The sequence below is a fragment of the Haliotis rufescens genome, unplaced genomic scaffold (assembly GCF_023055435.1).
Source record: "Haliotis rufescens isolate VD_foot unplaced genomic scaffold, xgHalRufe1.0.p SCAF_14, whole genome shotgun sequence".
NCBI classification, from domain to species: domain Eukaryota; kingdom Metazoa; phylum Mollusca; class Gastropoda; order Lepetellida; family Haliotidae; genus Haliotis; species Haliotis rufescens.
In genome coordinates this window covers 22,792,730-22,918,394 of record NW_025963824.1, presented here as the reverse complement: position 1 = coordinate 22,918,394, position 125,665 = coordinate 22,792,730, and the positions used below count along the sequence as shown (strand labels likewise).

The 125,665-nt window shown below is 39.5% G+C and overlaps 3 protein-coding genes across 7 annotated transcripts; 1 reads left to right on the top strand and 2 right to left on the bottom strand.

Annotated features, from left to right (window-relative positions):
* Window positions 1–4,281: 4,281 nt before the first annotated feature.
* On the bottom strand, window positions 4,282–45,998 carry LOC124131202 (receptor-type tyrosine-protein phosphatase T-like). Its single transcript, XM_048395167.1, has 30 exons — window positions 45,950–45,998; window positions 39,968–40,055; window positions 39,611–39,715; window positions 38,162–38,383; window positions 37,861–38,073; window positions 36,536–36,646; window positions 35,584–35,808; window positions 34,674–34,871; window positions 32,529–32,666; window positions 27,457–27,591; window positions 26,497–26,634; window positions 26,016–26,150; window positions 25,019–25,127; window positions 24,462–24,541; window positions 23,963–24,159; window positions 22,514–22,601; window positions 21,787–21,860; window positions 20,632–20,668; window positions 20,177–20,274; window positions 19,616–19,747; window positions 18,113–18,267; window positions 17,737–17,872; window positions 17,094–17,240; window positions 16,012–16,111; window positions 14,679–14,752; window positions 14,134–14,265; window positions 13,388–13,510; window positions 12,928–13,064; window positions 12,425–12,560; window positions 4,282–11,043 (listed from the first exon to the last, which is right to left on the bottom strand). Exons 2-30 carry the CDS (start codon window positions 40,026–40,028, stop codon window positions 10,972–10,974), a joined length of 3,708 nt encoding a protein of 1,235 aa, XP_048251124.1. The 5' UTR covers window positions 40,029–40,055; window positions 45,950–45,998; the 3' UTR covers window positions 4,282–10,971.
* Window positions 45,999–50,074: 4,076 nt separating this feature from the next.
* On the bottom strand, window positions 50,075–71,322 carry LOC124131201 (cell death abnormality protein 1-like). 3 transcript variants are annotated; one of them, XM_048395163.1, is made up of 14 exons: window positions 71,242–71,322; window positions 68,004–68,087; window positions 67,781–67,891; window positions 65,567–65,788; window positions 64,806–65,018; window positions 61,328–61,438; window positions 60,442–60,666; window positions 59,669–59,863; window positions 57,147–57,284; window positions 55,423–55,560; window positions 55,108–55,245; window positions 54,662–54,694; window positions 52,233–52,311; window positions 50,075–50,524 (listed from the first exon to the last, which is right to left on the bottom strand). In XM_048395163.1, exons 1-14 carry the CDS (start codon window positions 71,315–71,317, stop codon window positions 50,335–50,337), a joined length of 1,953 nt encoding a protein of 650 aa, XP_048251120.1. In that variant the 5' UTR covers window positions 71,318–71,322; the 3' UTR covers window positions 50,075–50,334. The 3 variants fall into 3 exon arrangements, with proteins under 3 accessions (XP_048251120.1, XP_048251122.1, XP_048251121.1); XM_048395165.1 differs by lacking the exon at window positions 55,423–55,560; XM_048395164.1 differs by lacking the exon at window positions 67,781–67,891.
* An 8,789-nt stretch (window positions 71,323–80,111) lies between these two features.
* On the top strand, window positions 80,112–97,692 carry LOC124131199. Of its 3 annotated transcripts, none has more exons than XM_046494302.2 (7): window positions 80,112–80,163; window positions 81,607–82,026; window positions 83,007–83,324; window positions 85,375–85,845; window positions 87,702–87,781; window positions 94,481–94,575; window positions 95,400–97,692. In XM_046494302.2, the coding sequence occupies exons 2-7, from the start codon at window positions 81,645–81,647 to the stop codon at window positions 95,503–95,505; spliced, it is 1,452 nt and encodes a 483-aa protein (XP_046350258.2). In that variant the 5' UTR covers window positions 80,112–80,163; window positions 81,607–81,644; the 3' UTR covers window positions 95,506–97,692. The 3 variants fall into 3 exon arrangements, with proteins under 3 accessions (XP_046350258.2, XP_046350257.2, XP_046350259.2); XM_046494301.2 differs by lacking the exon at window positions 80,112–80,163 and adding an exon at window positions 80,177–80,314; XM_046494303.2 differs by lacking the exon at window positions 80,112–80,163 and adding an exon at window positions 80,329–80,440.
* Window positions 97,693–125,665: the final 27,973 nt, after the last annotated feature.

Here is a 125,665-nt window from a genome sequence, read left to right as displayed (position 1 = left end):
AGTATTAATATTAGCATTAGTTATTTGTGTCAGCATTAGTATATAGTGTAAATAATGCATACTGTAGTTAGTATTTAGTATTTAGTATTAGTATTTATCATTAATATTAGTATTTAGTATTAGTATTTAATATTAGTATTTAGTATTAGTATTTATTATTAGTATTTAGTATTAGTTTGCAGTATGGGTTTTAGTGAATTTAATGAAGATTTGATACAACACCTTTTAACTTAGTTATGCTTGGGTCAGTCACTACCCTATCAGCTCCTTTGTGTCAGCCAGGGCAAATGTTCTGGTTGAGTGGTTGACCCTATTGTTTTCCTTAGGGTCAGCTTTGCATGCTTTTTAACCCTCACTTGCACCTCAGTCACTACACAGACAAGTCACTGACAGGCGACAGCAAGTGGGCACATTTTACAGATTTTGTAAAGTCAAGGTATGTTTCCAATTTAATACGTAAACATATATAAATCTATCTTTTCATAAATAAGATTATATAAATAGGTGTACGTTAAATAAGGTATTTGTTATGATGTGTGTGAGATTTAGTCAATGTCTGATTCTCCTGGACAGAGTGTTGTTTGACTATGTTTATGAGGCTATTATCATATATGTGTTAAATGTATTGTAAGTGTGTGGACATTTATGATAGTTTTAGGATGTTTAGTAATTTATTGTGTTTTATGGTAGTGCTGTGTTCAGATCTGTAAATATGTATAAACAATAGCACTGATTTGATAATAATGTCCACACGTGCAAGAGCATTGTGTAAGGAAGCTAGTTTTATTGTACATTTAGAATAACTTCCATATTTATAGGTACTTTGATGTCACTGTAGCCCTGGCCATGTAGTCGTGAAAGACTAAAGTGTCACCTACACCTAGAGGCCATACTTCTGGTATGTTTACTTATCACCACATGTAAATAGATATTATTATTATTATGTTTATCTATTGATCACGTTTTACACCACCTAAGAAGTATTTTGATTTGATGTATGCATATACTATATGTATGTATAATGTAATTCTAATGATGTAACATGTTAGGACGTATACATACCCTCCATATATGTATAAGGTAATCCTAATGAAGTATCATGTTCTCATTTTAATTGTCATAATTTACAAGATTCTTATTGAGTGTTATTGTGCATTTCAGGGTGTGAAAGAAAGGTTTACCACTCGTCATCTAATAAAACGAATCACACCCGTAGCTGTGTTTTTGACATCATTTATCGATGCACACACATATTCTGCTACAACAATGTGTGACTTGGCTGATTGTGTGTCATCGCTCTAAAGCAGCGTGATTCGTTGCTGCCAAACACTGTATGGCTACATAACGATTATCTAGAGATGTAAAGCTGATTATCGTTGTATACTAACTGAATCCAATAGTTCGTGTCTTTTTCAGAATACGTTATTTAAAAACAAAGAACAACTAAACACAAAAGCAACTGTGTTACTTGAACTTGCTACAATCATTGTTAGCACATTACAGAGAATACATATGTTACCAGTTTTAAAAAAGATGACAAGAACAATCAAAAGAACAAGAATATCACTTTTACGATGTAACGTGACGTCATACGTAAATGTGACAAGACCATGTCATGCTTCGACTGACTGCTTTCATAAACTACATTTGAGTTCATTCAAGCTTTTGTAAATTGCATACATGTAACGTTATGATCCTAGTAGAACTCATATTGATATTGAATGACTGGGGTACCTGCATGTTTTAAACTATATCTATATAAATCGCCTTTGAGAATCTGAAAAGAAACGCACCACTCGACTATATTTGTATATCATCCCAGACAATCCAACGTTCCTGGGCGTTACCTGTTTACGTTATCTCATGGGCGTGACATTATACGTGGCGACCTCGGATATCATAAGCATTCTAACATGAGGGTTTGGGGGATAGTCATTTTTTATGTCAAACGAGTGAACAGGCAACCTTAGATGCCTTTCTAAGATTAACCTCCAACGTAACTATTCTGTGTTTAAGTGATCTAGCTCTATCGTTTTCGGTGATTGAATAATATATACTTTTCTTAAATCTGTTGCAGAACCAATCATAGAGGGCTGGTAAAAAAGTCTGAGCCTGACTAACTTTCAACTATGGGCCATAACAAAGTGAGCTACTAGTAGTAGTACATTGCAAGTGTACTTGGTCTGTTGAGACCGTTTGGATATGAGTGACAGCCAGTTGAACGTGATAGGGGTCTAAATAGACACAGAAATGGAAAAGGAGAACCATGCAGTCATCAAGTTTTTGACTTAAGAGAAAAGTACTCCCCTGAGGACTCATTCATGACTGGGGATAAGTGCCCTAGCTATTCCACTCTTAAACTTTGGACAGCTATAGTTAAGGCTGGGAGAAAAAGCCTTGATGATGATCCTAGGTCTGAACGTCCCTCAACTTCCACCATTTAAGATTCAATGAAGGATATAGAAAACCCTAAACTGTCAGACAGACGTATTACCATTGATGAACTTTAGGAAGACACAGGTCTCAGCCATGGATCCATTGAAACTATTATTCATGAACATTTACAGATGAATAAGATATTTGCTCGTTTGGTGCCAAAGTTTCTAAATTCTGATCTTAAGGAAAAAAGAAGTAACATTGCAAAAGAAGATTTAGAGCTAATTGAGGAGGATTTTATCAAATTAAAAAAAAGATAAGTAACGGATGATGAAATTAACCAAAGAAATTCAAGTCTTCAAGATCAATGAAGAAAGTTATGTCAACTGCATTCTGGGATGCAAAGGATGTGAACATTGTTGATTACTTAGAAAGTCAAAAGACAATACAGGTGCCTACTATGCTGACTTGCTCCATCGCCTGAAAGATTCTATCAAAGAAAAGCGGCAATGAATGCTGACTGTTGGGGTTCATGACAATGCCTCTTCCTACTCCTCTTGACTTGCAAAGGATGCAATGCGACAATGTGGGCTCGATTCCTCACCCTCCATACTCGCCAGACCTTGCACCAAGGGATTTCCTGAACTGAAGGAAACCCTTTGTGGAAAGCGCTAGAACAACGATGACCTAAAAGCTGCCGTGAATGGGTTTTTCAGGGTGGCTTTAGAAAACCTCTCCCTGACTTGAATTGAAAAGCTCCATTATCGAAATGAGAAGTGTATTGAAAAGAGATTATGTTGAAAAATAAAAGTAGAAACACTTTCACAATTGTTGCTTTTATCTGTTAGGCTGAGAACTTTTGACCGGCCGTCGTATACACAATAACTTGAGCATTTACATTTGGAATTTGACGAAACTATACATGGTTTGTGTAGAGGGATCTAGGTCACCAGGAACATTGAATACTTTCCATGATAATACAAAATATTTTATGGTGACACGTATCAAGGACAATGGCAAGGTCATAGGGCATCTGGAAAGGGTTTAGTTGCTTTCGTGTTCCATAACAGAAATAATGTCATCACAAAGGACCTGCATCCGGGCTCTTAATCACTAGGTAAGGTTCTTTAATTTAGCATGATGTTGTAGTATGTAATGATAACCCACTGGACATGCCTTGTTTTGTTTATCATTAAGCATGCGTACATCCCTCTTACATAAACATTCTTTTTCACAATTGCTCTGAATAAACAAAACGGAAATGATATAACTACCCTAAAAGCTACTTAGGTATTACTTTAACACCTGCTTTTAGAAAACTATTGGCGAAAATGATCAAGAAAAGTACCAATTGAAACATGACATTTCCAACCTTCAGTTTGGCTTCCAGAAGAACACTGGCAGACTCAATGTACTCTACATGAGTGTGTCATGTACTTCAAACTGTTTGTAACAGTCCTGTGTAGTACTTGTTTGTTAATAATGCAAGACATGGCAACATGAACTGTTATCCAAACTTTTTAGTCTTGCTGATAATAAAGAATAGAGAGCTAGATTTTTGTAAGAGCTGTCATAATTCAAAACATGTCATACACATTTCATTATTTTGAATTCATATCATTGTCTCAATTGATTTTTTTGGATAGTCTTATGTTTGTAATTAAAGTTTGCACACAAGCAAGACATGCACAACCATCCAGTAGATTACATTAAATACCAACTCTGTTGCATTGATCACTGCGTTGTGTATTTCATTACTACCAGGTGTGACTACCCTTGAAGCTTTACTGATTCTATATGTGTATTGAAAATCTGATATACACCAACATTTCTCAAATCTGAGACTTGTGTAGATTCACTGATGAACATGACGCAGAATAGAATTGATAAAGATTTATTTCCGCAAAAAAGTATACATTTGTAAATGAATAAGGCTGTCGGTGCTGTCATTACTTCTTCCTTTATTACTTTCTCTTCGTGCCCTATCAAGCAAAAACATGTTTCTTTTGTGTAAGCAGCGTGAAAACCCAAATCCATCTCTGGTTTCTAAACAAGTGAAAATAAATCATTTACAAATATGTCTATAAGTTATCAAAATGTACTTTTCTGTTTTATATACAAATGTAAAAATCTGTTTAAACCTTTCTTAATTATAAATAACATAGACGACGCATTAGAGATTTTTAGCTTAACATTTCCCTTTTGTGATTACAATATAGGATAAAACAAACAAATGCATGATTGTAAAATGTCAGAGAAAATACTAAAACAGCATACCAACAGCAAGTAAGTAACACAATGTGCACTAAATAAACTGTTCCCAAAGTAAAGCAAACATTAAATCTCTGAAATACATGTACAACATTATCACTATGTGAAACTATAAGTATTGAACATAGTGTAGTCAAGCATTCCCATGTAGTTTACATACATGTTGAAGACAAGTGAGAGCATGCACGTCGCATGTCGCGTTTTACATACTTCTTGGACACACTTACAGAAATAACAGGTTTCTGTTCCTCCCGAGACATGGCAAGCGATTTACACACATCTTGCAGTATGTTTGTAAACATGGGGGTACCGTTACTTGTCAGGGCATTATCATATGCAGAAGACAATGTCCTGAAAAAATAACGTTACCATTGTTATAGCTAACGTGGATAGAATTTGTAGCTAATCCGAAAATGAACAAAACAGCAAACAGCTGCATAAGTTTAGTGGCTGCATAAACCTTAAGACGGAGTTCATTGATTTACAAATATCAACGTCATGGAACATAATTATAGGATGGCGTCACAAACAAACACGCCCTTATTATGATGTCACATAAGAATTGAATAATTAGCACCCTGTCGTTGGGGAAATGCGGGCTGATATCAAGTTACAGTGACCCGCAGAACATGTTGGCGTTTTTGTGATAATTCTATCCATTTTAACTACAATTTAGTGTGAAACACCTACAAATATGTGAAAATAACCAACATATTTGAAGATTATTTAAGAAATTCAGAGGCAATTTTTCTGAGAATATTCGGGACTATCTGCAGATGCCTCATAAACCCAGTTTAACTACGTTTACCAGAAACACAAATTGAGATAAGTAACTGGCATAATTCAAGGAGATTCACACATTCAGTGTCGATGAACACCACATATATATAATAACACTGTTTTGACATTATGCTTGGACATAATTCATTCAGATTCATAATGTCAATGTCGGTGTAAACCACCCTGACATTGTCACACAGCAAGGGCACAATTCATTCAGATTCACATAGTCAGTGTCGGTGTCAACCACCTAGATACAGTCACACCTCTGTGTAATAATTCGTGGAGATTCATACAGTCAGAGGCCGTGTAAACAACCCAGACATTGACACACTGCTGTGGTATTAAGGGATCAGAACGATCGGTGTCATTAGCTCTTATTCCATCTGTTTGTGACAGTTTCTGAAAGATACCAATATTGTTCATATCATTTTAAACAGGCCTGTGTTGATATAACATTTTGGGAAAATGATCGTATTGTAAATTTAAATTTTACCGGCGTGTTGACCAAACTTTTCTTGTTCTTCTATGAATTTCTTCCATATCACCCTTGGAAATAAGAGAGATAGTTGCAATTCACAGCATTTTGAGGTTACCCTTTCTCAAAAGTGTCATTGCATTTATCATTTAACTTGGTACAGACCTTGTCCAGCATGGGGGTCTGCTTTGAAAAAAGTATGGGTCATGATTAGTCACGTGACGCGTAGGTCATTGTAGAACATAGCCATGTCATTGTCTGTTTCTCAGGAATAATAAATTCCCTCTGTAAGTACACTGATAGAGATATGACAGTCATCCTAAGATAAACACATTTTTAAAACCAATTTATACTAAAATTGTTTAAAAACTTCCGTCATTGGCTTTCAATGTTTACTCACAAAGGCAATACAATCTTTGTTATTATTATTTTTCTGGTCCAAGCTCGAATATTTTCAGGCCACCTACATAAATCTGGTATATGACTGAGGGCGATCCTTAACAAAAATACACACATCAATATCAAAAATAGAATAGTCTTACAGTTATTGACTTAGCATCCCATTCGACCACATTCTCATACCATTATTCTATTTACGAGAGGTGGGTGGAACGTTCTGAGTCTAACTACGATGGACTGCGTTGATTGAGCTGGCTGCTACTTTTCAATATAATCCCCTCCGAGGTTCACACAATATCTCCAAAGATGCTGGAGTGCTTGAATCCGACGTGTGTAGAAGGCCCTGGCAGTGTAAAACTTTCTCCGCATCAGAACCGACGTCATCTTCGTGTGCATGAAATGCTTGTCAGACATTTCCTTCGTCAAGTTTTGGAACAGCTGGAAATCTTATGGTGCCAAACCTGGTGAATAGGGAGGATTTTCAGTGAATTCAAATCCAGAGTCATACATTACAGCCATGGCGATAATAGACTTGTGCACAGGTTTATGTCCCGGAGAAACAACACCCCTTCCACAACGTTTAGCCTTGAGCAGTTTAGTGGTCATATTGTCTATTAATGGTCTGACTTTTCGGGAGGTTGTCAACCAGTAAGATTCCTTTAAAATCCCGGAAAACCGAAGCCATCGCCTTTCCAGCTAGTTGAACAGACTTTGCTTCTTCGGATGAGACGTTAAATGCTTCAACCGCTTTGATTGTTGTTTAGTCTCTGTCTGACAGTGGTGAATCCTAGATTCAGCCATGGCTGCTAAGTACTCAAAAAAATCAGCTACGTACATTTTCAAGAGAAATGATGAACATGGACCGTTTCTGAGCAGGAGTCAGGAGTCCTGAAACCTAGCATGCTGAAACTGTTGTTATTTCCAAATCATTTTTCAGAATGTTCTAAACTCTCTCATAAAAGATAAAACGATAAAAAGTGTTGGCTGTGTGACCTGTAGTGTGACGTCGCCCATCCACAATCATATCATGTATTTTACCCCATCTTTTCTCAGTGGTGGCAGTTGAAGGTCTTCTTGATCTTTGATCACATTCGAAGCTCTCTCTCTTCCCCTCTTGAACTCCGCTGCCCACTTCAGTGAGAACTGGAGTATTATCATCTATTGACAACATGTTTGCGTGGATGGCTGTTGGAGTTAGCCCTTTCAGTTGAAGATACATGGTGAAAGCACGGTAGCTTATTTTCGTCCATTTCATTAACAGTCACTTAGTCCCTTTCATACTTGCAGAACTATGCTGCCTCGTTGTGTATTAGGTTATGCAGCCTGTACGCATGGAATGTATTGTACTTAAGACATGCAAACTATGCATCCGTGCTTAGACAGTTTTCAGCCACCGTCGTAGATATTCGGCTGTATAATCTATGTTATTTGCTAAATTTCGACCAGATCAATTTTTTTTTTCATGAAATACCCGTAGGCAGGAGTTAAAAATAAAAATGAACATAGTCGTCAAAATTTTGGTTATTTCATGTTACATATTTCAAGGGAGTATTGGCAACAAAAAGCGACAGGCCAGCGGGATCTGTGAATCATTTCATCACATTAGGCGGGGATATATACAATGTATTTCAAGCATATTATTTTAGAAAATTGTTTCCTATGGAATACTTTGCGAGTGTGCATGCTTATGCGTGTGTACGTTATGTATTATATCAGTGATGGGTGACATCACAAATCAGTTTCCGATTCCATGTCACCATCACGTAAACAGTATAACCTCTGAAATGAACAGTTATTATTCAGTAGATCTTAATGATATTTATGGGTGTTGCCTAATTTGTCATAGAATCTCGCCTGGACAGAACGTGTATGCGTTTTTACTCAGAACATGTATGACTATTAAACTTTATTAAGGAGATTTGATCGACAAAATGATTCATATGTGTATATGGTATTAAAATGCCCGCACTAAATAAATGAAACTTCCCAGAACAGGAACAGGAGCTTTCTCTTTTTGCGGTAGGGGAGACTAGTGGTTAGAGCTTAACTCAATGTGATGTTATCGTGGAATAATCTGACATAGAAAAGTACTTACTTATATATTGAGATAAACAGATGAGTACAAGGTACAAGATACAGTCAGTTAGAGCTCAACTCAATGTGATGTTATCGTGGAATAATCTGACATAGAAAATTACTTACTTATATATTGAGATAAACCATGGAGTACAAGGTACAAGATACAGTCAGTTAGAGCTCAACTCAATGTGATGTTATCGTGGAATAATCTGACATAGAAAATTTCTTACTTATATATTGAGATAAACAGTGGAGTACGAGGTACAAGATTCAGTCAGTCAGAGCTCAACTCAATGTGATGTTATCGTGGAATAATCTGACATAGAAAATTACTTACTTATATATTGAGATAAACAGATGAGTACAAGGTACAAGATACAGTCAGTCAGAGCTCAACTCAATGTGATGTTATCGTGGAATAATCTGACATAGAAAATTACTTACTTATATATTGAGATAAACAGTGGAGTACAAGGTACAAGATTCAGTCAGTCAGAGCTCAACTCAATGTGATGTTATCGTGGAATAATCTGACATAGAAAATTACTTACTTATATATTGAGATAAACAGTGGAGTACAAGGTACAAGATACAGTCAGTTAGAGCTCAACTCAATGTGATGTTATCGTGGAATAATCTGACATAGAAAATTACTTACTTATATATTGAGATAAACAGATGAGTACAAGGTACAAGATACAGTCAGTTAGAGCTCAACTCAATGTGATGTTATCGTGGAATAATCTGACATAGAAAATTACTTACTTATATATTGAGATAAACAGATGAGTACAAGGTACAAGATACAGTCAGTCAGAGCTCAACTCAATGTGATGTTATCGTGGAATAATCTGACATAGAAAATTACTTACTTATATATTGAGATAAACAGTGGAGTACAAGGTACAAGATTCAGTCAGTCAGAGCTCAACTCAATGTGATGTTATCGTGGAATAATCTGACATAGAAAATTACTTACTTATATATTGAGATAAACAGATGAGTACAAGGTACAAGATACAGTCAGTTAGAGCTCAACTCAATGTGATGTTATCGTGGAATAATCTGACATAGAAAATTACTTACTTATATATTGAGATAAACAGATGAGTACAAGGTACAAGATACAGTCAGTCAGAGCTCAACTCAATGTGATGTTATCGTGGAATAATCTGACATAGAAAATTACTTACTTATATATTGAGATAAACAGTGGAGTACAAGGTACAAGATTCAGTCAGTCAGAGCTCAACTCAATGTGATGTTATCGTGGAATAATCTGACATAGAAAATTACTTACTTATATATTGAGATAAACAGATGAGTACAAGGTACAAGATACAGTCAGTCAGAGCTCAACTCAATGTGATGTTATCGTGGAATAATCTGACATAGAAAATTACTTACTTATATATTGAGATAAACAGTGGAGTACAAGGTACAAGATTCAGTCAGTCAGAGCTCAACTCAATGTGATGTTATCGTGGAATAATCTGACATAGAAAATTACTTACTTATATATTGAGATAAACAGTGGAGTACAAGGTACAAGATTCAGTCAGTCAGAGCTCAACTCAATGTGATGTTATCGTGGAATAATCTGACATAGAAAATTACTTACTTATATATTGAGATAAACAGTGGAGTACAAGGTACAAGATTCAGTCAGTCAGAGCTCAACTCAATGTGATGTTATCGTGGAATAATCTGACATAGAAAATTACTTACTTATATATTGAGATAAACAGTGGAGTACAAGGTACAAGATTCAGTCAGTCAGAGCTCAACTCAATGTGATGTTATCGTGGAATAATCTGACATAGAAAATCACTTACTTATATATTGAGATAAACAGTGGAGGACAAGGTACAAGATACAGTCAGTTAGAGCTCAACTCAATGTGATGTTATCGTGGAATAATCTGACATAGAAAATTACTTACTTATATATTGAGATAAACAGTGGAGGACAAGGTACAAGATACAGTCAGTTAGAGCTCAACTCAATGTGATGTTATCGTGGAATAATCTGACATAGAAAATTACTTACTTATATATTGAGATAAACAGTGGAGGACAAGGTACAAGATACAGTCAGTTAGAGCTCAACTCAATGTGATGTTATCGTGGAATAATCTGACATAGAAAATCACTTACTTATATATTGAGATAAACAGTGGAGGACAAGGTACAAGATACAGTCAGTTAGAGCTCAACTCAATGTGATGTTATCGTGGAATAATCTGACATAGAAAATTACTTACTTATATATTGAGATAAACAGATGAGTACAAGGTACAAGATACAGTCAGTTAGAGCTCAACTCAATGTGATGTTATCGTGGAATAATCTGACATAGAAAATCACTTACTTATATATTGAGATAAACAGTGGAGGACAAGATACAGTGAGTAGAAGGAAGGGAAGAGTTTACATTATTTGGACCATAGGCCTTCTAGGTAAAAGCATCTCAAGGCTTCCGGAAGGTTTTCGGAAACCTATCTTTCCATGCTGTGACACTGTTAACACGTGTTGGCGTAGATACTGGAATCCCCAGTCATATGTTGGCGTAGACACTGGTACCCCGCGTTACATGTTGGCGTACGTACTGGTATCGCGTAGGTACGCCTTCACTAAGTCGTAACATAACTTGTACTGGTTCTGGAAATAGAAGAACAGTAAAGTAACTCAGTTTGTTGTACTGTTGTTTCGTCAGACAATAAAGGATATTGTACAGTGCAATACAGCAATAATATTTGATAAACAAGTTTGATTGAACAAGGACAATAATTACACTCAATCTCGGGCTCGACACCTGAGACTCAGCAGTCTGAATATTTAAGGAACACAACATTGAATGACAGTTGTGTCTCTTCATGCAACTATGAATACAAGGCTTAGTATTGATACCGGGAGACACAACATATTTCCAAAATCTGAAAGATTGTGTACATATTGCAACTTAAACAATATCGAGGACCTGTATAATTTCACCTTTATATGGCAATCCTTAAAAGACGTTCGAAAGCAATACCAATTAAACATGTTATTCGAACATCAGTCCAACAAATTATTCGCCTTATGGCAACCTCAAATTATCAAGATTTAAAATCTGTTACGTCATGTTTCAAATATGCCTTCAAAACCAGAAATGTACTGAAATGAAACGTGTGAATCCATTTGTAAAATGATCCTGTACTGTATTGTATGCACGTAATGTATTTGGGCCTAGGGCCTTTCATAAATAAACATTTGAATTTAAATAGTGATAAATAATATAACATATTAATCACATTATATACAAGGAATAACCATTTCATATGTACTCATTCCCTCATGTGAGAAACGCATATAATGTATTATATATATATAAATGCTTTATGTCTAGAGTAATCGGAGTGTATATCAACCTTGATAGTTACATCATTTGAATGAAAATAAAGTTCTAACAGTCGCGTTTTGAAGGTGACATCACATATTAATGAAAGAGACTAAGTTTTAAGGACTACGTTGACATTTCTCACATTTATACACCTATATGACACAAAGTTTATTCTTAAAAAAACTATATTTATAGCACCGGCCATTCACATAATTTGTATGTATTGATGCTTTATATCTAGGGGGTAGTTTTAAAGTCTCGGCTCAAACATTTCTTTTGAAGTTGACTCAGCATAGATAAATGCTAGTGAGCTCAATGTGATAAAACTCGGGAACTTTAGTGCACCAACATGAACATCGACCCAGTTCTAGTTAATACAAATTGTCGATGCAAGAAAATAGCCATTTAAAGTCAGTGATGATGCCAGGTGTTCGCGAAGTTCAACTCTTGTGACATGGTTGTCTTTGTTCACTGTTTAGACTTATATTGCATTTTATCATTGTTGAAAGGTGAAAAATATGCTGTGTTTTGAAATCGCTAAATCCAACATCAGTATATGTGTGCATCAATATTCAGATGTAAGGATAACATAGCTCTACTTTGAGAACAACAATAATCCCATAATAGTCAACGAAATGATGCACAGACATGTTTTCTTACATAGGACTCGATGAACTGAGGTCTGATACACTGAAGTTCCCGGATGGTCAGGTAGATGTCTGCTTCCTTGTCAAGTCGGAGTCTGGTGATGATGTTGAGGGCGCTGCAGAACACTCCACACAGTCGGGCACCGTCACTGTTTAGGGTCAAGAAACATAATTGCAGTTACATTCTTCAAAGAAAAAAATATGTACGCGTTTTTGTATCAAACCAAATATCAACTTGGTGAGCCATAAACAACAACTGGAGTGCATACAAGTTCGATCTGTTTCATCTTCAATGCATGTGATATGCGGATAATTCTGCACACAAGCTATCGTTGTTCCAACATTCTACTAGGATACTACGAAATACGCCGATTGGGGCCATCACCTAGTACTTTCAAACTATGAAGCGGGAGACATTTTAATGTGAAACGGGAGTCGTATCAATGGTCAACATAATTTGGGGGCTGGGCTAAAGAAAGCACAGTTGTAAAGGGTCGAGATCAGCCTGAAACATACGGGCAATGTACAAGTGTCTTGTGTTCTTCAGAACAGCCTTGTGTTCCAACTTCATTCACAAAGTCTAGGATTGGTTCAGGAGGTCCAGGAATCTGTGATCTCAGATTAAACACGCGGATCTGTTGATGTGTGTTATCCTAAAAAGAAGACAGGCTATTAGAGAAGACCAGAGATACTTGACCAAGATAGTGTTTATTGACATGAGCTTTTAGAGAGGAAAGTGTTTAAAGACCCCAGTTGCAAATTAACTGGTTTCACGACGTGTCATCTTTATCCCACACCGGCTCGATCACAAAAATGTTGTTCGATATCAGATTTTGTCTGATCCTATTAACTATTAAAACAGGATTTTATTAAAATTGTACGGGGTGTACAGTGAAATCATGCACCAATATCACTATTCCATTACTCCCAGGGGCATTATGTAGGTCAACGAATTGGCCGGATGATGTAGCACTACCTGTTCCCGGAGAGCCAAGTTAAGCTGCATCTCAGTAAAACTGTCTCGGGATGCGTCCACCTGCAGTGTGGTGATGCGGAACGGTCCTATGTTCAACGTCTCATTCTGTCTTGGATATAAGGCCTTCAAGGTTAAAAAAAGACATAATTCAGTAATATATATATATAAAAACATAGTCCAGATATTAGTGCTTGTCAAAACTTCTTTATCCACACAAGATCTTTCCCGTTCAACGGCTCTATAGGTGTAATGAAAACTTTAACTTACATTGTAGTCCTAGGCGACGCATGATAGTACTATTTGTGGCGTCATAATGCCTATGATATATAAAATTCTATGTTTTGTATCCTATGATATATATATATATATATATATATATATATATATATATATATATATATATATATATATGATATGCTTGCATTGACTACTACTACTACTACTACTACTACGATGACGACTATTACCACTACTACTACTACTACTACTACTACTATCTGTGTCATCAACAATCTGATATGCATCATGGTAGTCTTTCTTACGTTTTATTTCAAGCATACAAAAGTCACTTCGATAACAACACGATCATCAAATTCAATTGATTCTATATGTGATATTTAAATGCAAACAGCAGTCAATGACTTTTGAACGTCTTCGGTAAAGATCCCATTATACATGTGTACAAAAGGAGCCTAATAGATACTGGTCAGGGAAATCTGTCGTTGTTATCCATGTTATTCATGTACCTGATTGTCCTCCATATCCTGAAGACACACGATGGTGAAACAGTCATGGTCATATACCAACCTCCAGAAGTCTACAACAGTCTGTGCCAGCGGTGTCTGAGTTGCTATCAGACCCAGGGGCTGTGTTGAAGACTGTAACCGAGATAATCAACTACAGGCGTTCAAATTTACAATGAGTCAGTCAATCAATCTCTATTCCTGACATCGGCAGGGTCATGTTCCTACAGTGTACTGATTACTCACATTAAGTAGATGGGGGGTAATTGAGAGCCCTATATTATAGCTCGGTACCAAGATTTCATATGTTTATGATATTAGGGTTAGGTACATATCGGTTGAAACATTTTGAAACTTTCCAAAATACAAGGCACGCACATATGAACATATCTCAATTATCATTACTGAATTTGTTGTTTACATTTCATTTCATGCAGTAAAACATAATGATTGACAACTTAAAGCGATTCCTCAAGTTTATGACATGAAAGTTATACTTGATCTGTTTTTATCATTAATAGATAAGTAAAAACATTCGACATACTTACTGGTAGTATGACAGCGTTGATGTAATTATTGTGATCTGCGACAGGAGTTGACAAAAAAGGCCGGCCCCTGTTCACTAGAATCAAATGATAGATGCAAATACCAACTTTGAACATAACCCATAAATTATCTTTAGAATAACTGCCTCATATTTGGGTGGATGAAGCAAATGGTACTAAATATTTTTAACATGTGGATTCTCAAAAACACAAAGGATTTGCTTGACTTTTTGCAATCTCAGGAAAGGCCTTTGTTACGTAACTGTATGTGTGGTCACCATGTTTTGTATCTATATTTATAGTTTCAGGACAATTTTTCAAAATTGCCATCTGAAGTTTACTGAGATAACAGTATGTGAAATGCTGGACTTCCTCATTGATAATATCAATGTAAAATTTGGGGGTAAAACATTGAGGCAAGAAGTGGGCATCCCCATGGGCACCAATTGTGTTCACTCCTTGCGGACCTGTGATGCATATGGACCAGTCTTCCTACTCGAAAATGTCAAAACAATGTAATTTGGCCAAGACGTTTAACTTAAGCTTCGTGTATATCGCTGATCTGATATCTTTCAGTACCCATCAAATAGCCAATTCCCTTCCACTTACTTACCCTCCTGAACTAGAAATAAAAGAGACCAGTGAGACCGTCTCATCTGTTTCATAGTTAGATCTATGCATAAATATTCAAAATGACAAAACACTCCCCACAAGACTGTATGACAAGAGGGATGACTCCAACGCTCCAGTAGTCAACTTTCCTTTCCCTTCATGTCCAGCAATATTCCAGCAGCTCCGGTCTTTGGTGTTTACATTTCACAATTTGTTTAGATACAATCGAGCATGCGCTTTCTACCACGATTTCGTCGTACGACGCTTGCTCAGAAGTTGTTATATCAATGTTACAACATTCAAGGCCTCGGTAAAGTTTCCAAAAGCTTTTATGGCAGCCATGTGGAAGACATTTCCAAATTTGACGCATCCGTGACAAATATGATGTCCTATTTTGACTTGAACCACATGTTCCCGTGTTTTTTCAGGTAAACACTTGACTTTCCTTTGCATGTGTTGGTGATGGGTGCCACTGGTGGGGCAGGATACGCTCACCTTTTCGCGAACCCCTGGTATCATCACTATTTAACAGTGATTCATAAGCACTTGCCCATGATAAAGTCGGAATCGTAAATCGATTTCTTTTGAATATGGAAAGGGTTTTGTCGCTTTTATTTACCACGACTGCTATTTTCTTTAGCATCTCTGTGGATTAAGTTTGCTGTAGGCACGTATACAATGGAGGTTTTTAAGACGTTATCAGCAAAAGAGACGAAATGCAAACCTGGTACAATATCCTTGTTTCTGTTTTTGCTGATATTATCTGGCAGATAAGCATCAGATGCCAACTTCTCTGGGATCTCCATCTTCATGGATTCAAGAGACTGATCAAACAAAATATAGACACGTCATAACATCATGCGTAGGAATGCATCTTTACAAAAGAGTGCTTTTGTCATGGAGTAATGATTGAGATAGAGGAAAAGCAATCGACTTCAAGAAATTGATAAATGCAACCTAGGAAATGGGGTTTTACTATTTGTATTACAAAAGATTGATGAGGCCTTGTGTTTTCAGCTTTCATACATATCAGGTAGTGATTCTGGCATCCCTGATATTTTGAATGAATAAATGCTCAAATATGGATATTGGCCATTTGTGTAGAAACACAATACATGTTTTAGCACAAGAGAAAAGGAAAACAATACCGATGTCAATGCATAAGTGGTAATTTAACCATATTTCTGGAAAGGTACAGAGATCAATCTACACATATAGTTTCACATTCAAAATAACCACTGTTAGATCCATGGTGTAGATCATTATACTTTACTAAACAAATTGCTACGGTTGGTTTCGGTCAGTGGGTACATAATGACAACAATTAAAACGAGTTGTAGTGCTTTTGATGGACCTTTTCTATACTAAGTTGACTTACAAACGCACCAATGTTACATGTATTGTTCACTCTGAGGGATTTCGGATGTAAACACAAGCTTGTACATAATACTTGTCATGAGGGCAAAATAAAATGGGGATCGGTTGGTCATGCTCTGTGACTCGGCCGATTGTTTGATGAATAAACGAGTCGGTTGTTGAAAATTGTGTCAAAAACTAAGTCCCCTGCCAATTTGAAGTTTTACAGTCCGACGTAAACAACGGTGATCAACAAACCAACATATTCAGCTCAAACACATAAATGCATACCAAATGAGTCGCTTGACTGTAAACTCTGACTGTAAACGTTCACATGTGGCGCAACATTTACGATATCGTGCGCAACATGTTCAACATATTCTTCTTTCAAAGCAAACTATACACAAACATAACAAGGAACAGTTTTCTGTCTGTAGTGATAATTCCCACCTGAAATTGTTTGTTCATCTCCATTTCCTGTCGTCTGGTATATTTCAGCTCGGTACCAAACATCTTCTCAAAGTCGGACAAAGTGTAGAGCGTGCCCCTACTCTCTATGGCTTCCATGACAGACTCGTGGACAAAACGGTACTGCTCCTATAAACACGGCATATTTGGCTTTCATTCAGTCTTCATACAACAGGCAACGCGATACACTGTGCAGAGTTGCGTCCCTTGGGCACGCCAGAAACCTATGATTGTGGGTTCGAATCCCGGTTCCCCCCCAGAATGTTTCTAGGTTTGTCAGCACCATACCCGTGCTCGTGGGTTTCACCGAACTGCTCAACGTCTGAGACCTGCATCACTTCGGGCTTTCCTCCCACATTATGCTCACACGCTGTGATATAACTGGAATAGTGTTAAAAGCGGCGTTAAACTAACTCACTCACTCATACAACAGTTGCAATATTCCTAAAGGTTCCAAAGCTCAATAATGACCATGACCATGCATGATATCCCTATTGATATTCCTCAAATACTTTGCATGTATGGTTCATCGTTCTTCTTCACACAATCCTTCAAAATCTCTCAACCATGTTAAACATTATATTAAACAGGACGAAGAGTCATTTTGTGAAGAATGTGTCCTTACCACAGTCTGCACCATGTTCATCCTCGCCTCTCTCATCTTGGACACACACGAGAACACGTTCACTTTGTTCAGAGATTCTGCTTCATCAAAAAGGTTGTCCAGAGCAATGAATGTTCCCGTCCTACCGACTCCAGCGCTACAAATGCAGTGAAAATACAACTAGTCTGCGATATGATCATTTATTTTCTGTACAGAATCGGAATATTTACTGGATGATTCTGATTTGTGACATTGTTATGTAACATAAGAATACACGTTACAATAATTAATTACGAAATCGAGTAGCATTGAATCTATTTCCTGCCATTTGTTTTTGGAAATTGATACGTTACGAGACTATTTGACATGTGATTACACACGCATGTATGTTTTGTACCTGCAGTGAACTACAACAGGTCCGGTGATGTCCTCCTCTGATGACGTCAGACTCCTGCACTGCTTCCAGAAGCCGACCAGAGCCGGCGCTGAAGGAACATCGTGGTCAGGCCAGGACGTGAAGTGAAGCTGGGTCACTGTCCTCTTGACAGAGGGCTTCAAATGAAGATATGAACATGAACATATATTTAATTTTACCCATAACGATACAGGACATAATTTTATTAGGTGGTCGACGCATATTGTCATTGTTACAGTCGCCAACAAACAACTGATGCAAAATGCAGATCACAAAAGGGCACATTCGTCAAAACGAATCAATGTGCAAAACGGGATCATTGCAAGTGCGCGATCTACATAAGTGACTCATGAGAACAAGTCCTAAACAGAAGCGTTGGGTTTGTGTTTACCTGTCCTCTTTTTCAATGAAATTGCACAATAACATACTGCAATGCCGCGACTGACTGAGGTAGAAAGAAAAAACACCATCAGTTGCTTGAATCAAGGTCGGCCATAGCAAGTGCGTGTCATATATCCCAAAGCACCAGCACGGGACTCTGGAATCGTAAACAACACGGAGGGACAACATGTACCCGTGACATTACCCTATCAGATCGATCAGGTGTGACCGCCATAGCCCCGTGCCGCTTCCACCGTGTTAGTCATCTACGGCAAACGTCCACCACCACATCCTCTGAAACATCCGCCTACGTGAGGTAAAGCTATATAGGTGTCTTTTGGAAGGCCCAACATTATTGACTATGACGTGGATAAATGTGGTCCAACGAGTTTTTTCTTCGTCGTTCAGATGGAAGATATCGAGTGTATGTAGACAACGACGTGAACGAGAGATTCGGCAGTAATAGTATAATGGTGTGGGCAACATTCTCGAATAATTGCAGGACCAACCTGGACCAGCAATGTAACGACACAACGGTACCGATATTAAATACACACAGCCACACGTCACTCCCAGTATGGAGAACTCAAATGCCGTATTCCAGTACGATAATGCCAGACCACACACAACAAGACGTCGTATGCTTGTTTGTTATCATTCAGCAATTTAGTTTTTATTTGTTATAATCAATAGATATACTTTGTAACCTGTATGTATTTAAGATTGCATATGAACTATATTCTGTAAACATATTGTTGGTGTACTCCAAAAAGAAATAAAATAGTAAAAAAAATATATATATATTTCAGTTACAGCAGCACATGCTAACTTACAAAGCTCTATGTACAACTACATTCTTGAACAGTGTGTGCCTTCCTAGTTATGAGTCAGTCTACGACTGCGTGTAAAGTTGTTCATGCTATCAGTCAATGATTTACAGTCAACAAAAGTCCCTCACAGATTATCCCCCAGTGATTAAGTATGCCCTGGTGTAATGCTTCAGTACTTCAGTCATGTCACTGCAAGCTTAATGGTGAATGTAGGAACACAAAGACTCATCTGACAGAAACAATACTCCTATCTGATGAAATCATTTAGAACTACCTTATTGGAATGCTGAACCAGGAACTTCCTGGTGGTAAAATCCGCCCTGACTGTTGACAGGAGTGGCTTGATTAGGATGTTTCCACATTTCTTGTCCTTCATGCCATCTGGCCAGTACAGTTCACACTTTTTCTATATAAAGACATAGGGTATGATATAAACAGTAACATGCTAACAATTTACACACTGAAACGCTTCGAAAACGCATTATGTCGATCACAAATATGTCAAGCAATAATGGCGATTTTATTCTGATTCACCAATATTACATTTGTAACGTTCTGCGACTGACTTCAATCAGCAAAATGTGTTGTGCTGATGTTGAAACCCGACACTATATCCAAAGATACAATAACAATAGCTGTGTTGATATAAAACACTGTGCATTATTAGTGTTCGAACTGAAACAAGTTGTCTATGGATGACAAATATATCGTGAAACATGAACATTGTGTTATCAAGGCTTGTCGGATAACATGCTTGTTGTAAGTAATAATACTATGAATGAAAGGTTTCTGTTTTATTATTCAAAGTGAAACGGATAATCTTAAAGGGACCTACCCTGTTGAGTTCCATTACCCTGGTCAGCATGACAATCTGTGACACATTCTCTTGCCATATCATTCTCCAGAAGTCATCCACAGTTACGTTATTTGGTCCTGCAATATGGAGAGTTTTTATTCACCTTTTCGCGTGTAACATAACGCTCCGGCAAATCAAATCTTTAACAATGTCTTTTTTAAAAAGGGAACGAGTTTTACGCCGTTGTTAGCAATATTCAAGCAATATCACAGCGGTCGAAACTAGAAATCGGTTTAACACATTGTAACCATGCGGGGATTCGTACCCTGGTCTTCGGCGTGACGAGCGAACGTTTTTAACCACAAAGCTCACTTACAAATTAGGTCTAAAGTAACGGTCTTTTATTCTTTTATAAAATTCAATTACAGTATCGGTTTATCATTTGGAATATACCAGTATTTTAAGGCAGGCAGAATTCATTACGTAGGACATACCTTGAGCAGCTATGAACTTGCTGCTTTCATGAAAGCCCTGAAACAAATTAACTGTTATCGAAACGATTTAAAAACTAAATAAGCTTTGAAATGGGTGTGTCATGGTGCTACCATGTAATATTAAAAATATCACACCAACGACAAACGTTCGTTTCCGATGTAAATTCACTAATCCAGGTGCGCTTTCAAAAGTGAAGTGTGTCATCGATGAGATATATATGATAATAGATATACATTTTCCAATATGCTTTTCATCCTAAGAGTAAGCATCTTCCCGAGTTAACTGACTTTAAAAGTCCCGTTTCAACCCTTGCCGAACTAGGCTGGTATTGTGGAGCTACATTTTGGCTGGACTAACGAGTCTATGCATAGTCCAATCAAAATCGCGCACCGAAATCGAAATCCGGTTCGTAAAGTGTCATGCAGATTTCGCTCGACTGCAAGATTTGCAAGGCATGTGCACCGCTAACTCGTTGTTAACAGATACTTTCTAAATCTTTTCATGCTTTTAATCAAGGTGCTCGCGTGATTTGATGCATTTCGCGATGTAAGACCCGTTTTATCACAATATAGATCTTGATTATCGATCAGATTGTCCTGACCAGGCGCAACCATTTTGTGTGAAGCAAACGCAAGTGATACGAGAGGTGGAATTTGATTGGTCGATAGGAGAGGTTTAGAAGGAACATAACTGCTTATAGCCACTGGTTTCGCTACGATCGAGCCCAGTAATTCCCAGTAATTCTTTTTAAGTCAGTTAACTCCCTCGCCTCGGGAAGATTAAGAGTAAGTAAAGAGTGAGTGTCGTTTTACACCGCATTTAGCAACATTCCAGCAATATCATGGCGGGGGACACCAGACATGGGATTAACACATTGTACCCATGTCGGGAATCGAACCCGGGGCTTCGGCGTGACGAGCGAACGCGTTCGCCACTAGGCTACCCGGCCGCCCACCATGAGTAAGTAAGGTCCCAATAGAAAGGTTTACATTTATGAAAATTTTTATATTTAGAAAAAAGTCACAGCCACTATGTGTTTTGCAAACGAATTAATGACTCATGAATAATGTTAATATGTTTCTTCGGAAACAAACCCAAGCTTTTATCTATAGTGGCCCAGTAATCACTAGAGATTCTCAACAGTGATAACTGACCTGTAGATAGCTGGCGTGGATGTAGTCACACGTAGCGTCACCATCAGGGGACAGGACAACTCGACTGGCATCATCTGTTATAGGAATTCCAAACACTTAATGTGGGTGGAAGTTTAAGAAGCATGTCACATGAATTGCTGTAAGTATTTTGCTGACAAACGAAACATCAGAATCAGAGCAAATATTCAGGGCCATCTTCAGTTGGACCAAACTACTTGCGAATCCTGACAGTTAAGGTGCGCCACTCTGTATTCATACACAGAAACTGATAACATTACAGAAACGTGCAGACTGAATCATGTTTGAACTAGAATATCTTTACTTTATGCACATTGTTTTTATTTATTGTCTGTATTGTCCACTAAAGGGACCTGTCCTTATTCTAGTAATCTCGTACCTTTATGCTTTTGTGTCATTGATAATTTAATTAATTAACCTACACATGGTGTCATTTTGAAGGTGTTGAAGTCGTTAGTTTGCATAGGAAGATATGTCTGTGCAGGATTGAAAAAACAAAAATTCAACCTATGAAATGTTGTTTGTGTACACATGAATACATCATGTACTTACATGTCACACTTTCCCCTTTTTAGAGATTTGGAAATCTGTCTTATAATGACATTCAAATAAAAACATTTACTTTTATTTCCATCTAACTATATCTTCAAATATAAGCATGGTTCTTAATAAAGTAGTATGAATAATATCGGTATAGCAGACAACTCACAGGGAAACAGAGCCAGAAATCTGTTTCTCTTCTTATTTTCAGGTTTCTTCCCCTCCGTGTGCTCTGCATTCAGTCCATGGTGTAGTAGCTTGTCGAAAAAATGAAGTACACGTACAACCGAGAGGAATATGTAGATAATATTCCATGCAAAATATACCCTTCCAAAACAGAAATGCAAAGCCAGATTTGTGTGAGGTAGGAAAATACATTTATACGAGGAACCGTACAAGGTATTGAGCCTAAATGTTGTGGAGAGAACACTTGGTGATTGTAGTCATTTCAGATATCGGTACATGGGAAAATTCCAAGAGGACGGTCAGCTACAACCAATAACGCGTATGTACCCCGTTGGAATCGAGGCCCTGGGGAGAACATCAACGTTGCTGTTGTGTAGACAGGTTCCTGTGATCCGTGTTGTATGCGGTCGAGCGTTGTCCTGCTGGAATACACCGTTGCCGTTGGCTGAAAATGGGAGCCATCTTATCGTTGAGCCGTAAGACTGCCCTGGATATGGATCAAACCTGTCCTGCCATGATGAGAGATAGACGTCCACATCATAACGCTACCCCCACCAAACCCCACCAGTTTCCGGCGTAACGTTCTCCAAGGCTGTAGACTGTGCTCTTCCATACTCTCGACGGAGGAGAAATCTTGATTCGTCGCTGAACCAGACATCTCTCCATCGGAGTTGAGGCCATACCCTGTGTTGACGACACCAAAGGAGTCGTTGTTGACAGTGTTGTCGACTCACTGTGACGCGTCGAACAGGACGTCTTGCTCGAAGACCTGCTTTTCTTAAACGGTTTTGTACGGTCTGGTCGGAGATTCTGTGCAGTCCGGGCATTTGGGATGCGGTTGAGGTGGCTGTAGTCGTCCTTTCACGTAGGTGGCGCAGTCGGATGTAACGATCTGAGGCGGGGATGGTTACTCTTGGTCGTCCCGACCTTGGCCGATCACGTGTTGACGATGCTGTTAAAACCGATCCCATAGCCTTGTGATGGTGTTTTCCGCTATACTGAAAATCCTGGCTACAGCTGATCGGGACTCCTCTGCCTCCTCGCGGGCTATGACATTGTTTCTTTGCACTTCTGTTAATCTTGGCATGTTATTGAACTGTCATTGTTCGATTGACGCAGATGCCAAGCAACCAAAAACCCCGCACTTTAATACCGTTCATAGTGCTGCTGCACGTGCAGTACGTGCAGCTCCATGGCCCTTTTGAAAATGCACTGGGTGCGTGTTTCCAAATTGTTTGCATGTCCGTGTTATGATCATTTTGATCCGGGAAACTTGTCACTGACACTATAACACATTAAACCTCTTCATTTATGGCCGCAAATATCCGTTTTGCGTTTCTTTTTTGAAGAGTATATCTGGTATAACCTGTTTTGCGTTTCAACTTGCATGTGAAATTCAAAGTTTATCTTTTTCTATCTAAATTATTCTGACCTTGTATTCGTGCTCGAATCCGTCGCTTGCCAGTCTCTCCCTGACATACTGCATGAGTCTCTCCAGGGGAACAGGGGCTGGGACGACGTTATAGTAGGGGTCCGAGTTCTCATACACGTTGTCGCCGGGAGGTTTGGGTTTCTTTGGTGGCTGAACAAGCTTTGTGGACTGCATGGATGTAGATGCTGTTCTTTCGCCTAAAACACACGTGACATCGTCATATTTCATAACAAACACATTCATGTATTACATGATAGTATAAGTAGCAGACTCTTACCTTTAACCATTACCAGATCTTCATAAAGGCATCAATGCAAAGAATCAACGCATTTCTATATAGATTTGAATAAGTGAGTTTGTTTTGTGCATTTATTAGATATATTCCAACAAAGTAACGCCACATTGACAAAATACCCGAGAAATGAGAAATGACCCTTTGTGTAACAAACGAACGCTTTAAATACTACGCTATCCAAATGCAAACTTTCAAACAACTCACTGGACGCTGCACTGAAGGAACTCTTAATTGTATCCTCCTCCAGTTGTTGTTCCTTGTTAGGTTTCTGTAAACTCCTTCTTCTAATAGTTATCAAGATATATACATAAGCTAATAACGAAAACCAGAAGTTCAAAACATAAATATGTAATCAGATACTAAATATTTAATGAAATAGTTGAACTCAAACACAAATGATAGAACCTTTGAAGACGTTGAGTTACCACTTTTTTTCACATTATTCTTTTAATTTGTGAGAAGACGAGGTTCCTTTGAGCGTAATGAAGACACACAACTGCACCTACACATATACACATTCAAAACCTTGTTCAAGGTAAGAGGCATTCAGCTGGTTTCATATATAACTGACCAGTAGTATCATCAAATGTAAACACAAAATATTGTCCTATCACGACATAACACAGTTAATTCATAAATACCATTTGGGATTACGTTAAGAAACTAGTTAAATCTCATTTAACTCCAGTTTTCTGCTTGGGTATACGATGGATGGGAAACATCTGAGAGTGTCTCAATAGCCTATGATGTTGAAGACTGACCGTCGTATGTAAACCAACACAGCGACGAGGGCGGCAACTGAAAGCACTCCGATTACAGCACCTACAGCAGCTCCAGTCACAGATTGTGATTCTTGTTTGTTGCCCGTCGCTGTTGATAAAGGAAACTATTATTGATCAATAAGGATATTTTGAAACTTATCACATATTCATAAATATGAATTAGCATTGTTTCTGATTGATTAACACAGTACCTGCCAGTTTTGCATTTTTGCATATTTTTGAAGTAATGAAAACGCTTATTCTACGTTCTTTTTTAGTATACCAACCATTGTAAAGTAGATATCTTTATGTATAACTTCATTACTAATAATTTTCCAAGAGAAAGGTGATGGGTACCCATTTGTTTGGAAATTTTATCGAGACCGATTATTGTCTGGCGTTGACGGTAAATACCTTCACGTATTGCATAAGAACAACTCTACTACAGGTTGTATGACAAAAGAATGGCATGCAACATTCCAAGACACCAGAGACATTTGTGCAACCTGAGATACACCCACTGTCACTAAATATACAACACTTTTGTCTGTCGTACTGTGAGGCCACATAAACATAACTTGGTTCTCATCATTTACTCACTTTAATTGTTCAATAGAAAACTATTGCATGCTAAGTTCGAAACCCAGCAGCATTTATATAAAGCTATTTACCATTCCGAAACTGGAAATGAAAGAAATTATTTTGGCTGATTTGATTCCTTGAAAAAAGTCTGTTTTATAATAAAATCCATGTTAACAAACTCTTTACATCTGTGTACCATCAATTAGTTTCAATTCGACCAACCAACCAATGTCAAAAGAAATAATGGGATACACAATATGTGTTTATATAAAAAAAACAAAAAACGATGGTATTGCTGCATTCATCCGTCCTCTATTGCACAGGTAGAAAGTACCCACCATGCAATGTTGACCCAAACATGTACGCGTTAACTATTTCCAAGGAAAGAAGGAGTATTTCTCTGAAATCAACGCACCTGGCACGCATCGATCGCCCACAAATCCCGGCTCACATCCATGTATACACGCCCCGTCAGTACTATTGCATGTCCCGTTCAGGCATCTACCACAGGCCAAGCTGCAGTCTGGGCCATATGTCTTGTTGAGGCATTCTGTACATACGAGTTTGCATAGTTTATACAGTCCATATCATCAAAGAATTATCCAAATATCAACTATGTGAAAAGGTATCAAAGTCGGTCAAATACAAATATTTAATGTGAAATTCGTGCTTATGTGAATGCGTTACGGTCCGTCACAGTGCATTGCAACTTTTGGGAATTTGGAACACAATTTGTCCTTTTGTTTTCATAATAGGCATGTTTTCCTCGGTACCTGGTCTTTTTAATAATCGTCTTTCATGGAGTACATATTGGAGGTGTGTGAGATAAGTGACCAAACTAGTAAACAAAACAAGGAAAAGCTATCAAGTAGAGACGGATGATTCGCTAATCTCACCGTCAGTGCATCGTGGTTTTTCATATCCCGGTATACATCCGTCTTCACAATGCCCTGTGTTTTGGTTACATGCATGTCCATCTTTACAGTGACCACAAAGGGACCTGCAGTTGTTACCATATCGCTCCTGTACGCATTCTCGAAAGGGAAATGAGAATTACTTTACTCGTGCAGCATTGCAAAAGTAGATTCCTTGATGAAAATATATAAGAATCAGAAAATCGCCATATTTATCACCATAATGTTACTGTTTGGATTGGTTATTTCTTCTCCTCACACCTGTACATGACATATATATGTGCTCCAAGCACTACAGTAAAATAGGATAGAATATATTTCAATAGCATTAAGACTTCATATATGCTTCGTATAGACGGTTACTTTTTACAGTTTGTTGACTTTTTTGGGCAGATGGTTAAAACAGTGATGTTTTAGATCGCCATTAGAACAAAGTTAAACCACCTTGTCCAGGTGAGGTTACAGGAATGTTTAGAGTGAGCAGAGAACAAAAGCATGCAGGTAACAGGATCATTGTGGTTTCATAGATCAGTTGAATCAGGATTAAAGTGCACATTAAGTTAACGTGAAGGAATTGCGATAATTTTCTTGTAGAGAGATATCCCTAGACATACCACGCTGATGGTCAGGTGGTTGATTGTCAAGTGCATGGCATGATGGCGAAAACAGATGGATGTTTCTACAAAGCAATTCAATTCGCCCATGGACGAAATATTTCAATAACGCTATATAAGTTAAGTTAAAATGAGCTAAATTATGTGTCATGAAACTTGTAAGAACACATGTATGTATTTGCGACACTAAAACACGAGTTTTGAGCTGAGGAGCAAAAGCATGCAGGTAACAGGATTATTGTGGTTTCAAAGCAATTCAATCACACAAAAGTATTAATAAAACGACTTTATATTTCACTTGAAATATGTAGTTGAAATTGTCACTTACTTTTGCAATAAGGTCGTTCAAAATTATCCATACAACCCAGTGCACAGGAACCATTAGTTTTATTGCACGATATGCCATCTTTGCAAGATCCACACAGTTGGGAACAATTAACACCATATCGTTCCCTTTCGCAGCCTAATATGAACAGAAATCAAATAATTGAGAAGTCATACAACATTGAAGTAGAAATCCAAGTTTTATACACTACCAGCTATGGAAGTTAAAAATACAACAGCTTTTCTCTGCCACTTTCCATAGTAGTAGCCGATCGGTTGCTATTGTCAAAACATGGGAAGGATGTGTTCCCAGTTCGTTGAGTTTGTTACCAACCCTGGAAATTGAGGTAGCAAATGAATGAAAAGACGTTTGCTTCGTGTCTGTCGCTTCATGATGATCTAGAAATTACAACGATTTACGCCAGAGCAGCACAAGGGTCATGAGTCTGGCTGCCGCGGAATAAACTGCCTGGCAGACAAAATATACACTTGACACATATTCACCTGTTTGATGGTGGCTAAAATGAAACAAGTAAGAAATGTTTTTTCGATGGTTATGAATTTAATACAGGTATCATAGGTGACATTACGTGTACTATATCAATGAGTATGTCACATCATGACGTCATAAGGAACATGGCGTCGCTGTTTCACAGTACACAGTAATAAGCAAAGCGTAATAATCAAAGGCATTGTCATGAATAGTAGAGTTGGTTGGCAGACACCAGATAATCTCAATAGCGAAAATGACTGAACCGAACACCAATGTCGTCAGCAACCTGATCACGGCATTGGAATCGGTTGTCACTCGTCCGTCAGTGCGGCTTCCAGCTTCTGTGGTAGATGAGGATACCCCATGACCTTATGCTCCCATATGTGTCCAATGGTTTAAGTCTGGTGAGCAGGCTGGCCAGGGAAGAATGGCGACGTTGTGTGCAGTGACTAAATCCTGGGTCTGTGCGGCCTAGCGTTGTCGTGCGGTGACATTGTGCCCTGCTGCTGTTGGTAACAAATGGTAGCACCACAGGTTAAAGAACAGCATCACTTGCCGTCGAGGTTGCCACGGATGATGACATGTGCCGTACGTTGGTTGCCACAAATTCTTCGCCAAACCACCACCCCAAGGCCACCATATTATTGATGCGCTTCCTGAATGCAGCCTTACGACAATTATTTTCCCGCGACGATAAACCCGAGCACAGCCATCAATATGGAAGAAGCAGAATGTGCTTTCGTCAGCGTTGTACTGTCCTTGTTTAGTGCCGACTTCGACGTTCAAACTGATTGGCACTCTGGAAGTTGGTGAGTAAGTAAGAAAATGTACAACTTTATGAATAACAACTTTTGGTTTATTGCATACAGCGACGTTTCTATGTAGATTCTTACACAGTCATCAAGCCGGAGTGACAACAACCAAGTGATGAGAGGCATATATGCATGGCTGATTTCCATCGCTGTGTCAACCTGTTGCCCAAATGCAAAGTGCGCAAGTAGTGTGGCGTCGTCACGCGTGGACTGACTGATCTTGCTCTGTCCTGTGTACGGACACTCTGTTTATAACGTTCAAACAGCCAGACAAGGGGAAGTTGCAATCTGGGGGTGGTTGGCACCTATTTGCTTTCTCATGCTTTGGCGCTCTCTGTGTGTTGTGCAGTTAAACCTGGCATATATTTCTTATTTTTTGCTTTTTCATTATATGTTTTGGCGAGGACATATCAGGTAAAGAAAAACTGTTCATTGGTAGGGAGTTGGGATAAATGAAGAGGCAGAGAGACTGTAGAAATGTCTCCCAGGCATAGATCATCTGTGTGTGAGGTTTTCTTATACATGATGGCCAGAGAGTAGTTAGCCAGAAGATCTTCAAAATTGCTTTACATTTCTCAGTCGTTTGATAAGGGTTACAGCTTTCAACTTCAAAATCTGACGCATTAGTGATGCCCGATGCAATTCCCTTTTTGATGTGTACCATATGTCCCAGGTTTATTTACTTCACTAGCCTTCGCATGTGTTTGTGGCACCAGTGCTTTCTACAGAGTTTTTGTTTGATTGTGGAAAAGTAATTGTCGCTATTATTTACATCAAGGTAGTATTTGTTTTGTTAATAGACTTCGGTTCATATTGTCAAATTAGGAGATAAACCTACTTTATTTAAAAATGTGTTGTAGTCTAACTGTAGATAATATGGGTCTTTTCTTTATCTGGGATCAACCACCTTGAAGTATGGCTGAATATCCCCCTTTTAAGTTGAAAACGAGCTAGTATCGTACAGTCTGAGTGACTGCTAATTTTTGTGACTTATGATTGTGTGGCCCTGAAACGTTTGTTAGTGATTAGTGTCAGAATTACAATTATTTAATTTACGCGGTTTGTGTTCATGCGATGGTATGATGTTTTGCTGTTCTGCGAGAAGCGTACAAGATTGAATACTACTTTCGATATTTCAACAAAGTATAATATTTTTTTAATTTGAAGTTTACACGATATACATTGGACGAGAGGTCGGTCACATGACCGCGAAATTAACGTTCATAAGTGTATGAACGATACAATTTGACGTTCATACGTTTTTCACGAGATCGTGTTCTTGAAATGACGTAAACACTGACGGACTACTCCGACATTCCTGGGGAAAACCCTGGGAATTCCCTAGCATGAAAACATACATAAGCGTTCTTTCTGATCATTTAGAACCTTTATTCTTGGTCTCAGCGTTTCAATATACATTGAGAAAATGTCAGAGAGCGTGACTGCATTATTGTTCACGAATATTCTCGCTGCGGCCTATCCTAATGAACAAACGAAGAAATGCACATCTAAACTATCTTAGTATCGACTCAGTCCGTGCCTAGGCTGACATTGGCCGTCTCCAGCAATCTATGAATTTACCTTAGTGTCTGTTTGACGCATCTTTATTCACCTTTTAATGATCGGCCAGATGATCAATGATGACTAACACATGTAACCGCCACAGGTTCATTAACAACTTCAGAAATCTCTCCCGTCACGTTTATCGTGTTGGCCATTTTGACGTCTTGTACTTGATGTAAATGTATTACGACGCGCTGTCATCGTGACTGACTTACTAAGGTAGTTCTTTACAGACCTTTCTCATCTAATGAGGATATGATTTGAACACATGTGCTGCGTAAGATGTTTCTGAAGAGCAAGTTGTGCATCCATACGCCCATGTCACCTCTCTTTTTTAGGAACTATTTTACTCCGCGATATAGCTGGTTGTTGTGTGGTTGTAAGTGTAAACATGAAGTCACACGTACTAAATAAAATTGTTTAGATCTTGGCCTACATCCTTTGAGGTAAGAAATTGTGATAAAAATCCGACGTTCATACAATTTGGCCCTCACTCTATGAAGGTTCGTACTCCAATGAACTCACACAAAGTGAAGGTCAATTCTTAATTGTATTATGTATAATTACCGATGAATGCGTCATGGTTCCACCGTATTCACAACAATTAAAAATATGAATACCTCTGAAGGTCACAAAAAAGGAATTGTTCCTGTGTTTTATAGATACGACTACCATGATTAAATACTTGAAGGTCGCACCGTAGCCATCGGTTGATGTTTAGTCATCCTTTATGTTTTAATGTGTACCTCTCACCAGCCAACCAGAGTCGAGTATTCATCAAACCACTACTTTTGTTTTGCTTTTGTTCGCATTATATTTAGATGCTGGTGGTTATACTATAACTTTAATAACAGTGCGATGATACCGAAAATAAAGAAAAAGTACGAAATGCCTTCTGATTTTAACTATCAAAGATTCGTTTTCATGCAGAGAAAAGCAGCCCATATTGCCATTGATATTACTAAATCAATGGAGTAAAAGAAGTACCACCATATCAATTATCATAGATGCCCGTCAATAATGCCACGATCCGACAACAATCTCAGGTTGCCATGTATTTCAACGCCTTTCTACACAATGAAGATAGTTGGATAATGAAACAACATAACATACTTTGACCTTGTAAAGCGTTGCCTTATTGCCCTGTGTTCATTTAAAACATATCGCATTGTTGTATTATCGCGATGTTGTGTTTTCGTTAGATGGCGTACATTTTGCTTAGTTTAAAAAGGCGCTTGCCCAAAAATCCATACCAACATATGTTTTCTGAATAATTCAAACTCCATAAGGATATTTTCAACCCCTATATTCCATACCATTTATGTTTTCTGAGGAATTCATTTGGCCGAAAAAGTCCTCTGATTGGAACCATTTGTATTTATAAATAGCTTTAAAAATTATTAAACATATCAATGTCATTTTCACAGAACAGATGTTACATGTATCTAGCCTCAAGGGATATGGTTTTTCATTTAAAATATTTCTTTAACAATTTGGGAAACTTATTACCCTGATACATTGCAATTTTATGATAGGATAAATAATTGTTAAAATCAACGTGTAAAATCTTAATATTTTGTGTGTAAATGACAGCTGCGCTTTATTGTTTATCAACACTGACTGCTTTAGAATGTCTTTATCTGACCCATAACCGCCAGGAATTGATTGTACCTTTTGTATTAATGTGTATTTTCTGATTTTACTTAGTTTAATATTGCTTTACATTATATATTCATTTCTGAAGAAAATATTAAACACCAGTATGTTGACCAGTAATATTCTGTCAAATCTAGCACCCTCTATCACCTATCCTCAAGCCTTGCCTGTGACTTTTCTGCTTTGTTTGTGTGTTGCGCAGTCATCCATATTCCAGCCATATGTAAATGTTATATCCCGGAATCCTCTCGGGGGCATATCATTGAGATTTTGCAATGTTAACAGTCTATTAATAGGCCCCACTGCAGCCTCTGTGAGCAGATAATTAATCAATACAATCATGATTATTTGCAGATTCACGCACTCAGGCCCATAAGTTACTACTAATTAAATCCAAATAACTTCACTTTCTCTATTCTGTTATTGATGATTGGTGCACAACGTATAAAGGTTGAAAACTGTATGTCTTTATGTCGTTACTCAAAGTTCGGAATTGAAACTTTCGTCAATAACTTACACTACAATGATAATAAGGAATAAAATGTTAAATACTTTTCTGACACCCTGGTCCTTGTTTCCCAGCTGTACATCCACTCCTACAGTTGCCAGTCTCCTTGTCACATACTTCAGTTGTATCCTGACACTGACACTGCTTGTCACAGTCAGAGCCAAACCATCCATCGCTGCAAACTTCAAGTATTATACATCTTTTATCTCACCTTACACACGAATGTCGGATTCTGGTTGGCAGTTCCCCACTCGAATTGCCTGCATTCATTCCATTTGAAAGATACCATCCGCAATGTTGTAACCCTCGAATTAATTCTGTAAGACGCCAATCTACGGATATTTACGAAATTTTCCGAATGAAAGATATCTGGATGGAATGATAAGTTTGTTTTCTGTCGTCCACAAATGAACGAAGTGGATAAATGCGTGACAATGGTATTCTTACCGCGTTGGACTAAAGCATGCATGAACATGACAATGAACTCCAATACGTCCAGATAATACGTTAGTTCATCAATGCGAACAAGGAACTCATATTTTTCGCATTAAGTTCTTGCTTGGTAATATTTCATTATTCACAGGATTTAGGTGCGTGGTTCATGTACCTTCTATGTTAGTTTATGTAAATATATGAACATAAACTAACATAGAAGATACATCAACCAATGTACCCATAGAGACCGACGGACAACGTATTATTTTTGTACACATGTGTAGCTAAATGCTTTCCATAACTGATGATAAAGTATAAATCAAACATATAGTTATAGCTTATATTTCAGCAATTGCAATGCCTATGATACTGATTTCGTTTGTTATACCCATTAATGAAGTCATCATTGACAAACATGACCGACCATATGTTCTAGATTTAATATAGAATGCATTAAGACTTGGAAGAAAACATTCAAACATATATGACATCACCCATAACTTAAAGTCACCACTATGGCAGCAGTTGTGTTGTTCATGAAAGCGTTACGACAATACATTTTATTGGAATAGATGGGTTTTTAATTACAGGTTACCTTGTCTCTGGCATCCTGGTCCTTGTTTCCCAGCAGCACATCCACTCCTACAGTAGCCAGTCTCCTTGTCACATACTTCAGTTGTATCCTGACACTGACACTGCTTGTCACAGTCAGATCCAAACCAACCATCACTGCAAACTGCAAGGACATCAGTCTGCTTTTGTTTATGTTCATCAAGTACTTTCCTAAGTCAAGACTAATGATTGATATGATAATATTACCCGTATGACACTTCGTAAAGGGGTAACAAAACAAATTGTGATACATATGTATCATAACTCCTTCCTGTTATTTGATTGAGACCATGAACCTTGACCTTGTTCGTAACTATTTTCATCTATTTCATTCATAAGTTTACAGAACTATCAATATCTCATGAAAACGAGAACAAATAGTTTATCAAATGAAGATTTTTTCTCTTGAAAATAAATGAGGCAAAAGGGTTTTACAGTTGGTTTTGTGGGAAAACTTAATATTTGTCGATAAAATACACATGAAATAAAAAATATACAAATTTGCTGTTGTCTACGTAAACAAACATGGCCGAAAGACTAGCCCCACCGATTTGGTGAAACGTGATGGCAAAAATATTGGAAGGGTTGTGCACATTATGAGAACACGTAACATATTTATTGTGAAAACAACCCTGGGAGAAACCAATGAGATGTCTTCATGACTACATATTGAAAGATTCATTATTTAATTTTCCGATGAATTTTTTTTTTTATTGAACTTTATGTGAAGCATAGTTTTTTCCGTTGGTATATACAGTCTTTAATTCACTTATCAAGGTGTCCAGAATTAGGAAAAAGAAATGTAGTGTTGCTATTCTCAGCAAAAGGACATGGAGAAATGGATATTAAGCCGTAGTCATAATGGTCGAATGTTGCTGAGTGCGGCGTTAAAAAACAACACCCTTTAGGAAACTTCTATCTGTAAAGTAATGTCATGTACATGGAATTCATTGTTTGTACCCGCATCAAGTTTGTATTTCTCGAGCCAGTATACCACAGAAACGAACGTCCGTGTACACATATGGACCGTAAGGTAGTAAAGTTCCCAAGCTGCACAAACTAATGAGAGAGCAATCATGTGAAATGCATTTATCCAAGCTCGTGCTAACAGTACCATTATTTCTCCATCGTATCAAACTCACCAAAAACTTGAACCTCGCACAATGTCAGAAATTGTCCGCTCATAGTAATGGTAACATTGTTCCCTCTAATGACGTGTGTGCATGTGACGTTAAAGGGGTTTGTGACAGATCCAAGTGTGTTGTCAAGTGTTGTTCCATTCACAGCATCACACGGGCTGCCATCCACAAGTACCTGCATGTCCTTGTTGTGTTCCCAGACTATTAGGATGAAATGAAAGATGAGTGAATGTTCACGTAATATTAATTCAAAAGGCTCTCCCTAGATTTAGAATATTGTGATCAAATATTATCTGAAGGTTATACCCTTGATGTAATAACGCCCAAAAGCAAATTCTAATTTATCGGTAATATTGAGAAAAAGTCTTTTTAATCGATTTTCTTCAAAGTAATTATTTGTTTTCATCAAGAAACTTGTTGATCACATTCGACCGTATATCTGTATATCAAACGATCGGTCCAGTGGGCACCTTATACCCTTACAGAATTATTGGCCAACCGTACATGACAAACTCCCTGCACACATGGCATCTTGGCCAGTGACCAAACGCAATATCTCAAATATGTTAATAGCTTATTTGGTAAAACAACCGTCGACTCTATGGTCAGTAATCATATTAGTATTGCCCTACACATACAAACTTACCATCTTTTCTTTTTATATTTCAATTCAAAAGCCATGAAAATATGTGTAGAACCCTGTAGTTATGTGAATAGTTAGCTGTTTATTATAAAAAAAAGCCACAGTGTTTAATGGTTACTACAATTTGACTTCTTCTTGTGTTGCATAATAAATATTTTTTGTAACTTTCGTTATCAAATAAAGTGGAACTATGCATGTTGATTCATATTGTCAGCTACACATCATGCCACAGAGCTAAGGGAACGGGGCGAGTTAATTAATGTTTCTTACTGTCATTGCGCAGGTAGATTCTGATCCTGCTGATATTAAACACCTGGTGATCATCAAGGAGAACCTGCCAGCTTGCAGTCCCACCAACTGCTTCATTCGTGTGAGAACAACTCTTGTGGTCCCATCTACTGTCCGTGTTCCCATCTACTGCATATGCAGCACAATAGGGGCCACCACTGGGATAAGTACTACTTTGTGTTGCATTCTTTTGAAACGCAATATTTTCTGTAATCACATGAATAGAAACAGTTTAGAAGCACACCTTTGTGTCATTAAGGTTATTTCAGTTTTACTTTTGCTACTCTCGTCGAAGGACTTATATGTGCCACCTAAATGTATTGCTCTAGACGGACAACCGGGTAAGAACAGCAGCCTGTGTTGCTTATAAGAGGCACACAAACGTATCGGGGGCTCAGACTCGGTGACCTAGTTAATAGAGTGCCATTGTCGATGGAGTGGACCTTTGTTCACTATATCAATCAGATTCGATTATTTACAATCCGCCGCCATATGGCTGATTGTGGCGTTGAACAAGGGAAAACTCTAGTGAAAAAGTCATGCATTGTTGCCATGACTTCACATACAGTTTCTACAACAGTAGATCACTATTCATATGGTTATTACTCCAAACGGTCAGAGTGACACAAAATGCATGAAGTATCAGTAAATGGAACTCTCAAGTGACTAACACATGGCAGTTGACCTTTTGGTAGATTCGACAAACTATACCCCCTGCAGGAGCCAATTGTCATTAAACCGTAAGACATTTTCGCAAATACAGTATATGTTTAGCATGGCCACATTTTCATAACAAGCGGAGTTGAAATACTACACCAATATGCTTTTCAAGCTGAACTGCTATTATGAATGGAGTAACACATAATAGTATATGTACCCGATTGACTCAAACGTCGTTGTTTGTGTGCATGGTATTTGATTAATCTGTCCTTACCCATTTGGCAAAAGCTTCCGTACCATGGTGATTTACAAACTGGCCCCGATGGAGGTTTTGAACATGACGTATTCGGGAAATTCAAGCAGCCATTAGAGCAGTGACATGATTCTGCAACACAGAAAAGGGTCACTTTGTACAACCTTGGACATAGTATCAAAACAGCTGATTAATATCTACGTCTATAATGACATACACTGTTCAAGGCTGGTTTATATCAGGTCTTGTAGAAGAAAAACAGCTCGAAGTGTATTTCTTGTAGAATATTCACATTGTAACTCGAACTACAATACGAACCACAATAACATTTTGAGTTTACGGTTGCTTCTTCCAAATAATATGTGTGATCTGTTGATGGACAAATGTTGATAAAATGTCTACCTGTTTTCTCTGAAGGGACTCACTCGCCGATTTTTCTCTTATCGTAATTGTAGCCATAAAGTTCAAGGCCCACTTCTACAAAACGATCTTAGCTCTACTATTATCGTAACTCCCATGCTCTAATGTAGACTTAAGATAATGGAAGCGCGAGATCGCTTTGTGCAAGTGGGTGTTGTACAAGGTTTAATGTCATTTTGAAAAGTTTGGACGGTGGAGGGTTAGGGTGGTGAGGATTTTGGTGGTTAGTAGATGGTGGAGTTTGTGTTGAGGTAAGGGCGGATGTTGTTGGGGGAGGGTTAGCTGAGAGGTTTGGGTTGAGAATGTTTTATGGTGAAGGGTTAGGGTGGTGAGGGGTTGCTTGGTGAGGGATTGGGGTGGGGTGGGCTTGGACCATTTCATATATTCTGGGTGTATCTATTGTGGCAGGCTATCCAACCCTCTCCCGACTTTATGTCAACAACACACTGCCCCTAAACTGCATATATCGCGAACCAATTGTAATTTGTAAACAAATCAGCAATTCGGGTGAAAGCTGATCTGTCACTAGACATATTTTTGAAGGCACAATGAACCATAATGTAATTCCAAAACTTCAGCAAACCAAAATATCTTTTTCAATGGCAGTTTATTTATCGTTACGACAGCTCAGGGATTAGAAGTCAACTGCTGCAGCAAACTGTCTTTGGGGAAATACATTCTCCCTAATTCTCACACTTCAAAGGCTGCTCAGATACTACACTTCTAAATGCACATACTTTCAGGATATATTCATTTGAACAAAGATAATTGGATTGTCATTGTTTGAAATAAGTCACTGAACATATTGTACCAATGTTTCCCCAAGCGGATATTATTCCGGGGCAATTGTTTTCCCTAGGCAGCTATCGTCAGTCCAATTTAAGTTTAAAGTTTGCAATTATTGTCTGGCGTGTATATAGTATTACCTTTCTCTTTACCAAACACCTGCACCTCACAAAGTGCTAAATACGGTCCTGCCATTACAATTGTGACATTGTCGCCCTCTGTAGGTTCCGTACAGCTGAGTGTCACCGGGTTGGTTATCAGATGACTTGTAGAATTTCTGATGTCTGCCACGGGTAACTTTCTGCATGTATTACCACTGACCAGTATTTCCACTGCTTCATTGTGGTCAATGTCTGAAATAAATAATGCGTATAAACTTTACTGTATTGTCGGAGTTTTCACAGTTGGTTCATTAATCAAACGCTAGGTAACATAACTTACTGTCATCACGGAGATAGATTGTTATCCGGCTGATTAGGAACGTTCCACCAAGAGGAACGTGCCAGCTTGCATTCCCACTATTAGGTTCGTTTGTGTGTGAACAACTCCGAAGATCAAAGTGTGTGCTGACATCCCCATCAACAGCTTTACTGGCATCATATGTAACAGTAGTGTCTGGCCACGTGCTGCTCTGACTGGCAGGTTTACCACGTGCGATGTTGTCTGTAAGCAAAACGATAATTTGTTGTCACATTTATGATATTAAGTGTGCATACCTGTATGTATATTGGTGATAGCTAGGCGATATACATGAACACATACTTCATGTGTATTGAAACATAATAAGTATTAACATATGCTTAAGTGTACACCATAATTTCTTATAAAGCATACCTTTGTGAAATCAAGGAAACCGATTAGTTAATAATTGACTTCAATTTTCTTTCGCTTTTATGGAGGTATGAACATTAAAACCGATGTGCACACCTTCATAAATACAAAAGCAATCTGATTAATAGTCAAGTCAACAATAATAACATCACAGACTGCGTTCCTAATCTATAAATCAAAATGACATCGTTCCGCGCAATTATGCAACACGGGGAATGCTGAGCACGTCTCAAAATAGCCTACTTAGCTGTCCGCTAGTTTTACGAAATCATAACGCAAAATGTTAGCTTATCATATGTCATGGTATATCGCATGCACTTTATATTTTTGCTTAACCCTGCTTTCTGCGTAGTTGGCCCATATTCGTGTTTTGAAAAGTAGCCGCATGACTCATCCGTGAACAGATTACCCGTTGAATAACTTCACGTGCGTACTGTGCGACTGCATTCTGCAACGTCTGCTCAACTCCTAGACACATGGTCTACTCCCGATAGAAACTACTATTTTTCCTAAAACACCAAAGATACATTGACACACAACGCATACATCTCAAAACCGTTTTATTAGAACTGTATGAGTCGATCGTCTCGGGGGCTCCCCTCACCTACACTGAACCGAGTTTGAAGACAGATTTCCCGTTGAATGCTGATGTGATGTTTGGAATAACCTGTGACGTTTGTATATATGTAAATGCTATAAAGATTAGGATTTCATAATCTGCATCTTATTGTTTCCTTAAATCGATCTCGGAGAAAGCAGCGGACTTTATTGCAAGGTTGCATCTTGAGAGAACACTCCATGGTCGAATCATCATCTACAAATGCCAAAACCCACCCATTTCAAACGTGTCTAGCTCGTTCGTCAGAAACGCTTTGAAATATACTGGTAATAAAAACTTATCTAACGGTGAGTCGTTTAGTAATCCATATTTACATGACCTTAGTAACCTGATGTGATTTACCATATTCCTTATTGTATATCTATTGTAATATTTGAGGTTGTGTGCTTATGTGTCATCTAATGGTAATACTGATAGGACTATGCAAAATCCAAACTTACGCATTTGACAGTACTGTCCAGACCAGTCTGTCACACAAACAGGAGGTGACACTGAACACACGTCAGGTTGAGGACTGCATCCATTCTTGTAGTGGCAACTTGATCCTGTCATAAAAGTAAAATATAAGTTATGTACATGTATCGACAGAGTAAATTATGTGATGAAATACATGGAATGTAGGACAGGATTCGAATAGTTTACTCTTGCTGTCATACGATAGTACACGATCAACCATGTTGTCTAGTCTGATCACCCGACGTTTAAGTCGCTTCTCACAACAAGCATAGGTTGCTAGGGGCCAACCCCATTAATATGAGAAACGGGGAATAATGCTGAAAAAATGAAACATATCGTACCTTGTGCAGCATTGACATACACGCCGTGCATGATCACGAGTAGATAGATAACGAAACTCATCTTGCACAGGTCAGGTGCTGAAAAATACTGAATTATTTTTAAAACAACACAAATGAGAAAATTGAAAAATATATTAGAACGATAACAATAAAGAATTAAAGACGTTATATACAGATTACCAAACGACTCTCATTTTGGTACAATGAGTGTTTTTGGTTTACTTAAATGTATCCAACGAGTTAAAATAAAGGAAGAGACAGCGTACAGCATGCACACGAAAATGTAAATATTTCTATAAATAATTTCTATGTTCCGTGACGTTGTGTTCTGCAAACTATTCCGGCTGTACGCTGGTGTAGCAGGCTCTAACCAATCCCTTTCTCCAGTGATTTGAGCCCAGGCTGAGTTCACTCGAGAGTGCTTTAAAAAGCCTAGGCTAAGGTCCCCACTCCTCTACTTGGCCCAAAACACTCACTCTATGCTCCGATCACTCCACTCTGCTAGTCCCAAAACACAGCCTCCAGGCATAGGTCTCTCACACCAGGCTCACATCACTCCCTGTTTGGCTCAAATCAATTCCCTACATTTTTACAGGATTCTACTACTTCTGTTCTGTTTCGGTAAACTGTTCTGAAGGTTTCAGATGTTTATATGACTTTCTTCTTACCTGAAAAGGGAGTAGTGATTGTCGACATACATCATTATGGCATCATCGGTATTATGAATAAACACAATTGGGCCGTTTGGACAAATCTTCTATAGCCGGATGTGAACAAAACAGCCCAGGCCCAAGTCACTCCAGGGTGATTTGAGCCGGGGACAGAGTATCACCTCCTACACCGACGGGATGTATATAATCGCGTCTGGAAAATACCATCCAGTGGCAATTGGGATGCGATGACATGCATCATCAACGTTAGCTAGCATGACCACCCGATCGCGTTGGTTGCATCTTACCTTCAGGCATGGGAGCTGAACATGCTTAAACTGTTACCTATGGTGAATATGGCAGCTGTCCTCTGCATGTTAAATATTTTGTTGACAGTGTTATTGGTTCTTGGTTGTACATTACATAAATGCCCACAAACAGATATTCTCTACAGTGTAACTCTGTGTTACTGTAAGTTGTAGCAGGATCACACGGGGTTCATGGGGTTTTATGCTTCCCGTCTCGTGGTATGACACCTAACGCGGGACGCATAAAATCTCATGTACCCTGAGTGATCTTGCTACAACGAATATATCTTACCGACATGATTCAATGTGACATTGTAAAAGAACAGCTGTTCGTTTCAGCTGAGGTTAACTTGTGTTATGTCACGTGACTTCCATTGACTCAGAAAAAGCGTGCAGCTTTTAGTTTAGAAGCGGGGTAAAAGGGATTTATTCTGTCTCTCAGAAATCCACGTTCAGCATCTACCGTTCGTAGCGGGGTAAAATAGATTTATTCCCCCGCTGAGAAACTGATTATCCTCCAAGGCCGGTTACACAGTATATGGTAGCATGATAAGACATTTTGTGAGAGAAAGCTTCCAAATTGGTGCATTTGCGGATTTCGCAAGTATTCGGATATGATAATGTTTGGGCAAATTATTGTAAGAAAAAGTTAATTATTGTTCAGTGCATAGTTCAGGGGAATAGTTCTCTTAGAATACACCTTTCTTTGTAGTTTATGCTTTATTTGAATCACTTTTAGAATGTGAATTATATTTTACTCAATGCAGTAAACAGCCCACTGTACAAAAAACAGCAATGCAGTTTTGGGCATGGTTTCAACATATTATGGTGCAAACAATCTTCGTAGGAGCATATTTACGTTGGATGCTACGGTATCTTTAATGCAACAATTACTTGACGTAGCAATTGTGAAGTTTTTTTCCGAGATCAATGTCAGGAAAATATATTTGTTTTATGAAACGAAAAACACATACATAATACTAGAATCACACAAAAACAAACTTCGTTATATCACATCGGTTCAGAGTTGGTAATGGGAGACCGATAAACGCTACAATAATATCCATATGACCATATGATTTTTGAGAGCCATATGCCATATGTTGCAATATATTGCAATTGTCGCTAAGTACTGTAGCAGCGAAAATTCACAAATAAGAATTGGATCGGTGACAGCGTTGAGGACAATATTTCTAACGTGGTATACTTGAAATACGATATTCAAAAGGTAAAAACTGTCACATGCTTTTTGCCTTAGATGGTACTATCCCTATACCCGCTGGATTCCCTATATTCGTCTGCGAGTCTAGCGCTAATTCAAAGTCTCTTGCCAAAGGTGAGGTGAGGTGAAATTGGGTTTAACGTCGCGTCCAAGATTATTGCACTTATATAGCGACGTGCATGCACGTGTATGTGTGTGTGTGGCTGCTTGTACTAGTCCGGACTGATGCCGATTTATAGTGCTAGCTCACTGAGATATCATGCCGCAGTTTAACATGAATACCCCACTCAGACACAGTATACTGACTCCGAGCCGACCAGTCCTTGTTTTAGCCCCTTAATGCCGAGCGCCAGACAGGGTAACAACAAGTACAATCTTTTAACGTCTTTTTATATGACGCGGCCCGGGATCGAACCCTGGACCTTCCGCTCTCCGGGCGGACGCTCTACCACAAGACCACGGAGGCGGTCCTCTTGCCAAAGATATCATTTATAACAAAGATATTTTGTATCACTGTTTTTATCAGTATCCGCAACTGTAACCAACATATTAAGTAGGTCTACACCTCCATGTCTATGCCTCTACTCTATCTTTCTGAAAATCAATAATATATCAGTGTGATATCATTCTAAATTATACCCACAATAAGGTGGTGTTGCCAAAGCGCGTGCTAATATATTGCGGGAACTAGTTTCACTAATAAATATTGAAAACTTCCCACATCCCTGGGATCATTCGATAACATTGCATGAAAGAGATGATAGATCACTGAGAGGAGCTAATGCACAACGGATGACCCCAGTCACCCTGTTGCTAGGATGACGTCACACCACATTGTTTCGCCGGTGTATCTTGCAACAAAATTTCCCAAATTACGTCATAGGGTATAGTGACGTGTTTGTGAACTTTGCATGCAGGGCCCCGTTCAACAAAGCGTTCGTAGAGCAACTACAGTCGTATGTCTATGTAAACGATAGGAGCGCTACAATAGCTATGTGGATCGGACCTCTTATTTCTGTGGGTAGGCCGTTGTATGGTATCAAATTAATACATGTCAAATCTCAAGACGTACAATATGAAACGTCAGTGCAAGAGTATAACCAGTCTTAATTATCCGCCGAAATAGAGTTCCTTGGGCCTAAAGGGCAAAATAGCTGTGACAATTATATGAATGGAAAGTCAGTGATGACAGCAGGTGTTCGCGAAAAGTATGTCTATTTAACTAATTTTTACAAAATAATCAATACCCTGCAACCCAGCTAGCTCTATGGCCCAGAGTGTCAGAAACTAATGACTCCAACCTCGGAAATAGTTTTACGCTACAGACTCTAAATTGTAGAACGGCAAGCTATGCAAAGTCTTTAAATTTTACCTGAGAAATCCTTGCCTTTTGCGTATACTAAAAGATTGAAAAAGTTGATGAAATGCATTGCAAAAAGTTTGATTCAAAATTCACTGTCGCCGGAGACTTGGCTGCAGTGACCTCTCCACAGTCATGCCATGTTTGATATGCTAATCCAAATTGTCCTTGTGGCTACCACGTTGACGATGCATTCTAGTACTTAATTACTTGTGCCAAAGGTTACAACAAAGGGAACGTGATTCTCTATAGAAATCGACATGCTACAGCAAATATTGATTTACAAATATTAAAATCTGATTTTTCTTACACAAAATAACCCCATCATCACTTATCTCAGACATTATTTTATTATTGATGACAGTGTAGAACATTATGTCTTTACAACCCTGTTTAGCCCATTTTGTGAAATAAATATGTTCAGAGCACGCTTGTGTCATGAATCCATATCTTTTTGTTACAAGCAACCTACAGTTCTCTCCAGTTTCTAGGCCACTCTCACAAATTTATTTTTGAAGCCATTTGCGAAACGTGTGATTCGGTTTCTACGATGTTACGATCATATTTTATCTCGGAAATTGACCTAATGTATCGGGAATAAATGATATTCAGAGCAAAATCGCAGTCAATTTGTTCACTCAACTTGTCCTTTTAGGATAAAGGAAGAAATTGTTCCCACATGCTGTCATCGATTGTATTACATTCTACTTCACAGATAAAGTTGGAACATCTCTGTTGCTACAATATTGATACACCTTATAAATGGAGAGCCATGTTGCTTCATGTGTATTGTATTTACGTCATTCCAAGTTTACTTTGGAATAAGACATGTGTAAGATCTCGCACTTACAAAACAATTACTCATAGGTTTTGTGTGACTGCACCAACGAAATGTCTTCTGGACCTCAAATGCTGTCTTCACCAAGCTAGATCTGTCTGACGGTGACAATTGACCGTATCGCTGGACGCCGAGGCCGGATATTGTGACCCCTCAATCCGTTGTATACGGTTCTGCCACTAATCGGCCTCAGGTAAAGAACCGTCCGAGCTGTTAATATGACAGTTGGTATCGATTACGTAGACGCACCATCTGAATATGGTAGTCTTGTTGGCCCGTGACAAGTCATGAGCGTATAAGAGATTATATTGTGTTTCGATGAACATTAAAATGTGTGACAACTTCGTTTTGCGCCATTCCTGTTTGCAGCTTTCCCACTCAGCGGAAACGTTGATTTCCAGCAAGTCATGACTTTAGTGGGCGTTATTTACGATTAAACAAAAGTGTCTTATGAGCGCCTCATAACTTAACAATCATTGTGTGTTATTCACAGAACAAAAACACGCGTGGGAGTAACATGTTCCAAATAAAAACGCAAAGATCCAACTTGTGCGCCGTGAAACCAAAACCTTTCATCAGGAAGGGAAAACCGATCACTAAGATATAACAGCAAAGTTTCAGAACATGTAGTATTAGCTTTGGCGGGTTGCCTAGTTGTTAGAAGGTTCGCTCGACACGCTGAAGGCCCGGGTTCGATTCCTCACATGGGTACAATGTGTAAAGCCTATTTCTAGTGTTCCCCGCCGTGATATTGCTGGAAAATTGCTAGAAACGGCGTAAATCCATACTCACTCACTCACAATTAGCAATTGAGGTTTCGTTACGTTCACTTAATAGGTTAAGTTTCTTTTCAGTGAGATCTCTTAAATGTCATCTGATATGTTAACAGGCATTGGCTTTTGAATACTTGTTACGGAAATTTAGCTTGCATGCCATGAACAGCAAACTTGATACGCAAAAGTTGCTGAACGTTTTCTAGAGAACCAGTTTCGTGTTCTAGTCTTGGGAGGTGAACAAAACGTTCACCATTCACCCTGAAAAGCCATTTTCGAATTCCCATATTTGGTTAAATGTGTGAAAAACATATTTTGTTTCACTTCCCCTGTAGATCGAATATTGTTAAAAGTGGAAATCCCAATCTTATTCACCCACTCCCCAAACCTTTAACCTGTTATCGACTATAACAACAACGTGATTTCTAACTTGAAAGGGGGTACTTCACAATAAGGGCCAAAGTCAAAAAGATTTCTATAAAAATATTTATATATAAAGTTAGTGGATCTTGAAACCCTCAAAAGCCAAAAGTGTTATGAAGACATTATGATTCCATTATCATGCAAATCTGAAACCAAATTGCTGTTTCAAACATACTGAGTTGCACATAACATTGCAAAAGAAATTACATATATGTTCTCATAATGTAAAATATTGCATCCTCATGCTTAGTGAAGAAGAATATGCGGGATTTGGAATTTTACACATTGATCAGTATTTCTGTGCCACCTCAATGTGACTTAGATCGAAGTGGAGCAGATCAGAGACTTGCTCCATCTTTGTGAAAGACAAGTATGGTGCTGAGAAATAATAGGTACGACGACACTTACCTGTTCTAACGTCTCCTGAATCACATCAAACCAGCCTGTGTTGAACAAGGAAGTGCAATAGCCTCTTATCACGAGATGGTGTCAGAATGAACGACCCATCCTTGTAAAATATGTAGTTACTCTGCAATGTTTGTCCGACAATGTTGCCACACGTGACTCATATGATAATGATAACATTTTTACTTTATTAGCACACGAACGGTTGTCAAATGACCTTTCATCAACAGGTATTTATAAAACACATACTCATGTACCATTTGTTTTCCTCTTATATAGTGGTGTCTATCGTGTATCAAATACTCGATTTGATGACGTGCGTTACTCTACGCCCATGACACATAGGCATATAACATTATAACCTTATGCAGCAGGGCGTGGAGTCATCCCACAGATGACATCCTTACCTTGTCAGCTTGCTGACAGGGTTAACCTCTTTGGTCATGTGTACAAGGCGTCCGACCTCGGATCAGAAAGTCCATGGTTCGAATCCCATCACGGGACTCGGAAAATTTATGGCCGCTACATTGGCGCCCAACGTGGGGCTGAGCATGTTCATATTAAATTTGAGGGTACAATGTGTGAAGCCCATTGCTGGTGTCCCCCGCCGTGATATTGCTGGAATATTGCTAAAAGCGGCGTAAAACAATACTCACTCACTTACTCACTCATATTAAATTTAAGGCAAAACAAGCCTCATTACCCTATTATGCGGGCCGGGACGTGCCTTCTATTGACTGAGGAGTATGTAGCAGGGCGTGGAGTCATCCCACAGATGACATCCTTACCTTGTTGACGGGGTTAACCTCTTTGGTGATGTGGACAAGGCGTCCGACCTCGGATCAGAAAGTCCGTGGTTCGAATCTCATCACGGGACTCGGACATTTTGGCCGCTACACTTACAACCTCCCCCCCCCCCCCCCCAATATAAAAAGAGAAGAATTTTTTTAATCAAAATATGTAATAATGCCAATGCTTGGCTTTTATAACTTGGGTAGTTTCCGTGAACAGTATAGTTATCTGACTCCTCGCAATAATATGGAACCGATGCAAGGCTTGACACATCCGAGTTGGGAATGCTAGCGAAAAGAGTGTGTATGTATGTGCTTTGTACGAGACGCATTTGTTTTAGTACGAACGTAATGTGTATGTACATACTAACGAATTCAAGTAACAGTGCTTCATAAAGTTCAATAAGAATATTTTTCTGAAATTAAATAATGCATCTTTCAATACATATCCATGAAGATATCTCCTCGACCTTAAGGTCGTGATACACCATTTGCACGTGCATGTTTATCACAACTCATGGGAGAACACAACTAATAGCTGTTAATAGCAATTTGAATGGCGTACGCTACCGGGACGATATCGGTGTCGTGCCTGGTTAGCGAAAATCCAATTTTCCCTAGTATCAGTAAAGCGAAAACCCAAGTTGGGGTATTTGTCCTACGAAAGCGAGAAATGAGTAATTGCTATAAATCACCGGATTACCGTAGTTTAGATTAGTGCCCGGGCTGTTCAAACAAAATAGAGAGTCGTTTCGTAAAAAAATAATACAGTTGGATGTTTCAACACAGGAGAAGAGATGATCACTCTTTTGTGCAAAATGCAGTGACGTAACGTCACATTGTAGCAGGATAATGCCGCTATACATGTTGAGGCAGCGTAACATTGCTGTACTGTCATTGCTGTTTCTCCAAACCTCTCCCCATATGAGACGTAACGACGCCTACGACAGGACCAAAACCATCCGGTAACGCTCGCTCAGCTGGGACAATCTTGGGTTGACATTTAGAACAACATCCCCAGGCTGTAATAAACTATCTGTCTGTCTGTCTGTCTGTCTGTCTGTCCATCTGTCAATCATCTGGTGTATCAGCACAAATGGTAGTCACACCCGATATTGACATTGTTAAATGAGTTGTTACACTTGTTTAGGGCGTGTCTCTCTGTCTCCTGTTACCAGGTATGGGTTTTCTCAATGAATTTGCTATTTTCAGTAACATTTACACCACTTTATATGAAACACAGTTACTTGTTTTCACTAGTATACATGTATGTAATGAAATGTTCAGAGCAGTGAGCTTAACACTACATTGTATAAATTACAGATACACGTGCAGACAGATAGACAATTTTGTTCCGAAGACACATGGTCCAGAGTGCTCGCGTATTCTTTAACAATGATTGAGGTAAATACAGACTAAAAATATAGCAATTTCTTTTACCATGGATGAATCAACACTTGTCACGTGGTTGTGAACACACAGGTATAGGTGTTATACTGGATGTCTTCACTTTGTGTATATTCTCACAAACATAATAGTCCCAACCAACAACAACAAAATAGGAAATTACAAATGCATTGACGATTTGGTACATACTTAAAAGAATGATATGCTGATCTAACGATGCATCACTTTCGCCTACTTTTCAATTGAGAACATTTCACCACAACGCCACAAAGCAAGGACCAGCTATGGGTTGCTAGGCAACAACATATCACCATACCACGGTGTTTGACAACAATTTATTTAACCAAGAGAAACAAGTTTTTGTTGAAGCATCAAATTTATTCCCTTACCACTTGATATGTTTATAACTGTCACATTACGTCTTTCCGTAGCGACGTCGGATTGTTGATAAGCCAGCATGCTATTCGTTGTGTGTAAAGGGTGAAGGAAGGCAACCCACAAATCTAACCTGAAAATGATAACGATTACTGACCACGCGGGACAGCAGGCACCCACATAGACTACGTAGGAATCAATGAGGAAAGACACATCAAGCTTCATGATACGGAACATTTTGTGTATATTTTTTATACTCAAACGTGCTATTGCAATAGTTTTCCTTGCATAATACGGACTCACAAGGATGGAATAAAGAGCGTTTGATTGCTGAAAACAAGAAAAACGTGCTGTTATCAACGTGCAGTTGAACCCAGGATCAGTGTGTTTAACCTTTCTCTTTTAAAGAAATAGCTACCTGTTACGTTACAAACATGTTCATGAGTTTTGCATAAATATCGAACCGTCCTATCTTTGCTCAGGGTGTCATTTGGTGAATCATGAAAATCAAACAGTAATGATACCAGGTATTAGCGAAAAAGGCAACCCTCACAAACACATGCAAAGGTAAGTCAAGTGTTTACTCGCCGTAAAAGCAAAATCTGATGGATAACCAGAAGATAAAACCGACAGCAACTATTTTGACACCATCTATTTTTGTATGCGTCGTCATTTGCCTAGAACAGACTAATATTTAATAAATGCCGTGCTGTAGCTGTTATTTTATTTACTACACCCAAAACCTCGTAAAACAACAAACAAAGCATGTCATAGGAGTTTATGACAATCCCACATTAATATTCTGATGGAACCCACATCGATACTTTGGTCTAAGAATTCGATTGTCCAGGTCGACGATAACTCGATATATATCCGATGGTCTCTACGACTTCGAGCGGCATCTCACAATGCGAAATGTTTAACCCATGCTGAAACCATAGAACAAGGAAGTAAAATATCGTGCTATCTATTCCAATGTTTTATGAGGTAGCCCTTTTCTGATAGCCCATCTGTCCTTCACTGAGGGTGGCCATTGTAACAGATGTGGAAAACCTGTAAACTTGACAAACTTGAAAACAAGTCACCACCCAGCCACAAAAGCATTCAGGCACACCCATGTCCCGACGGAAAAAAACTTCATGTGTCACTTCGTGACCCCTTGTATTGATATTGTAACATATGTCATTGGAGGATTACAAGCAATGCTTGGGCGTGTTATTGTTTAGTTCAAAAGAGTGTCATAAAGGGAATCTTGTCTCAAAGATAAATTCCCATGTTAACCAAGGTGATATACTTCATTGCGTGAAAAGAATAATGTCAATGCCCAATGAAATGATCATATAGCAAGCATTGCATTACTGAAAGCTGTGATACCTGATACAACTGGGCATAAAGAGTAAAATATCGGTGAAAATAGATCACTGATAGACAGTGATAACACCAGGTGTTCGCTGAAAGGGTACGTATGTCCTGCCATACCGCTAGCATCCGCCAATCACAATATTTGCACAAGAAAGTATGTATTTGTTGCCTGCCAAATGACGTTTGACACCCATGAAGGTCATATTGCCTTTAATTGCACATGTCAACATAAAAGGCTATCTATATCAAACGGATGTTTGAGTTGTACTAAATGGGATCCTTTGCGCTTAATGGGATGGGGTTTCTCCAAGCAACCTTTTATTGATACCAGTACCAGCTTCAGACACACAAACATTTGTTTTTATACATGAAAATGGCATCGGATGTATTCCCGTCATCTGTCACTAACTAAACATAAGTCAAATTGGCCGCGTGGCACATGTTGGCATCCTATCATGATTGCTCATCACGTTTCTTGACATGCGTGTTGGTGTTTTCATCATCACTGCACCCACGTTGTACGTCATTGCTGTATAAATTTGCCTCAGCGATGACGTCATACACGGGGAATTGCCCCCGAGTATCCAGGGTCGCGTACTGCTCGTCTCGTTCAGCTTTGCTTTTGGCAACCTCTTGTTTGAGTCTAAAAGACAATATGACAATAAAGGATCACATCACTTTCTGTTTTTATAAGTTGAGAGAGTACGGATTTAAATACTATGAAGCAATTCAATGTAGCTAATGCACCTCCTGTTTACACTCTTCAAAAAAGGAAACGCACAGGTAGATTTTTAGTAAATCTATTGTACCTAATAAAGTCGATATTTAATTTAACATCATAGATACAAATATGAGTCACATGTTGTCGTTGTACAAAGGCATTGAAAACTGTTCATTGTCTTGTCACATAAGGCCACAAGGTTGCGCTGAACGCATTATTTCTTGCGACCGACCCTGGCAGCAATTACCGCTCTGCATCTCCTCGGCACTCATTGGATAAGTGTACGAATTCTGTCCTGCGGAATTCTGCGCCATTCTGCTTGTAAGGCGTTGGTCAGTTGTGGGAGTGTCTGTGGCGTGTTCTGACGTTGAGGTACACGTCGATCAAGTTCATCCCATATGTGTTCGATTGGGTTGAGATCTGGAGATCTGAACGGCCAGGGTAAGACGTTGATGTGGCATCATGATTGGAAGAGGGTGAGGTTGAAGAATTTGATACATGTAGCGATTTGCTGTCAAATTTCCCTGAACCACAACCAAGTCATGCACAACCAAGTCTCGTGGTGACGGATATCTCCTCCCCCCCCCCCCCCACCCCCCCCCCACCCCCCATCCCCCCACCCCCCACCCCCCCCCCCCCCCCCCCCCCCCCCCTCACACACACACACCATGACGCTACCGATATCGAAATTGTCGAATTCACGTACACAATGTGTGTCAAAACGCTCATTTCGACGACGATAAACACGTTGTCTTCAATCTCGCTGGTGGATAATAAATTGACAGTCTGGTCCGATATCCTCCTCAAACCAGGGATGCGTCCAGCAGTCTCCGTATATGTGGCAATGCGATGACGTAGGTGGAACAGCCTAATGTAGCGATCCTGTGCAGGGGTGGTAACACTTGGTCGGCCGGTTCTCGGACGGTCGGCAGTGGAATTGAACTGTGTGTATCGGTCCCAAAGGCGGCAAATTGTGCTGTGGTGGACGTTAAAGTGGCGAGCAACAGTAGAAGATTCCCCTCTTTGGATACGTCCCATGGCGATGTTCCGATCGGCAGCGCTGACTCTCGACATTTTCGAACTTGAAAAATGTTGACAATTGAATGACAAATTATTGGCTCATGCTTGCCTTTTCATAGCCACAACCACGAGTTACGAATGCCACAACTTGCACGTGCATTTGGTTTTACATTTTTCCTCTATGACATTTTTGAACAAGTGTGAAAACAATGCCGTTTCAGTATTGCAAATGGACAATGGCTGCGTTTTCACGCACCGTTTGTCGCATATCAGGCCACCAACATTTTCCAATTGCATATATCCAATTTATATACCGGATGTTTTGTGTAGTCAGGTTCAATGAACTACATACTGCATGTTTCTGTTTTTGAAGAGTGTACATTGTTCATGTGAATGCGTAACTGTTACCATTTAAACTTAAAACAATTTAATTAAACATTCAAACCATGAAACCAAAGAAAGGTTTATGATCTGTATTTTACGCGAATAATTGAAGACCTATTGTTTCGACACAAAGGAGATAGATAGATAGATAGATAGATAGATAGATAGATAGATAGATAGATAGATAGATAGATAGATAGATAGATACCAATAAAGTTAATCCTACCTGACAACAAGTGTTGTTGTTACTGCTAAACATACAAACAGCACCGCCATCACGCAACACACAACGATGAAGCGGACGTCTGAAACAGTAAGCCAAGTTTATTGATTAGTTCACATGTTATGTGGGTGTATCTGAACGTCAGTTATGCGTATCCTTAAGTCGCCTCAATATGTAGTGTTTAATCATTTCCATTGTCAGCCATATGAAAACACATTTAATGTGTCTCATAAAGGTGTCTGAATTAGTCGTGCTTGCTTTAGTTCCAATATCATCAGTTTTGATTGGACTCGTAGTGCCTTGTGTGAAAATCAAGTTGATATACACAAGGAAGGGTTTTGCCTGCCTCCACTAAATCAGACAAAGACCGCATGTTCTTTAAATTTGAAATTTGCAAAGAAGAGAATTGATTCCTTAAATGTAAGTAACATTCTCAGACAAAACTCAGTTTCCCAAAATGTGCCACAGTATTTCCAATTTCAGGAACCACCAACAATTTTATTTTATTACACGAACCCCATTTCATCCAGGTTGTTCAATTATAGGAAAGTGTTGGAATACGTGGACTTGATGTAAATTCCACTCATCATACTGCTACCAGCCCGTAGGTTATATAATCACAGGTGACTTCTCTATTGTTGACAATAACAACTTTCGTCAGTTATTCAAATATGGTACATATATAGTGAGCAGCCTTTTACAAATTGGGAACAAAACTTCAAAATCATTATGGATGCTGTCGAAGCACAAGCCAATAATAAGTAGGCCAAAAGAGAAGAAGAATGTCTTCCAGGGTGCGTTAAGTCAGTGTATGATGTTGTCATTCGTATGCACAAACTGAAAATAGAAAATAGAATTGGAATAAATCCATTCTGTCCCCGCCAGATGTCATCCAAAGTCTGGCTGCCCTTCATCATAAGTGTGTAATTGTCCCACAAACAAGGCGTCAAATAACATAGCCATTATATGTAAGCGTTACAACATTAATTATTTGATCAAAGAACATGATTATTAGTGACATATCAAATAAGACCAGTATGCTAACTGAGGATGAAACCTCCCCAAACCGTGCTTAACTACTACCAAAGGGTTTGCTTGACATTGTACACATCTCAGAAAAGAACCAGTTTCAATTCTAAAAAAACATTTGATATTTCAACACCACTATCCCACATGACAAACTGAAGGAGAAACTTCATTCCTTGATCCACCAAAACTTGGTGACCATTGATACAGTTTCGTATCTATCGTGAGAGGTTCAGGTCAGTCTGTCAAAAATGAAAGCAAACGCCATCTGAAGTTTACTGAGAAAACAATATGCGAACTTCCTCATTGATTTGGGAAATTTGGAGGTAAGACATTTAGGCAAGAAGTAGACATCCCCATTGGCACCAATTGTGCACCCCTTCTTGCTGATCTGTTTGTTTATGCATATGAATCGGTAATTTGGCCAAGAAATTTAACTTAAGCATCAGGTATATCGATTTTCTAATATCGTCCAATAACAATCAAATAACCAATTCTCTTCCACTGATTTACCCACCTGAACTTGAAATAACGGAGACCAGTGAGACCGCCCCATCTGTTTCATATTTAGATCTTTGCATAAAGATTTAGAAAGACAAACACTCTCCACAAGACTGTATATCAAGAGGGATTACGTCAACCTTCCAATAGTCAACTAATATGCCCGCAGCTCAAGCCCTTGATGTCTATATTTCACAACTTTTGAGGTACCAGCGGGCATGCTCTTTCTTCCAAAAAACGCCATACAACGCTTGCTCAACATTTTATGGTTGACAAATGCAGAGGAAATTCGAAATTTGACGCGTCAGTAACAAAGAATGATGTCAGATGCCATTCCCTATTTTGACTTGTATCATATGTTCCCGTGCTTTTTTACAGGGCAATTGACTTGCCTTTGCATGTGTTTGTGACGGGTGCCACCGGTAGGGCAGGATACGCTCACCTTTTCGCGAACACCTGGTATCAACACTACTTGATAGTGATTCATAAACACCTGCTCATGATATTGTCGGAATCGTACAATCGACTCTACTTTGGGCAGATATTTTTGGTAAGAATATGAAAAGTCGCTTTTGACTATTTTCGAGTTGTATCACGGCGTACCAGTTTGATGTGGGAGGGAAATCCCAAAGTGCAGGTCTCAGACATTTTTAACTTTGGTTAAACCCCCGAGAACGGGTTTCGAGGTAACAAACCTAGAAACATAATCGGCGCGATCCGGGATTCGAACCCACGATCATAGGTTTCCCGCTTGTCCAAGGGACGCAATACAGCGAATTGCGGCGCCTTAAGCCCCAATGCGTTCAAGATAACTATACCATTGTCATAAAAGCTAAGGAACAAGCCATACTTATGTAAATTTAAATACGTTTTGTTCATGTTGAACTATGTTATTGATTGCCTACCTGAAGCAACTCCCTTGTATTCTGTTGACGTTCCTGTGCGATAATAAGATTTTCCTTAAGCAAACGTAATTGAGTGAGATTTATCCTTAAGATCAAAAGAGCACCTTTCACGGTAAAAATATCTCAGAACGAAGTTACATGAGATCAAATAACAGATCAAAATGAAAAATAAAAGTTCATTTAAATTCCCCTTTCTCTTATGAAGGCACGAAGTTATTTTTGTCATGAAGGCAACAATACCATAAAACCGCCACGTAGATAAAACCATAATCACTACTTGTTACAGTCAGTGCCAAACAAACCTTCGCTGCAAACTGCAAACTCTAATATATGTGTAGCTAAAACCTTGATAACATTTGATAACATATTACAATTAAAACTATTGTTTAAAATCATGTTCAAACTATTGTAATGCCTTACAAGTACTAGAATAAAATGTAATATACCTTGCTGACACGCTGGACCTTGTTTCCTTGCAGCACATCCACTGCTACAGTTGCCAGTCTCCTTGTCACATACTTCAGATGTATTCTGACACTGGCACTGCTTGTCACAGTCAGAGCCAAACCATCCATCACTGCACACTGCAAGGACATGAAATATTTACGCTCTCACATTGGAATCACAATAGTCACTTGAACAATCCTAATCACAAAATTTCTGACTGTACAGTCTGTGTTATTCAAATACAAATGCATATAGAATTAAGTTGATACTAAACTTTAAGTTTGAAGAACGCCCAGTGGATGATTCTGTCTTACCTTCTTGACACCCTGGTCCGTGTTTCCCGGCAGCACATCCACTCCCACAGTAGCCAGTCCCCTTGTCACACACCTCGGATGGATTGAGACACTGGCACTGTTTGTTACAGTCAGAGCCAAACCAACCATCACTACAAACTGCAAGGACACCAGAATGCATTTGTTGATACTTTCCGTTGTCAACACTAACAGTGGATGGTTGTATGTGTCCCTTGATCAAACTAGCTGCAAGCTCTCACTGCCTTGGTGAATACTTTTCACTGAAACTTACCACAGCAGATTGACTAATGTATTTTAGCATAAGCAGAGGTCTTAAAATACATCCGCCGATATATTGTCACTTAAGAGTTTTTTACAGTATGGTTGTACCTATCCAGCTCTATGAATACAGTTAAGTCTGGAGTTTTGAGAATATTAGCTCTTTAGAAACTGTGAATATGCGTTTTTGTTTCAATATTGTGAGTTCAGAATTTGAAAGTTTCAACTATGAAAACTTAAAGTCAGTTCTCGTCACGATATGGCTGAAATACTGCCGATGTGACGTTAAATATTAACTCACTCACTCACTCACTCAAAACTTAAAAAAGTGAGAAGTATAATGTTTGGGGAAAGAATTCACATTGTACAATCACCATAATTATCAACACCCAAAAGCTCTTACTAAATGATGGTAATCTATAAATTGCCAATGAATGGATATCGCTTACAAAATATTTTTCATGATATATAGTCACATCAAAACTTGATTAGTAAATCACACTTGACATTTCTAAATGAATCTGGACTCAATGCCCTACGAAAATAATCAACACTAGCCTATACGCTCAGTGATGACAATTCCAAACGGAATGGTCGTTCGTGGAAATCATTTGTTAATAATAATAATAAATATACTATAATACGCTAGAAAATGCACAATCTGTAACATAAATAACACCGGAGCAGGATAGTACTGTCTGTATAACTGTACTTCATTAATCCCAAAGCACACAATTTGAAGATACGTAATTTGAATATGTACATTTTGTTTACCTTATGTGATATAAATAATATTTAGGAAATATCAATCTTGCAAATATTTTCAACAGTTTACCAGAACATTGTGTTTCTTTAAACTAATTAAGAAGATGTATATCCTTTTATGTGAATGTATACTTGTACAGCTATTAGGGGCCTGGGTATGAAAATGTCTTCTTGTAGGTTTATAAAGGCGAATAAGTGTATTACAACAGTACTCTAAAAGATTAATCTAAAGTTGCAGCCTTTAAAAATGGAGGAATTCTTTCAAGAAATGAAAAGTGGTATTTTGGAGATAATCTTATTAAATGTGTTACTTTTTATAGGTATCTAGGTTTAGGTATAGTGTTCTCAAAAAATGTCTCTTGGAATATACACATTTTGAGTGCCTCGCTATGACTAACGAAGGCACTATTTGGTACATGCAAATTACTACTCTTACCATATGATGTTTTCTGAGGACTATTTGATAGTAAGGTTGTGCCAATATTATTGTATAGTGCCGAAATATGGGGTTTAGAAGTCAATTGCAATAGTGTTATTGAAAGGGTAGACATGCAGGCATGTATCACAATAGTGACTTGAACAATCCTAATCACAAAATTTCTGACTGTACAGTCTGTGTTATTCAAATACAAATGCATATAGAATTAAGTTGATACTAAACTTAAGGTTTGAAGAACGCCCAGTGGATGATTCTGTCTTACCTTCTTGACACCCTGGTCCGTGTTTCCCGGCAGCACATCCACTCCTACAGTAGCCAGTCCCCTTGTCACACACCTCGGATGGATTGAGACACTGGCACTGTTTGTTACAGTCAGAGCCAAACCAACCATCACTACAAACTGCAAGGACACCAGAATGCTTTTGTTGATACTTTCCGTCATCAACACTAACAGTGGATGATTGTATGTGTCCCTTGATCAAACTAGCTGCAAGCTCTCACTGCCTTGGTGAATACTTTTCACTGAAACTTACCACAGCAGATTGACTAATGTACTTTATCATAAGCAGAGGTCTTAAAATACATCCGCCGATATATTGTCACTTAAGAGTTTTTTATAGTATGGTTGTACCTATCGAACTCTATGAATACAGTTAGGTCTGGAGTTTTGAGAATATTAGCTCATTAGAATCTGTGAATATGCGTTTTTGTTTCAATATTGTGAGTTCAGAATTTGAAAGTTTCAACTATGAAAACTTAAAGTCAGTTCTCGTCACGATATGGCTGAAATACTGCCGATGTGACGTTAAATATTAACTCACTCACTCACTCACTCAAAACTTAAAAAAGTGAGAAGTATAATGTTTGGGGAAAGAATTCACATTGTACAATCACCATAATTATCAACACCCAAAAGCTCTTACTAAATGATGGTAATCTATAAATTGCCAATGAATGGATATCGCTTACAAAATATTTTTCATGATATATAGTCACATCAAAACTTGATTAGTAAATCACACTTGACATTTCTAAATGAATCTGGACTCAATGCCCTACGAAAATAATCAACACTAGCCTATACGCTCAGTGATGACAATTCCAAACGGAATGGTCGTTCGTGGAAATTATTTGTTAAAAATAATTAACTAAAGCAAAATATTACACTTGAAAAAAGACGAAAAACACCAAAATAATGGTATTTTTGTCACATCCTTAAAAATGAATAAAAGGTTTAATTAGAATAAAATCCCTCATCCTCGTGAAATAGATTCAGCACCATTTGAAATTAAAAATCTCAAACCACAAACCACCTGTTGAAACAGGAAAACGGAATAAATATACCATAATACGCTAGAAAATGCACAATCTGTAACATAAATAACACCGGAGCGGGATAGTACTGTCTGTATAACTGTACTTCATTAATCCCAAAGCACACAATTTGAAGATACGTAATTTGAATATGTACAATTTGTTTACCTTATGTGATATAAATAATATTTAGGGAATATCAATCTTGCAAATATTTTCAACAGTTTACCAGAACATTGTGTTTCTTTAAACTAATTAAGAAGATGTATATCCTTTTATGTGAATGTATACTTGTACAGCTATTAGGGGCCTGGGTATGAAAATGTCTTCTTGTAGGTTTATAAAGGCGAATAAGTGGATTACATCAGTACTCTAAAAGATTAATCTAAAGTTGCAGCCTTTAAAAATGGAAGAATTCTTTCAAGAAATGAAAAGTGGTATTTTGGAGATAATCTTATTAAATGTGTTACTTTTTATAGGTATCTAGGTTTAGGTATAGTGTTCTCAAGAAATGTCTCTTGGAATATACACATTTTGAGTGCCTCGCTACGACTAACGAAGGCACTATTTGGTACATACAAATTACTACTCTTACCATATGATGTTTTCTGAGGACTATTTGATAGTAAGGTTGTGCCAATATTATTGTATCGTGCCGAAATATGGGGTTTAGAAGTCAATTACAATAATGTTATTAAAAGGGTACACATGCAGGCATATAAATATTTTCTTGGTGTTACATTGTCAACCTCGAGTCATTCGTGGTAAATGTGGAAGGTATCCATTATAATAGTTACAAGCATTGCCTAACATATTGGTATTAATTATTGTCCATGCTAGTTTGCTATGTTCGTACCTTGCTATCTGACCACTAAATTAATATTTTTCAGAACATCATTCCATCGCTAAACAACCGAGATGGCAAGATTGTCAAACGCTATATTGTAAAAGACCTACTCAAATTTGAACTCCTCAAAACAACATACCACATAAGCGAACGGTTGTTTACACATACATGTACACATATGAACATTCAGATAGTAAAATTACCAGGCTGCAAAACATCATTAGTGAGCAATCATTTATAATCATGGGAGTCTAGTGGGACCCCTTCGTCTGTTTCACATTAGTATCTATGCATAAGGATTCAAAGTAACAAAAACAAATCTCCGCAAGATTGTATGACCTTTTCGCGAACACCTGATATCATCACTATTTGATAGCGATTCATAAACAAATGCTCTTGATATAGTCTCAATCAAACAATCGACTCAGCTCTAAGCAGATATTTCTTATGAATTTGAGAAAGGATGTGTTACTTTTCTTTATACTTTGTCTAATTGAACAGAAGCATCGAATATGAGCAATGATACAGTTGAGCTGAATTTGTTTATATATTATATTCCTAGCTTCGTGTCAACAATACCATTCGGAGCCAAATACTGTGGAGATCGATTGTATCAAACTTACCCAAAATTTGAACCTCGCATAACGCCAGAAATGGTCCATTCATAGTAATGGTAACACTGTTCCCTTTCATAACGTCTGCACATGTGATGTCAAAGGGGCTTGTGCCATATCCAAGTGTGCCATCAAGTGTTCCACTCGCAGAGTTACATAGGCCGCCATTCACTAGCACTGTCATGTTCTTCCTGTTAACCTGATCTTGAAACCATTGACATGAAATGATCAGTTGGTAAATTTCTTAAATATGACAGATTATTGATATTGCATAGCCATTTATTGTGTAATGTAAGGCTACATGGATATGTTGCAAGTTTTATATTGACTAAATGTGATTTCAGTGAGCTACAATGACGCAGTTCAATATTACCTGAAGGAGCAGACTGAGGTGCAATGACGCTCAAAAATTAAATAAATCGGTAACGTTGAGAAAAGGTGACATTTATTGATCCCTATCAAGTAAATGTTTCCTGTCATCACGACATTTGTTGATCCTATCCGACTGTACTGCTGTATATTCCACGATCGGTCCAATTTGTACATGGAACCCTGATATAATTGTCAACCTTCTGTACATGACTAATTAACTTCCTGCGCACTGTCTTCTGATAAACTAGTAGCTTATATATGGTAAGACAAGCCAGTGGCTGTATGGTCAGCAATTAATATGAAATTAGTATCCTACACATACAGAAGTACCGAGTGTTTTGTTTCATTATTTCAAAAGTCATGCAAGCATTTGTACCCAAACAGTCTGTAGTTATGTAAACAATTGTTACCATCACTACGCAGGTAGAGTCTGATCCTGCTGATGTTAAACATCTGGTGATCATCAAGGAGAACCTGCCAGCTTGCAGTCCCACCATCTGCTGCATTCGTGTGAGAACAACTCCTGTGACTGAAGTCTGTGTCCGTGTTCCCATCTACTGCATGCGCAGCACAATAGGAGCCACCATCGTTATAAGTGCTACTCTGTCTTGCAGTCTTTTGAAACGCAATGTTTTCTGTAACGAGATATATCGAAGTAGTTTACCAGCACACTTTATGTAATTACAAGTCATTTATTTTAATTTTACTTTTGCTACTTTCATCGATGACAGGACGAGATTTTGTTTAGAGCTATACTTGCCCTAAAAATGTAATTTCGCCTCTTTATGGGTATTGACGTTGTGAGTGTCAAATATATGAAATAACGGCATGTATTGTTGCCATGACGTCACATACAGTTTCTACAACAATAGTTCACTATTTATATCACTCATATCCTTCCTGCAGTCTGAATGATGCAAATGTATGAGTTGTAAATAAATGGTACTCTAAAATGAATAACACCTGCCAGGTGACCTATAGGTAGATTCAACCAATGATATCTCCCGCATAAGCTAATACTTGTCCACCAGTACAATACGTTTCGCGCGTACCCATATTCAAAAGAAGCGGAGTTTAAATATCACACTCATATGCATTAAAAGCTCAACTTCTGTTATCAGTGTCGTAATATGTCACATTTTATTTACTTGCAAACCCACATGACACAAACGTATGATCTTTCTTATACACACTACTAAGTGCATGTGTACTCAGCAGCCAAACGAAATTGTTATGAAGATTACTTACACCCCTACACATTATTCGATTAATCCGTCCTATCCTTATTTGTCTCACCCATTTGACATAAGCCTCCGAACCATGGTGATTTACAAACTGGGCCCGATGAAGATGTTGAACATGACGTATTCGGGAAATTTAAGCAGCCATTAGAGCAGTGACATGATTCTGCAACACAGAAGTGGTCACTATATACAACCTTCAGCATAGTAATCTAAAAACTAATTGAACAATATCTACGTCCATAATGAAAAACACTGTTTAAGATTGGTAAATATCAGATACGTTGTGCATTTCATGTAGAGTATGGTGGTAGTGGTTTAGTTGGTGTGGGGCTATGGTGCGGAAGGGTTAGGGTGTCAATGGCTAGAGTGGTCAAGGGCTAGGGTGGTGAAGGGTTAGGGTGGTGAAGGGTTAGAGTGGTCAAGGGCTAGGGTGGTCAAGGGCTAGGGTGGTGAAGGGTTAGGGTGGTGAAGGGTTAGAGTGGTCAAGGGCTAGGGTGGTGAAGGGTTAGGGTGGTCAAGGGTTAGGGTGGTCAAAGGATAGGGTGGTGAAGGGTTAGGACGGTCAAGGGCTAGGGTGGTCAAGGGCTAGGGTGGTCAAGGGCTAGGGTGGTCAAAGGCTAGGGTGGTGCGGAATTATGTGGTGAGGAATTAGGGGGTGGGGGGATTTGGGTTGTCAGGAGTTAGGGTGACCAGGGGTTGTGGTGGTGATGGTTATGGTGGTTAGGTGTTATGGTGGTGATGGTTACGGTGGTGATGGTTATGGTGGTTAGGTGTTATGGTAGTGAGGGTTACGGTGGTGATGGTTATGGAGGTTAGGGGTATGGTGTTAAGTGTTATGGTGGTGATGGTTATGGTGGTGAGGTTATGGTGGTTAGGGGTTAGGGTGGTGAGGGTTTAGGCGATAAGGGTTAGTGTGTGGAGGTTAATGTTGTGTGAGGTAAGGGTGGTGAGGTGTTAGAGAGGTGAGGATCTAGGGCTAACGTGGTGAGGGGACATGGTTATGAGGTGTTAGGTGGGGAGGGCTGCTGTGGTGAGTGATTGGAGGGGTTAGGATTGTGAGGGGTTAGTGTGGTGAGGTTATGGCTGTGAGGTGTATGGGGGTGAGGTGTTAGACAGGTGAGAAGCTAGGGTTATCGTGGTGAGAGGCTATATGTGGTGAGGTGTTAGGGTGAGGAGGGCTTGTGTGGTGAATGACTGGAGGGGTATGGTGGTGAGGGGTTAGTGTGGTGAGGAGTTAGGTGGTGAGGATATGGTGGTTAGGGGTTAGGGTGGTGAGGTTATGGTTGTGAGAGGTAAGGGTGGTGCGGTGTTAGAGAGGGATGGTTATAGTGGTGAGGGGGAAATAGTTATGAGGTGTTGGGGTGGGGAGGGCTAGTATAGTGAGTGATTGGAGGGGTTAGGGTGATGAAGGTTTTGGTGGTGAGGAGTTAGTTGGTGAGGGGTTAGGGTGGTGAGGGATAAGGATAGTTAGTGGTTAGTGTGCTCAGGGGTAATCGTGGTGAGGGGTTTGGGCGACAAGGGGTTTGGGTGGTGATTGGTTTTGGTGGTGAGGAGATCATGTGGTGAGTGGTTTGGGTGGTGATGGGGTAGTGGGGTTAGTGGCCTGGGTGGTGATGGATTTTGCTGTTGAAAGGCGATTGTGTGAGTCGTTTGGGTGATGAGGAGTTCGTTTAGAGAGTGGTGAATTTATATTACTGTGGAATATGAGCAATATATACTCTTCAAAAAAAGAAACTTGACATAGATGTAAAACCACTTTTTGCCAAATATCTAAAATAATTACATTAAATGAGAACCAATTAAGTCAAACAGAAAGATGATGTGTCTATAATTCGCGAAAATACATGCAAAGCACATAAACGTAGCGTTTGGGGATCAATTTTACAGCTTCATCCAAAACGCAACCGCCTGTGAAAAACGTGCAGAAAAGGATCCTGCATTTAGGCATGCAGGCCCCCCTGCTGAATGGATATAAATATCCACATCAACGGCTGTTCATACACTCCTTATAACGGCAGTAGAGGCGGTGACAGAAAACCAAGACTGAATGCAGCTCAACGGAACAACGCCGTTGGGAGATTACAAGCTGGAGCAACTCAGCAAGAAGTGGCCAGGCACTTTGGCGTATCCAGACAGACAATCTCCGCACTGTGGACCCGATACAACAACACCAACAGAGTTGACGACAGACCAAGGGTGACAACCCAAGCACAAGATTGATACATCCGGCTGCGACACCTCCGAGACCGCACTACCACACAGACCCTAGGGTACGCAGAATATCAGATCAAACGGTACGCAACAGACTGAGGGAGGCTGGACTTTTTGCACGAAGACCTGTTCGACGTCATGTATTGACCCAACGTCATCTGGCGGACCGTCTGCTTTGGTGCCAACAGAGGGTAAGATGGGCACGTGCAAGGTGGAGAAATGTACTGTTTACTGACGAGTCCCGTTTCCTACTCACACGTGCGCGCACGTGTCTACAGACGTCGGGGTGAACGTTACGCCCCCAACTGTGTGCAGCAGGTTGTCCCATTTGGCGGCGGGAGTGTCATGGTATGGGTCGGAATTCATCACGGTGGTAGGACGCCTTTCGTGCATGTGGCAGGTGCATTGACAGGTGTGCGTTACAGAGACTTGATCCTACAGCCTTACGTTCTTCCTCACGTCAACGTTCATGGCGGACAGTTCCAGCAGGACAACGCTCGACCGCATTTTGCACGTGTTTGTCAGGACTTCTTACCACAACAACATCCAGAGATTACCTTGGCCAGCCCGGACACCAGATTTGTCCCCGATTGAGAGCTGACATTTTCTGTACCCCTGTGACATTAACTGTATCGTGTACGTGTGTCTGTCTAGGTGACACGATTAATGTTTTGAACATTGTGTACATTGATCTTCAAACAGTGTTTCAATTATGGTTTCTGTGTCCTATTTGAAACAATCGCATTATATTACATTTTGAAAGTCACAGTCAAGTTTCTTTTTTTGAAGAGTATTATTTATGTGACATAAGCCAACATGTGTCATAAAATACCACAAATTGCCAAACGCAGAATATGTTTCCATGAGATCAAATACAGTTTATTTATCGTTATGATAGCTCCAGGATTAAAGGGCAACTGCCCCCACACTCCCTACACCCCGTCCCCAGAAGACACAGGACACATATGTCTAGAACCTTAGTTCTGTATTCAAATCTGCCACTAAATCTTTAGTTTAAGAGGCACTGTTCACAACCCTACATTTCTAAATACACATATACATATTTCAGGACCTACACATTTCAACAAAGACAGATCGACATTATTTGAAAGAATTCACTGATCATGAACATTGTAATATTGAAACAAAGTTTCCTCAGACACCGTTCCTGTTTATATCATTCGGGGGCAGTTTGCGTCGAGGGATGGGGTTTGGGTGGTGGCAGTTTTCAAGGACAGTTAAGGGTGCGTCCTAGCTGATATACCTAACTCATCATACTAAAATAAAACTCATTTTAATTTAACATGTAATATTATTACCTTTCTTTTTACCAAACACCTGCACCTCACAAAGTGCTAAATAAGGTCCTGCCATTGAAATTGTTACATTGTCGCCCTCTGTAGGTTCCATACAGCTGAGTGTCACCGGGTTAGTTATCAGATGATATGGAGAGTCTCTGATGTCTGTGACGGGTAACTTTCTACAGGTGTTACCACTGATCAATACTTCCATTGCTTGATTGTTGCCAATGCCTAAAATAAAACATTTGTTCCAGGTACAATTACTCAGCAAGGGGAGTCTACTGATACAGATAATATCTCGAACTAAGTTCGTTCTTGTTACATAGAACACTTTAAAGATATCGTAGTCACTGACTACCTTAGTAGTCTCCCACCTTAGTGGTTATATAGTAAAATCATTTGCAAATGATTTAGTCACCTACGTTTCTGGTTGTACAGTACAATCGTTTTTGAATGTTTGCAAGTTGAACAATACATGGTAAAAGAGGAACATTATCAGCTCTGTAAAATATTACGTAAACTTCGCCTTACACCACAAATTAATATCTTTCGTTTAAGCTCCTGTTTGACTGTAAGCTTTATCAGCTCTACTTATAATCGAAAGGGGTAGGCCTGTGGTTAAAGTGTTTATTCATGACGCCGAAGGTCATGGTTCGATTCCGCACCTAGATACAATGTTTGAAGCCTGTAGTTGGTGCATCCTGTGTGGTATTGCTGGAATATTGCTAAAACGACTTTACACGGCTTTAATAAAACAAAAGCATAACCGAATAACTTACTGTTTCCACGGAGATAGATTGTTATCCTGCTGATTAGAAACGTTCCACCAAGAAAAACATGCCAGCTTGCATTTCCATTGTTAGGTTCGGTTGTGTGTGAACAACTTCCATGAGAAAAGTCTGTGTTGACATCCCCATCGACAGCTTTACCGGCATCAAATGTTGTAGTAGCGTATGTCCACGTGCTGCTCTGACTGGCCGGTTTACCACGTGCGATGTTATCTGTAAGCAAAACGATATATATTTTTAGCAGAAAGATATTAAGCATGTATACGTGTATTTGTGATTTCCAGGTGTTGTGATATGGACATCTGTATTTTGAAAAACTAACCTCACCAAACCCAAGGTAGCTTTTGTTAGCTGACATATTCTAGTACACATCTATTGTAATAATTCATGTTATGTATATAGGGAGTTGCATTATCCTTCACCTTATGATGTGAGCGAATGTTCGAATCTGATAGAACAATGTTTTATCGTGAAATGAACCACTCTTCGTTCTTCTTCTTTTTTTTTGCGATTTATCGCGTACCTATCTTACATATACTCAGACGTTTACCACTTTGGTGAAACCAACGAAAGGGAATGGTGCTGACACAGACAAAAACATTTTGACGGCGAATGATAGATTTAGAAGGACGCAGCGACTTGCTGCCGGACTGTGCGAGTCGTTACCTCTGTTATCATATACCCTTAGAAAAAGAAACGCAAAGCCAGATTTGTGTGAGGTATGAAAATACATTTACACGAGGAACCGTACAAGGTATTGAGCCAACATGTCGTGGAGAGAACACTTGGTGATTGTAGTCATCTCAGTTAACGGTACATAGGAAAACTGCAAGGTGAAGGTCAGCCACCATCAATAACGCGTATGTCCCCCGTTTGAATCGATAACGGCCTGACATCTCCTGCCCAGGGAAGAGCCCGAGCATGCGAATCACATCCTTGGGAATGGTAGCCCACTCGGCCTGCAACGCAAAAGCCAACTGCTGAAACGACTGGGGCTGTGGATGACGTTGACCTAGCCGTCTATCCAATTCATCCCACAGGTACTCTATCGGGTTCAAATCCGGGGATCTGGATTGCCAGGGAAGAACATCAACGTTGTTGTTGTGTAGACAGGCTCTTGTGACCCGTGCTGTATGCGGTTGAGCGTTGTCCTGCTTGACCGTTGCCGTTGGTTGCAATTGGGAGGACGTGTGGTTGGAGAATTTCGTTGAGCCATAAGATTGCCCTGGATATGGACCAAACCTGTCCTGCCATGATGAGAGATAGCCGCCAACATCATAACGTTACCCACATCAAACCTGTCCTCTTCCTGTACGCAGTTTCCGGCGTAACGTTCTCCCCGACGTACGTAGACCCGTGCTCTTCCAGGAGGAGATATCTTGATTCGTCGCTGAACCAGACATCTCTATCGCAGTTGAGGCCATACCCTGTGTTGACGACACGACTGCAGTCGTTGTTGACGATGTTGTCGACTCAATATGACGTGTCGAACACAACGTCTTGTTCGTAGACCTGCTGCACCTAAACCGTTTCGTACGGTCTGGTCGGAGATTCTGCGCAGTCCGGGTATTTGGGATGCGGTTGAGGTGGCTGTGGTCGTCCTGTAACGTAGGTCACGCAGTCGGATGTAGCGATCTGCGATCATGAGCGGGGGTGATTACTCTTGGTCGTCCCAACCTTGGCCGATAACGTTGGAACCGATCCGATAGCGTTTGATGGTAATGGGCGTTACATTGAAAACCCTGGCTACAGCTGATCGAGATTCCTCTGCCTGCAAGCGGCCGATGACGTTGTTTCTTTGCACTTCTGTCAATCTTGGTATGTTGTTGAACTGTCACTGTTCGATTGAGGCAGATGCCAGGCAATCAAAAACCCTGCACTTTGATACCGTTCTTAGTGCTGCTGCACGTGCAGCACGTGCAGCTGCATGGTGCTGTTGTAAATTCACTGGATTCGTTTTTCGAAATCGTACGTGTTTCCCGACGAAAGGTTTGCATGTCCTTGTTGTGATCTTTTTGATCCGGGAAATTTGTCACTGACACCATAACACATTAAACACATTTTTGACCCCTTGGTCCGTTAATTTTGCTTTTATGGCCAAACATATCCGTTTTGCATTTCTTTGTTTGAAGAGTATATATGAATATTTCATTACCCTCCACCTAATAGGAGTACTGATAAGATCATTGCAAAATCTAAACTTACGCATTTGACAGTACTCTCCAATCCAGTCTGTCACACAAACCGGATGAGGTACTGAACACACGTCATTGCTAGCATTGCATCCATTCTTGTAGTGGCAACTTGATCCTGCTCCTAATGCAACAAATAAGTAATTCCTAAGATGGAATAAAGGACGGGATTCGATAGCTTTCACTGTCCAGCTTTAATGTTGCAGGCGAAACAATGATCACCGACAAATACAAACCTTGTGCAAATATGACTAAACTTGCATGCTTGAGTAGAATGCTGAAGAAAATCATCTTCCAGGTGTCTGTCAGAACGTTCTTTTCTGAAAAATACCGAATAAAACACAAATGAGAGAAATGCGATATGACTATAACAATCAAGACGAAAGTAAGCATTGCAACTTTAAAAGATTATTAATTTTCAATATATATTTTATTGCCCACTGTTCTAAAATGGTTGGTGCACATTTGTTATTATAATGGACGCTTTTTTCAGGCGTGGAAAATTGATTTTACGTTTCAATGGGCTAAGCTGTCTGGTCAACTTGTTTTGACAACATGAATTGAAGCGCTTCAAACCTTTACAGCTACACAAATGACGTTATATTTCTATCTACCACTCATAGAAATGCACTGGATTTAAGTAGTCAATGTTTGGTGACACTTCAAAGAACGTCATTGTTCAACTGAAAATACTTCCTCCAGGACATTTGACCACGAATATGTTCAGTTTAATCTGTAAAAGAACATTTTGTAGTTAACGAATCAAGGGCATTCTATACAGCACGTGAGGGTTCAAATAGAACACTGATGTCAGTGATAATTTTAATTGACAGATAAAGAAATGATATTATTCTACAACTAGACATATGTATGTTTCATGTCAAACCAACTAGAAAGTAAGTTTCCACCCTTGTCGAACTAGGCAAGAACTTCGTGGCTATTACGAGTTATGTCCCTTCTATGTCCCTCCTTTTGACCAATCAGATTCTACTTTCATATCACTTGCACATGCTTCAAACAAAATGGCGGCGCCCAGTCAAGGCTATTTGATAGATAATGAAAATCTATATTGTAGTAAAACGTGTCTTACCTCGCGAATTGCATCAATCACTTGAAAACATCTGTCGAAGCCAAGGTTACGGTACCCGTGCTTTGCAAATCCTGTACGGATCTGAACGGCAGCCGTCATGTTGTTTACGGACCTGATGTCGATTTCGTTACGCGATTTTGATTGGACTATGCACAGACTCGTTAGGTCAGCCAAAATATAACTCAGACGTTCCAGCCTAGTTCGACAATGTTGAAAACTGGTCAGTTAACTCCCTTGACTAGAGAAGACGTATTCTATTACAATGGGTAATTTTGCTCTAATTTTCAACCCCATGTAAATCATGTTTCTGAATATTGGTTAGATATTGTTATAGGTAGCTTTAAGTACATTTGTTGGCTTCTGATATCATAGAAGCGATACCAAGGCATATCACAATGTTGATACCAAGCACGGTATTGTGTATTGAAAGTAGCTCAGCAGTTCACAAAGGTCGGTCAATATCCATTCTGTTGTCGCAATATAGTATTCCTTTTTTCCCTCTAATCTATCACAAAATAATGAAGTGTCATGTCTCGTATTTTACCCACAAGTCCTACATTACTCATACTCTAACACAGCGGCCATTTGCATAAGCGTTTCATTAATGGGCCAGTGGTGGTTATACAATCTTATACAGTAATCACACAGACTATAAAACCAGAACAACATTTTGTAATAGATAAATTTGACAGTTATAGATACAGCCAATACTACTTTTGAGTCTTTGTCAATAATAAATATAGAGTGAGATTCCAGTTATTATCTACACCAATAACATGACCAACTCTTAACAACAATCATGTTCTGCCTTTGAGGAACCGCTTCTTCGGTATGACTTCATCAGCATCAACTACACCAGGACATGTCAGCCACGTCACTGTATCTATCTATATCCTTCTGGGGGGTCACGTTGACACGTCACGACTCGATGCTACGTGAACAATAACATGCATACAATGTCTTTTCGACCATCTACAACGAATTTCATACAAATTGTGCCAACTACATGTATCGTGCTTATGCTTATTTGGAGTGTGTTATCTTGCAGTTATGCGTTACTAGAGATGTGTGTATGTCTCGGCTGTGGCAAAGTGATTGGCTTACTATTATTATTAACCCTATCAGGGATGTAGAATACATTGGCAGTGCTGGACGGAGGGTACTATTGCAATATTGAAATGATTCATTGATTCGTGAATCATGTGCATGACATTTATTATTTTTACTTTATTTCTTATTTAATTTATTTCATTTCATGGTTTGGATATGTTACACTGTAGATTATCTTGGTCGAATTATTTGGTATATATTATGTCAAGGCATTATGTACGATGTTTTTAGACAAATTGGTTCATTTATACCACGGACCTATATACAAGTCCGTGTTTATACTAGCTTCTAGATTAACTCATTTAATAGAGTAAAAATGAAACTGAATGGTAATAACCTCTGATAAGATATGACAGGGATTGTATATATATACAGATTAGATACATTTTTCAGCTACAGTTACAAAACCAGCTAGTCGTTTATTAAAAACTTTGAGGTTTTTTTAACTGTCTGAAGCATAATTATTTGTTTAAACAATTTCGGGAACAATTATTTTTTCGATAAAAATCTCTCTCGTATCGCTCTTATATGGGTGCACCCATCCTTCTAGAAACTGCGTCTCGAATCATGTGAATCAACAAGCTCCTCACAGTGCAGATGTATCTACCGGGAAGGTTACGAAGGTGCCAAACGCTGGGACGGGGTTTGGACAAATAACACACAACTGAGGGAGTTAACTCTAAATTAATAGATGTTAAGGTCAGAACCAAAACTCAATATTGTACGGTCGCTTCAATCAATTTGCAAGTATGAAATAGCGACAGTTTTAACACAAAATCAATTCAGGGGTAGCAAGACAAGTAACATCTATGAACAGTCATGCGCACATTAGATTATATAAGTAACTCATCATTGAAAGAGTGTACTTCAAAACGAGGGTCATTTCTAATATATTTACAGTTACACATTAATTCTTTTATGCCACGGATGATATTTACCTTAAATAACCTCTTCTAGGACATGATTGTACATGGAATTGTGTCGTGATGACATTAGGATTTCATTATCATGCAAATCGGAAACCAAATTGCTGCTGGCAAAACGTGTTGTACAAAAATGTGAAAGAAATGACACACATTTTCATATAATGCCAGATATTGTGTTCTCAGTTTCGGATCTTTATCCAGGAAAATGCGCGGGGATTTGGGATGTAACTCCTCCTTGAACAGTATCTCACTTATATCACGGCGTGTGAGCTCAATGTGAGACAGCCGAAAGTGAATCAGGCCAGACACTTATACCACCTTATAAATAATAGTATGGAAGAGACCTACCTGTCCCCTTCACATCACCGTGATTTGTGTTGAACAAGGAAGTGAGTCTCCTATCACAGGGTGTACGGCTATTCATGGCGTGTAAAGGGTTAACAGGGAAGGAGAGGAGGTATTACACAAATCTAACCTCAAAATGATAACCCTTAGTGAACATGCGGCACAGCAGGAAACCCACAGCACTAAAGACCACACAAGAAACGATGAGAATGGACGCAACAAGATTAAGTATAAGTGATATTTGTGTATATATTTTTCATATTCGTACGAGCCTTTGCAACAGGTAGTAAAGGAAACAAACAGAGTTGATTGCTTAAAACAAGGAATTAAAATGACCTGTTTTTAGTCGCAGTTAGGCAAAATGTTTAACTCTTGTGTTTTAAAGAGTTGGCTTCATTGCATGTGACAAGCGTGAGCCTGACGCTGTCGTATCTTTTCTTAGGACGCCTTTTAGTGAATGAGGTAGTGATGATATCAGGTATTAGCGAAATGGGCACTCATTGCAAACACATGAAAAGGCAAGTCAAGTGTTCACCTGAACAAAAATGAGAATGAGCGATCCTTTCCTCTCACATCAAGCTGACACGCACTAATATAACTGAAATATGCTCCGTTAAATCGGATTAACTGTTATTTGTATATAATATCAAACGAAGAGGTGTATATGTAAAATATAAATATAGTGGTCATTGTGTGGTTATAGGAATCATCGTGTTTGGTGAGGGAAATGTAATAGGAACCTGTAATAGTATGCCTTCCTTTTCTCTTTTCACTGTAAACACTGGCCTGGCAGGCGTGTATAACCTACTGCATATCCTGGTACACAAGTAAACGTAGAACTCCTGTAGTATACGGTTTGATTACAGGCATGTCATACACCATGATGCCCACAGAGTGGGTTTGTTGTGGATATAAAGTATATATGGGATAGGATATCATTGTAAGCGGGGGCTTCTTTATGTGTTTGCTCGAATTTGCCATTGAAGGTCAAGCTCATTCTTTAAGACAGTCTATTTCACAACAGTTGTACTGCAATAGGCACGTGTAAGCTCAACTGTGACCTAATGTGTTAAAGTGTAAATGCTTCAGGATACTTGTTTCTGACAGGGAAAGATTTGTGGCTTTCAAAGGTGGTGATGGGATTGGTTCTGTTTTTGCCTATAACACTTTGAAGTTACATTTGGGGTGACGTGAAATGGGGATGTAACGTCGCGTCCACGATTATTGCACCTATTTAGCGACGTGCGTACACGTGTGTGTGTGTGTGCGTGCGTGTGTGCGTGCGTGCGTGCGTGCGTGCGTGCATGCGTGTGTGCGTGTGCGTGTGTGTCTGCTTGTGCTAGTCCGGACTGATGCCGATTTATTTTGCTCGCCCACTGAGATGCCATGCCGCAGTTTAACATGAATACCCCACTCAGACACAGTATACTGACTCCGAGCCGACCAGTCCTCGTTTTAGCTCCTTAATGCCGAGCGCCAGACAGGGTAACAACTAGTACCATCTTTGAAACATCTTTTGGTATGACGCGGCCCGAGATCGAACCGGAAGCATATCTTGATTCTAGAACACCATCATGCGCATGTCACTTTGTGACATGTTTTTGTATGCGTCATCAAGGCCCAGCCCAGACTTGTATTTACTGAAGGCTGTGATACAGCTGTCATGTCACTAACAGAAACTCAAAACTCCCGCTTACTTCTTATTGTATCAGTATTGGTTCCTATGAATCTTGCCTGCTTGCGTCTAAATGATCGGGTGGTCAGGCTCGAGGAGTTGGTTGATTGCGTGCTAGCGGAGGTCGTTGCTCATAATATCAATCACTGGACAAGACTCGATTGTTTACAGGCCGCGGCCATATAGCTGACATATTGCTAAGTAGTGGTTAAACCGCAAACATACAAAACATTACCATGGGGGTTTATGACAATACAACATTAATACCCTGATAAAACCCATACCGGCACTTCGGTGGTTTACATAGATTGTCTCGATCTCCGGATAACTCGATATATTCGATGGACCTTAGGGCTGCGAGATAAAGAGGTTTCCAGTTTCAATGTAAAATGTTCAGCCCAAACTGAAACCAGTGGATAAGGAAGTCAGATTGCTCGGCCCCTTTTTCTGATAACCGTACCTGTCCTTAACGACAGGTTGACAAACTGTAATGTATGGGGAAGACATGACAACTATATCCGTTAACACTCCGCCTTTGATAAACTTGAAAACACGACCACCCAGCTATCAAAGTATCCAGGAACACCAACGTCCCGATTGAAAATAATTTTAACTTTATGTGTCACTTCGTGACCCATTGTATTGACATTGTAACACACACCATTGAGATTTATATAGACTAGCATTAAGTCTATGAAATCTTATATTACACAATACCTTCTCGACTCTAAAATTAAACAAATAATTTTCGCCGATGCTGATTTCATATGTATGTATATATAGATTGTTTTTTTGTTCATAAAATAAATATATTCCACAGTCATGGTGCAGGACTAGGCTTTATACTGTATGCAAATTGGGCTATGTAGAATATAAGCATCATTTTCTGTTTGTTTGTAGGACTTGACTTGACGAATTACATGACCTCTATAGCCCAATCATATACTCGAGATTTCCTACTATACATGCATTTGATTTATTGATGTAATTGATAATGTTGATCCTGTAAACAAATCTAGCAATGTTTACTTTGAGGATGTGTAATTTAGGAAACACCAACACAATACATGCATGACTAATGTGGCTGTTGTGAAGTGCTGTATCCTGGGTCGATGACCTATTCTGAAATATAAGATGGCTGCGCGATAAATCGCAAAGATCAATGAAGAACGAAGCGTGGTTTATTTCACGATAAAACATTGTTCAATCATGACGTAATTTCTGGAGATTCGAACATGCGCTCGGAACTTATATATGACGATGTTATTTTTGAGAGGGGAGTGTGTAGTGAGTTGTTCCCCATAGATGTAGCTGGGCAACGCAGATAAACGCGATGGCCGAACAATTGCATCCCAAAACGGGAGAGATATGACAATCGGTATTGGGAGACAAGGTACAGGTAATCGACGTGAGGATTGTGAGAATATGCTGGAAATACCCACCTCTTCATAAAATGGACTTTCTGACATTTCCGAGGTCGGATTCTATTGAGGGAGTCATTATTATTTAAATATGGGTAAATATGTTTAAAGCTTGTACAATTTATCGTCATCCTTAAAGGGCTGTACATAATGTTAATTTCTCCCATAACGGGGCTTGATCTTCAATCCTCGTTCTAATCGTGGCAGATAAATCACTCGTGTGTAGATTTTTCGGTAACAACCGAACACAGTGGTTAATCCTCTATATCTCATATAAGAAATAAACGACACGTGGTCCTTGTTTATCGTACAAAACAACTCCCACTCGTCGTTTATTTCTTGAATAAACTAGGATGAATTAATATTGCACTAAAATTGGATGCATCACGTATTATTGTCTTTTACAGAAGCAATCGTCCGTACCAGTTAGATATGCCACAGAGCACAGGGCATAGTGGAACCAGTTTAAATCGTACGTGAAGTCCCCACAATCTGTAACCAACCATGTTGAATATACATAAAAAGAAGGATGTTTCATTGAAGCAGATTTTTTTCCAGAACTCGAACGTTACCCTGGATTGTATTTGGTTGATCAAAACTTAGATAATATATCAGTGCTTAAAGTGTCTTATGGGTTTTCACTGCAGCCACAATAACGCGTACAATGTATGTGGAAAAGTTGTGAAAGCAATCTTATTATTTGAGACAATATTTAACAAACAGGTTTATATATTTAGAGACGATATGACACACACACACACACACACACACACACACACACATCCTTTCACACATAGAGGTAAGATGTATCCGGTCACATCCAGGTCCATACATTGTACCGTCCTGGGACACGGGCTGTGGGAATCATGTAGACAGATGTTGGTAAAATCATCCTTGCTAAAGGATAAGGATACCTACTTAGGAATGCTATTAATAACTCACCAAAATCGTTCAGTACTTAGGCGTTACGTTAACACCATGTTTCCATCAATCATTTCTAACACATTTTGGCTTACGTTCTACAATGACGTACTTGGCACCATCCCCGCCATAACGTCCCTGTGGGCAGTCTTTGTCAACATAGGACTTCTCCGATGATTTCTGGTTGATACAGCGCTCGACTTTACGTTATCGCAAAATACTTATATGTACTAAATCTGTATTAGAGAGTTTACTTCATGTATATTTGGAATGTATTATAAAGTTGTGACATATTTCTGGTTGAACATTGAAACTTTACCACTGAACATACGTTAAGGACAATGGAACTAATCACATAATCACTTCATCCCATGTATCCAGCATCACAAAACATCTTTCATTAGAGGAGAGATATACAAAGTTGAAAGGTCCATAGCTGTACAGAATTATCTACAATTATTTACACTGGACTTTCAACACAATAATACAATTAAAGGATAAAGTCCTGTCTACCTGTTTCATCTCACTTCTCATCTTTTCTCAGTTTGGCCAGGTGATGATGCAAATATTTCGAAATAATTTTGATTTTATAGACTTTGTGGAGTCGACAGCATTTGCATTCCTTTATTTTGTTAGCAGGGATAAGTCTTGGCTATATGCACATTATCAGTCAAGTCAACGCGTTTGCTGTCCACATCCACTCATTCAGGCCATGACACCAAAGTAAGATATATGGAGTTATGTCTGACATAACCTCAGTATTGTGCTGGGGTTCTAAACATGTACGTTCGGATCCGAGGTCGAACGCCATGCCCACATGACCAAAGAGGTTTAAGAAATGTCTAGACATGTGCATTTTAACACTAAAGTGATTCCCTGTAGACGGCCAACACAGTGATGTCAGTGTAGGTGAGCTAATAACCATGACCAGTATGCGGAGATGGCAATGAGCATGCGGGTGCAAATGAGCATTGTGGTTAGAAGGAACAGTTGAAGCAGTATGTATGCACATATCACAATAATTTGACAGAATTATAAGGTAATGACGGCAAGTTATTACAACTGCGAAAGAGCATTTTTATTTAAGCAGTTATCTCTGGACAAACAAGTTTCACATACGCGATAAGAAATAGTTCCAACTTCAGAGACTAATGGAATGTAGACAAAGAATTGTCAACATGATCTGATACATTGTTTGATAGGCTTTACTTGGAAGTTAACGGATGACAAAATATGACAAAAATATTATTTGAGCATATAGCGACGGTGGTCTAAGAATGATGGACATTGAATCTTTTTATAAATGCTCTTAAACTGTCCACCTTCAAACGAAATTTAAAAAAGTGAGTGAGTGAGTATGGTTTTACGCCGCTTTTAGCAATATTCCAGCTATCACGGCGGGGGACACCAGAAATGGGCTTCACACATTGTACCCATAATTTAAAAAAGAATACAGGTAGCAATAACATCTTTCCCATGACACATATTCTCACTCGGTTATAATATTGATGACTGCTTATCTCATATGGACAGTCTTTATTGGAGAGATGTTTTGACTGCATGGGGCATAGGTTATAGAAAACATGAGGTTGATCATGATGATATAGAACAAATCATGGTTCAACCGCTCTGGTTAAATCATCATTTTGTATCTTCATATATTATGAGGCATTGGTTGCCTCACGGTGTTCTCTTTAAAAGAGATATTTGTAATGAAAATTAAACTGAACTACAACTATGTCTTTTTGTCATGGCATTAAATTGGTGTCGCACTGACAGTGTGTTACAGCTTGTTTTTGACGGAAGCACAGACGTGTCTACTTAACATTCCACTCAAGAACCAGGTTTCAGAGAAGGCTCTACAATGTTACTGTTGGCGCACTCTCATATTCATCCACTTCGGCAACACCTTACATTTCCTTTTCGATATTATTATGAATATATTGTTTATATATTACATATTTGAATATATTTTGTTGTTTTCAAGCAAATATGCCCCAAACATTATGAATTTGGAAACATTAGCAAATGAGCCGGTACCTAATGTCTGGTACACTTAGCCTTGCAGGAGCCTCATCTCACCATCCGGGCATCCGACACCCTGGTTTCCAGCACGACAGCTCCCCGTGATCTTGTCGGATACTTCAGCTTCATGTTGACACGTGCACTGCTCACTACAGCTATTGCCAAACCAGCCACCACTGCAAGCTGAAAATATCAAACAGTCTTGACTCAATCAGCATTCATTTGTGAGCAATCATTTTCCTTTAGACAAAAATAACAAACACTTGAAACCCAGGGCTGCGTATTATTCTAACATAAATACATAGAGAAAAGATGTGTGCAAACATAGGCAATATGTAAGGCTTATCAATACACATGTTGAGTCATAAATCATTTTCAAATTTACTTCTCAATCGGAGGGATGTTTCTGTAAAGCATTCAATCATAATAAGTTATTAATAGAACGCATTAAATTTCAGATCGATTTGTTTACAATTGCTCACTTACTTTTGCAATAGGTGGTTCAAAGTTATGCAGACATCCATGTGCACAGAAACCATTAGTTTTATTCCATGGCATACCAGCCTTGCAGTAGCCTCACTTGTGCTCACCTCTTGTGTATTTCATGATGGTTGTGCCCTGAAATGTCACACCGTTAGACCACGAGGGAGAAACATTAAAGTGTTGTATGACACACGAGGGTTGGGGACACTGGCTGGGTTGCACCAAAACATGCGGTTTGAAATCAGTCACTGACGTGAGAAATTAGGTCAATTTAACAACATAATCATGCATAAATAAATGTACAGAAGGTATTGATGAAACAAATTGAATTAGCTTATAATCGGGACTGATTATACTCAACAGCTTTCGTGTGCAAATGCTGTGTACAAGGTTACGATATTGCATAGACACTGCAAAGTTGTTTGACTATTTCAGTTGTTGCCTGACGAATAACAAGTGTTATTCATCCTATGCACATGCTTCCATATATACGCCAACACTTTTAAATATACTACCTGTGTAAAACAGTATGAAGCCGAGGAGAGCCAAGTCTTACTCGCATCCACACACATAAGCATGTTACAGTAAAGGTGAATAAACAGTGGTAATGCAGTAATGAATGAAACCTGAAACGTTACAAACTTTCTGCGAAGTCCCATACATTTTCTGCGAAGTCCCATCCAGTTTGTGCGAAGTCCCATCCAGTTTGTGCGAAGTCCCATCCAGTTTGTGCGAAGGCCCGTTCAGTTTGTGCGAAGTCCCGTGCGAAGTTCCGTTCAGTTTGTGCGAAGTCCCGTCCAGTTTTTGCGAAGTCCCGTTCAGTTTGTGCGAAGTCCCGTCCAGTTTGTGCGAAGTCCCGTTCAGTTTGTGCGAAGTCCCGTCCAGTTTGTGCGAAGTCCCGTCCAGTTTGTGCGAAGTCCCGTCTAGTTTCTGCGAAGTCCCGTCCAGTTTCTGCGGAGGCTTTTCTCATTGTAGTCTGAGTAACAGAAGAACATGTGCCCACATAATACATAATTTATACAATGTTTTAAGTAATGTCAACACAGTTATATCATCAATAAATTAATCAATAAGTCCATGGATAATGTTTTGTTGCACGTTCATTGTTTTGTTTCCATTTTAACATTCTATACTGTAACAGAGTAGGAGAAGGTTTTGGGCTTCCTCTAGACAAGTACTAAAATAACAACTGTTGTCTATAAAACGGAAAGGTTCTTATGAAAAACATTGACTACTAAGTTCTTTTCACACTTTCCAATTTAATTCATTTCCATTTTTTTCCGTTTTTCGAAACTGTTAAGAAAACGTTGACATGATCAGAAGGTAATGAGCCTGTTGAATTTTACCCTGTGAGATCTGTCCTATCTAGCACTAATTTGACCCCTTCTCCGTGTTCAGCCATTTCCAATATCCCCCACTAGTTATTAGAAACAGCTAGCAAAACATTAGCTGGGATATTGCCGAGTGCGGCGTTAACCAACCAACAAACAAACAATTGCATATATACCAATAGAGTATGGTGATTGTCTCTCAACCCCATACCTCCACCTCCGTGGTCAAGTGGATACAACGTCTGCACTGAGAGCAGAAGGTCGGGGGTTCGATTTCGTTCATACCAAAAGACGTTCAAAGATTGTACTTGCTGTGCACTATACATGTTGGATGAATATAATGCACAATTCACGATTGTCAGTCAGAAAACTGTCAATGAATTCTCACTTTTCTTCAAAATGATTGAGCTGTATGTTTTTTTGTATAAGTATGCTTCGAATACGGGGAGATGGGGTGGAGCATACCCCTGCACCCAACCCCTCCCCAGCTTGATTCGTGTATGATAATATCACAAGATCAAGGGGCTAAAATTATAAAGTCTAAATGATGGTCAATAATGAAGAAAATAGCGCAGCAAATGAAGCTGGTATTTGTCAATACTTGTTGATAAAAACGTTAAATACCCCTTCTTACAAATAGTTGATAACTATTTATCATTACGTTCCCGCTTTCTAAACTATTATTGGTTCAGCAACATAACATACCCATCCGTGATGCGGATGTCTAATGTCTATTTTTCTATTCAAAACAACCTATATATACATTGTCTTACGAATTCCACACGACAGAAATCCGATTTCGTTTCTGAATCCTACATTTTGCTTTGCAAAATTACTAAATGGAAAACAAATGCATTTTGAAATTTCACGATATAAAACTGTATGCTGATATTACAGTAATATGTTTCATTTGTTTTGAAACCAACGATGTCTTTGTCATGTGACATGTCATATGTGCGCCAGGAATAATAACGTTGCAACAAGCTGATTTCCGGGGAACTTCATTCCTAGTTTTGACTTTCCTTTCAAGATGGCGATTCAAACATTTGGCGGTCGACTGATCTGACAGGTGATTTTCCCGAACGCGTCTTTGATTCGTGTTTTTATCATAAGCGTAATTGTGTTCAGACCCGAGGATCACGTCGTTCAGCCGATACTGATCACGTGAATCTGGCAAGTCGGGAAACTCAAGGCAGTGACTGTCAGTGTGACGTGAAAATGTAAGGACATTGATCAGCTGTTGATGTGACTAATGCATTCAGCGCATGTGCCTTGTTGACAACGGTCAATGATTGGATTATGCAAAAGCAACTATCGGGTCGCATAGAACTGCAGAAAATAACAGTGTAGGTGTTCACCTAAAAATAAACATAAACGCCTACAAATGGGTGTGCAACACCAGAGACCATAATATGGTCTCTGGCAACACAAACACTTGTTATCAACATGATTAAGGTTGTGGAAGCCTCGGTGGGTTAGATCGCTGACTTTGTGTGTTGGCGGTTTATCCAAATATGACATTTGTAAGATGATCAAGGCAAGTTCTTCATATCTAAGATCCTGATGATGTTTCAAACGGGTGCAACTGAAAATATTACCATGACATAAACATGATAAAAGACAAAATACTTTATGGATGACAACTTCTTTTTTTTAACTTTACAAAGAATAATAATAGAATAGAAGGGCCCGAATGGAAAGTTGTCATCCATAAAATATCTTGTCTTTACTGTTACATACCAACTTCTAAAAATGCCAATCAAACAGTTCCATGATGGTGTGTACACCCATGTGGGTTCAGACAATATATCATTTGGGGTATTGAAAATGCTATTTAACTTTGATTTGACTCTTACAAGCTGTTGAATGGATCTCTAGCATAATAGGATGGACATATAATCATGATAATAGAGGAATAATAGAGGATGCCTGAGTGAAATAGAAATATTGTTTTGACAGATTCATATAGACATGATATTATGGTATATTGCGTCGCTGAATACATAAAATGGAAGTTGTACAAATGTAGGGATAAATATTTATTTACATGTGAATATAATAGGCCTTCACAATTGCTTGGATAACTGGTTAAGGTTTGAAGAATATTCTGGTTAAAAAATGTATATACTGATATTCTTTATCTGTTTATTCTTGTTTAATTATTAATAATCAAATATTATTCATTAGCAGTTACATTTATGAACCTATCAATATTAATATTGTCACAATCTGATGCATTTACTATGAAGTGGTTATAAAAAGACACTGAATCGACAGTTTGCAACAGTCCACCGATGACATAACCCGCATGGAGCTATATTACTAAAAAATCCCAATTTTGAACATGTTTAACAAAATAGTTTGTTATTTTCCTTTTTGCCTGCTAGCATGGCTAGAGGAAGATGTATTGTTAGGTAAATCCCTGTTCAATTACTGTTAAATTGTTAATGTCTCCCAACGTTAATGCATGCATGCCATTATCCCTTTCTTGAAAGTCTTTCTTTTGTTGTAGACCCTGATGCACTTGCATGAAATCGAAAACAAGGAACCATGGGAGAAAAATCTGATGGAGAAGCGGAAGATAGCCTGCTTGAACAGATTCGAATTCTTGAAAAACAAAAAAGCGACTTAGAGAGAAAAAGGAAGGAAAAAGATCAAACAGAGAAGAAAAATCGTGAACGCCATCATTTACAGCAGAAACTCCGCGAACTGCAAGGGGAGGTAACTGCTTTACAGGACCCATCTCCAAGTAAGAGCAGGAGTTCTTACAGTGGGGAGGAAAATAGAAGGGCTGATCTGCCTTCCGTCAACGAGAGTCAAGACCGGATTAAGGCTTTGCAAAGACAGTTCCTTGACCCTTCACCTTCTGCTGGGTCATCAAAGTCAAGGAGGTCAAGGGGTGACTACTCCGATGAGACTTCTGATGATGATGGTATGAATTTTTGTTGTTATCTTGACACTTTCATAGTTTATTGTAAGATACTCTGGTGACCAAGTCATCTAAGTTGATGCAATTGACTAGAGTTGCATCCCTTAGGCACATCAGGATCCTATGATTGTGAGTTATAATTCCAGATTTGACCTGTGTATGGTTCTAGGGTTGTCAGCCACATACCTGTGCCAGCAGGTTTTAGCAAAGTGGAAAATGTCCCCGACTGCACAACATGGGTCTTTTCCCCCCATATCTCATTGCATTAGGCTATGCTAGGACTTAAGTTGATATGACTGAAAGTTGATATGACATGTCATCATTCTCATTATGTATTAGTGGTGTAACACTACGGCGACACAGTATTGTCTTTATATGAGGCCCACGATTCAATACATTGATTTGCTACCCTTGTATCGCGTTACAGAATGATACATTTCTTTACAAGTTCTAAAAACATGTGAATGATAACAATCTGTTCAACCACCAGCTGAGGCAGATTCTCTAGTATTTCATGATTGGACATCTATAGCATGACATTCACAGTACCATCTACCAAAATGTTTCTGCCCCACAATATCCCATCTCTGATCTCTGAAATTAAATAACAAATGTTCAGGGTGGTGATTCACCTGCAACAAGAACTAATACCAACTTGTGTAATAAAAGTATTGTATCGGGATGTGAATCGTATCACACCCATATCAATGGGTGACTTCAAAGCTGCATCTGTTCATGTAATGCCCTGAGGATGTCACATGCCGCCTCAACTCAACAGAGATATATATATGTCTCGGTTATGAAATTAGAATGGACAATTTGTGATAATATGTTATGGTTTTGTAGAGATGACTTGTATTTCCCTGGTAACAGGACAAGTAAAGAGTAAAAAGCATTAAACAAATGCTTAATTTTAAAATGTGAAAGTAATGTAATTTAGAAGGAAAAAATGACATAGAAAAATCCAAATTTTTCTGTTGCAGTTGACGATGTTATGAGTGGGCGACACAAACAGGCCATCCAGCTGAACAGAGACATCCTAGTGGAAAACATGATGTCAGACGATATCTTCAACGACCTGATCGCCAACAAGATCCTCACAACAGCTGATGTGAGTCGCATCAAAGAGAAGAACACCCGAGAGGCCATCAACGAGGAACTACTAAACAGCTTGGTACGCAAGTCAGACAGGGCGTTCTACGTGTTTGTGAAAGCTCTGCGGAAGACCTTGCAGGAGTACCTGGCTAACAGGATTGATCCCATCTCAAGTGCTAAGAAAAAAAAGAGAAAAAGACAAACAGGTAACCATGGTAACACTTACCAATGATGTATCTTGACCTCCTCAGAGACGTTTATTCGGCCCCAAGTTTGCAACAAATGTCAGTAAAATTTCTTAATTAACATGACAAATGTTGATATAGCTAAACTTATGTTTGCACAAGATTAATCATTTCTCCCAGTATGCAAAGGGAACAGTTTGGTATCCTACATACAGCGATAGAAACTGATGGTTTTGGACCAATAGTTCTTATAATGATAACATATAGAAAACATCCTTGCAAAGGTCAAATCTCCACTAGTCCTTAGGATACTTTAACTATAGGGTAGTCTTTCAAGGACGCAGACAGATCCTTGCTGACAGTGTTTGTTGTTGTGGGGGTGGTTTATCGTCAATTCTTCACGAGTTTGTATACATTGGATGTCTTGACACACTTACCTCGTGTGTTGATACATATCACAATACTTGAGTCATGATGCGATATGTATTGCTCCACTTTATTTGCTCCAAGTTTCTGTGAAATTCTCCATTTTCCATGTGTCCCGGCTAGCAAGGTTGCTATCAACCAGTTTGTGTTTAACTTACTTGACCGGTTAATTTTGGTTTGTCCTGGTTATTTTATGCCATTGTATACAATTTTGTATTGTCTTAACTGCTACATGGTAAGTATGGTAAGGTATATCTATCATATTTAATATCAAGACTCAAGTTGTTGTAAATATGTTAAGAAAATCAGTTCATTAATCAAATACGATGGTATGTCATGTGTCATATCATGATTTCATCAGGTGTAAATTTGAATGCATCATGACTTAGGATAAACTTTTGCTATTTTGAACCAACCAAAGACGCAATTGGGAGGGAACCAGTGAGATCTCAGACCAATTGGCGCTCATTAATGTTGGCAATATTTCTCATGCAACATGCCGTAGCTGTGCAGTCTCTACACTGGCACTTTCATTCACCGTCAGGCAACGTGTGGGTTCAACATGTTCAAACAAGTCCATGAGCGGAGTAGGGTTCTTTTGACTTCCGTGAGTTATACATGACCTTGTTTCTAGTAGAGCGATGGTACTCCGATGCATCGAGGATCACAATTTTCTACTTCTCTATACAAGTATCTATCACAGTCACGCAAAATAAAAAATATTGATTCTTACCTTTATTCTTTTCTGTAATACCTGTTACACCAAACACTCGTTAGAAGTGAAAATTAGTAGTGAAAACGTAAACACTTTCAATTCTGATCCACTGTGCCATACTTGACACTGCCAATTGTCATTCACAATTGTGCCAGGTATGTCACCATCCTGTCTATGAAAAAGATGGCAGATAAGAGCACATGCAAGTATCGTGATACATGTCTCGTCCCAGCCCTACTTGTTTCATTACTTGACTTGAAAACAGACGTGTCACTCTCACAGCAGCCCTCTAAGTAGCGACCAATTTGGTGGCCACATGCGACTCAAATCTATGATTGGCAACATTAAATGTATCTACTGCTCGCCACTTTGATACCTAAAATTAAACATAACTGGCAACAACATCTGTTTAAGATACAGGTTTTTATTGTCATTTTCATTTATCGATCATGACCACTTTCTACATGATCACTGATTCTTTCCATGCCCTTCATTTATTATCAAAACGTACAGTACACTAGACCATTTCATTACTTTACAGGACCCTCATTTTGTCTGCAAAGGCCCTTAACATTAATTTTTGATGGTCCTCTGGACCCCCAGTTTTGTAAGTCAAGCTAAAACCCTGAGATATCAGTTGGCCCCTAAAAACTTACGTTTGGCTCCTAAAATATTCATGTCAGCATGGTTAGGAGCAGCTTGTCTCCCTGACCAAAAAAACGAACTTCAAGGGCTGCCATGTGTATTCACTTGTGATAGGCTAGTAAGCTAGAATTCTTGTCCAGGCTGGGTGTATGAAGTCTCCATACTGCCTAAACAGGGTCAACTGAAGATTATTTCTTAACACCTTATTGTTACTATAGTATTTTAGAGTGAATAATCATATATGTACAGTGTAATTATGACCTCGAACCTGATTGGCTGTTTCAGGGGAGCTGAACGTGAACGTGGACTGCGACGAGGTGACTCCACTCAACAAACGCCAGCAGACCTGCACATGCCAGGAGGTTGAGGAACAGATTCTCATCATGGCCAAAACAGCGTTCCGGAACATCCGGCGGAGGGATGACACGCCTGCAGCATTCGAACAGTTCCGCAAAGAACTACGAGAAACAAATACTGTGATTAAAGATTCCATGGAAATAATGCACACACTGAAAATCTTGTGTCGTCATGGTGATATGACAAATGTGTCTCACGGCAGTATTCGGTTCACATTGATCTGCTCGTCAGTGTTTGTTGTGAAGGACCTGTGGAAGAAATACATGTCCGGGGAACTGCTGAGGATATTTCAGAACGGACTTGTGACAAGCACATTGCGGAGAAGGTGTCATGCGAAATCTATACGACTGTGTGTCAGGATTGCAGAAGAGGAATATGTTCAGTGTCTCAGTGATTTGGGTAAGTTTTCACATGACATATCAATATCTCTTTTAATAATCCTACTTTGGGTCGTCCTCATTGGTGTATAGTTTAATCATGTTAATAACACTTTCAGATTCCTATATTTTGGCAAAATGCTGTAAATGGTTAATAAATAACAACTGATGCATGGCTTTACTGTACACAAAATATTGCGTTCTTTTTGCAAAAAAATGAGAGTAGGTGCAAAGAGTTTAAATTGTGAGTCCGGTGGGAGGCATAAACAGGATAAAACATTGCCGTCTGAATCATTCAATTCATCACCATTCATTGCATATTACCATGATGACTGTGAAATATATTTATTTAATGAAAAAAAAAGCAATCTAGATATGTATACCAGAGCAAGTCTAGCCAGCTCTAGCTAGCTCTATTATCAGGAAAATTATTTGTTTAATTTTAGAAGCAAAAAGAATATTTTGATATATAAGATTTTATAGATGTAATGTTAGTCTAGGTAATTTTGTTAGAAAAGGAATGCTTTCTAAATAAACATCAGGCACCAGAACATATTTTATTGAGCTATTATCATGATTCTGATTCTAACACTCCTACAAATGGCCTAATGCATAAAATTTCAAACCTTGGATAGTGTTATCATGACAACATGGACAAGAATTTATCTGGACATGCTGAGAGGCCGATAATCGGCTCCGGGCCTGAAGCATTGTCAGTAATAAATTCCCAAATTGGAAGGGTGTTAGTTTGGAACCCCAGATAACATGGATAAGTCTTTGTAGTGAGTCAAGGAAGGAAGCACTCATAAAATGCCTGACTGGTGGCCGAGTTGATGCTGCTGTGTAAACATGGTTTAGTTAACATGGTTAAGTTAAGGGTGTGCATTGTAACCAGTCACTGGTAACATGATCATGAAGACAGCATGTATATTATATATGTTCAAGTCTTGACCAGGCAAACCAGTGAGTGATGATATGTACAAATTCCTGAATATTAAACCAATTCAGAACACACATGATACAAACGAAATATTGAACAATTTATGAATTCTGAATGAAATCTGAGGGATTGGGAAAATTACTGACATTTGCTGCATATTTGGGGCCAAATATCGGCCTCCGAGCAAGTCTAGATAAATCGCTGCATACTGTCATGTTTACATGGTTTTGTGATGTTCCGATTACTTGAACATGTTGAATTAATTCAGTGCAATTTTCTGTTATGAAACAAATAATTTTGCCCTCTCAAGTTATCAACATTTGTAATCAAGTCACCAGTGTCATATGGACAGGGTGCCCAAAGAAAGATATGTAATTACGAACAAAACTCTTGAGATAAGTTTTGTTTTCTAAGAAGGTTTATTCAACTATTTACTGCTTAGTACTCAGGGGAACAATTGCCAGTCTCTGTTTTGAAACATAAACCTCTGAAGTAGGTTTTTGCATGTGTTTTTGTAAGGTGCATGCTGGCACATCCAGATAGCGATGTGCCTCCCACCTTTTTTCCCAGACATCTTACATGTTACCGGTAACTGTGCCCTCGGCCAAGTCATTTTCTGTCTTCATGGTCTTGACTTGGGTATAGTCACTGTACCCAAGACCATGAAGACAGAAAATGAAAATGAAAAATGTGGATTGTACACTGTATTACAGTGTCTTCATGTATTACAGTGTACAACATGTACAATCCACGTTTTTCAAACTCCTGGATCTGCCTTTTGTGTGATCTGGTGATGTACTTGTACTGAATTTAACACTGAAAAACATCTGAAAAATGCCAATTTATTCTTTTCTGTTGGGATGATCCAGTCATCATCATAATTTTACAACCAATTCCTAACACTAGCAGTAATCATGGTAACATTCCCCTACTTTCAGAGATTCCATCTTCCTGTCAGGTTCTGTGTGAGAGACCAAGGACGAAGAAGTTGCGGACATCAACTGTCAGAACTCTGCGGGTAAGCACAGCAGCAACCATATGTAGTAGACATGATACTGATAGATAGCAGACAGGTGACAGACATATAGATCTTCTGACTCCATTGTCCCACGGGATCCCCTCACCTACACTGAACTGAGTTTGAAGCTACATTTTCTGTTCAATGGAGATGCATGACGTTTCAGTTTATTAATTCTATTATGAACGCTACGTAAGAATTGGCTTCTTTGTGATTCTTATAATCATCATGATCATTCTCCAAAGTTGAAAAAACTGTCTATGGTGAATCATCAGCTACAAATGTATTCATATGCCGCACTTATACCAACCCCTTTTTGCAAGATTGAATTTTGATAAATTGCAAAGTTAATGCAGGTTATAAATAAATTACTCTACTCATCCAAGTAAGATACCATTTATGTTACAACTTTTCAAAATGTATCTATGAAACTCCTCTTCGCTCATTAGATTTTGAAAAAAACTTGTAATACTAGAAACGGTATCTCACTGTATCATTTAGTCATACATGTCTATGTCTTCAATGTTTGAGTTGAGATATTTATACTGTTGTGTATATATCATAGTCTGGTATTCATACAACAAACAAATGAAAATACCTAGAATTTTCTGAATATGAATTGGACATTAATTATTATTATTTTACACATGAAAACACAAAATGAACAAAAATAATTTATGGAAACAAAACCGTTGTAAACAGTGTTCCCGTTTACTGGTAATTACCAGTTTTTTACCGGTGAAATTAGGCTTGGACTGGTAATCCATGTGACCGCCAGTCTCTGTGGCCCGGCAAAGAAAGTACCTAATAAATCTTTGTTGTTGAACAAAACATCGGTACATTTTTCAAACAAAGTCAGCTTGTCTGTTAACATCAGGGTTTCCACTTGTCTATTTCTGGTTCAATATGCAGTTGTAGCGACTTCATCTCGAAATATTAAAAAATAAAGAGAAAATTGTGACTGAAGTTTGTGTAAATGACGTATAGATCTAACTAAGTTACTTCAGCATGTTCAGAGATGACATCTTTGCACTGAACATGAACGTGGTTATTATTATTTTACATGGTGCGGTCTGGAAGCGTAGTGGTTAAAGCGTTCGCTTGTCACACCGAAGACCCAGGTTCGATTCCCAACATGGGTTAAATGTGTGAAGCCCATTTCTGGTGTACCCTGCTGTGATATTGCTGGAATATTGCTAAAAAAAGCATAAAACCCAACTCACTCACTCATCCACTCTTATTTAAATTATATATGGTGAAGCTGCAACCAAAATAACACAATATTGGAATATATTATTGCTCATAAATTAATAGTTTCAGATACAATTCTTCTGATCATTGCATCAAAATTCTAATATCATATTTAGTTATATTATTGGGTAATATTTAACCAAATCACTGGTAGATTGTGAGAAAACGTGTACAGCTGTTTGCTGTTTCCGGCTTAGTTTACAAGAAAACACGCACAGAGTAATCTTAATGTCTGCATATAAGACAATTCCTAGAAGAACTTGGGTGTATCTCAAATTTTAAATTTGTATTGACAAAGTTTGTTATCACCTGTTTGTTTACCTGACTTTGGTGAAGAGATACGATGTAAACAATTTCTGCAATAGACATAGGCGGGTGCACATTATACAATAGACGTAGGAGGTGCACATTATACAATAGATGTGCGAGGGTGCACATTATACAATAGATGTGCGAGGGTGCACATTATACAATAGATGTGCGAGGGTGCACATTATACAATAGATGTGCGATGGTGCACATTATACAATAGACATAGGAGGTGCACATTATACAATAGACATAGGCAGGTGCACATTATACAATAGACGTAGGAGGTGCACATTATACAATAGACATAGTTGGGTGCACATCATACAATAGACGTAGGAGGTGCACATTATACAATAGATGTACGAGGGTGCACTTTATACAATAGACGTAGGAGGGTGCACATTATACAATAGACATAGGAGGGTGCACATTATACAATAGATGTACGAGGGTGCACATTATACAATAGATGTACGAGGGTGCACTTTATACAATAGACGTAGGAGGGTGCACATTATACAAAAGACGTAGGAGGGTGCACATTATACAATAGATGTACGAGGGTGCACATTATACAATAGACGTAGGAGGGTGCACTTTATACAATAGACGTAGGGAGGTGCACATTATACAATGGATGTATGAGGGTACACATTATACAATAGACTTTGGGGTAGCACTCTGGTGCTTTGTGGCGGGGTTCTTGTTGGCTACACTGCTAGTTACAAATTAACTTGCTTCCAAATTAATACTCGTGCTTTTCAGCGGGAACCTTTCCGGGGTTACCTGCTTCTCAGTGGGAACCTTTCCGGGGTTACCTGCTTCTCAGTGGGAGCCTTGTCTTTCCCGACTTTTCAGCCGGGGAATCGTAAAATAACATACGTTGGGGCAAACAATTGCCACGTATATGGGCCCGAAGGCGGAAGTCGTCTTGTCAAGCAGTAGCTGACAGTTAGGTCCGCAGCGGTAGTCGCATAATGGTTTTGCTAATGGCGCCGGGCAGTGGGATCTGCTCTGGCCGGCTACCTGGGGCCGGGCAGCGGTAGTCTGACTTAGGCCAGAAGCGGTAGTTGTTTTTGGCAGCGTGGTTGTTGCCAAGCAATGGTAGCGTTTAAATATGCTACCGTCGGGGCCGGACAGCGGCAGCAGTCTCAGGCCAACAGCGCTAGCTGTGAATCGCCGTTGGCCACGCTAGTGGCCATGGCAACGGTAGCATTTTGGTATACCCAACTAGCAGCTTAGTAGCCCACTAGTACCTGCACACCCTTGGCCATTTAACCCAATCTCATCTTGTGTTTTTATTATAGGCACGGGCATCCACAACTCGGTGGCCCGTGCCTCTCCTTGGCGTATCGTGGGATAAACAATAGACGTAGGAGGGTGCACATTGTACAATAGATGTACGAGGGTGCACATTATACAATAGACATAGGAGGGTGCACTTTATACAATAGACGTAGGAGGGTGCACATTATACAATGGATGTAAGAGGGTACACATTATACAATAGACATAGGAGGGTGCACATTATATAATAGACATAAGAGGGTGCACATTATACAATAGACATAGGAGGGTGCACATTATATAATAGACATAAGAGGGTGCACATTATACAATAGACATAGGAGGGTGCACATTATATAATAGACATGAGGGTACACATTATACAATAGACATAGGAGGGTGCACATTATATAATAGACATAAGAGGGTGCACATTATACAATAGACAAAGGAGGGTGCACTTTATACAATAGACATAGGAGGGTGCGAGTTATACAATAGACATAGGAGGGTGCACATTATCCAATAGACGTGACGTAGGAGGGGGCACTTTATACAATAGATGTACGAGGGTGCACATTATACAATAGACATAGGAGGGTGCACATTATACAATAGATAGATATGATTTGTTACCTAGATGTTATCACAATAAGCCAAATGTCTTAAAATTCCACAGTTTGTTTAATAGTACAATAATAGGTGTGTTAAAAGTCTATTTACTCGTTGTTTTATTGAAAACAGGATATTAACTGTATTGCTATAAATTGTTGTAAATTGTATATTGTAAATATTCTACCCACCTGCTATGTACCTTAAATACTGTAAATCATGAAATTTATGCGTCTCCAAAAGAATGCAACCGCTGGCCCCTAGCCAAAAATGCGACTCAATATGAATGCGACACCCCCCTCCTCTTACTTACTTACTTAAATTGGGAATTTAAAGTGCGCTTTCCGACATATGTGTCTGGTCGAAAAGGGTATGTCCGAAAAGGTGAGGCAACCTAGGTGGGGCTTTTTAGGGCTGCTTACTTAATTCAGAGAACAAATTTGGAATTTTGAAATATGCCATGCAAAAGGTGGAGGTGGGGGGGGGGGGAATGGAGTTTGTGTGTTTTTATAGGTTTAGAATTTTAGGGTTTATTGGCAGCTTGTTTGTTGTACTTTGTTAGATGTGGCCGAGTAGGCCTGTTTTGATTAGATATATGCCTAGTGCTTTAAATGTTTGTAAGTCATTTAGAGGTTTTAGTACCATATCTTGTGTCATTTGAGTAGGGGTACGGTGTAATTTTTTTCTGTGCATAATATTCAAATTTCTTTTTTCCCAAAATATTGAACCCGCTAGAGGGGCGTGCGCATTATACTCAAGAAAATACATGAAATACATGGGCCGATACAGCTTTTTTGAAAAGGGGGGGTGCACAATTAAGATCTATTTATTGTCTTTGGTGGGGTGCGCCCATGACATACGTTTAACAGTTTCAAAGCCAGTTTGTTGTTTCAGTAAAACATACTGTATTGCTGACAATTTGCTATAACAGTAAATAAACACCTTATATCTTCTTCAACTGTACTTGTCACATCTTTTAGAGAGCAGAAAGACATCAACTTGGCTTAGCTTGTACCAGTAAACACTGTATCGTGATACGTATCATATCACGACCCCTGTATACGTATCGCGACCCTCCCGTATCTTTACACCTCTACCATAAAAGTAATAGTTTCAAATATGTCGTAAAGTGTGTAAAGTATGCAAAAGTTCCTGAAGGACGACTGATAACACGCCACGCCATTAGCTCACTTAACATCCAGTGAGGTGAGCAAAACTTTGGATATGTGATTCCTGATGATAGAGATTTTCCATTATTAATAGTACATACGCACGTCTATACTTGCGCCTATACACATATATACATATTAATGTATGTTTCTCCTTTTGGTAACTTTATAGAATAGAAATAATATATAAATTTATAGAATTGGGGTATATTTTTAGTCTGCATTATATTTATGCAGAATGTTTTTTAATATCTATGCAAACATTGTTTAGTGTCTGTCTTTTGTTGGCATTAGAAAGTGTTTTGTCAGGGCCCCACCACGGCAGGTTGTGCGTAGTAAGTATGGTTGTCACCACTTTTAGTCCAGCCATATCACAACAGGAGTCGTCAAGAATGGACTTTAGTTAGTAAAGTCAAGTAAAGTCAAGTAAAGTCAAGTAAAGTCAAGTAAAGTCAACTTAGCAACTTTGCAGATTTTTTTACTTTTGGACATAGTCAATCACAAATGCTTGACCAACATTAGTTTTGAAAAATGGAAATAGTTTGAAGCAGTAAAACAGACAATAAAAAACAACAGTCGAAATCGTCCCCCAAACGAAAAATTCTGGTAGTGCGGAGAATTTCCTTACTGTTGTTAAAACGGGTGCTTGGTTTTTGACGCACTGCACAATTTCAACGATCATGATGCACATGACAATCGGGTCGACACGCAGTCTGCCTGCTTTTGCTTCTCTGCTCATCCCTGTGATTACTGTGTCAACTACTTATGTCACCTTAGTAACAACACTGTAGATGCAGGCAGCTGTTTACTCAGGGGATTAGTCCCTGACAGGCATTTATTGTGTGGAATAGGGCCGAGGGAAGTTAGAAACGCTAGTCACCGATTGTTAATTGTTACTTTAATTTTTCACAATGCCAAGATCAAATGTCGTATCCAACATTGAACACTGTATACAATGTTGTTATTTTTGTAGGATCAACAGAAATATCAGACATTATATGTATAACATCTAAGAATCACAAGACAGATAAACGTGGCAAACATATCAGCCAATGACAACAGTTGTCACCCCGTGCCGGTAGCTTTAGGCTACGCCCTCAAATAGGTTTGTTTGGAAGCCAATTACGGAGTGTGTGATTTCAGCACGTTCACTTTGACATGTTAACCACTTTTTACGAATAAAATGAAATGTTCTCCAGGAAATTGACTAAATGAATCAAGGAAAATTGATACTCACAACAAAATACTTGTTCTTTAAGACATTCCATGTGAGGAATTCAACCATGGCTTTGAGCCGATGCTGCAGAAGCAACTAGCACTATATCAAGAGTTCCAAGGGAGCATGTGTGCCCTATTGACTAAAGCACCTCAATTTGTTTGGACAGAGAGACTTTCTACAGAATATCCCTGGGACAGAGGGACTTCCTTTCCAATATCCCTGGGACAGAGGGACTTCCTTTCCAATATCCCTGGGACAGAGGGACATCTTATTGAATAGCCCCAGTACCGAGGGACTTCTTATAGAATATCCCTGGGACAGAGGGACATCTTTTTGAATAGCCCCAGTACAGAGGGACTTCTTATAGAATATCCCTGGGACAGAGGGACATCTTTTTGAATAGCCCCAGTACAGAGGGACTTCTTATAGAATATCCCTTGGACAGAGGGACATCTTATTGAATAGCCCCAGTACAGAGGGACTTCTTATAGAATATCCCTGGGACAGAGGGACATCTTATTGAATAGCCCCAGTACAGAGGGACTTCTTATAGAATATCCCTGGGACAGAGGGACATCTTATTGAATAGCCCCAGTACAGAGGGACTTCTTATAGAATATCCCTGGGACAGAGGAACATCTTATTGAATAGCCCCAGTACAGAGGGAATTTTTATAGAATATCCCTTGGACAGAGAAACTTTCTATAACACAGACCCAGAACAAGGGGATTTTCTGGATAAATTTCATGCTGCGTGGTTATTCTACGAAATGAAGGTCCCCTAAAAACATGAGCATGACGCCACTAGGGTTTATGAGGTGTGTCTCACTTGCTTGTTTCTTCCCTCTAGTCGAGAGGTCTGGGTCTGCCCTCGGAGAACATCCCATGCAAGAAGCTGTGTCTGTCTGCAGGATCCGGCCAACAACGCCGGGCCTTCAGAGAACTGTGAGTTACTGATTATTTTCAAACTTGAAAACATAACTTGCGTTATTATACTGGATATATGTAACTGAATGACCAGTAGATCACGGTAAGAAAGCATGTCAACATGATCAAGGTGATTGATATTTACGAATAAATCACAAAAGAATTTTGACCACTGCATTTATATTATAATTGTCAATTTTCACAAAATATACATTTAAGTTGACATTTTTTATCCGATCTCACACTATGCATATCCTTTGTGGAAACATGCTTGAACTTTGCTTCCAGCTTGTAAAACAATAACATTTGTCCGAACACCCCCCAGAATCATTCTATGAATGACGACATACATGAAACACGTTCAGCATGTATTCCTATTCTCATGCTGTTTTGTTTGGGTAACGTGTCTCGGAATTGTCAACACTGATTGATCGATTGTTTTATCACATTCACTTCACTGATCCTTGTGTGTGTGTGTGTGTGTGTGTGTGTGTGTGTGTGTGTGTGTGTGTGTGTGTGTGTGTGTGTGTGTGTGTGTGTGTGTGTGTGTGTGTGTGTGTGTGTGTGTGTGTGTGTGTGTGTGTGTGTGTGTGTGCTCAATTGTGTATTATACACAAGAAATACATCAGTGATACTGAAATTTTGTTGTGTCTGGAAGGATAATAAAAAGAGGACTTGAAGTATTAATTCAAGGTTGTTGTTTTTTGTTTTCTATTTTTGAGGGGGACAGTAATTTTGGACAAAACAATACAGTAATTAAATTTGAAAAACATATGATGTTGTGTGTATGTGGCTAATTGGTAATGTCAGGAACTGATTGTTTTGATGACCTTCTGTTGCAGTCAAGCCAACCAGTCTGTGATGTCATCAGGCAGGGTGGACAAGATGGAATCTCCCACAATGCCATTCTATGATCTCCGGAATAGAACACACCAAATGTACTCATGATACCTATATTCTTTTCAAAAAAGAAAACAAGAATTAATTTTATTAAAGTAGTGTTCCATTTACAATAACCATTTTAGAAAGAGAATAATGTTTTTGCATGTCATCTTCGTAATTTGTATAATATGGGCAAACAGTTTCTATTTCGACACAATCTCATTAAATTAAAATCAGATCTTTTACTCGATGCATTTTTTTCTCTGTGAAGATCTGCGGAACCCCCAATAGGTGCTTGCTTCAGGGAAATTTCTAATCAGTCAATAAGCTTTCTGGCTTCTTTAGTCTCAGTACAAGCAAGTGAAGCGTTCAGAGCAGCATAATCTGATTTCTGTGTCTTGAAATTCAACATAAGCAGTCAGTTCTGAATGGAAAATGATGTATTGGCTTTGAAATGAATAAGGAATCATAGTGTGATTCATAACCATACCTGGGGATTCAGAAGTTTGTAATCTCAATGAAACGGAAGGAGGCAAACTACTACATGTTCTAGATTATTATTATTATGCAGCACCTGGAGAAATGACATTCACATGGTATGAAGATAGATCAAAAGTAATCTTTTTGTTCCAAACAGCACACCTCAACATCTTTGCCAGTGCCTTTTGGCCTGTTGTCAACATCTAGATTGAATACTGGGCATGAAAAATATATTTTTACATTTCACTGTCATACCATATGACATGCTATGTGGTGTATTAGTCTAGGGTTTAGGCATTCAGTCGTTATGTCGATGGCCCGGGAATATAAAAACCATACTCACTTACAAGCTCTCCAAATGTCTTCATCTATTGTTTTGTATTGATACCATACTCTTTGTATATCCAAATGCACCAATGCTTTGTTGAATTGTTACTCTCCTGAATGTAAATTGTCACTTGTTTTTTTTTTTGTTTACTGTGTGTGTTAAAGTATTACTATTTATTTTGATGAAATGTAGTTTAGCATGTAAGTGGTTCCATATATCTAGACTCACTCTGTTTACCTACCACTGATCTATTCCAGATACGCCTCAAGTTTAAACTGTTAAATGATCTGTACCACTGCTGAAATAAGCCTTTATGGATGTTAAAATGATCTGTACCACTGCTGAAATAGGCCTTTATGGATGTTAAAATGATCTGTACCACTGCTGAAATAAGCCTTTATGGATGTTAAAATGATCTGTACCACTGCTGAAATAGGCCTTTATGGATGTTAAAATGATCTGTACCACTGCTGAAATAAGCCTTTATGGATGTTAAAATGATCTGTACCACTGCTGAAATAGGCCTTTATGGATGTTAAAATGATCTGTACCACTGCTGAAATAGGCCTTTATAAATGTTAAAATGATCTGTAAATCTGCTGAAATAGGCCTTTATGGATGTTAAAATGATCCGTACCACTGCTGAAATGGGCCTTTATGGATGTTAAATTATCGGTACATCTGCTGAAAAATGGTCTTTATGAAGCAATAGTGAACTTCACTATTATGTATTATGATACTTCATTCATGATATCTTGTAAATCAGTAAAAAATGCAAAATTATTTGTAATTTTGCAGTTAGGGAAAACCTTTAAAATGACTTGTTTTACAGATAGGAAGATATCTAACATATCATACACTAGTACACACTGATGCTGAATGAAGTGTATAGAGGAGTTGTATGCATACTTGTAGTTGATGTGTTTCAGCTTACATGGACATCAGTAGTTTTTTTCTGTTTCTAAGGTGAACATATTTCAAACATCACGAGACAGTTTTGTAAAATTGTGTAGGTGTTTTATACTTCGCATTGTAAGGACTTTGTTGTGATTAGTTGGCTTACACATTTTCTCATCTAAGTAAACCTCAGCATTTTCATGGGAAGAACCCCACTCACTACTCATACACACGGTTTGTATAAACGTGTTCATCTTCACTACATTGTGAGCTTTGAAAATTGACTGGTTGTTGAGCATGTGTTGATTGTCTGGCTATGTGCTAATGGGATATGTGTACACAGGAAATATTTCCTTGGCACATTCCTGATATGGAAGGTCCGCTGATTCTTAAACCAGTTAATACAAAATAAAGTGCCTTGTAATGAAACCAATTATTTTTCAGGTATTATATTAAAATATTTAGGATTAATAGGTCACCATATGTTTTTTACCTGTGAATTGTACATTGACAGACTTATTTTATTATATAAAGCTTAACGAGATGTTGTTTTAAATGTTTTATTATCCTTGAGGTGTTCTCAGTATTCAGGACTGACTATTAGATATTTTTGGAGGTCCTGGGATTGTTCTGAAAAATAAGACTGCTGTAGGTTTTACACAGACAATTAATTGTTCGCTGGACATAACAGATGTCCTGAAAAAAAGTGTGTGATAAACAATATTAAATTTTAGGTCCTTTTTAGGTCCTTACTGTTAGTCTTTCTGTGCTTTGGCATGGAGAAGGAAGAACATGCCCCCAGTACCGCACGCTTGTCATGTAAGCTAGATGAAACAGGGATCGGTGAGTCTTTAATCAGAATCTGCTCAGACTTGGTTAAGGTGGTGAGCCCTAGATTATTTACACTTGAAGAATAAATAGCTGATATGCCTCGTATAATAAAGACGATCCCACTCATTCACTCACTAACCCACTCTGGGATTAATACCACCCATGTACCCAGTATGTCATGCTTCAATGGGCTATTTTTTGAGTGAGTGATTGGGAAATGACACACAGGTAACCAGGTCACATATACTAACAGCTTGCATCATTTTCGTAGTGGTTTTGCTGGCCCAGATGATTATTAATCGGCCGCTGTGATATAGATTGATAGATTGAGTGCTGCAACATAAAACATAAAGCTAGAAGGTTAACAGCCACATTATCATATCATCTTACCGAGTACCCATTCACTGCTGGCTGAACAGTGGTATATTTCGAACAAAGTCACTTGCCCAAAGAGACACCACATGTTTTACGTGTGCTTCAGTTTTGGGCAGGACCAAGGCCCTTGTAACTCAGGAGCCCAGCAGCCGAACAAACTCCCATGACTAACCTGACCTGTGGTTTAACGCCGCTTTGAACAAAATTTCAATTATTGCACAGCATGTCAGATTGATGTGGGAGGAAATCCCTAAGTGATATATGTGAATCGTGCTGGGATTCGAACACGCGATCATAGGTTTTCTTTTTACGTCTAGGAGACGCACAGGGAACTGCGTAGTCTAAAACATTAGGGCCAACCGTGTGTCATTTGAAAAAAGATGTTGGAGACCGGAATTACATTAAATAGAAATGCAAAGTGTTTGTATCTTGCTGTGAAAAAACCGTTTGGTTTATGAAAACCGACACAGACAATGACAGTACATAAACTTATTTCTAACGCAACGATGAACGATTTGTTTTTATTTCGCCATTGCCACTTTGGTTTTAGAACCAATTGAGCTAACAAATGACCACTGGAGTTTGAAAAGAGTATAACCATCTCGGCGCATGCACACCATTAATTGAAAAGGGCGACGCCAAGACAATGTGTCGTAACTGTCTTTTGGGGTTAACTGAGCCCTATTACAGTCACCTATTTTATTGTCGTTCCGTGTCATCATAGGCAAGGTACGCAATGACTTAGCATCTCGCTTAGTCAGAATCGGGTAATCTTAGGTAATCAAGGATTGATTGGTCTGCCGACTCTAACTCAGAAATGTCTCTCAGCATTCATGTACCAGCAGTGGTCTCGATCTGCCGCAGTCACTGCCAAACCCGCGCACCTCAGCTACAGTCCGTTTGACTCCAAATGAGAACGATGAATTGCAAAAATAACTCGAAATCCAGAAAAGTGTATGAAACATCAATACGGTACTTGACCATGAATACCCTGTACCCAACAAAATCTGAATTTTGTTTAATTTAAGACCCATGACGGATGAAGTTCTTTAAGAAACTATCATGTAATTTTGTATAGAAATGTGTACATGACACGTAGGGGGGACAAACCGTGGAAGGCACAGCGCAAGCACGCATGCACTGCACGTTCTGTGGTAAGGGAAAAGACGGATCGTTAGAGGGGCCGTCTCATGATAATTTCAGTCGCAATCTGACTCACTCATGCCATAGATCTCGTCGTCGGAACTGCTGGTGCCTGAACCGACTGGCACTATTATAGGTTGGACTGTTGCTGGGCGTAGTCCATCTCGTGACCAATAACGTGGCTCTATCTCGTCAACGACTGTGGCCACACAACGCCTCCATGTTTCTACTGTTACCCGACAAAGGGATTCCTTTACGAGTTGTTCAACGTCTCGTAATTTGAACGTTGTGTTCGATCGTCCAACGTCACCCTTGACGATGCCCCATACCAACTCGATTGGATTCAGGTCGCAGTGATAAGGTGGCAGTCGTAAGACAGCGTGACCCTGACCCTTGATGTAACTGTCAACTATATACACGGGGTCAGGTTTCATAGTTTTGATGATTTCATAGAGCTGTGGTTTCGTCGCTCGAGAAGGAAAGGTAATGTTCCTCCGTTGCAGCCAAGTAACCATGTGTCCTTTACGGTTATTAGAGGTTGGAGTCTTGCTTTCTGGATCCTGCACACTATGATACGGTGCATTGTCCATGACAATGAGAGACTTAGTAGGCAAAGCAGGGACTAATTTATCTTTCACCCACTCCAGAAATACATTGTCGTTCATTCCTGTGTGGTAGTCCCTGTTGTCTTTGGCCTTGGCTCTAAAGAAGAGGTCACAGTCTGGGAGAAAACCCTGACTAGCAGAACCAGCATGGAGAACTATGAGTCTTTCACCCTTTCCCATTGGTAACTTTCTACCAGACTCCTTACAGTCACCACTGGGTACCCACTGACTGCTGGCTGTGTATGACGCATTTACCCATGTCTCATCTAAGAAGACGGGCTCATATCCTTCTTCACGTTTCTGCTTGATGGTACGAAGGTAATGATTTCGGAGACGAACAATGTCAGACCGTTAACACAACACAGCCCTATTTTCTCCAGTTATCTTTTTGTATTTGTAACCAAATGTATGCAACAGCTGCCATAGTTTGTACTTTGTAACACGTAAATCATGGTCAGTTTCAATGTGTTTCTTCAAAATTCTTAGGGACAGGTTCTTATTTTCTGAGTGCAATTTAACAATTGCACGTCTGACTTGATCCCTCTGAAAACTGTCTAATTTATCAACCTTGCGTGGTTTTGACATGTTCCCTACCTCCTTGGCCTGACTATTTGTATCTCGTCGACTAACAACATTTTTAAGTTTCTGAGGGGACATACCAAGAGCTTTTGAAGCTCGTTTCAAGAATTTATTAATTGCATGAAAAGGCTTTGCTCTTTCTGCTTCACTTCTAAAGAAATCATACACATTCAACATCAACTGTTTAACATCTGCTGAGTAGCGCATCTTGTCAATGAATGAACACGGTCACTGTGTAGCACGTGCAGACCGTGCTTGCGCTGTTCCTTCCACGGTTTGTCCCCCTACGTGTCATGTACACATTTCTATACAAAATTACATGATAGTTTCTTAAAGAACTTCATCCGTCATGGGTCTTAAATTAAACAAAATTCAGATTTTGTTGGGTACAGGGTATTCATGGTCAAGTACCGTATTGATGTTTCATACAATTTTCTGGATTTCGAGTTATTTTGCAATTCATCGTTCTCATTTGGAGTCAAACGGACTGTAGTGCTGAACGTATGTTTTTAACGTGTTCGAGTCTAACCCTTCATTGTCACATGTAACAATATGCCTCAATTTGATTCGATAAAAGTTAGATCTGACCATGAACTCATGTGTGTCGTAATCATACCGAAACCTACGTGCCAGATTGAACATCTGTCTATTGAGATTGTAACTCACTTCCTGATGCTACAAATGAAAAGTATTTTACCTCATTCATGATTCATTAACTAATACGTGATAATGTGGAAACAACCCTACGAGAAATACGAAATGTCCAGAAACATTCTGATAAATGTAAACTATCCTTTCTCTATTAATTCTTTCCTAGCTAATAGTACTGTTCTCTCTCCGAACCTAATGTAATATTCAACTTCATCATTGCAACTATCAACGGTTTGGTTTGTTACAATTTTGTTACCATTTTCTAATGTTTTTGAGCCGCATTTTAACCTTATGTCAAATGCAACATTATCAAAATATTGCATTGTCGCTTTGTCACTCACTTTAACGCCCTAAAGAAATTAGGCTTGGTTCGGATATAAAATGCAGTAAAATTCAGTCTCTACCCTAAGAAGAAATTATAGGCACTTCTATTGAAAGCGTATGTGGTGCTCCAAATGTAACATTACTGTAGCATACTGTATAAACACTGAATTATACAAGTCTTTCAACGTATAACTGAAATTAACATTTGACATTACTTAAACACATGGCAAGTATAGAATTGCTTATGTGGCATTCACATTTGAAAAGTTGTTTGCATTATCAGGAATCAGATATCCCAATATTTGCTCACCTCACTGAAAGTCAACTGAGCTTATGGCGTGGCGTGTTATCTGTCGTCCTTCAGTTACTCTCCGGCCCAAATTCTGTCGTCTTCCCCACAGTAAATAGTAAAGCCAGAGATTAATCTTTCATTAACAGCACTGTCAAACACCACTGAATCAACAAGAATATAATCAATTAAGAAACACCTAAAATACTCAATTAAGAAACACCTCCAATACTTCCAAATCTAATTTACAGATGGATCCAGGATGGCGACGCAGTTTGTAGCGCCACAGTCATTGGATCCAGAACCATATCATCAAGATTACCAATTGACAGTTCAAATTTTACAGCAGAATCAAAGACAACATTCACAGCTCTAAATTATATAAATACTCAATCCAAACATAAATTGTTCATAATACAGTTATATCTCCTCCATCAGGGTGATTGTACACCGATGCAGTCATATCTACACCATCAGGGCGCTGTTACACTGACACAGTCAGATTAACACCATCACGGCGATGTTACACTAGCAGAGTCAGATCTTTACTATCAGGGCGATGTTACACTAGCAGAGTCAGATCTTTACTATCAGGGCGATGTTATACTAGCAGAGTCAGATCTTCACTGCCAGGGCGATGTTATACTAGCAGAGTCAGATTTACCCCATCAGGGCGATGTTACACTAGCAGAGTCAGATCTACACCATCAGGGTGATGTTACACTGATACAGTCAGATTTACACTATCACGGCGATGTTATACTAGTAGAGTCAGATCTACACCATCAGGGCGATGTTACACTGATACAGTCAGATTTACACCATCACGGCGATGTTATACTGCTACAGTCAGATCTTTACTATCAGGGCGATGTTATACTGATACACTCAGATCTTCGCCATCAGGGCGATGTTATACTAGCAGAGTCAGATCTACACCATCAGGGCGATGTTATACTGATACACTCAGATCTTGACCATCACGGCGATGTTATACTGCTACAGTCAGATCTTTACTATCAGGGCGATGTTATACTAGCAGAGTCAGATCTACACCATCAGGGCGATGTTTCACTGACACAGTCAGATTTACACCATCAGGGCGATGTTACACTGATACACTCAGATTTACACTATCACGGCGATGCTATACTGATACACTCAGATCTTCACCCACCATCAGGGCGATGTTATACTAGCAGAGTCAGATCTTCACCGTCAGGGCGATGTTATACTGATACAGTCAGATTTACACTATCACGGGGATGCTATACTGATACACTCAGATCTTCACCCACCATCAGGGCGATGTTATACTAGCAGAGTCAGATCTTCACCGTCAGGGCGATGTTATACTGATACAGTCAGATTTACACTATCACGGGGATGCTATACTGATACACTCAGATCTTCACCCACCATCAGGGCGATGTTATACTAGCAGAGTCAGATCTTCACCGTCAGGGCGATATTATACTGCTACACTCAGATCTTTACTATCAGGGCAATGTTATACTAGCAGAGTCAGATCTTCACCGTCAGGGCAATGTTATACTGATACACTCAGATCTTGACCATCACGGCGATGTTATACTGCTACAGTCAGATCTTTACTATCAGGGCGATGTTATACTAGCAGAGTCAGATCTTCACCATCAGGGCGATGTTATACTGATACAGTCAGATCTACACCATCAGGGCGATGTTACACTGACACAGTCAGATTTACACAATCAGGGCGATGTTACACTGATACACTCAGATTTACACTATCACGGCGATGCTATACTGATACACTCAGATCTTCACCATCAGGGCGATGTTATTCTAGCAGAGTCAGATCTTCACCATCAGGGCGATGTTATTCTAGCAGAGTCAGATCTTCACCATCAGGGCGATGTTATACTAGCAGAGTCAGATCTTCACCGTCAGGGCGATGCTATACTGATACACTCAGATCTTCACCATCAGGGTGATGTTACACTGACACAGTCAGATCTTCACCATCAGGGCGATGTTATTCTAGCAGAGTCAGATCTTCACCATCAGGGCGATGTTATTCTAGCAGAGTCAGATCTTCACCATCAGGGTGATGTTACACTGATACAATCAGATCTTCACCATCAGGGTGATGTTATACTGATACAGTCAGATCTTCACCATCAGGGAGATGTTACACTGATACAATCAGATCTACACCATCAGGGTGATGTTACACTGATACGATCAGATCTTCACCATCAGGGTGATGTTATACTGATACAGTCAGATCTTCACCATCAGGGAGATGTTATACTGATACACTCAGATCTTCACCATCAGGGAGATGTTACACTGATACAGTCAGATCTACACCATCAGGGCGATGTTACACTGACACAGTCAGATCTACACCATCAGGGTGATGTTACACTGATACAGTCAGATCTACACCATCAGGGCGATGTTACACTGACACAGTCAGATCTACACCATCAGGGTGATGTTACACTGATACAATCAGATCTTCACCATCAGGGTGATGTTATACTGATACAATCAGATCTTCACCATCAGGGTGATGTTACACTGATACAATCAGATCTTCACCATCAGGGTGATGTTACACTGACACAGTCAGATCTTCACCATCAGGGTGATGTTACACTGATACAGTCAGATCTTCACCATCAGGGCGATGTTACACTGATACAGTCAGATCTTCACCATCAGGGCGATGTTACACTGATACAGTCAGATCTTCACCATCAGGGCGATGTTATACTGATACAGTCAGATCTTCACCATCAGGGCGATGTTATACTGCCACAGTCAGATCTTCACCATCAGGGTGATGTTACACTGATACAATCAGATCTACACCATCAGGGTGATGTTACACTGATACAGTCAGATCTTCACCATCAGGGTGATGTTACACTGCCACAGTCAGATCTTCACCGTCAGGGTGATGTTACACTGATACAATCAGATCTTCACCATCAGGGTGATGTTATACTGATACACTCAGATCTTCACCATCAGGGAGATGTTACACTGATACAGTCAGATCTACACCATCAGGGCGATGTTACACTGACACAGTCAGATCTACACCATCAGGGTGATGTTACACTGATACAGTCAGATCTACACCATCAGGGCGATGTTACACTGACACAGTCAGATCTACACCATCAGGGTGATGTTACACTGATACAATCAGATCTTCACCATCAGGGTGATGTTATACTGATACAATCAGATCTTCACCATCAGGGTGATGTTACACTGATACAATCAGATCTTCACCATCAGGGTGATGTTACACTGACACAGTCAGATCTTCACCATCAGGGTGATGTTACACTGATACAGTCAGATCTTCACCATCAGGGCGATGTTACACTGATACAGTCAGATCTTCACCATCAGGGCGATGTTACACTGATACAGTCAGATCTTCACCATCAGGGCGATGTTATACTGATACAGTCAGATCTTCACCATCAGGGCGATGTTATACTGCCACAGTCAGATCTTCACCATCAGGGTGATGTTACACTGATACAATCAGATCTACACCATCAGGGTGATGTTACACTGATACAGTCAGATCTTCACCATCAGGGTGATGTTACACTGCCACAGTCAGATCTTCACCGTCAGGGTGATGTTATACTGACACAATCAGATCTACACCATCAGGGTGATGTTACACTGACACAGTCAGATCTTCACCATCAGGGTGATGTTACACTGCCACAGTCAGATCTTCACCGTCAGGGTGATGTTACACTGATACAGTCAGATCTTCACCGTCAGGGTCATGTTACACTGATACAGTCAGATCTTCACCGTCAGGGTGATGTTACACTGATGCAGTCAGATCTACACCATCAGGGTGATGTTACACTGATGCAGTCAGATCTACACCATCAGGGTGATGTTATACTGATACACTCAGATCTACACCATCAGGGTGATGTTATTCTAGCAGAGTCAGATCTTCACCATCAGGGTGATGTTACACTGATACACTCAGATCTACACCATCAGGGCGATGTTACACTGATACACTCAGATCTACACCATCAGGGTGATGTTACACTGATGCAGTCAGATCTACACCATCAGGACAGATAAACCCATTTATTCACAGTACAATGAATACATACCTTACAATGAATAATATATCATCTTTATTATTAAACGTACTGCACTGGTATAATAAGCATCCACAGCTGCCGAGTCTGAGTAAGAGGTAGCGATGAAGAGAATTCTCTGTCATTTGGTCTTCCTTTTGTTCCTTGGGTGTGTCTCGAGTTTCGGTAATTCTACATTTTACTTATGAATTCATTTTCTACACAAGACCAGGAACGTTCAATTGTGAAGGGGTGTTAATTTGTTTCGATGTATGGTTAGAATGACTCATTTCTTATTGTTCTATAGGTTTATATAGGTATTTATTATGACCTGTTCCTCTGCTGAAACAGGTGTTTATAAACGTTATAATGACCTGCACCTCTGCTTAAACAGGTGTTTATAAACGTTATAATGACCTGCACCTCTGCTTAAATAGGTGTTTATAAACGTTATAATGACCTGCACCTCTGCTTAAATAGGTGTTTATAAACGTTATAATGACCTGCACCTCTGCTTAAATAGGTGTTTATAAACGTTATAATGACCTGCACCTCTGCTTAAATAGGTGTTTATAAACGTTATAATGACCTGCACCTCTGCTTAAATAGGTGTTTATAAACGTTATAATGACCTGCACCTCTGCTTAAATAGGTGTTTATAAACGTTATTATGACCTGTATCTCTGCCGAAACTAAAACTGATATCGTAATTTAAAATAAACAACACTTAAAGTACTGTCAGAAATGATAGAAAACTGTTTTTTGCCTGTTAAAAAATGATATAATTTTTCATAGACTGTTGTTATTGAAATATCGAGTAACTACCGTTAACTTTCTCCTCACCATGGCTGATTTGTAACCTCTATTGGAAGGGGAATCTCACACAGGAGCAAAATGCAACCACGTGTCTGAAACTTGAATTTCACTATTTATAGGGTAGGGGAACTGCAGCAACATGTAAAGCACGCTTTCCTTGTGGTATCTGGACAAATTTAGGTTCATGAAACTATGGAAGCCTAATTCAGTCATACATCATCATATTTCGTATTTCTGATTCCCACACGTGAAATCAAGAGACTATGAATATGGTGGCGCTTAACTTTTGTGCATGTGTATAATTTCATACTTTGTAGTTTATTGGTCTCGCCGAATGATAGTGTAACAATGTTTGTTTCAATTTGAAGTCCTCTGGTTTCGCCGAAGAACATTGTAACAATGTTACTTCGTCGGTATTTGCCAGCTCTTGGTCACATACTTTTCCCCACTCATGCTCAGTTACGCAAAGAAAAAATGTTCTTTGAATATATACAGCATAATCTAGAAATATGTCAACATATTTGATTCTCTGAGCAAATTAACAAACAATATTTAGGATAAATCAAATCTTTAAAATAGGTTACAGGAAAGTGAACAAAAATATAAACTTGTCCTCGACGCACCGATCCGAGGTCAACCTTCAAGCGCGGATTTATATATGACGTCACATAAGTTTGTAAAGAGGTGCATTTCCAGTCAAACGGGAGCATGAGGATGAAATTTATACTTACTGCTGTTGAAAATGAAGTTTATGGAGCTGTTATGGAAAACACCCCGACGCGTGAACCCTCTCATGGCCCTAGCAAATTGGGAATATCAACGATCTATGACACTGTTGCTTGTGTTTGGATAATCGCAAACTAATTCGGTTTGTTGGTTGGTTTGTTGTTTAACGCCGAACTCGGCAATATTCCAGCTATATGACGGCGGTCTGTAAATAATCGAGTCTGGACCAGACAATCCAGTGATTAATATCATGAGCATCGATCCATGCAATTGGGATCGAAGACATGCATCAACCAAGTCAGCGAGCCTGACCGCCCGATCCCGTTAGTCGCCTTTTACGGCAAGCATGGGTTGCTGAAGACCTATTCTACCCCGGAATCTTCATGGGTCGCAAACCAATTCGGACCATGTGGAATGGACTGGTGGGGATTGGACGGAGTGATCTGAAACTTGTGTGTTTTGTGTTAATTTACAACGTCAGGGTGTGTTATATTTGGAGTTTTGGATTTGTCGTGTGTGCTGTAATTCCTTGCTTAGCTGGTTTTCTTGTCACCTGAGATGGACCTACTGTATGTCCTGATGACAGCTTCGTTTCTGTGCCCCGTCACTCATGTGCCGCCGCTTCTCGGCCTAGGATGCACGGGGTAGGTCGGCCAACTCAGAAACCGGAATAGTAATCCCTTCTACGGATATTTTCTCGTCTCCATGACCAATCGCAAGTTTTGTTTTTTGTTTTTAAAAATTAAGTTTCTTTCCTTACCTTTTTTTATGTTTTATGGTTTCTCAAAATCTTAGATTTATTCCCCGATACGATAGTAAATCGGGTTTTAGTTTGGGATTGATCAGGGGCAGTCTCTTTGATCTATGTCAGCGGCCAGATCTAAACAGGGTACAACATTGTTTTCATTGGTGCTAGATTCCTGTCATTTTCGAAAACAAGGCATCAATGTCAATATCGCTCAATAAATGCGTTATTAGCATTGAAAGATCGCCATTCCATATCCACGTCACTCTAAGGACAATCCATTTTGTTTGACATTGAACACCAGAACTAAAGCATTTATTTGTTTTGAAGTCAGATGAAATGTTACAAGACTAAATAGTAATTGTAATACTAAATTAGTTATATTCCTGATAAATGCAGGGATTAAACAGAAAATAGAAAAACGAGTTGATTGTAAACGCCGATCGGGAATTCGGAGAAACCCCGGACAGGAGTTCCGGCAAAAGTTGACACGATCAATTTCACAAAAAATTGTTCACATCGTGTGAACTTTTCAGTCCGTTTACAGGATGGTGAACTCCAAATATCAGATCACGTGACTACCCATTCAGCCAATCAACATGAAAGAAACAGTGTAAATTTTAAAGTAGGAAATTATTACACTTAAGAGAGATAGAGGGATACCATTTATTAATTTAGATAGGGTGAATTACCGAACTGCCCAAGCTATGGGGTTTTCAATTCATACGATCAAGTCTACGGTATGATAAATAAAACAAAACAGGTATAGGGGTGGTCTAAAAAAACTCGGATGTAAAAGGATATAAGACAACTTTGGTACAGGGTGATTAGGCGTCCAGGGTACAGGCTTTATGACCTGAAGGTAACCCTGACTTGTAGTAGAATTTGGGACGAAAGGAAAGATACAATTAATGTTAACTGCACTAACTATTGCTCTCCAAGAGATGGGATTTCGATGCACTGCGCGTGGCGATGACCGAGCAGTTTTAAGGGGAAAATACTCCATCCTGTCTATGTGGTCATATTATCACCGGACCATTCATACCTATCACAGACAGGGCGTCAAGATAATTTACCTTGATGAATCATTTCACTGACTACGTGTGGCTATCGGCAGATGAACAAAAAGCACCCATGGTACCATCAGGTAAAGGTAATCGTGTCATTGTTTTGCACGCCGCAACCCATGATGGATGTGTTTTCGAAGCGAAAACGAAAACTGGTGATTTTCATTTTCATGTGTTCATAGACTGGTTGGAACATCAGCTATTGCCTATTTTAAACAACGCCAGTGTCATGGATAACGCCAGTTAATATTAAGTCCTGGAATCAAATACTGTCGTTCCAAACATAAGTTGTCTGTCGACTTCAGACCATCTAAAACGAAAGTTCAACTCATGGAAAAAATTCGGCTGAATAAGAAACCAGTAAAATACAAGACATATGTACTGGCGGAACAGCATGGTCACGTTGTCTTACGCACGCCAGTCAGACATTGAGAGCTCAACCCTGTTGTACCTATCTTATGCGTAGTGTTCGTGGCAAGACATGACACAACTTTCAAAAGTACAGATTCAAATACGCCATCAGCGGAGATAAATGCAACCTCAAGAATCTATCTGTTGAACAACAAATACTTCTGGATTCCAAAACCTCAACCTTCCAATATTCATAGCTTTTAACTATTTCATCATGTTTCCAAGCAAATATAATGCAGCACATATCCTAAACTGCTGCCCCGTCAACGCACATGTCAATAACAAGTACAATAACAGCAATATTTTGAGACCACCCCCAACTCGGTGACATTTGCACCTGGGAGAATGCACGGGACGGTGTGAGGTCATAACCTCGGGACAGGTGTTAGGTAATTACCACAGGTTATAGGCCGTTTCATACATGCATGACAACACACGAATATTATCTAAGTTTATCCTCATTTTACCTGTAAAAGTACATTTTAAGGGTTATCACAGTGTGAGGTAGGACGGCCTAGATTTGGGCAATTCGCGTTATTTTGATATGTGCTCTTTTTATAGTCCTATGACTCGTATTTATTAAATGCAGCCAGAAAAGCATATTTCTAGCATTCCCGACAGTACATTAGGATGAACGTTTTTTGTTCTTGATACCTGGAATTATCGCATTTTAAAGGATGTGCATGGGTTTGGTTTGAGAGGTTGTTTGCCTCAGTTTATATCACAAATTTTAACCGACAGACAATTTCAAGTCCGAGTGGGTTCCACCCTGTCATTATCATTATAATCAGGATCAGGGTGTCCCACAAAGCAGTACTTTATCTGTCACACTATTCAGTATCAAGAAAGATGGTCTTACAAAAGTTTTAATGAATTGTGCTGATGGATCGCTGTTTGTGGATGATTCTAATATTTCCGGTCAGGGTAAAAACATGCATACTTTCCAGAGACAACTGCAATTGTGCCTCAGTAAAATACGCAAAAAGTCGCTTGTTCATGGCTTTTAATTTTCCAAAATTAAAACTAATTGTATACACTGCTGCAGAAAATATAGACCCCACAAGGACCCAGAACTGTTCTATCCCCTACTCCCATCAAAGTAGTTGAGGAGGCCAAGTTTCTTGGACTTATTTTCGATCGTCATCTGACATTCCTGCCGCATATTAAATATCTAAAAGCAAAATGCCTGAAAGCTCTTGACTTACTGAAAGTCGTATCAAACACCAAATGGGGAGGGGATAATAAACCTTTCTTCATTTATACAGATCACTCGTTCGTTCCAAACTGGACTATGGTTCCATCATTTATGTTGGAGCCTGTAAAAATAGATTGCAGAAATTAGATTCAATACATCATCAGGGCTTGCAGCTCTGTCTTGGATCTTTCCGGACCTCACCTGTTGACAGTTTATACGTGGAGGCGGATGAACCTTGGGCGACGTCTTAAATTCATATTTCAATAATATCATACTTTGAAGTTTACACTGTTTCTTTCATGCTGATTGGCTGGAGGGTTAGTCACGTGATCTGATATTTGGAGTTCACACACCTGTGAACGGACAAAAGAGGTTCACCCGATGTGAACAATTTTTTTGTGAAATTGATCGTGTGAACTTTTGCCGGAACTACTTTCTGGGGTTTCCCTGAATTCTCGATCGGTGTTTACGATCAACTCGTTTTTCTATTTTCTTTTTAATCCTTGCATTTATCAGGAATATAATTAATTTAGCATTTTTGCCTCGTCTTGTAACATTACATCTGGCTTATAAATGAATAAATGCTTTGGTTCTGGTGACTGATGTCGTCTAGCTGCTACATATAAAAACAAAAGGGATTGTCCTGAGGGTGATGTGGATATGGAATGTCTATCTTTCAATACTAATAACGCAAATGAAGAAAATTAATTCTGTAAAATTACTGAGGTGAACGAAATTGATTTATTGAGCGATATTGACTTTGCTGCCTTGTTTTCGGAAATGACAGGAAAGTTGAAAAAAACTTGCCTGTTACTGTTTTACCGATTGGTTATCGGAGGCGAGAAAATATCCGTTAATCTACACGGAATTAGAAATTTACTATTCCGGTTTCTGAGTTGGCCGACCTTCTCCGTGCATTCTAGGCCGAGAAGCGGCGGCACATGAGGAATGACGGGGCACAGTAATGAAGCTGGCATCAGGTCATACAGTAGGTCCATCTCAGGTGACAAGAAACACCAGCTGAGCAACGTATTACCACACACGCGACAAATCCCGAACTCCACATATAACATACCCTGACGTTGAAAATTAACACAAAACACACAAGTTTCAGATCACTCCGTCCAATCCGCACCAGTCCATTCCACATCGTGCGAATTGGTTTGCGATTATCCAAACACAAGCAACACATTCCTAAATCGGTGATATTCCCAATTTGCTAGGGCCATGAGAGGGTTCACGCATCTGGGTCTTTTCCATAAGTGCTCCATAAAAGTCATTTTCAACAGCAGTAAGTATAAATTTCTTACATGCATAATTTGTTCAAGTCAAGGCTGAAATATTGCCGATGTGACTTTAAATATAAACTTACTCACTCACTCACTGATGCATGGTCAAACTGATCATAATACAGCGAGGTGTTAAATATAGACAATATGACAGGCAGCTATCTTGAATTTTATATGTTGGTGCATGGGTTAATTTTTAGTTTAGTTGTTACATCGCACTTTGGGGCCTTTATTATTAGTTGGTTAACAGATTTCGAATATTTCAAAACATTTCGCCAGTGGTCAACATACAAAGTCAGACCCTTAATTTTCATCTTAAGTGGTAAATCGCGATGTCGGTCCCTTACTTACCTTTCTGCTGGTCACTTACTTACCAAACTGTTGGTCCCTTACTGTCGGTCCCTTACTTACCTTACTGTCGATCCCTTACTTACGTTACTGTCGGTCCCTTACTTACCTCACTGTCGTGAATCTACTTACCTCACAGTCAGTCCCTTTCGTATCTTACTGTAGGTCTCTTACATACCTTACTGTCGGTCCCTTACTTAACTCACATTCGGTCCCTTACTTACTTTGCTGTCGGTCTCTTACTTACCTTAGTGTCGGCCTCTTACCTCACTGTCGGTCTCTTCCTTACATTACTGTCGGCCCCTTGCTTACCTTACTATCGACCCCTAACTTACCTAACTGACGGCCCCATACTTACCTTACTGCCGGTCCCTTACTTACCTAATTGTTGGTCCCTTACTTACCTTACTGTCTGTCCCTTACTTACCTTACTGTCGATCCCTTGCTTACCTATACTGTCGATCCTTACTTACCTTTCAGTCAACCCCTTACTTACCTTACTGCCGGTCTCTCACTTACCTTACTGTCGGTCTCTCACTAACCTTACTGTCGGTCTCTTACTTACCTTACTGTTGGTCCCTTACTTACCTTACTGTCGGTCCCTTACTAACCTTCCTGTTGGTCCCTTACTTACCTTACTGTCCGTCCCTTACTAACCTTCCTGTTGGTCCCTTACTTACCTTACTGTCCGTCCCTTACTTACCTTACTGTCCGTCCCTTACTTACCTTACTGTCCGTCCCTTACTTACCTTACTGTCCGTCCCTTACTTACCTTACTGTCGATCCCTTACGTACGTTACTGTCGGTCCCTTACTTACCTTACTGTCGTGAATCTACTTAGCTCACAGTCAGTCCCTTTCGTATCTTACTGTAGGTCTCTTACGTACCTTACTGTCGGTCCCTTACTTAACTCACATTCGGTCCCTTACTTACTTTGCTGTCGGTCTCTTACTTACCTTACTGTCGGCCTCTTACCTCACTGCCGGTCTCTCACTTACATTACTGTCGGCCCCTTGCTTACCTTACTATCGACCCCTAACTTACCTAACTGACGGCCCCATACTTACCTTACTGTCGGTTTCTTACTTACCTTACTGTCGGCCCCTTGCTTACCTTACTATCGACCCCTAACTTACCTAACTGACGGCCCCATACTTACCTTACTGTCGGTTTCTTACTTACCTCACTGTCGGTCCCTTACTTACCTTACTGTCGATCCCTTGCTTACCTATACTGTCGATCCTTACTTACCTTACCGTCAACCCCTTACTTACCTTACTGCCGGTCTCTCACTTACCTTACTGCCGGTCCCTTACTTACCTTACTGTCGGTCTCTTACTGACCTTACTGTCGGTCTCTTACTTACCTTACTGTCGGTCTCTTACTTACCTTACTGTTGGTCTCTTACTTACCTTACTGTTGGTCCCTTACTTACCTTACTGTTGGTCCCTTACTTACCTTACTGTCGGTCTCTCACTTACCTTACTGTCGGTCCCTTACTTACCTGACTGTCGGTCCCTTACTTACCTTACTGTTGGTCTCTTACTTACCTTACTGTTGGTCTCTCACTGACCTTACTGTCGGTCCCTTACTTACCTTACTGTTGGTCTCTTACTTACCTTACTGTCGGTCTCTTACTTACCTTACCGTTGGTCCCTTACTTACCTTACTGTTGGTCCCTTACTTACCTTACAGTCAACCCCTTACTTACCTTACTGCCGGTCTCTCACTTACCTTACTGTCGGTCTCTCACTTACCCTACTGTCGGTCCCTTACTTACCTAACTGTTGGTTCCTTACTTACCTTACTGTTGGTCCCTTACTCACCTTACTGCCGGTCTCTCACTTACCTTACTGTCGGTATCTCACTTACCTTACTGTTGGTCTCTTACTTACCTTACTGTTGGTCCCTTACTTACCTTACTGTTGGTCCCTTATTAACCTTACTGTCGGTCTCTCACTTACCTTACTGTTGGTCCCTTACTTACCTTACTGTTGGTCTCTTACTTACCTTACTGTTGGTCCCTTAGTTACCTTACTGTCGGTCTCTTTCTTACCTTACTGTTGGTCCCTTACTTACCTTACTGTTGGTCTCTTACTTACCTTACTGTTGGTCCCTTATTTACCTTACTGTCGGTCTCTCACTTACCTTACTGTCGGTCCCTTACTTACCTTACTGTCGGTCCCTTACTTACCTTACTGTCGGTCCCTTACTTACCTTACTGTTGGTCTCTTACTTACCTTACTGTTGGTCCCTTACTTACCTTACTGTCGATCCCTTACTTACCTTACTGTTGGTCCCTTACTTACCTTACTGTCGGTCTCTTACTTACCTAATTGTTGGTCCCTTACTTACCTTACTGTTGGTCCCTTACTTACCTTACTGATGGTCCCTTACTTACCTTACTGATGGTCCCTTACTTACCTTACTGTCGGTGTCTTACTAACCTTATTGTTGGTCCCTTACTTACCTTACTGCCGGTCTCTCACTTACCTTACTGTCCGTCCCTTACTGACCTTACTGTTGGTCTCTTACTTACCTTACTATTGGTCTCTTACTTACCTTACTGTCCGTCTCTTACTTACCTTACTGTCTGTCTCTTACTTACCTTACTGCTGGTCTCTTACTTACCTTACTGTCCGTCTCTTACTTACCTTACTGTCTGTCTCTTACTTACCTTACTGCTGGTCTCTTACTTACCTTACTGTCCGTCTCTTACTTACCTTACTGTCTGTCTCTTACTTACCTAACTGTCTGTCTCTTACTTACCTTACTGTCCGTCTCTTACTTACCTTACTGTCTGTCTCTTACTTACCTTACTGCTGGTCTCTTACTTACCTTACTGTCCGTCTCTTACTTACCTTACTGTCTGTCTCTTACCTACCTTACTGTCTGTCTCTTACTTACCTTACTGTCCGTCTCTTACTTACCTTACTGTCTGTCTCTTACTTACCTTACTGCTGGTCTCTTACTTACCTTACTGTCCGTCTCTTACTTACCTTACTGTCTGTCTCTTACTTACCTTACTGTCCGTCTCTTACTTACCTTACTGTCCGTCCCTTACTTACCTTACTGTCTGTCTCTTACTTACCTTACTGCTGGTCTCTTACTTACCTTACTGTCTGTCTCTTACCTACCTTACTGTCTGTCTCTTACTTACCTTACTGTCCGTCTCTTACTTACCTTACTGTCCGTCTCTTACTTACCTTACTGTCTGTCTCTTACTTACCTTACTGCTGGTCTCTTACTTACCTTACTGTCCGTCCCTTACTTACCTTACTGTCGATCCCTTACTGTTGGTCCCTTACTTACCTTACTGATGGTCCCTTACTTACCTTACTGTCGATCCCTTACTGTTGGTCCCTTACTCACCTTACCGTCCGTCCCTTACTGTCGGTCTCTTACTTACATAAGTGTTGGTCCCTTGCTTACCTTACTTCCGGTCTCTCACTTACCTTACTGTCGATCCCTTACTGTTGGTCCCTTACTTACCTTACTGTCCGTCCCTTACTTACCTTACTGTCGATCCCTTACTGTTGGTCCCTTACTTACCTTACTGATGGTCCCTTACTTACCTTACTGTCGATCCCTTACTGTTGGTCCCTTACTTACCTTACTGTCCGTCCCTTACTCACCTTACCGTCCGTCCCTTACTGTCGGTCTCTTACTTACATAAGTGTTGGTCCCTTGCTTACCTTACTTCCGGTCTCTCACTTACCTTACTGTCAATCCCTTACTGTTGGTCTCTTTCTTACCTTACTGCTGGTCTCTCACTTACCTTACTGTCCGTCCCTTACTTACCTTACTGTTGGTCCCTTACTTACCTTACTGTTGGTCTCTTACTTACCTAACTGCTGGTCTCTCACTTACCTTACTGTCCGTCCCTTACTTACCTTACTGTTGGTCCCTTACTTACCTTACTGTCGGTCTCTCACTTACCTTACTGTCGGTCTCTCACTTACCTTACTGTTGGTCCCTTACTTACCTTACTGTCCGTCCCTTACTTACCTTACTGTCGGTCCCTTACTTACCTTACTGTCGGTCTCTCACTTACCTTACTGTCCGTCCCTTACTTACCTTACTGCTGGTCTCTTACTTACCTTACTGTCGGTCTCTTACTGACCTTACTGTCCGTCCCTTACTTACCTTACTGTTGGTCTCTTACTTACCTAACTGCTGGTCTCTCACTTACCTTACTGTCCGTCCCTTACTTACCTTACTGTTGGTCCCTTACTTACCTTACTGTCGATCTCTTACTTACCTAACTGCTGGTCTCTCACTTACCTTACTGTCCGTCCCTTACTTACCTTACTGTTGGTCCCTTACTTACCTTACTGTCGATCTCTCACTTACCTTACTGTCGGTCTCTCACTTACCTTACTGTTGGTCCCTTACTTACCTTACTGTCCGTCCCTTACTTACCTTACTGTCGGTCCCTTACTTACCTTACTGTCGGTCTCTCACTTACCTTACTGTCCGTCCCTTACTTACCTTACTGCTGGTCTCTTACTTACCTTACTGTCGGTCTCTTACTGACCTTACTGTCCGTCCCTTACTTACCTTACTGTTGGTCCCTTACTTACCTTACTGTCGATCTCTTACTTACCTAACTGCTGGTCTCTCACTTACCTTACTGTTGGTCCCTTACTTACCTTACTGTTGGTCTCTTACTTACCTAACTGCTGGTCTCTCACTTACCTTACTGTCCGTCCCTTACTTACCTTACTGTCGGTCCCTTACTTACCTTACTGTCGGTCCCTTACTTACCTTATTGTTGGTCCCTTACTTACCTTACTGTCCGTCCCTTACTTACCTTACTGTCCGTCCCTTACTTACCTTACTGTCGGTCCCTTACTTACCTTACTGTTGGTCTCTTACTTACCTTACTGCTGGTCTCTCACTTACCTTACTGTCCGTCCCTTACTTACCTTACTGTTGGTCCCTTACTTACCTTACTGTCGGTCTCTCACTTACCTTACTGTCCGTCCCTTACTTACCTTACTGTCGGTCCCTTACTTACCTTACTGTCCGTCTCTCACTTACCTTACTGTTGGTCCCTTACTTACCTTACTGTCCGTCTCTCACTTACCTTACTGTTGGTCCCTTACTTACCTTACTGTCGGTCTCTCACTTACCTTACTGTCCGTCCCTTACTTACCTTACTGTCGGTCCCTTACTTACCTTACTGTCCGTCTCTCACTTACCTTACTGTTGGTCCCTTACTTACCTTACTGTCCGTCTCTCACTTACCTTACTGTTGGTCCCTTACTTACCTTACTGTCGGTCTCTCACTTACCTTACTGTCCGTCCCTTACTTACCTTACTGTCGGTCTCTCACTTACCTTACTGTCCGTCCCTTACTTACCTTACTGCTGGTCTCTCACTTACCTTACTGTCCGTCCCTTACTTACCTTACTGTTGGTCCCTTACTTACCTTACTGTCCGTCCCTTACTTACCTTACTGCTGGTCTCTCACTTACCTTACTGTCCGTCCCTTACTTACCTTACTGTTGGTCCCTTACTTACCTTACTGTTGGTCCCTTACTTACCTTACTGTTGGTCCCTTACTTACCTTACTGTCGGTCCCTTACTTACCTTACTGTCCGTCCCTTACTTACCTTACTGTCCGTCTCTCACTTACCTTACTGTCCGTCCCTTACTTACCTTACTGTTGGTCTCTTACTTACCTTACTGCTGGTCTCTCACTTACCTTACTGTCCGTCCCTTACTTACCTTACTGTTGGTCTCTTACTTACCTTACTGTCGGTCTCTTACTTACCTAATTTTTGGTCCCTTACTTACCTTACTGTTGGTCCCTTACTTACCTTACTGTTGGTCCCTTACTGTTGGTCTCTTTCTTACCTTACTGTCCGTCCCTTACTTACCTAATTGTTGGTCCCTTACTTACCTTACTGTTGGTCCCTTACTTACCTTTCTGCTGGTCTCTCACTTACCTTACTGTCCGTCCCTTACTTACCTTACTGTTGGTCCCTTACTTACCTTACTGTTGGTCTCTTACTGTTGGTCCCTTACTTACCTTACTGCTGGTCTCTCACTTACCTTACTGTCCGTCCCTTACTTACCTAATTGTTGGTCCCTTACTTACCTTACTGTTGGTCTCTTACTTACCTTACTGCTGGTCTCTCACTTACCTTACTGTCCGTCCCTTACTTACCTTATTGTTGGTCCCTTACTTACCTTACTGTTGGTCTCTTACTTACCTTACTGTTGGCCCCTTACTTACCTAACTGTCGGTCCCTTACTTACCTTACTGTTGGTCCCTTACTTACCTTTCTGTTGGTCCCTTACTTACCTTACTGTCGGTCCCTTACTTACCTTACTGTTGGTCCCTTACTTACCTTACTGTCCGTTCCTTACTTACCTTACTGTCGGTCCCTTACTTACCTTACTGTCCGTCCTTTACTTACCTTACTATCCGTCCCTTACTTACCTTACTGTCGATCCTTTACTTTCCTTACTGTTGGTCTCTTACTTCCTTTACTATCGGTCCCTTACGTATCGTTCTGTCGATCACTTGATTCCTTACTATCGGTCCCTTAATTACCCTACTGTCCGTCATTTACACAGCTTATTGTCGGTCCCTTGCTTACCTTTCTGTCGGGCCTTTCCTGTTCTGACGTTTCCATGAGGCTGTTATGTATGGTCAGTCTGGAAGTTGATTTCTTTTAAATATGCATATGTTTTACATTTTACCACTCAATGGTGATTTATGTGAATTATATATACTTTTTATCTTGAATTGTATGTCCTTAGCTCATATAATAAGTGGCCAAGGTAATGATGCGGATGCGGATGTCAACATTGCGCTCCATAAACCAGCAACAGCAAGTTCAAGGTATCCCCATCCGGATGTACAGCCCTTTTACGTCGTTGATGGTTCGGACAGCAACGTTTTAAACATGGGAACCTGCCACCATGCGGCCTATCCTTCTGAGAGGCATCCCTGGTGGCAAGTAGACCTGCTACACGTGTATAACATCACCAGGCTGGTTATTGTGGGCCGCAATGCAGCCAGTAAGTAAACTATTGAACAAGAGAATCTATACATCGACTTGGACTGCTAATGAAAAGAAAACGAGAAATGTACACACTTTATTTGAATGTATACTGAACCGAAAAGAAACGTCACCCCAAGTAACATTGCATGGAAAGTTGTCATTTTAATATCTGGGTAATTTTTGTCAAGTTTCTAAAATTTAACATTACCTTGTCCGGAAAAATGAAATTTGATGATAAAAAAACAAAGCAGATGACAATAAAACCGATCGCCCAAACGCAATACGGCAACGGCCATAATAACCTGATGCACGTAAGTTCCGAGCAAATTGAAATGTACATGCGTTCTCCCATTAAAATATCCACCCAGATCGGATAACATTCATTAGTTATTGAATTGCTACCACATGCCAAGATTGACAAGAAATCAGCGACACCAAGCCCTTGGACGATTGCAAGCTGGACAAACCGCCCGGCAAGTAGCCAATGCATTTCAAGTCAACGTAAGGACCATATACAGGATCCAGCAACGGTACCAGACCTCCAACACTACAGATGACCGACCACGTAGTGGAAGACAAAGGGTCACCACCCGACGTCAGGGTCGTCAGATTGTGCTACAGCAACTTCAAGATCGCTTTGTTACTGCTGCGGAAACTGCTCGACAGACCATGGGGACACACCAGCGACACATTAGTGCGGGCACCGTGCGACGATTGACAAGCACACATCCTCCACTGACACCACGTCATCGCCAGGACCGTCCTCAGTGCGCAACATAGCACCAGCAGTGGAGAAGGGCCCTCTTCTCAGACGAGCCGTTACTGTATCTCATGAACAGATGGCAGAGAGAGACAGAGAGTCTGGCGACGCCTTGGGGAACGTTATTCGGATGCTTGTGTTGTTGAGAGAGACTCGTGGGGTGGTCCGAGCATCATGGGGTGGGTTGGAATTGGTCTTGCACAGAGGGTCGGCCCTGTGGTCTTCCAGAACATCGGTCCAGGGAGAGGCAATGGTGTCAAAGCAGCTCGGTACATTGATCAAGTCTTGAGACCATACGCCATACCTCATTTGGCACGACTCCGCAAAGACGAGTTTCAGCATGATAACGCCCATGCCCACACTGTGAGAGCAACAAGAGACTTCCTCCAGGGTAATGGCCTGCCCTCAGTCCCGATTTAAATCCCATTGAGCACCTGTGGGACGGGATTCAAAGACGACTGAATAACGTCCGACCTAGGCCGACAACTGCAGCTGAACTGCGTCAGGCGTTCCTCAGAGTGTGGGCTCAAGTGCCTATGGCCTTCATCAACCGCCTCATCCATTCCATGTATTGACGTTGCACGGCATTCATCAATGCACATGGCGGACACACGAGATACTGACTTGTGATGTCATTTTCTCAGAGACTAGTGTTGTGTTTCACTTTAAGAATATTTGACACTTTATTTTCAACCTTGATGTTCAGTTTTGACAAGTTTCATCTTTTTAATATGTCTCAAAGTATGTTTACAATGTTTGGACAAATAAGGTTTCTCATATATATATCTATCCATGGTGATGTTTTTTTTCAGTTCAGTATACTTTGAAGTTCAATGGTTAGTCGTGATGTTTCTTGTCGTAATCATCAATAAACCAGCTATACGACGGCGGCCTATTAAAAATCGAGTTTGGACCAGGCAGTCAAGTGGTTGACATCCTAAGCATCGATATACGCAAAAGGCAGACCGAGATTGTCAATCAGAAATTACAAAGCCGAGCTGACTTGTTTCCGGGATCAAACGATGCGTGAAGCGCAACTTCCCTGTGCTAAATATGATTGGACTATCGCACATATCGATAGTCCAATCAGAGAACGTTTCACAAAATCAACATCACGGACTGGTACACCTTCTTATGAAAGTGATTTACCGTTGCCTGTCTTGGTTGACCTGAATTTGTTTTTTCATCTTTCAAGTCCCAACGTTTGGAATGTTTTTGTGTCAGGGATGAAACCGCGAATGTTTTCGTTGTCTTATCGACGAGGTCGTCGCATATGATAGTCGCTATCTTTGTGAAGCTATACGAGATAAGAAAAGCGATCTGATTGGATGTCGCGTTTTCATTACACGAGTGATCTACGCGAGGTGGCGCCAGGGTCGACCCTAGAACAGTGACCTTGATGTGGCAAGGGTAGAAGCTAGGCTTTGATATAGACGAGTGGACACGTTTGCCTCTGGAAGATGTGTGAAACGGTGTGCCTTCAGTTTGTGAAATATCCCAGTAAATATAATAGCGACTCGCGATATCCATTACGTATCGCTCGGATTAAATGTTCATCTTACCCAAACTCGTAGGGCGGATCAAGGCGTGCGGTAGTCATCACCATCAATTACATGTCGCCACCATCTTCCACGGGCCTACGTCTGCTCGGAGGGGAGAATTTGCACAAATTTCCACACTTTTGCACAGATGCTTATTCAATACGAGTAAAGGATTGAGATTTCGCAAGGATAATACTTGTAACCACTAACTCATTTCTGATTCACATTTTGTGCCAATTTATCGGGCATAGAGCGAGCAGGGGCTATTGCTGAAATCAACACGCGAGACAACCGTGATCTGGTTTCGGTCAGTGTAGATTATTTGAATTAAAGTATAATCTGTTGTAAATTGCTGTCCATCATCTTAAATATATGTAATTGTGTCACATATGATTTCACATGTATTTAGGTTTGTATAATAAATCCTCTTTGTCGCTCGGTCTGGTCAGGCATTTCCCTTGGTGCCTCATCAATTCTATAACAGAATACATTGTATGGTTTTAAAATAATTTAATGTATAACTGTGATTAATATTGCTATGCATTTAACTCATTTGATGTCAAATGTTCCACAGATGCCCAAAAAGGACATACGAGTTTTTGTTATAACTCAGTTATTATTATAACGCTCTCAATAAACAATGTAGCAGAAATGGGAACTTTTTTTACTGCTTCGCTTTTGTTATCAAAATTCTGTAAATTATAATCGCATCCAACATCTCGGAAGACTCTCATTGAAATCCCCTGGTACCAGTCATTAGGTTAAATTATGACGAAGATCAAGTCGTTTTGCTTCGGAAACGAAGGTTTAAAAAACATATCTGGAGAACATTCAAATTGACCTTAATTTGTATGAGTGTGCAATGGTAGTAGTATCTTTGTTATCACATCGGGACATAATTTACCAGGGCGGCGGGCAGGCGAGAGATGGGAAACTCAGAAAAAATATGGACAGATGCTAATGAGTGCCTAAAATGTTACGATGAATATTCTTTCATGTTGATTAGTTTACACCTCTTAATGGTCTAAAGCCATCTCCAACGGGCGATACATGTTCTAATACACAACACAGGAGTTCTACTTAGCCCCTTGGGTATTCCAAAAAAATCTATGCTTGCAAATTGTTTGTAATAGTAATCACAGTCATCTAGCTGAGCTATTGCTGAGTGTTGTGTTAAACAACATACCAGACATATATTTGCAAAATATCACTCAATGGTGCGCTTCTCTTATTCCCCATTGCTTCTCTTCTGTTCCCTTCCTTCCTTCCTTTGACGCTTCACCTGTGATTGTCTCTTCTGTCCGTCCAGACATTCTTGACAGAAGTCTTCCACAAATATGAATAACATTTGCGTTAATGTCCGCACTATTACCTTTAATTTGAAGTGAAAGACCCCGTAGGAATTAGGCTTAGATTTGAACCTAGGCAATATGTGCTGGGTCCACTTGCACAAAGCCATCTTGGCGTTAAGATTATCTTAACCCTATGTTAAAGTATGGCAGTTACGATCATCTTAGCGCTAAGATTATCTTAACCCTATGTTAAAGTATGACAGTTACGATCATCTTAGCGCTAAGATTATCTTAACCCTATGTTAAAGTATGACAGTTACGATCATCTTAGCGCTAAGATCGCTGTGTGCAAGTGGGCCCTGGTCGGCGGCTTTGTGTGTCGGCGGACGGAGTAGATGACCAGGAGGAATAGAAGCCCTGTTGTAAGTGCTAACATTGCAGCTGAGGACTGGACTTTATATTTTACAAAATTGTTTGAAGGTTGCATATCTGTTAAGATGAAAGGTTTTTTTAGGATTATGAAACAAACATGGTAAGTTATATCACGGATGCTTTAATAGATTTAAGTACAAGCCACAATGAATAAGATAAGCCTATTACATAGGAGGAAACTAGCTCTGCAATGTCACGAATGTCTGGTGGTAAGGCACCTCGGTTCGGTGGTGTTCCTGTTGAGTTTTTCAAAAATGCTCAAAAGAAAGATTGGTTATTTAGTCTCTTTATATAATGCAATCATGACGGCAGGTGCATACCCAGAATGTGGACATGAGAGAATACCATACCAATATACGAGAAATGTGATATACATTTCCCCCACTATGACAGACCAATTAAACTCTTGGAAATAGCCAATAAAATATTTCTTTAGGTGATATGTGATATGTTATATATTGGGTCAAGTTAACAAAGTCTTGGTACCGGAGCAAGCTTGGTTTAGCAATGGCTTTCAGAAAATTGACAATATCTTTGTTGTGTCAACAGTTATAATATGTATCACTATACACGTGAAGGGTGTATTGTTCATTTATTGATTCGGTGGACAGAAATGGGTTGTTATTTAAACTTCGGACTCTAATGAAACGTTTCAGTTAATTAGAAATATGTATTTTAATGTTAGATTTTGTGTTGCTCTTAATCATGGTCATACACAAGGTTTTATCATTGTATCTGTGGTGTATCAAAAGTGTCATTTGTCACTACTTTTGTTTAAACTCAATGTAAATGACATTGTGGACTTTTCAGGGGAGGACGGGCACTGACGAGCTTGGAATCCTTGAAATATCTATGCTACTATTTGCAGATATGATACTGATAGATAGTACAGTATTCGATCAGCAGAGACGACTTAACAAATTTGCTTTGCATTGTTAGAAATGGCAGCTCAAGGTAAACGTTGATAAAAGAAAGGGAATTATTTTTTTAAAAGCCTGCAGGCTAAGAAAATATGAGAAATTGTATATTAATGGTAAGCCTCTTGAAATAGTAAAACATACACATATCTATTGTCCACTTTTCAAGTTGTTGGTCACGGTATATTACACAGAAAAAATTATCAGAGCAAGCGCTTAAAGTTATGAATATGGTTAGATCCTACCAAACAAACTTTAGAAATCTACTGCCTCGTATGTCCATTTGAGATATAACTTTGTGCCAACGTAAGTCACGCAGTATATTTGTCATAAATTGTTTAGATTAATACTTTTTCAATGACATGAAAAAGTGTTGTAAATTCTTGTTTCCAGATGCATCGCTATAATTGTACGGCGCTCCACGTGTTAAACCTTACTCTGTCTTTGTTCTGTGTGGGCCTATGTCCCCGTTACTGAAAAAACTCACTCACTCACTCACTCACTACACCTTCATTTTTACTTTATTAGCTTCTCTTCTGTTAACCCCATTTGCTTCCTCATCATATTGGTATTTTTGTATAATAGATCCTACCTTGTGTAAACATATCAGCTGTTCATATATATTTACTCAACAAGTTTACTCAGTATTCAACTGACGAAAGTGCAAGAATTATCATTGAAGCGTCGCGTCAAATAAAAGGTATCATGCATTAATATGAAATGTAAAAACATGTCAAACGATGACATTATCTAAAACTGACTAAAAATTAAGAATTCATTTGATAGTTTCTCCATTGCTACATTGCAGATGATACCTTTAGGATGTTTAGTGAATTAATCAAATTCCTGTTATTATCTACAGTATCAAGACTACATGATTTCGCCATTGAAGTTTGCCCAACCCACCCGATCACCAATCACAACAAATGTGGTGGTCTATGCTACTTCTATCCTGGCATCTTCAAACCTACCACTCAAACAGTGCTCTGTAACTCTCCTGTGGCGGGTCGTTATGTTCGACTTTTGAGAGAAAAAACTGACA

Excerpts from the sequence above, each read along its gene's own strand:
- LOC124131199 (XM_046494302.2), top strand. The coding sequence starts at position 81,645 with ATGGGAGAAAAATCTGATGGAGAAGCGGAAGATAGCCTGCTTGAACAG. Across the intron at positions 85,846-87,701 it reads TCAGTGTCTCAGTGATTTGG|AGATTCCATCTTCCTGTCAG; the intron begins GTAAGTTTTCAC and ends CCCTACTTTCAG. Across the intron at positions 87,782-94,480 it reads CAACTGTCAGAACTCTGCGG|TCGAGAGGTCTGGGTCTGCC; the intron begins GTAAGCACAGCA and ends TCTTCCCTCTAG.
- LOC124131201 (XM_048395163.1), bottom strand. The coding sequence starts at position 71,317 with ATGAATAGCCGTACACCCTGTGATAGGAGACTCACTTCCTTGTTCAAC. Across the intron at positions 60,667-61,327 it reads CGGAGGCTTATGTCAAATGG|AAAACATTGCGTTTCAAAAG; the intron begins GTGAGACAAATA and ends ATCTCGTTACAG. Across the intron at positions 50,525-52,232 it reads ACAACAACACTTGTTGTCAG|ACTCAAACAAGAGGTTGCCA; the intron begins GTAGGATTAACT and ends ATTGTCTTTTAG.
- LOC124131202 (XM_048395167.1), bottom strand. The coding sequence starts at position 40,028 with ATGAGTTTCGTTATCTATCTACTCGTGATCATGCACGGCGTGTATGTC. Across the intron at positions 20,275-20,631 it reads CAAGTTCATAGCTGCTCAAG|GACCAAATAACGTAACTGTG; the intron begins GTATGTCCTACG and ends TCCATATTGCAG. Across the intron at positions 17,241-17,736 it reads TGAACATGGTGCAGACTGTG|GAGCAGTACCGTTTTGTCCA; the intron begins GTAAGGACACAT and ends CCGTGTTTATAG.